The sequence below is a fragment of the Mytilus galloprovincialis genome, chromosome 3 (genome assembly GCF_965363235.1).
Source record: "Mytilus galloprovincialis chromosome 3, xbMytGall1.hap1.1, whole genome shotgun sequence".
Classification (NCBI taxonomy): Eukaryota; Metazoa; Mollusca; class Bivalvia; order Mytilida; family Mytilidae; genus Mytilus; species Mytilus galloprovincialis.
Genome location: NC_134840.1, coordinates 39,459,665 through 39,584,980, shown reverse-complemented (window position 1 = coordinate 39,584,980; position 125,316 = coordinate 39,459,665). Strand labels below are relative to the sequence as shown.

Below are 125,316 nucleotides of genomic sequence, written 5' to 3'. Positions count from 1 at the left end.
TGACAATCTTTGATTAGAAAAGCCATAAAGTCAATTACAAGAAGTTTATTCTGACATTTCCATGTTTTATTTCAAAGCAAGATGTTCTGATTTCATTTGCCGACCAGACAAAATACTTCAGAAGAACATTGACCTCTCAAGAAAGCAATAATCTTAAGTAGTCTTTGCTGACATGGGCATATTTGTTTAAGAATCTAGACATTTCATTGTTATTCCAAATATCGACCATTCTCAATTAGTTCGGGATGCCAGTGTCTGGAGAAGAAAACAACACATCATTTTATTTTTTGCTAAATACACTGAAAACTCCAGAAACAAAAGAAAAAGTTTCAGTTTAGAATATGTTATTTGGAGTGACTTCTCCAGTGTTCAGGTACTGGTGGGCAGAGTTAATAGCACCGACGTGCTGATAATATTTTTTAGCCTTCAATGATTCAATGGAGAGAAGATAGAAAGGGGACAATCAATTTCATAGGAAGATAAACATACAAATCAATTGAAAACTACGAACAACAAACAACTATCAACCTTCCTTCTATGCTAGTAACCGCGAAAGTGATATATGGAAATTTGAACACTAAGATCTATATTTTTTAAACCAACTGCGCTTATATTAAGTAGATTGACTGCATGTGACGAATACAAAAAATTCAAACTCTCGTGTTAGTTGATATAATTTGTTCAGAATTGTGTGTTGTATCTCGTATTGTCCACCATCATCACGTTATCTTGCACTGAACCACCACCACAATTTAAGTTGGCATTTGATAATAAGAAAATCTAATTTGTAAGCAAAATGTAAAATAAAAAAAAAATACTGAACTCCAAGGAAAATTCAAAACGGAAAGTCCCTAATCAAATGGCCAAATCGAATGACAAACCACATCAAACGATTGGACAACATCTGTCATATTCCGGACTTGGTACAGGCATTTTCAAATGTAGAAAATGATGAAATGAACCTGATTTTATAGCGCCGAACCTCTCACTTGCAAATGATCTATTAGAAAAGGAAAAAAAACCTTAAAATTCCAAAACTGCAATATAAGTGATAGAAACTACAAGTTATTTAAGAGAAAGGGAATTATTCCATTGTTTTGTTTAGTTTTTCATTAAGTCAGGAAGGATTGTAACATTTATATGAAAAATAAATACAGCAACTTATACTTGTTATAACGTTCAGATTATTTTTTATCTCGAAGAGATACATCTCGAATTTGATTATGGCATCCACGGAAGACATATAACGATTGAATTCGAGAACACTTGTTTTTACTTCGATAACCACTTGTAGTCTAAGATTATAACATCAGATTGAAGAAATACAATAAAGAACTATGGCGAGACCCATCTTACACATTAGCGTATATCTATGATCTGAACATAAATATAATTGTCTTCCAAAATATTGACTATTGTCAACATTTCTTACATAACGGGATTATGCAACTGTCCTCAATCAAACATAGTAATAAGTCTGGTTCATTCATTGTTTTCTTTCAATTTGTGTTCTTGTAATGACATACTTGCATGACAAAGCAACAATATATTCCATTCGACAACATAACATAGAATAGAACAAAACATATACTTTAGTTAAATTTGTACGAAAATTATGTCCCCGAGGGTATCACCAGCCCAGTAGTCAGCACTTCGGTGTTAACCTGAATATCAAATATATGGTCATTTTTATAAATTTCCTGTTAAAACCTTTCGAAAAACGAAGGATTTTCTTATCCCAAGCATAGATTACTTTAGTCGTATTTGTCACAACTTTTTGGCGTTATAACAATTTTGATCTGAGCGTCACGTATGAGTCTTATGTAGACTGTCTACGAATGAATTCACACATTTGCTTTCTATGCTATAATAGTTTACTTTTATAAATTGTTATTTGGATGGAGAGTTGTCTCATTGGCACTCACACCACAGCTTCCTATATCTATTAACAAATGATTTAAGTACGAGATTCAAATGCTATATCTGTATTTCAGTTGCCTGGTCTCCCAAATAAGTCATGATGGATGAAAAAGTAAAGATCAAATGGGTATACATTCAAAAACTTAATTTATATAAATATGAGTGTCAATGAGACAACTCTCCATCAATGTTCCAATGTATAAAAAGTTTACAAATATATTATGTAAATCTTATATTTAACAAAGACAAGACATCAAATAAAATGCGAAAGGATAATTAGCAATAAATATTAGTTAATGATTAGTGTATGTAAATGTTATATTCAACCAAGACATCAGAAAAATGTAAAAAGATAGTAAGCAATAATGAGAACACCATTCCATTAGTTTTCTCAATTTTGAGTAATGATGAAAAGTATACAACAACACTCTTGTCGTACACTCTCATTCCGGAATTATTATCAGATATTTCACCGGTAAGGATGACATAATGTGTCAATGGAGCTGCATTACTATTTGATAACCTTGGTTATCATTGTACAATAGAAACTACCAAACTGTTTCGTAATATCTGAATTTAACATGGTTCACGATAAACTGCATTACCATTTCCAATAGCCTTGGTTATCCTTGTCCAATAGAAACTGCACAACTGTCTGTTATATCTAAGGTTGTCGTGGTTGTCATGATACAAGATGAACTGCATTTCCATTACGCTATATAACGCAGGGTTATTAAAGAGGAACTGATTACCCTTCAGAAATGTTTATATATCCTGTTATAAGAGTTGTGTCATTTCCTCTTATATAAAGGAACCAGTAGTATATCGCTGTTCAATGGTAAAATAACAAAATTTCGAACTCCGAGAAGAACTCAAAACGGAAAGTTCGTTATCAAACGGTAAAGTCAAAAGCTTGATTAAGCAAAAAACAACGGAACAACAAAAACGCAAAACTGCTGAAAATAAAAATGCCAACATTCATAGAAACGGACTTATTAACTGTCATATTCCTGACTTGGTAATGATATTTTTGGAAAATAAATGACGATTTCAACCTGTCTTCATAGCTAGCCAAACCTCCCGCGTATATGACAATGTTAAAAATACCGCTAAAACGACAACATTACGTGACATGAATACAATACAAATAAATACTAGAACACTCTGGACAGAAAAATACACAAATAAATAATATAATAGTACATTACAACATGTAAACCACAGAATAACAACGGACAAATAATTAACGACAGTACACCACAATATAATTATAAACTGTACATCACACGAATGTATTAACGCCACAAAATGTGACGTCACAGGTAAATATGTAAAAATACAAAATAAAATTGGGTTTAAGTTTGAAATGTTGTTATTTGATGTATGTTCCAACCATAGTAAAAATATTTATATAGAATTGTGTTTGTAATGGTGTAATTAATCATATTTTTTTAGCCATTTCTTCTGAATCCAAACTGTGTCAAACAAATAAATCATGTGCATATAGTTGTTTTACACTTAAAATCATATAAATGTACTAGCTGATTAGTTATCTTAACTTTTAAATACTGAAAGAAAACAAAAATAGAAATCAAACCACGAGCAATAAGACACAAAACAATATCCAACCAGACCCACAAAGGAAAATCAATATATGCATGCTGTTTTAATTCCGAAAAGCAATGCGATTTCACAATCGGCAAAAACAGTCATATTCGGGAGTCGGTCGCGTTTAATGAAATTATTCTTAAGTTTTCTTTCTGTCTCGTTACAACCTTTTTTATATGTTTTATTGGACTTTTATATTGTGTTAGTTTTCTGTATAAGGAAAACAACCTAGCGAGGAACAAACAGAGAATGATTGACAATCATATCACTGTTTCAAATCTTAACACCATTTCAACGCCAACAGTTAAACGGACAACTGTAAGATGAAATAATCTGCATAGTTACAACTAGACATATCACCTGTAGCTGTTTAAATCCTTGTCCTATGTACAACTCAGTTCTTATAACTCACAGAATACTTCCCTTCGTTAATATGTAGTTCCTTCAGTAAACAGGTACATATTTGTATGCATGTCTATTCCATGACTTACCAATCTAGCTTCAATATAAACATGCGAATCGACAGTTGAATTAAAAACCATGATTTATAGGTGCTAAAACCTACAATTATTTTCTTCTTTTAATAGTTCTCCTGTAAAAGAGACACTGTATCAAATCAATTTGAATGTTAAATGATTTCGGCATCCAATTGTCTAATAACCAGTCTTACAGCTACCATGCGAGATTTAAAAAAAAGTACTATATATATGTGCAATCAAGAAGATCAAATTCATTAGTTAATAGTTATAATATTAATTGTTTTATGAGTGACAATTTGTATACAGTGCACTATAGATTTGTATTAGCAGTACTCTTATAATTACTTGTAATTGAGTAATCAAAAATTGAAATGAAACAATGCTATTCTGGTTTCAAGATAAACAAAACATATTATTCATAAGATTGATATCAAATCTAACAATATAGTATAGAATATCATAAGATTGATATCAGATCTAACAATATGGTTAAGAATATTGTCACGTAATCCTTAAATTGGTGCAAGTTTTATTCAATGCACTGTCAGGCATTTGGAACATAAAAGGTTTAGTTTCAAACAGTATTTAGTGCAAAGAATAAAACACTGCCATTGTTAATTAAAGATGTGTATTCGATGCAATCGATAACAATATATCAAAGCGAAATGTTTAAATATCTTCTTTGATGAATCTGATCAACACGAAAGTAATTATACCTTTTTATTATCCACTTATGATCTAACCAAAATAGAAAAAGAAAGTTAAATAACTCATAGAAGTACACGAAACAAAATCAAAAGAAATCATTTATCTGAACAATGGCTTTAATGTTAGTTTGAAGCATATAAATATATAACAGGGAAGATATTGATTTGCTAAGACATTTTTAAGTGCTTTGCATGAAATTAAATAGAATATAAAAATAACTTACAAAGAAATTTTCAAAACGGAAAGTATGGCAAAATCAAAAGTTCAAACTCATCAAAAAAAAAAGGGAACAGGCATTTCCTCTTATAGAACATTGTAAATTACTGGTTTTATAGCTAGCCAAACCTCTAACTTGTATGACAATAGCAAATAATTTCATTATGTAGACAACATTGTGTGAGCAAAACAAAAAGACATAATAGGTAAAATTGTCTAAAATTGGTGTACAGCAGTCAACATTGTGTTATAATCTTAATAATGATAAAACCCAAAAACAATTTAGACAAAGAAAAACTTTTGAGACAAAGTACATGAACAAAATTGAAAGACAAAAATACCAAAAATGACAATTGCACAATAACACAGAGGCGGGATGTATAAATACTGAGCCACGCCAAAAGTATTGAACAAAAACTAAAAGTATTAAAGGTTAAAAATATACAAAGACAAATAATAAAAAAAAAAAAAAAAAACAAAATCAAACACTATAGGTTGCATTTCTGTAAATTTCGACAATGCAATTTCCCATAGGAACTCCGTTTACGGCTGAAACTGTACACTTTTACTATGAAGTTTTGAAAACAAACATATCTTGGAATGAAAAGTTCATATGCAGTACTATTTTTTTCAAAGGTCAAAATATAGGGAAATGCGGCATATTTTCTACGTTTATGTTCCGAACTTCTTAGACTTTAAACTAACACTAAATTTCTTAACTACCCCTACCTTGACTTTAGGGTTACCACATATTTCAATATGACCAATATAGACATGTATATTTACTGGTAACATTCCCAAATTATGTCTCTATGAAATGACACATAAAGATCATAGCAGTACGTAAACAAAATTAATCATTTATGAATATTATATATCTCCACAAAAGAGGCGTGGTTTTGGGAACAGCTGCCTTTACAAAGTACAACCTAAAACACGAAATTAAGATGATAATCTAAATAGAATATATACTTCAAAACCATCATGTATTGTTTGTGAAGTTGATTACGGAATATTTATCTACAAGGACTAGATATATTCCGATAAACCTTTATTGTTTTTAGAAATATGACATTTTTGAAATAACCCTGGTTCATCAACTTTCGGCTCACACACTGGTGACGTTTTATAAAATCTGAGTAGCAGCTACAAGCACTTGAATAACGAATGAGTTAGTTGGGAAGTGTATATCCCATATGCATATGAAGTAGGTATATTGCTGCTAAGGTGGGGGAATTTTATCATTTCAAAATTAAATCAAAAAGCAGACTGCTCTGAGGGATACGATTACTATTTTTTTCATTGATACATGTCATATAGTATTATTTTCAAAAATAATTCAATTTTAAAATTGACCAATCCTCGATACAAGTATATGAACAATGTACTTGGTGTGTTTTATTTTTGTACTATCCATTCCAAGTTTATTTTCCACAGCAGCCACTGAAAGAGAGAGAAGGTATTTTCACTTCGTACCTTATCACCTATTTTCCTACGTGAATTCTAGGTGGAACCCCAATCCTAACTCTTTTAATATTTAATTTCCTTTGGGTCAGTGGGCATGATTCCTTTCCGTACACATTTCTCTGTTTAAATTGCGATCGGTTTTAATACAATACGACGTCTATCGACAGAATGAATTAAATTTTCTCGACGTATCATCGTTTGACGAAAGTTACTTACGGAAGGGAGACAACTCGAAACGATAATATGGAAGACTCCATTTTGGCTGAAGGGGTGTGCTAGTTACACCTTTACGTTGTGGAGTACATTTATTTTAATTCAAATAATGCATATGATTTAAAATTATGCAACACCAATAACCCACAACAACAGACAGACATAGAAAGGATCTCGTGAGTTTCAAATTAATCAATGGAGTGGGGAATCCAGAGTAACCATTCAATCTGATGCCCCTTCAAGTCAAGAAAACTATACGCATGCGCATAATTACCTAAACAAACTGTAGACTTGTGATTTGTAGCTAGGACGTATATTAAATGTTGATTAAACTAAACGACCTCCATTTCTTTATGGAAGTACAATGTCAAATATCAGTTTCATAACGGTGACATATAAGAAAACTCCACTTCAGTTCTTATATGACAGAAATAGATTTATCGATCGGAATTCAGAGAACTCTTGCATGTTATCATATTGGGGAAATCCCTCTGACGTGTTTCTAAATTTATAAAAACACTAAATATAAATACTGCTTAATTCTGATTTTCCGTGTTGTTAAAAACACACATACAAGTCAAGGGAAATATCGAAACATGAAGATTATGAGAAGAACATTATAGGACAGTTGTTTAAATTCAATCCTTTTGTTTTTTATACCATTTAAACCAAGACAATCTCAAGAATCTGAGATGTTCCTTGATGTTTAGAAAAAACGGTTGACGTGAGGACATGGTCCTGAGTCAATGGTATAAGTCTACAGATTGCTTAAAAGCAATCGTATTCCAAAAATCTTGTCGTTTGTCATCGATTCTAGTACTAAGATGACCACTAATGTCAAATTCGAGGCAGATGAAACCGTGTCCTGTGTTTCTAAATTTGGAGAATATATTAGTGGAACCCACTCAGAAAAGTTTGAATTGTTAACAGAAAAAACATCCCCAATATATCTGAATGTGAAATTAAATGATCTGGCTTCTTTGATCTTCTAGCTTTCGAAAAGTGTAGGAAGAAACTTAGGCTTATATGAAAACAAGAAAGGGTCGACAAAAGAGGCACACACTTTTTCCCCATGGGAATGCCGAGAATTTGTTGAAAAAGTCTTCCTCCTAATCCTTAAAATATGATGTCAATAGGAAACTACAAGAACTGCAAACATTTAAGAAGAAACGGCTTCCTTCCTTTTCCTATTTTACTTATGTATGGTTTGTTAATATTTGAAATAATTCGAAGAACAACTGACTTTAAATTTAAAATATCAGATATTGATACGATTTGATCACATCGTCACTGATGAGTCTGGCGTATACAATTTTGAGCCTGGTGTCTTTTGATAGCTATTATTTGTGTGTTTCTCTATCCTGTATGTTCTCCCATTTATTTGTGTTGTAGCTCTGCCATGTAATGTTGTCATTGTAATGTTATATTTAACATTGCCATAAAAGCAGGAGGTTTGGCTAGTCACAAAATCAGGTTCAACCCACAATTTTTTCTCAAAATGTCCTGTACCAAGTCAGAAAAATTGCCATTATATTATAGTTCGTTTCTGTGTGTGTTGCATTTTATTGTTGTGTTTCTGTTGTGTCGTTGTTCTCAACTTATATTTGATGTGTTTCCCTAAGTTTTAGTTTGAAGCCCGCATTTGTTTTTTTCTCAATCGATTTATGAATTTCTAACAACGGTATACTACTGTTGCCTTTATTTAAAGAGTCGACAACATTTTAGGAGTACATGATTCAAAATGATGCATGATTACGCACAACCGTTTACATTTTAGAATATTAACCAGATACATGGTGGTCACTTCACTGTTTTTTATTCACAATCGCAATTCTTTTCATTCACAACAAATACATGTCTTTCAAGCACACATGCGAATAGGAATAAAAAAAATAGTTCACTTAATAAATCGACTAGATAAAGGAAAGCATGTTCAATGGAAATCTCATAATTCCACCATGACTATACAAGCAAGTGAAAAGAATCAGGGAATGAAAAATAATGACTCGACAGTATACGTGTTTCCTGCTATGCATGCACCCCGCATTGTGAATACAGACTCAGTTAAAATTTCCCATTAAAGGAAAATGACAACATCGGTAAAATTGTACAGATTAGACATACATTATGGTATCTAAAGAACTAAGACCGCGAACATATGCATGTCTCTGTGCGTTGAGACACCGACACGTCATATTATTTTAGTGACCTTAAAACTGGTTTCAGTTTTCTGCCTTATAATCCTTCAATCGCCGATGATTTGGCGTTATATGCCCTTCCCTGTCCCAAAAGTCCGAATTATGCGAACATGCAGGCGTGTAACGTAATGTAACGTGTAAATTCGAGCGATTAAATTGATAAATGTATAACTCTACTGAAAAAAACACTACGAAACTAAACAGTTAATCAAGACTATCTTTCAAATTGGCTTGCAGATTGCAAGATAATAAACACAGAAGTTGAATATGACTTTGAACGGAACAATTAATGAAACAATATAGGTAAATTTGTATGCACCTGTCCTTAGTCAGGAGCCTGTTGTTCAGTTGTTGATATTTGTTGGTGTTGTTTATAGGTGTTTCTCTTTTTTATACATATTATACCGTTGGTTTTCCTGTTTAAATGGTTTTTCACTAAGTCATTTTGGGGTTCTTCATAGATTGCTGTTCGGTCTGAGCTAAGGCTGCGTGTTGAAAGCCGTACTTTGACCTAAACGTATTAACATTCACATATTTGGACTTAGATGGAGACTTGTGACATAGGCACTTATTCCACATCTTCTTATACAAACATAACTGTCAATTTGTTCAAAATGGCGAACAGAAAAAGGACAGCCCTACTTTGGCTAAATGAATAATTGTTTACACTATAAACTATTCTAATCAATTAAGTCAACTCTACAGAACATGATATATTCACACTAGCACTTATTCAGTTCTTGAATATATTATCAGAAATCTTGGAACTCAACATTTTAAATTGTTCTTTCAAGCTATCTTTTCTATATCTTTAATTCATAGTTCTAGTAAAGAATGTTCGTACCTCTAATGTCCAATAAATGGTCGTGACTTTGCTTGACCCCCTTACATAAAGCGTCAATGTCGACTTTTGTTAGATGTCTTTCTTATATCAAGTCGTCAAATTGACTAATTATATCGATGTTTCTCCTTCTACTTCGAGTATAAAGGTCTTTTGTGGAAGGTCTAGAAAGAAGTTTGGGATTTTATCCTCTTTTTGCTTTTGTGGCGGTTCTTTCTTTGTCTACCAGTTTCTCTCGGCATATGCAGAGCAAGGAAACTTTTTATCAAAGCGCTAATTCTGTCCATTTGTTATGTTACCAATGGCATTGAACTTTATTGAGTTGGAAAGAACTTTTCCTTCGAATGTAAAACTCGCACCCTGCAATTTATTTACAAACATCATTATAGTAATACTGCTGACGAGTAATCTCAAATGTCTTTTAAACTCTTAAGTGTATAGAAGTTTGTTATCTTGCATCAAATAAAATTGTGAATGGAAATGGAAAATGTGTCAAAGAAACAACAAACCGAATAAAGAGCAGAAAAAGTAGTACAGTCTTCCTCTCAGAATACGGCACTATCGCTTGTAACCATTTTTTTTAATTTGTCAAGAGTTTTCAAGTGGTTGGTATAGTAAACCTTCAATCACTTACAAATATCCCATTGCCATCACACATATCGTCCGGGTCTTTGGATAATTTCATAAGTAAACTTAAATTTTTCACTAACATGATGATAGCCACATGACCATAGAAAGGATCTTAATTCAGAAACATTTAATTGTGTCGGTCAGTTTTTGATAGCCTTCATTTTGGACACTTATTTGCTTTCAATTTAATATCAGCACATGAAATTCGTTAACCTTTTCCTTATTCAGAATCATGGGGTTAAATGCTTATCCAATAACTATGCTATCGTTTAAATATATCAAGCATATATCCAATTGGCGCCCATCACGCACTGTTCTTACGGTCGCTCTAATGTGCTCGGTGCCAAACAAAATCAGTATTCTCTGCGAGTTAGTTTCAAAGAATCGCCAATCCTTTGAAGCGGATATGCACACTCAACTGTTATCTGAATTGGTCGTCTATAGTCAACACAAAATCGATAAGTCCCGTCCTCCACCTAGACAATCACCACTACAAATCTCAAATACTATTTGATGCCTCGACCATGTCACATAATATTTCATCAACACTCTTTTCTAATTATGTTTTTAGACGTGAAAATATACATCTGGATGACTCTTTGAAAGCATACTTAAACCCAGTTTTTGTTTTGTGTTTAAACCTTCAACGTACTGAATAATTATCAACACTCTTTCTTTGAACCTCTGACTCTTCTGATTTTAAATACTAACGGAATGACGAGCCCAAGTTTCAATGTCAGGGTAGTCAGAAAGAAAATTAGTACAACAAAATAACAGCTTTGACATGATTCAGTTGACAATACCCTCGGCCAATTTAGTTGCATTATAATCTTTTTTTAAAATTTATCAACAAAGAATTTAAAGAGGCAGTATTAACGGAAGGATTATAAGTAATGTAAGGAATAGCAAATAAACTAATATTTTGATTATGTGTTAGACTAGAGCTCATTAATTATGCAAGAATTAACACATGCGTTACAAGCTATGACCTAGACATGCTTGAAGCACGTGTTACCTAAAAGTAAAAGTAATAATAACTCAATAATACATATCAGTATTCGTATTAAAATCGATTCATTTGCTTGAGATATTTCTTTTCTTCTGATTTTTTCATTCTATTATTAAACTGTTAAAAAAGTAAAATAAAAAAGAAAAAATACTGAGGAAATTTTGTCCAAGAAAAATTCAAAAAGGAAAGTCCCTAATCAAATGGCAAAATCAAAATCCCAAATACACCAAACGAAAGGATAATAATTGTCCTATTCCTGACTTGGTACAGGTATTTTCTTATATGTAAATGGTGGATTAGACCTGCTTTATAACTAGCTAAACCACTCATTTGTTTGACAGTCGCATATAATTCCATTATCTGGACAACGATGTGTGAACAAAGCAAACTTACAAAATGTTGCAAGTCTTGTCAAACAATAGACTTGGGAACCGTTCTTAATATTCTAGGTCGTACTCTCCATAACAATCAACTTATAAAAACGGAATAATGTCGTATTGTTCTGCGATTTGGCGATTCCATGACGACATCGTTTTGTGTATTTTTAATCCTGGTCTTAATATCTTCCTTGTTTTAAGAGCTGCATTCTTATATTAAGGGGGAAAAAGAAAAAGAAACAACATTTAAAGAGTGTTTCAATTGTGATTTAGAAGTTTTTTTTTTTTTTTTTTTTACCAAAATCCATTTTTTAGGAAAATACAGACTAACCAATTTATTTCGAACTTTCTAGTCATGTTTTAACACATTTCAGCAGCAATAACATGTCTAGAAAGTTAAAAATAAATAAGCCAGTCTGTATTTTCGTAATTTTATGTTTTGGTAAAACACATTAAAGACATTCTTATGAGCAGTTTATATAGTTGTTCGCACACTGATAGTTATAGTCGGCATTATTGTAAAACTACTAATCTACGTAGCCTTTGTTTTTTTTTAGTGAGAAATAAATAAAAACGAAGTACAGCTGATCCATATAAGGAGAAAACATGATTCACTTTTTAAAAGTATAGAGTACATGTTATAACAAAATATTGGTCCATATTGTAAACTGAGACTTTATGATAATACTATTTAGGTCACATTAATACTGGAACATCGAAATGAGCATTCGGCATTTAGAAATCAATGGTCATATACATATCTGCTGGGGAAGAATGTTGATTAATCTCTTGACATATCTTTTCTTCACTCGTTTATCCATAAAAAGGAAATGAATCTAATTTGATGGAACAATATTCTTATTTGGAATTAAAATATGTGAAGCTTAACCGACTTTCAAGTCTTAATCGAGTCATTCATTTGTCTCAAAGTTTTTGCTGCGATAATAATAATGCCGCATTTACGTTGCTATGACACTACACTGGTTATCTAAATGTGTATGATTCTATTTCACCTGTGTCTATCATATATACACGTAGATAATGTTTTGACATCTTTAAACTCAAGTAAAACACATTCAAATATTCCTTTGTCAAACCCTTGTTTACAAAAATCACATTTATGAGCGTGAATGGTGTAATCACTACCGTCGTCCTGATCATATAAGAACAATCCTCTCAAGCATAAATTACTCCTTTGTCCGACACATTGAAATTATCAATGCAGGATGTATGTAAATATCTCATGTATTATTCGCTGTTATTAGGGAATTCAAACGCTGCTTTCATGGCATTAATGCAAAACATTTATGTAAATTTGTGTTATTAATTTTTGGTAGTTTATTATGATATATTGATCAATTTCTGTCAAACGGGTTTCAAACGTCTTTCATTTGGTGTAAAACTGCAACATTAGCTTAAATGGCATTATCAGTCCACCTGATTTCGATTAAATTGTTTCACATTTTGTCACGTCGGGATCTTTTCAGGCTGCCGTTATTGTTCATGTTTAGCTCATTGATAGGACATACGGTGACCTATAGTTTCTTAAATTCGCGTCATTTTGACATTGGTGAATGGTTAGCCTATTGGCAATCAGACCAGTTCTCCTTTTATATCTTTTTTAGATATTGTAGTTAGTATTTGAATATGAGCTATTGTGTTACTCAAAAGACACAAAGTTTACAGATGTTGATGTGTGCATTTAATATATATTTGGGTAAAGTCGGGATTATATCTATTTTATAAAATAAACAAGGCGTGGAATTGTCTATTGTAACACTTGTGTTTAACGGTTGAATTTGAACAAATCAGAAAATTTTGCAACAAATTTCAAATGTCTGCTTATCACAATAAAACTAAGAGTATGTCTTTCTTTTATCAGAAATTCATAAAAAAAAATCAACTTACTAAAGTGAAAGAGTATTGTTTTCTAAAAAAAAAATATCGATAACAAAGGCAGATTTAAGAGATCACTAGTAGATCTATTCAAGTATATCATGTAAATTATTTGACTCATTAATACAATCGTCCATATCATTTTATAGCAAAATTTGCTTTATGTAAGAAAATTGCTTTTTTATTGCCTTGAATAGAGTCAGGATGCATGCAACTAACTGTGATATTTTATCCATGACAGATAGATTATGTTTTGGGAAAGTGCATCATAAATTTTGTAAAACGGTTCTAGGAATCTTTTACAGGACTCATTTTGAAAAACAATATCCATATAGTTGGCAAAATTAAATGTCAAGAAATAAAACTCTCAATGTTGAATACATAATTCCATCTCTATAGATGGAATATATACATGCCATGAAATAATTAAAAAAAAAAACCCACATTATTGAGTGAAATATTGACGAAGAAAAATATTTTAGTTTTGAAATAAAAGTAAGCATTTACAAAAAGACAACAGTTAAACATTTTGTTACAATCCCTCTTGAAAAACTGTCATACAATAGCTCAAAACATAATCTTTAAAATAAATTAAAAAATGAAAATTATATTGGAAGGCTACTTGCGTAGTATACACAAATTCGAAGATAACATACATTTGTAGTTTGTTAATATTAAATATAATGAGAAACACTTTTTTCGTCATTATCAAATCAGTATCAATATTCGAGTTTCCTTTTTAATAACATCCCAGCTCCTTTGTTCTACCAGGGATGATCTGAGTTTGATCACCACTACCAGATCACCATAACTTGAGTTTCTTTGTTATGTATGCTTTTCTTTGTTCTGTTACACTTTGGCGGGATTGTCAAATTCACAAAAAATTACGAAAAATGTATACGGAAAAGACTACTTAACTATCAAAATATGTGAAGCAAAAGATCCAATGACTATACTGGTAATCGAAACTTAAGACCTTTAGCATATAGACCCACGAGTCATATCCTTAAACATTGACAAGTGGATTCTAACTCTTCAATTCAACATATTAAAACATTGAGTTCGAAGCTCATTGAGGATATATATTATGCAGTATGTATAAAGTATAAATATTGTGTGTAAATGGGTTTTTTTCGTTTCTAGAACAGCTTGGATGTAAAATAATTGGATATTCTCATGGGATAACTATTACACACGTCTGAAAGCATTTGAAAACAAGATGTGTCCATAATACACGGATGCCCCAATCGCACTATCACCTTCTATAATCAGTGGACCGTGAAATTGTGGTTAAAACACTAATTTGAAAGATCATATCATGAGAAACAGGTGTACTAAGGTTCGAGTTGATAGGACTTCAACTTGATCAAAAACTACCGTGACCAAAAACTTTAAACTGAAGCGGAAGAAACGGACGGACGGACGGACCAAAAAACATAATGCTCACTGTATTGTTCACACATGCTTGTAAAATTGTACCTTATAGTTATATTTATGTATGTTCTCTATAACTATGTAATTGTAGTTTTATGAAAAACAAAGTATTCGTATTCGTATTCATAAATGGGGCATCAAAACACAACACTTAAATCCAAACGAATACAATTCGTCTAATGAATAAAAAGAACCCCATTATTTGTCAAATAAATAAATTAAAAAAAGATTTTGTCTAACAAATACATATTAACATTCTTGGTTTAATATTGTGATCTACATTAAGCCATCAGTAGAGTTTCGATAATAAAGTATACTTTGGTCTATTTGTTTTGTGTCTCTCTAAATAAGTATACAAATATACTGTATATTTTATCATGGTAATTTGTTTATGTTTTCTATTACCTATTTTTAAGTATGGTCGAAGCTAGTAGTAGCTATTACTTTTCGTGTGAAAGCCAACTCACCACGTCTAGGTTTGGAACCACAAGGCAACTGACAAACACAGGTAATTTATTGAGAAACTTCTTATATACTTATAGAATGTTAAACACAATAGTTCTATTTCTCGAACTGTAAACAGTTTTAACGCAAAAGAGAATATCTGCTGATGTAGAAGAATCACCATCCCCATAACAAATGTACAAAGGCATTAACTAGTCATTTGAACTAAAGTTTACAGATTTCTTTCTATCATATTTTCCGTTTAAACATCTATTGGCTGCCTTGAATGAAATCTGAAAAAGCATGAATTACCATTACTAAAATTCTAGAGGAAAACAGAGTTCGCCTTTGATGTTAAGTAGATTAATTTCTATGCTACTATGTATCCTTAAACTGATTTTTGCAATGTTCATTATTTTACAAAAACAGAATGAAATTAATAACACATAAACCATTTTGTTTTCAATTGATTAGGTGCTCAACTTTAACAAACATCTATTACTATAAGAATTAAGGAAATACATGCTGGAATTGTCAGACAAAACACAAAATGATTATTGTCTCCAGTTTTAAGCGTAGGTTTTTCTAGATGTGTGAATTCAATTATGGTAGCCTAAGAAAAAAAAGATTTCTGCATGCAGCAAAAATGTAATGTATTTTTGTACATGCAGGACATTTCAGGTATAAAACCACTAATTCGGGCCAAGAAAGTAGTACGTATTTTAAACAAGAATAGTTCCTACGCGTAGTGGTTTCTTTGTCAATAGGTAAACTATCTGGAAAGCTTAGGGACTCACCGTAGAACCCTTGTTGAAATTTTCGTTTGATTAATTAATGATATAAACTTCCGTGAATCAGTACGCTCTGATATGCAATTAAAGGTATGATGATTTTTTCTGCGCAAGTCAGGATAAGGTATAGTTTTAACATGAAATGACTGCCACTTTTTTGAACTTAAGACAATGTAATAATTAATACTTGCAATTGCAGAATTAACATAAAAAGCAATAGGACTATGAATTAGTGGTTTAATACCTTCAGGTCAAAATATTAAGCATTTATTTCAATCAGAAAATAGAATATACAGATCTTTTCTCTCTTGTTTTAGAAGTAGGGAAAGTTTTCTTACAAACCTGTAGGTTCATTATTTATATTCATTTGGTCAATTATAAAGATAAGTAAAGGACACTTTGGTGCTTTCACATGTTATAACATTCATGCCCTGGTGGTATTAGACCAAATCAGGAAAGAAATAAATGCAAATCTAAAAATAAAAAATAAAACAAGAAGAGAAATCTGCTAAATCTTAGTAATACAATCTCTGCAATTTTGCATCAACATTGAGACTTTTGATTTTTTTAATGCTTTACTCTACTATTACCCATACTAAATTGAGAGATTGACTTTATTACTTCATAAATGAGAGCTTTTTCTGTAAAAATGCGAATGGTAGATATACATTTCTGGGTTATGAAAATTCTTATTTTGTAAAGAAACGCACTGATTCTTTCAGAAAATACAGTGAAGATGAAACAATCAAAATGTGTGAATCAAAACATCGGTGTTGACATGAATATTAATTTTATGGTCATTTTTATAAATAAACTGTTTGCAAAGGTTTGAATTATTCGAAATACTAAGGATGTTATTACCCCAGGCATAGATAACCTTGGCCGTAATTGGCACAAGTTTTTGAAATTTTGGGTCATCAATGCTCTTCAACTTTGTACTTGTTTGGCGGCTTTCTAACTATTTTGATCTGAACGTCACTGGTGAGTCGTATGTAGACGAAACGCGCGGCTTGCGTATTAAATTATTAGCCTGATAACTTTTCCCTCTCAGATAGCACTGGGCAACCAGAATTCACACCATGGTGAAAAGGAAAGGGAATGTCTATCTATTAATATGTACTGGACCAATACTCACTTAATTACCGCTAATCTCCCAGGAACATTGGTGTAACCGCGCAACAGTAGACCACCAAACAATCAGTTGGAAAAGACTTAGCTGATCAGATCGATACAAAGAAAAAAAAAACATAATTAAAGGCCGCATGTGGTAGGGTATATATGCTATGTACAAGTTATAATGTTGTACAAATTATAATTTATACATTTGTGCAGAATTTTTTTGTACAAATTATCAGTGTTTTATGAACGGCTGAACAAAAATGGACGATGCAAGCACACAGTCTTTTGTTTCACATGTTTCTACAACTACAGTCTAATACTAAGCATTGATGCAACAAGCATTATAAGAACAAAAAAAAAAAAGGAGACTTTTTATGGATACGATTTTGGTATAAGGAGAAAAATAAAAATTTTAAACCATTCAGGTATCCTCGTTTCAAGTTTAAGGACAAGGAGAATAGCTCTAAATGTTAAGTTTAAGTATATAAATTTGAATTTAAGACATAAACTGATTTATTTTAAAGGATAATTTTTATCAATTGTTGCAAGAAGGTAGGCGTAAAAAAACTCATAACTTATACAAACACCTTATACAAACTTACATCTTGTATACAACATATATATCCATTCCTTATCTTTAACAACATAAAAAGACATTTATAACATAAACGGTACCAACTTGTCTGCACCAAATGCACATTTCGACAATTAATGTCTCTTCAAGGATGCTCGAGGCCAAATTATTTGAAAACCCAAAGCTTATTAAAAAGATGGCAGAGATATTTTGGATGAGGGAGATACGGTGTTTAAAAAAAAACAAAGCCTAATTTTGTAACAACAGTCATCCGTAAAAAAAAACACAGAGTGGACGTGGTCAAATACTTGTATATCCCAACAATAAAATGACACCAAGTACTGATCTGAGAGTACTCACAGTTACTGACAGCTAGTTCAAAGCAAGTAACAACTAGTACAAAAACATGCATCTAAGACTAAATAATCAATCAGTACACATCCAACGAATTTAGTGAAAAGACGTCATAAACAGTCATAGAAGCCTTTTTTCAACTCATTTTTATAGTTCATTCTTATGTTGTACTGTTACACCACTGTCCCAGGTTAGGGGAGGTTTGGGATCATTTAACATGTTTAACCCCGCCACATTCTGTATGTATGTGCCTGTCCAAAGCCAGGAGCCTGTTATTCTGTGATTGTCGTTTGTTGTCATTTTAATTATTTGTTATTCGTAAATTTCTTGAACATTAACTAGGCCGTTGGTTTTCTCGTTTGAATGTTTTTACATTTGTTATTTCGGGGTCTTTTATAGCTGACTATGCGGTATGGGCTTTGCTCATTGTTGAAGACCGTACGATGACCTATATAATAATGTTAATTTCTGTGCCATTTGGCTCTTATGGTGAGACGTCTCATTGGCAATAATACCATATTTTCTTTTTTATATATTTAACTGACAGCAAATAAATTTGTAATTAGATTTATCAACCGTAAGACTATTAAATCAGATAGGAATAGTTATCAAAGGTACCAGGATTATAATTTATTACGCCAGACGCGCGTTTCATCTACATAAGACTCATCAGTGACGCTCAGATCTAAAAAGTTATAAAGCCACACAAGTACAAAGTTGAAGAGCATTGAGGACCCAATATTCCAAAAACGTTGTGACAAATATGGCTAAGGTAATATATTCCTGGGATAAGAAAATCATCATTTCTTTTTTCGAAAAGCAAAGTTTTGAAACAGGAAATTTATACAAATGACCATATAATTGATCCAATGTCAACACCGAAATGCTGCCTACTGGGCTGGTGATACCCTCGGAGACGAAACGTCCACCACCAGTGGCATCGACCCAGTGGTGTAAACAGTTATCAAAGGTACCAGGACTATAATTTAATACGCCAGACGCGCAGGAAAACGTTTTGTTTTGATAAGATTGTTATGAGATGTAGTATTTAGAGTCGAAAAGTCAAAACTGTCAACCATTCAAATGAACCATTAAAAGCACGTAATTTATCACCGTCGTTAGATAGTCTTTTAATCCAAGACAGATCGCATATATTACGGGAATCTACAAACTGTTTAAGTGATTGTCTTATTTTTTATGGTTGGTTTGAAGTGGTTAGAATTTTATAAATTGAATGATTACATCACCATTTTTAAACACAAGAACGTGACCATTTGTCGGTCCACTCTCGACATGGTTTAATTTTCGGTCCAAATGCTCGAAATAGAGCAGAAGCGAATGCGTCATTAATTAGTATGTAATTAAGTCATCCGTTCTCATCAAACATTAAATGAAATAAAAACCGTACCTCGCATTCAGGCTAGGAGGTTTTATTTGAAATCTTAATTTGCTCTGTATCATAAGATGTCAATCTGCACTGAAATCTTCCATTATGTTTGGTTCTGATATTCCATTTTAAAATAGAATTGAAAGGGCGATTTAGTTTTGCAGTTAAATCAATAATTAAAACGACTTATGGATTATCTCGTGTGGTAGTGTTGACATATATAACAGCAGCACATGATCTGGTATGATTGCCAATAAAACAACTCTCCACAAGAGACCAAATGACCCAGAAATTAGTAACTTTAGATCACCGTACGACCTTCAATGAAAAAAGCCCATAACGCATAGTCAGCTTGAAAATGTCATCGAAATGACAGATGTAAAACAATTCGAACGAAAAAAAAAAAACAAATATTGAACACAGCAACAAACTATTACAACTGAATAACAGGCTCCTGACTTGGGACAGGCCTTACAGAATGTGACTGGGTAAAACTAGTTTAGAGGCTCAAACTATTCCCTTACCTGGGCTAGTGATGTAACAGTACATTATAAGAACAAACTATAAAAATCATTTGGCAAATGTAACTCGTCCGATGGGTACAAATATAATTACACCAAACAACAACACAGAGTGAACGTGAACGGGTACCTGTACACCCCAATAACAAAAAGACACTTAGTGCAGATCTGAGAGTATTTGCATTTAAAGACTAAATTGGCAATCAGTACATGTCCATGTGAGGTTCATTCTTTAGTTTTCTATTTTGTGTCATGTGTGCTGTTGTTTGTTTGTCTTTTTCATTTTTAGCCATGGCGTTGTCAGTTTGTTTTAGATTTATGAGTTTGACTGTCCCTTTGGTATCTTTCGTCCCTCTTTTAAATTTAGTTAATTAGAATTCCCCTTGTATTTTCCTTTCTCTATTTTCATGGTCTTGTCAAAATCTTTCCAGATGATTAGTCACAGTATGTTATTCTTATATGACTTGATTTCGTGTAACCTGTTAGCTGTTTTTCACATAAAGTTCTTGCAGGATAAAACAATAGTAAGATATTTGTTTATCACTGTGCTTAAACGGCTGTGGGTAACTTAAGTTACCCACAGCCCAAGATGGCGGACTCTAAACTCGTTGATATTTAATTCATACAAAATGTACCTTTTGCGACGTTTTTCATGCAGAATGTAAATATTTATAGGATTATTGAATAAAGAAATAACTAACAATTACCATAAATTTGTTAATATAGAGTTCACTAAAGCGAAAGGCCAACTTTAAAAAATGCATAAGACGTCCGTAACTTTTTGATCGAAACTAAGCAGACTGTCCCTAACTTTATTTTTAGATGTGGGTAACTTTTGATTTAAAATTGTAAGAATTATAATTTCAACAATTAACGTCATATTTGTAACCTTCACGGCCGTTTATATTACTCATTCACCACCAAATGTGATTTTCTTTACGCATCATACTTACACCACAGAGGTTTTATGTGGGGTTTGTGGTACTCGATGCGGGACCTGGTTATGGTTTGAGTTTTTATTAACTGATGTGCGTCTTATCGACGTTTTCGATTCGCACAATGGCTGTGTCATGAAATTTTCGAAAAACTAAGGATTTTTTTATCCCAGGCATAGATTACCTTAGCCGTATTTGGCACAACTTTTTGGAATTTTGGATCCTCAATGCTCTTGAACTTTGTACTGGTTTGGCTTTATAAATATTTTGATATGAGCGTCACTGATGAGTCTCATGTAGACGAAACGCGCGTCTGGCGTACTAAATTATAATCCTGGTACCTTTGATAACTTCATACTCTTTAATTTTTTTAGTTTAATTATCTGTTTGCGGTTTATTTTCACCTCTGTTTCTTTTTATGTGTATTTTAATGAATACTCTTTGACGCGGTTCAGTATTTATACATCCCACCAGTAAGTTATAGTGTTATATTCTTTTGAATACGTTTCCTAGTTGTTTTTTTTTTTTTGTTTTTTTTTTATTATTTCTCTTTGTATGATATTAGGGATTGTTAAACTATTAAATTACTCTGTTGTCTTAGTTATTTATATTTTCATATACTATTTCTAATTGTTACACTATGTTGATTGCTCTATTCCTTTTATGTCACTGAATTTTAACTATTTTGTCTTTTAGTTTAGTTCAATTTAATGAAATTTAATGCAACTTGTATACAAGTGAAATAGACAGCTAGCTGTAAAACTAGGTTTTATACATTTTTACAAAATGATCTTTCTTCAAGTTTTCTCATTTACTGCAAATCTATAAAGTTCAAGCATGGAATGCAACAGGCCACTATAAATTCTAATCGAATCGTAATGTCATTGGACTTAGAATTAAGTGATTTTTTTTTACATCAATGGAAATGAATGTCTTATGAATATAATCGTTTTTGGCTGAACCTTCGATAATTGTCATGTGATTGGGCAATTTTGGTCCCCCCCCACCCCCCCAAAAAAAATAAATAATCCCGGATTTACGCATGATCTACACTTGTTATTGCTGGCAGAAAATCAGTTAGTGCATACACGCCACATGCATGTGTAAAAAATACTTGTGTAGTCTAGTTGTTCAAAAATAAAAATCAACAATGATGTTTTAACAGATTATCTGCAATGGTAGGAAACCACCCTCCGAACTGAGCGATTTGGGTATCCCAACGTTATAAAAAATCAGACCCGAGTTTAACGGATTTATCATTATTTTTTTTCATATTATTCCCAATTTTGTCTTCCATTGTAATTCAAATGAATTATATCATACTAGAGATCTACTTCATTTCTGATTATGTATTCGATGCAATCTCTATCAAAAGTAAAACATTACATCCACGTATGTCGATTCTTTGAAAGTTACGGACATTCCTATTGGTATAATGAAAAAAAGTTACGGACAAGTTGTTTTTAAGTTACGGACAGCCTAAGCGATTTTTCAAATCGTGCTGTGATCGTTTATTTTGTAGACTTTAATCACCTGTTAAGTTTCGGGATTTCCCTAAACAATTAATACAACTTTTTAATTCAGTGGTTTAATTGATGCATCCATGGTATTGTTATTCTATAGAAGAGAAGTCCCTAACCGACGCAAGGCTTAACTTAAGTTACCCACAGCCGTTTAAGCACAGTGTTTATTTGTGAAATACTGACTGTTTATGTTGCCTTTACCTTAATCCGTTGAATGTGTACTGATTGATAATTTAGTCTTACATGCAAGATTTATTTTTAGTTTGTAGTGGCCACGTCCACTCTATGTATTTCTATTTGTATCCTTCTGATGAGTAAACGCTTTTTTCAACGATTTAAATAGTCATTTACATTCAAGGATTCTTCATCCTCCACAACAATTGATAATGATTCTTCGATGTGTACCCTTCTCTATTTCACTGATCTCTGCAAATTCTGTAATACAAAAGGTATAATTAAAATAACTAACGGAAGACTGTGTTTTAAATATAAAATAATAAAAATATCAGACAAAATGCATTGATATACTGGTACGCCATTCATCAGGTATTTCAGGATAACAGGCATTAAACAGTGTACATCAATTCATTAACTAATGAATTTTCTTTTTATTATTTGACATCGAACTATTAGCACTGAAGATCATTTTTCAGATTTAGATTACCTCGCCTTCGTGGTAGAAATTTTGAATCATTTTTATTTATAACGACCTTTTCTAGCAGAATTCTTCATCGAATCTCCGCCTATAGTTTTAACACAATGTCTACTCTTTTCGACAATCAATCTTCATGATCTTTTATTAAAACTAATGATTTTCTTACCCCAGGAATAGATTACCTTAGCCGTATTTGGCACTACTTTTTGGAATTTCGGGTCCTCAATGTTCTTCAACTTTTTACTTTTTTGGCTTTAAACTATTTTGATCTGAGCGTCACTGATGAGTCTTATTTAGACGAAACGCGCGTCTGGCGTATTAAATTATAATCCTGGTACCTTTGATAATTTTTTTCAACACAAACATTATCATAGCAAATAATAATTGATGGTAAATCCTCAATTAGAATAGGCGAGGGCTTTACGTCTATGGGACATCAACCTAATGACGTAAATGAAAACAAACAAAACAAAAAAGTCACTTAGAGGTAGCATTTAATAATACACATGGGTATATCTCAAAAGTAATTAAAACCAATCTGATATTTTCTCTTACTCAGAAACCTCCAGAGTTTAATATGTAATTTGGGGAATAAGGTGGTGATAGCAGATCTCGGGTATCTCCTATTAGATTTTTCAAGAACAGTTTCGACCTGATAAGACAGTGTTAGTGATAAAGTGAAAACAATCCTGAGTTATCACTAGACGTATGAAAACATCATCTAGTTTTTGGCGACTTGCGTCCCATAACTCAGGAAGACTATTGTGAAAATAACCAGGTTCTTATTTCTTATTATGAAATCTTCATGATTTTTTTTTTAAAACTACAAGATTTTAGAAAATCAAAGAATGCTCTTATCTTTTACGTTAGTAATTTTAAAGGCACAGTGACATACTGGGATAGATAATGCTACCATTTTTACAATAACAGTATTGCATGAAAATTAATTTGTTTTGAAGTTGAATGGCGAGTTAATAGATTTTTCCAGAAGGTTTGCTAAAATACAATCTTTTCACTTATGTATTTATGGGTAGGAAACGCAAATGGATAGGGTACACAGCCAACATAATGTGTAAAAGATTATTATGTGGTTGTATACTTTTCGGTATCATCAAATGCTTCGAGCGAAAACGCTATCAATGTTAATGATATGCATGCACGGCGTATCATAATGTCCCAAACTAGATGGAAAGAAGGTAAATAGAAAGTAATAGCATTGGTTCAAGTTAATAGCAAAGAAATGTTGTCATAAAACCAATTGTAATGTTTTTGATAAAAAGTAGGAAGATATTAAAAATTATAAGACGTAGAAGAGCAGATGGCACTATTGCAAATAAAAGATAAAGGACAAAAAAAAAAACGTCCAGTATACATACACTTCTCGTAAGACATAAAATTGCTAAACACGAACCCCATAAAATATTTCCACATCTAACATGTACCAACAATATAACACTCGCACACAAAGCTATAATCTATTTGCCTTAGTCATTAGTCATTGTACAAAAATGATGTTTGGAATTGATAATACAGTTGTTGGTCTTCATAGAACTATATAACCGTAATTGTAATTCGAAACGTCAGCAATTTATTTGTGGTTTGGATTATAGAAGGGATATTTATAGGAAAAATAAAAATGGACAAATTACATGAAACGTGTCTACTAATAAAGAAATAAGACCAGTCATAGACAAATATTAAGTACAATAACATAAAACGTTGGGAGTTGTTTACAGATAGTAGTAATTGGTTAACTGGGAAATCACATGGGAGAAAGCACAAAATGGACGTAATTTTTGGATCAAGATTTCTAATTTACTTTTACATGGAACTAACAAGCCGTGTTATCATTGAAATAAAAGATTGAAACGTCTTTATGATTTTGATGCGTTTATTCCACTTCCTGCTAACATTAAAAAAAAAATAATAATAATAAAAAAATTATCGATTGGATTTTAATCACACAAAAAAATGTAACTCTTCAATCTATATCTTATATGTTATGTAACATGCAGCCCGGATATTTCAAATATTTTTAAGAATATATCTGAAATAGAAAAGAATAATGGAAATCGATCCTTTAAAATAGATAACATACACCAAACCAAGTCGAAATAGCGTTATGGTCTGAAAGAATAATGTCAAAAAGACAAAGAACGAGATAAAAACAAATCCACAAGCCACATTTGAATCTTTCATTATAATATACAACATTAGTTTTATGTTGACATAACTAATGCCACTGATGGTATATATAGTAACTGTAAATAGTGGAGCGGCGAATGTGGAAAAAGTCGCTTAGTTAACGATTTTAAATAACCTAAATACCTCCTGGAATTTTAAGGTCGATCATTCAGCTTTAGAAAAATATTTGTCGTAAATATCAAATGTGGTACAAATGACGTTAAAAATAGCCTTATCTGACGTTACCCGACTTGCATCGAATACCCCACTGCTGATTCGGTGGTCAAAGGAGTAGGTGCAGTAAGACCCCTTTTTGGCCCCAAATATGACAGTTTTACAAAATTGTGAAAATGTAATCTTTTAGCTATTTACTGGAAAGTAGAACGCTTCTGCTACATAAATATGGGCTGTTTTGACAATAAACTGCACATATATCGGATACTAGCATCATTAAGTCATGCTAAATTACTGAAATCTTAAATTTTAGAATTTTAGTTAAATTTTAGACGGTTTTCGTCTTAAATGAAAGGGGCCGCATTCGTGTTCATTCATAATATTGAAATGTAAGTTGTATTTGATTATAATACATAAACATATTTAAAGATTTAGAATGAACACGGATGCGGCCACTTTCATTTTTGACAAAAAACATCTGAAAAGTGACGTTTTTTTGGCATATTTGATAGATATTGGCTGAAAGGTTAGTCAATCTTAAAGATGCTGCTTTTAAAGCATGCGACGATGAAATGATTAATCGAAAAGAGCACGATAATTTGCTCAATAATGCAGTGTATCACGTGGCATGTTTTACCACATACTTGGCATATAGACCAAAATCCACTGGATGATTTGTCATTTAGGTGTAGTTGAAATTATAGACAGAGACCTTATTTGTGACAAAAAAGTCTTGTATTGTCATAATTTTAGACAATGTATCAGTCTTTTTAACCTGATAAAGTAACTAAGACATACTGTAATTCCTCTAAACTTAAGGCTTAACTTGAGAAGCTCTACAAGGATGCCATTGTATTTTTTGCTCAACAAGGACAAGGTAAACTTAACGTTGTATTTTCTAGCGATATTTCCATTGGCAACGCTGTTAAGAGAGCGAATAACATCAAAGCAGATTAGAAATGCTTGAGATAAAAGCCGGCTTAAGTACATGTAGCTCCATAAAAACCGACGATCAAACTGGTATGCATGTACTTTATGTATGCATGTACAATATCAAGACAAAAATGGAAAATGTTTATATATCTGGAAATTATTATCCTGTAAACGACCAAGTATACTTGGAAATGTCAGAAGCAATGTTGCCAACCTGTTTGATAAGTTTTGTTACTTGGCGTCTTGATAAAAAGTCTTGTGAAACATTTTCTTCAGTTTCAATTTAATATTTCGCATGAAATTCGGAGAAAATGTGCTGCTCTTGGAGAGTGCCTGGTGTCAAATTGTAATACTAATAACATAATTACCCAATTTAGTCTTATTATGCTGGTCGTTCATGCTCTGGGTGGGTGTTACTCCACAAGTTGTTTTTGGAATCGGTTAAAAGTCGGTATTCAATCTCCTTTGGATAAAACCAAGCCGTTTCGGTAATCTTATAGCCTTAACACACGATGATTTTGATAATGCTTAAGTTGCTGCTAGGACGTTTGTTGTTGCTTTATACGACTCGAAATACAAAGTTAAGAAATTTCACAACGATTTAAATTTGATGAGACAGTTTGCTATCAATAAAGCTTCCGCTATGTGAATCCGTATTTTAGCAACACGTACTACGTACAATGTGGCAAAGCAAAGTTTGTGTGTCAACCCAAATAATGGCTCCCAATATGCGTTTGGTTGGAAAACTGCGCAGAATGACAAGTTAGAGCCAGTTTTCTTTGAGGGAAAAATAGCATCAGACTTTCTACATGATCTCATTTGTTCATGTAAGGGGAAAAGGCATGCCAACCAGCATGTGTTTGCAAGGAGCAGGGTCTTCCTTGCACTGATTTATGTTTTTGCCAAAATGTAGGAACTTATAACAATGCCCAGTCAGTATCCGCTGACATAGCTGAGGACACAGATGAAGTATCATGAAAATAGTTCTTGTTGTAATATTTGGTAACTTTTTTTTTAATTTGCTATAAATTTTTCGACGTTTCATTTAGTATGAAAATAAACTCATCATAGATACCAAAACGGTCATGTCTCAAGTTTTGAATTTGTTCTACAACACGTTTGAGTAATATATCACTCCAATAACTAAATAATATGAAAAAGTATCTTGTATTGAGATAGTTGGATTTCATTTTAAGAAAACTCAGTGAGACGTCGAATCCTTGAAAACTGAAACGAAATTTTACATGACTGCACATGATTTCTTAACTATGCATTTCAGATACTCTTTGAAAACTTTTTATCTCTTAAAGTAATCAATAAATGCGATTTGTCGAGGTCAAATATCTAGGTTATCTATTACTGTTTTTCATTAGGCTTTAAAATTTGTATACCAGGGATCACATTCAAAAAAGTTAAATAAAACGTTGTTCTAATGTCATGTTCAAATATGAAAATATTGTGTATGAACTATCGAATTTTTACATAATACTACTCGTATAATTTATTGAATAGATTATTAATTTTGAAAAATATCGATGGTATTGTTTCTCTAGATGAAAAGAGGATTTTTTTAAGTGATGACCTCTGACCTTGATTTTGGGTATAATTGTACCAGATTATATATTTACGACACATATTTTCAAAAAGTACACGATTTCAGCTTTCCAATGAGCTATTAAAATCCCATGAGGTATTCAGTTAATTTAAATTTCTAAAATTGTCCTCTCCGCCGCTCCACAAACAGTAGCACTTTCTCTTGCCGAGGATAAAAATAATCACTAAATTTGACCATTTTACTTCGTGTGGATTAATTATCAAACGTGCGCCTCAGTGGCATTACCGGACTGACAGTCAATGGTGGTCATAGACGGAAGGGTGCATGCTCATTTTATCTGAATTTATAGATGGATCATCCAAGATAAAAATGTTGATTTGTAACAGTAAGGGGAATGAAATATTAAGTGAGTGAGAAAGGATTCATTTTATCATAAAGTAGATATTTTTGCCAAAACCTGGTATTTAATTACCACAATAAGCCGAGGAAGGCTTGCTTAGAGTACACCAGACCACACATTAGTAGTTTCACTCACAAAACGATCTTTTGAATGCCAATACGATCAAGTTCACATGCACTATCATAATTAATAACTAACAACTCTAATGACTTAAATATTTATGGTAAAGTTCTCAACAAATTCATGTTTTCCTGTAGTTAAAACATCTATAGATGTATTTCATTTATTATTCATAATAAATCAAAACGCACTGAATGCATTTAAACTTCTACTCGAGCTTTATAAATGCAGCACAAATAAAAGTAATTTACAAGAACGATTATTTGTCTTATCAAGCCTTTCAATCTTACAACTGATGTTTTAATTTCCTGAAAAAGACCATTTGAATTTTCTTTTTTACATGATACTGGTATTTTACTTTAGCTTATTAGTAAACGTGATTAAGAACAAAGTTTAAAGAAGGCCTTCCAGTTTTAATATGTAAAAACATTGTTTACGTGTACAACAGAATCACGTAGACGTGCTAGCATACATGTCCTATCAACTCAATAACAACCTGCTATTTTACCTTAACATATTTAACATATACAAAATGTGCCTGTATCTTTCTGTCTAGACGGATGAAACAAGATGTTGGGTATAGTCAATGCAACCAAGCAGCAAATACAATTACAAAACTTGTAAAGTATTTAACAGCAGACAAGTGTAAAAATACAAAAAAAAAAAACAAAAAAAAAAAAAAAAAAAAACATTTAACTGCATAAGCACATAACCTTGCAAAAAGGATACAAAGGAATCATTAAAAAAAAATTTCTAGCGGTCACTGAAAGAAAGCCTCAAAGTACTTAATGTTTTTAACTTGTGATGTCCTACTCTCTGATGTTCAGTTGTTCATAAAGAGTAAAATTATAACAGTCGCCATACAGACATCATAGTGTGAGAATATGTACAGAATTTCAAGGCAAATTTATAAGCCTCGTTAAAGAGGTTTGGATTCACTGTATAGGTCTGGTAGTAGTAATTACTCAACTAGGAACTAAATAAAAAAAAACAAAAAAAAAACACATAAATTCTTTTCTCGTTTGTTATAATTACTGAAGAAATGATATTGGTTTCCGTTTCTCGAACTAAATTACATAAGATCTAAGAAAAGAACATTATATAAGATTTTCTAGATAGTCCAAGAACACCTTTTCAACATGGCTTGTACGATTAAAATTTATTTACCTCGAGAAAAAGGACGGGTTTTACTATGAGGAAGAATCTGCATATCATTCCGGGGCGGCACCAAATTACATTTTTACTGTTTTTCTTTAATTAGGGTTCATGTGGAAGTTTACGTGGTTGCATTTTATGATTTCAGTAACTCACTTGTCTATCTTTTGTAAGGAATACCAAGTATTCATTTCAAACTTGCATATTTTGTATAATTTTAGGTATTTACCATTTACATGCACTCACTGGTTGTGTGTACATTTGTCTATTTCTTTGGGTAAGCCAAAAACATTCACCAAAAGTATCGGTGATATGTAATCAATTGAAATGACGCGACGACGTTACACTAGTTTAATATAATTGTTGATCCTTCCAGAGGGTGAACACGTGTGCTCTGGAAGGATCACCAGTTACCAAGCATTATGTTGCTCAATCTTAAGATTTCTGTTTAGTGTTTTGTTGACTTGTATTTTCGTCTATTTTCATTTTGACCATGCTGTTGTGTGTCTGTCTTAGTGTTTGTAGTTGTCTATTTGACAGTTTCTCTTTTTCAACGATAATATGGAATACTAATAAATATTTGTGTAAGTCGATTTTAGTTGCAAATTAAATCTAGAACTTATTGTGTTACATTCCATGAAGTATTTTCAATATGAATATTAAAGTATAAAAATATCATTCTTACATTTAATATCAATGAGACGAAATCGATACGATTTATAGTTTCTTCCTGGTTTTTAATAATCTTGTTTGTGATATCTTAAAGCTTTGAAAATCTTTTCACAATTTAAAACAGTTGTAATACTGTAAATCATTGTTTTTTTATTCATACACCTTTTTTCCAAAGATTTTCAAATATACAAATTGTTAAACGTAAAGTTCTTTGTTGGGCATGCAATTGCTCACCGTTATTGGAAACAGGTAAGTTCTGTAAATGAGCGATAACAAATCTATTACTGTCATCAATGCTACAGATTTTTATTCTATCTTTTACTGGAATCATGGTATAGATATTTCTGTTAACTAACCTCCATATTCCTTATTTAAATTTATATCATAACTTCACGCCCGACCTGATCTTCATCTTCATCTTTGGAGGAAGTATGCCAAGTATTCTGTTCAAAAACTACTAAAACAATCCTGTTGAGTTTTGCAGAATGTATATAACTATCAGATATCTGTATTTTTATACACAACCTAGGGGCATTATGTTTTTTGGTCTGTGTCCGTTTGTTCCGCTTCAGGTTAAAGGTTTTGTTCAATGGAGATTTTGATGAAATTGAAGTCGAATCAACTTGAAACTTATTACTGTGAATTAATTTATTTTCGTGGGTATCAATTTTTGTGGATTAAGGAAAACTTGCATGTTTGTGAATATTCAATTTCGTGGTTTTTCCGAAGTCTGCATACAGGCTTATAAAGAATTTGTTTTTCGTTGAACATTTAATTTCGTGGTTCACCTGTACCCACGAAAGCCACGAAAATTGGTATCCAACGAATAATAATGAATCCACAGAACATATGTTCCCTATGATATGATAATTCTAGTTTTAATGCCACGTTAGAGTTTTGATCACAATTTCACAGTCCACTGAACATAGAATATATGGTTTGGACATTATATTAGTTCACTCTTGTTAACCATTGTTTTCAAAGTAAGTATAAGTTGGTTTCGGAATGCAATGACACTGAACACTGGTCAATAAGACGGTTTGCATATTTTTCTTATGATTTTAGGATTGTTAGTTCACGCAGTATAGGACTTGAATATGTACAGAATTTCAAAAACATGGTTATTACGTTGCTGTTCCTTCTGTTACAATCTCATTACAAAACATATTGCACATGCAAACATCACATGTTTAAAAGCCTCGTTAAAGAGGTTTGGATCAACAGTATGTCTGGTAATTCTAATTACACAACTAGGAACTAAATTAAAAAAAAAAAAACATAAATTCTTTTCTCGTTTGTTATAATTACTCAAGGAAGTGGATGTCGGCTTCCGTCTTTCTAATGCATAAATAAATTACATAAGATCTAAATAAAAACCATTAGATAAGATCTACTAGATATTCCATTAAAACCTTGCCTTGGACGAATCATTTTTTTTCGAGTAACATGACGGGTTCTTATATGGAGAAGAATCTGCACATCCTCGTGGAAACTCAACTTCAGTTATAGTTTTCTATTAAAAGGGTTTATGTGGCTTTTGTTTTTAAGTTTACGTTGTTGCATTTATTGTCTTGTCTATCTTTGGTATTGCATGATATTACTGCATTTCAAGCTTTCATATTTGATACAGTTTTAGGGATAGACCATTCAAATATACTGATTGTTTATACTTTTGTTTATTTCTTTGGGTTAGACATGTACTGAATTGAAATGACGCGACGATGTTACACTAGTTTAACATTATTGTTGATCCTTCTAGAGGGTGAACACGTCTGGAAGGATCAGCAGTTATCAAGCTTTATGTTGCTCAATCTTTAGTTTGCTGTATAATGTTTAGTTGACTGGTTCTTGTACATTCGTCGTTTTCCATTTTGACCATGCTGTTGTATATCTCTATTTGTCTTAGTGATTGTAGTTGCCCATTTGACATTTTCTCTTTTTCAACGAACAAAGTTATAATGGAACACTACTCAGTATCTATATAAGTCGATTTTATACAATCATATTTAAATTATGTATTAGATACAATACAAAGGTTACAAAGAAACAGGCCGGTAACAACCGTTGCCGAATAGTTTTTCTGCACGAGTAGTCAGGTCAAGGTCCGAGGCGCTAGCCGAGGACCTTGACCTGACTACAAGTGCAGAAAAACTATACGGCAGGTTGTTTCCGGCCTGTTTTTTGTTACTTTTGTTTTATATTTGACTTGTACGACGTTTCAAGGAAGACGTATTAAATTTTGCAAGACTGAACATTTGAGAAACTTAAATGGCCTCAAATCAGTAAATGTACCTAAATACATTTTTTTTTCATTTACCTTCAACGGAGTTTTTTTCCTTGAAAAAAAAAATCAGGAATCTAATAATTTAACAAAATCAAAAGAACAATTTCAAGTATAAGATTAATGTTATCAAGTTTGAGACTTTTTTAAAGTACAATAAAAATATTGAAATGTAATATATTAAAGAAATATTTTAGTGGTAAGTAATCTAACGTTTAATTTTATGGGTGAAACAGAAAGCGGGATGGGGTCTTAATTGATTTGAAATAAACAGGCTGTGATCTTTACTTTGATGAAAAAATGCAGGATGTGCCATTTCATTTCCCCATTCCCCCTTTAAACTGCATTTCGTGAAAATCGCACGTTTACTGTCAAATACATGAATTTAATATTCAGTGGGGGAGGGGGTGCCGGGGTTGGAATCTCTTTTTTTTGGACGATCAATGCATTTGAATGTGGACAAATAGTTGAAACCCCCCTTTTTCCTGGGTTGGGAACCCCTTTCTTAAATTGACTGGAGCCACCACTTATAGATTTGAATTCAACTTATAATTAAATTCAATAACAATAAAAATGTATCAAAAGAATTAATTTTTTACTTCATTTTGTTCTGTTAATGTATATATTAAGACAAATACTTAAAAAAATAAAATCATGCTGGGTCTCTGCAAGTGTTGATCGCGATTAATTAAACACGTGTTACTATATGACCAATCTCAGCCAACCGTACAAAATTGAGGCCTGACGTAAGTTAAATGATTTTCTTCACGAGTTGCTGCTTATTTTGGACATGTATTACACGAACACTTTTTATTTATAGGATCAATCGTGCATTGGTGAGTTGATAGGGATTTTATCTTATGATGAGATTTGATTTTTTTTTTACATATTTCCTGCCTTTTTTAATTGAAATATAAACGTCGATATCATCATTTCTTCACTTTCAGCATTATCCAAAATTACTATTCATGTCCATGCTCCATAAAAAGGGGGGAGAGGTATGTACTTTTCTAACTATTTACCTTTACAACACCATCACCCAATATATATATATATATATATATATATATATATATATATATATATATATATATATATATATATAACTCGTCAAAACATCAACCCAACAATGTTAGATCTGTAAATAAGCAAATTTGCAGATCTAACATTGTTGGGTTGATGTTTAGACGAGTTGTATATACATGATGTACACAGCCATGTATCACCATCATTGATGGCGATCCGATGGATACATCTGTTGTAGAGTTGTCACTGACTCAGACGTACTTATATATATATATATATTTTTTAAATTAGCACTATTATATATATACGGTATTAGAAAAATCAGGAACCATGCAGATCATTAATTTGTTATCTGCTTGACCATAGTAATTTTTTTCTCATAAAATTTGGGATCAAAATATCTTTTTTTATTAGGAGAAAAACATACCCCCCTTTTTTGAAGTTAAATGTACGAATCTCTTAGTATTCTGATATGAATAGTATTTTACTGGAAATGTTTAAAAAAAAATATTGATGATAACGTAAATATTTTATTAAAAAAAGACAGGAAATATGTCGGTGAACAAAAAGTTCAAATCTAATTGAAAGTTTAAGTGCCCATGAACTCATTGTTCATGCACGAGTGTTCTATTCATAAAAAGTGTCCGTGTAACAACTAAAAAGAGTCCGTGTATCGTCTAAAAAGAGTCCGAGTATCGTCTAAAAAGAGTCCGTGTAACACCCGTTAATGTACTGTTTTTCTATAGCTCTGCGGGGGCAAAGTCGTACAAATTTTTATGCAATCACTAAGTATACAAAATTAATTTCGAATTTATTGTGTTACATTGCATGAAGTGTTTTCAATATGAATATGAAAGTATTAGAATATCATTTCTGATATCAATGAGACAAAGTCAATACAATTTATAATTTCTTCCTGGTTTTTAATAATCTTGTCTAGGATATGTTAAAGTATTGAGTATATTTAACAATTTTAATATTTGTAACCCGGTAAATCAATTTTCTTATTGATTCAGTCACCTTTATTCAAATTTTTTTTATATACAAATGCATAAACGTAAATTGTTATGTTGGACATGCAATTGCTCACCGTTATTGGAAATAGAGAAGTTCTGCAAATGAGCGATAAACAATCCATCACTGTCATCAATGTTACATGGTTTTAGTTTATCTATTACTGCGATCATAATATAGATACTTCTTTAATTAATTTTCATACTCCTTATTTTCATAAATATTTATTATAACTTCATGCCTGACCTGATCAAGACATTAAGTAAAATTCGTCTTTGGAATTTTGCCAAGTATTCTTCGCATGAACTTGTTGAGTTTGTTTTTATTGAATGTATACACAGCCACTTTAGAAAACGTATTCTTGATGTACAGTTCTAAAGATGCATACCAAATGTACATCTGTAAAGCTGTATATAAACTGTACAGTTGTAAAGCTGTATATAAACTTAACATCTGTAAAGCGGTATATCAACAGTAAAGCTTTACAGGTGTACAGTTTATATACAGCTTTACAGGTGTACAGCTTATATACGCTTTACAGATGTATATTTGATATGCATTTTTAGCACTTTACTTGTACTAAAGAAGCTGTGTATAACTACCAGATATCTGTACTTTTTTCTGATTATCTTAATTGTAAAATAACAGCTGCAATTAATAAGATGAATATTGTGTTTACCAATGAGTTGCGAACGAGTAAAAAAAAACTTGATATTGCATCGGTTTAATTAATTTATTCAAATCGTTTCTGTAGCTATAAAACCAGGTTCAATCCATCATTCATTACACACGAAAATGCCTGTACCATATCAGGAAAATAACAGTTGTTATCCATTCGTTTGATGTGTTTGGCTTTTGATTTTTGCCATTTGATTACGGTCTTTCCTTTAGGAATTTTCCTCTAACCTTTGCCATGCCAACGGTAAGTGGCTGGCGATTTTTTCCCCAGCTGCTTTTTCAATTTATTTTAGTTAAACTTTCTAGAGATCTAAAGTACCGAACAACATGATACATATTCCATATATAGATAATAGCAATATATGAAAATGTCATGTATCAATAAATTTTGCCTCCGACTGCATGCGTGCGCTCTGTTTATAGTTTTTTACCCTGAATTTGTATTGATGGTTGAGATGAAGGCAAAACGAACTAATGGATAAGTGAGCGCAGAAAACAGTACACAACAAATATCCACAAACACTCATCCCTTAATAAATAATGTATCCTCTATTTCATCACAGTCTTAAATTTAAGGTTAACCGGCCATGTAATTGAAAAACTCCGGGATAACAGTTATTTGGTTATCTTATTTTTTGTAAAGCATTTCGTCAAGTAATAGAAGATCTAGAAAAACTATACTTTGATTGCTGGTGCTGATCGAGGTTAATGAGTTGGAATACGCAATTTATTTTCAATCTGTTTTGAAAACCATCATGTTGTAATTCTGATAAATATATTGTCGAATAATTATAAAAGCTGATCTTCGTGTGGCCAATCAAGAAATGTATTTCATCATTACAAAAAAGGGAACCTACTAATAAGCTTGAATAGAATAGTAAGATGGCTTAAAATGGGGGGAGGGGGAAGCATTGTAAAATAAAAACTGAACAAGAAACAACAAACAACAAACGAACAACAAAACGTAAAGCTTTCATTAAGAGGCGACAAGCTTTAAAAAGGTGTTGTTTATTGATGTATAGTTTTTACAAGTAAGGACTTGGTATATTTGCTAATGAGACATCCACCCGCCAGAGGTAAAGAACGTGTGTTTCAAGTTTAGGGCACAGTTTGGCTTTCAACCGACTCCCAGCCAACCAGTCTTTGTTCTTACTGTTCTTGTTCAGCTTTGACCCAGCCGAGGATCGAACACAAAACTTTTCGCGCTCCACAAGACCAACAAGGCAGTTTAGAAGTAAACAAACAAATAAATGTAGAAAACATATTAACAACTCACTTTCGGAAATATCAATTACTTTGTGTGATTTACCCGATTAAATTAAAAAAAAATGCGTATGGCACTAAATGTGTAACTACTCATTAAAACTCGTCCAAGGACAATTGTAGGCGATTAAAGAGTAACAAATATAAAAAAGAGAGAGTTAATAATAGCGTCATTTCTTGCACTATAAAATACAAATGTCAGTTTATTATACAAGGCATTACTTGTAATTACTAGCGGCAGCATGGCTGTAGTCCTCCGCAGTTCAGTGATAACTTTTGATTACTCTTTAGATAACATAGTATGTGATTACCACAGTCATAAAAAGTAACAGTTGAGAAATCGTTTTCCAATACCAATTCGATGACCTATGATCTTTGTTTGTTTCATCAATAGGTGTTATCAGTCATCGGTATCTCCAAGGAAAGTCTATCAAGCATCAATTGACTGTACAATCCCAGTCCATACAAATAATCATTGAGACAACATGAGTGCTATAAAGATATTGCCTAGAAACTATAGGTGAGTGCTGGGTTCATAAACAACTATGCAGATTCTCGTGTACTTAACGTGATTTTCATTTAATTTCAATAATGTATATCTTTTTTTGAACGATTTTAAGCACGGAAAATACAAAATCAAAGATAGATGAAAGACAGACGACACAAAGAAGACCAAACACAAATGATCTGTCAGTTTTCTTCTTTCGGACTGGCTTGGCTTTCATTGCAGTTGTTTTGCTTGAACAAAAATTATTAATCAATTAGTGCATCTTACGTAAATGATAATGTTTATACAAAAAACATATGCTATGCAAAATGTAAAATCACAAAAATACTGAACGAGGAAAATTCAATCGTAAAGTCCCTAATCAAATGGCAAAATCAAATGACAAAACACATCAAACGAATGGACAACAACTGACATATTTCTGACTATATTCAAATCTGTAATTGAATATTTTTCCAAAAAGTTTTTATGGTAAATACTATTGTTGCTAAGAAGATAACTTTGATTTATGATGGTGTATCACTGCATAAATAAAATCCCGCCGTGTTTGTTTTTAATCCTTATGTGAAATATAAAAGCTCCAGCTTAAAAACTTTCGAGAATAGTTGATTTAAAGTTTTTCAAACCTTTTATAAACATAACTTTAATTTTAAAACTTTGTAAAACTAACAAAAGGTGGATGAATGATATGAGCAAAAATTGCAATAAGTGTAAATTATCTAACTCTTACAAAATTAGGAAATGATAATTGATGAACAAATAGTAATGATATATTTGAATATAGCCATATGGATATGTTTTCAGGCTTCAAACATTGTAAATATAAGAAAACTTTTCATCTGCCAAAATTGAGTGAAATATTTTGAAATATGGTAGAATTAAAACATTTCTGGGTCATCAACATTTATCTTGGGTGTTTCAAAGCAAAATTATTTTGGGATTTGGTGACTGATAGAATATTTTGGAAAAATGAGGTTACATGGTTACTAAAGCTTGTACACCGGTAAAAAAGTAGTGGAAATTTGATTGGTTCTCTTCCAGTAATAGTTATTTTCTTATATGCAGTGAAATGTTATTTGAAATTTTGTGTATAGTACTGGACAGGATAAAACTTTACTCATGCGAAGTATCTTGGCTTAATTCTAAACAAAGATAAATTAAACGTGCAAATTTAACAAAGACTAATAGAGGAAATCAATAGGGGTATTACACCATAACATAAACATAAAAAAAATTACATGAATGTTTTATTACAAGTACCGAGACACGTCTTATAGCACTGCAAATTCAGACTCGGTATTACAGTCATATTTGGGAATAAGTCACGTTCGGTACGTAGCAGACGGACCACATAGTTAAAAAATAATCTGAGACGTGACAAATGTCACTTAGACACCTTGTACAGATCAACCAATTCGTTATGGTGTCCATAAAATTACGGAGTGTCAAGTTTAACCTTTCATACCAATATCTCTGTTGGAGCAGGTTCTGCGCAAGGATAAATTCCTGTATATGAAGTCAGTATAACGTATCAATTCAGATATGTAAACACCCTACGGCGGAGCAGATGGTATGTTAACAATATACTGCTTAGGAATGAGAAATTAATAATTGGAAAGTTCAAATCATCCCGTTTGTCATAAGATTTTAGTGTGAAGTCATCCACCTGTCAATATTGAGGTAAAGATCAAGGAATGAAGCAGTCTTTTTCGTATCAGTAGTATCCTTAATTTGAAGTTCACTGGTATATATAAGATGCAACTAATGACTGAAATATGGGTTATTCTGTTTAATCAGATGATGAAGTCGATCTTTCATTTGAGCATGGGAAATATAGTATAAAGCGTAGAAAAATCAAAAGTCTTAATGTTCATGCTAAATTACAGAGATTGTGATCTAAGATTAAGCAGTTGATTTTTTTTGAGAGTCGTCATCTAATTGACACCACTTTTTGAATATATCTCATCACAATACTTTTGAAGGCTATCTTTTACTGTAGTTGAATAGTAGTCAACACTTTAGAAAGATGTTTAGTCGAATATCTTGATGATCCAGCTATGTATCGTCCCATAAACGGAGTTTTGTGATGTTTTGGTATACAGTATAATGACGGTAGATTGTAAAAACTTATCGAAGATACCAGGCGTATAATTTAGTAAACTAAACACTATTTATTCTACAGATGAATCATCAGTGGCACTTGAATCATACCAATTGAAAACCCGAATCGGATTGAAGAGAATTGAAAGCATAATATTTCTAAATACATTTAAACTATTTTTCCAATTTTAGGGAGCAAATATAAAAAAGAAGATGTGGTATGATTGCCAATGAGACAACTATCCACAAAAGACCAGAATGACACAGACATTAACAACTATAGTTCACCGTACGGCCTTCAACAATGAGCAAAGCCCATACCGCATAGTGGGCTATAAAAGGCCCCGATAAGACAATGTAAAAGAATAGCTCATATTGCAACCCCCTCTTTTTTTCTTTATATAAAAGCGGATAACTTGTCCGTTTTTGTCCTATTCATTTGGCATTGAATTGCCGAATCTATTCATGCATACATGCAATTAGAAAACCATAATGAGACACCAACTCACAAACCCTTAAACATGAAACTTGTCAAAATACGATCATATGTTTGCAGTAACGCATCAAATATATAATGCATGTATATAAAATGAGATGGTTGGTATACGTCAATAAGGTAATGCTCAAAGAATACATTAAAATAATAAAAGACATCTTAAGTCTTAAACATTAACAATGATTCTTTACCAAAGCCTAAACACTAAATTAACTCTAGTCTAGACAACTTATAACTAATTTTACAGACTGCTATAGAACATCTATCAACGCCAAATCCGTGAAGGACAACACTCGTTAATGTTTTATATAGGCAAAGATATCAACTGAAGATGTTTCAGACTATGGAAAAGAGCATTTTCACGTGGCGAATTTATCTTGTTTTTATAATTTTACTCCTTCAGGAAATAACAAATTGTGTGTAGAAGAATGAAAAATAAATTTAAACTATCCAGAAAGCAAAAAATTGTTTAATAAGTATAGCAGACCACAAAAAAAAAAAAAAAAAAACACACACATTCAACGATACCGCATCGAAGTTCATAATGAGAAATCTTTTTGAAGTAATCAAAATTATCATTAGTAAACAAACAACCATTCTCCATTAGCCGTCGAATACAACAACATGCCAGTTGATTTCCATAAAACCAGACGCTGAAAAAGTAACGAAGTCGGCAATCAAAAATCATAGACGAAAGACAGAAAATCCATAAACAAAAGAGAGACGAAAAGACAAACGGGTATAAACACACAACACAGAATACTAAGCAACACTGAATTCACTGGAATTAAATCGCCATTCATTTGAAACACCGTATTACCTAATATAAATAATCTCCGAATATAAGTCTTTTGGGCCGAAGAAACCACAAACATTTATTTAAAAATATAATTTATCTTAAAAAACATATATTGTGAAGGTTCATAATTAGAAAGTGAATAACGTGATTACATAACTACATTGCAGACATTCTATAAATGTGACTTTTCATTGACTTATAGTGAGCAATCAGTCAAACATTATTTTCATACAAAAGAGATCACGAAAAAAAAAGCAATAGCTAGATAAATTATAATATATACTTTCAATATTCATTATTTTTAACGTAATATCAATTTCAGGGCCAAGTCAGTCGTTCGCGTTTCTACTCTAAAACACTTGACAATTTGAACTTTATTGTACTATTGTGTTTTGTTTGAAACTGTTTGATGGTGCAGCTTACTTAACAGGACTGTCTTCACTCCGAATAATATAGAAGGAGGTAACCAAGATAATTGAATATTGCTAACTGTAGCTACGCATGTAAACCTATTTCATCGATTTTTTTCGAATTGATTTTCGAGGATCGTTTACTTATTGCCACTTTTTATTCCTCTGATCGAGAAATTAAAATAAGTGGTGTAAATACTGGTGTACACATTAGTGTCTATTCCGGTGTCATACCACACGTACTAGATTTTGTAAATAGTTTCTATGCAATTGTGCTTGGATAGAAAAAGTTTAATTCAAGTCATGGGCCTCGTATCGTGTGTTTATTCTTTGTTTTTGTATTTACAACTTGTTAACTAGTTTTTTAAGAAGTACTTAAGTTATAAAGAATAAATTTGAGTGTCAAAATATCCGTCTTAAAATGACTTTACTTAACATTAAACCGACAATTTTCTGGTAAAGTTCTAAGCAGATATGTGTTATGGTAATATATAATTGGTTTGTCTGATGTTTTTCATTGACCTACTTTCAATTTAATTATGTCTTACTATGTGTGCTGGATATACAACTAAATAGAAGTATTCTCTTTATAATTATCATTCCGAACGGATGATATACTGATGTTTTGTATATGATTTTGAACAAAGGAACGAGTCTGTCTAATTCAACCGGCCTTTGTAATCATCACTTTCGTCGAGGAGCAAGGTTTTCTGTTCCTCTTTAATATTATAATAGGAAGATATGATAAGATTTTTAAATGAAGCAACCCTTAACCTGAATTCATATGATTTAGAAGGTAAGTAACTTTAGCTTGAGGTACGTCCTTAACAATGAGCGAAATACATACCGCATAATAAAAACTATAAAAGGCCCGAAACCACAAATGTAAATCATTCAGTCGTATTAACAGATTGATTTTTTTTTATTATATTTGTTCTGAAATATTACTCCAGATCAATGTGTGTAATGTCATGTTACATGATAACATCATGCAGTATATTTGTGAAAAAAATCTTCCTTCTTCCGACTATCTTTGAACTAAAGAGGTTTAACCCTGTCCAATTTTTTTTTAGATTAGGTTCCAAAAGGGGTTATTTTCTAGTAGACAAAGGGTTGCAAATAATAAGGATTTGAAGTACCATATGTATACGCAGTACATGTTTCAGATTGAACGATTCTATTCATTTTCGTCTAATCAGCTAATCAGTCTTTATAATAAAACGCTCTTAATGCACGTCTGACACATATTTAGGAATAGCAGACAAAACAATTTAATAACAAACAAAAACGTCATTTTCGGATGTTTACATAATTTCCTCATCTATTTAATGTTTTCAGAGACAATTCAAATGTTCATGCTATGAATATCTTACTTGCTTTTAACTAATTGTATTAAGACACTATCCATAATCACAAAACTTGTAGCGTTTGAATAGTTTGTTCACAGAGCTAAAGAAATTTTTTATGTCGTGAGAAATAGTCGATTTTTCTTGAAAACATTAGCCATCCAAATAATGTAAATATCTACTTTATGTCTCAAACGTTTTGTGCAAAAAGAAACCTTAAGCTTGCAACGGAATTAAATCGTTCCCATGGGCCAAGAATGTCATTTAATAAAGAGATGTTTGAAAAAAAAATTGCACTGCAAATATCTATAACAAAGATACAATTCATCTTTTTATCTTGTTCAGATTCAAACTGAAATTCATTTCCTGGTCTAGAGATTTCAATGAAGATTTTCAACAACTTTCAGGTTAGTATACATAAATCATTTAAACAGATTTATTCCAAGAAAATTCTAATAAGGCAAATATAAGACATCTTATATTCTGTTCATATATCATTTTCTAATTCTGGTAACCTTGAATCACCAACAACTAATATCAAAGAAGATCAATTGAGCATGATTTTCACAAGTTTGCTACATGTTATAAATGGCATTATACAAGATATTATTGATTGAAAGAACATCAAATTACATTGAGGATAACAATTCCATCAGCAAGAACATCGTTTTTACCTATAAAAAAAACTTGGAATTGATATTATTTATTGTTTCATCGTTTAAATAGAAGAACTGCTAGTCTCTGGGATTTTGATCACAGCACATGTATATTTGCATTCTAGGTTAAACCATTAACAATGTTCTAACTTGTATGTAGTTTTAATTTCTTTGGAGTAAAGGTTTTATTTAAGTTGTATTTTATTTACAGTTGAATTTGCATTCCAAATTATAAATATCACATCATCCATCATGCCCATTCATGATTTTTAAGATACTGAAAGAAATAAATCTTTACAGAAAATAAATATTATTTCTTAACAATTCTCTCCAGCAATCCTGGAAAAAAACCAATTGAATTAGAAAAAACAACAACAAAACATGTTAAAAGTAAAAAAAATGTTAATAAACATGAAATGGAAGATATCTATAATAATTTAACAATATCATTGGAAAGTATCCGAAATTCTATATTACAATTGTATTGCTGAAAAATACAATAAATGAGGCAAGTAAGCTTCCCATCAGATATAACACAAATGTACGATAATAACAATCTATTTTAAGCATCAGCAACCACAAGTGGTGAAAAAAAACACATATGAAAATGCATAATACTATATATTTCTACTTTGATTATATGGGTCTATGTTCAAAAATTAAGAAAAATCGATGACATAATATGAAAACTCATTAGCATTAAAATACACCAACAGATTTGACTTAAAACAAGTGAACTTTTAAAGATCGTGTTCGAACAGCCTTTGGTGACTTAACAATATCCATTGCGTGTACACATAACACAATTCGTGATCGGGTAAAATAATGGTTATGATAACATAATAAGTCAGTGAAAGTCAAATATGCTTTGTCACAATACAAATGCAACAAAGCGACAAGGCCCTATAAAATTCGTTAGCTAGCTATAAAATCAGCTTTAACCCACAATTTTCTATATCCGAAATGCCTGTACCAAGCCAAGTTAGTATTATCACAGTTGTTATCCGTTCGTTTGATGTGTTTTAGCATTTGACTTTGCCATTTGTTTTTGGACTTTCCATTTCAGTTTTTCTCGGATTTTGGTATTTTTGTTATTTTACTTATCAATGTAGAAATGCGCATATGGTGCAAATTTAATATCGTTAATGTTATTTTCGAATTGGCAATAACACCACATATCTTTTTGTTAGATTCTATATACATATTTGCTTGAAGTGTTCTAGCTATTTTCGTTTTAGATAGAAACTGCACACCTTTCCAAATATCCCCTGAAATCTTGTAATTAATATTAAGATTTGAGCGCAACACCTAGCATAGAATGTACTTGTCACAAGATGTCTTTTACAGATCATGTTAATGTTGATAGCTCATATTAAATTTTACCCAAAACTATGCGTAAAAATCGCATGTTTAGATCAGTGACATTACAAACAACATATCTACACTCAAAGGAAAATAATCATAGTTTTAAAGGGTTGATTGGATTGCATTGTCAGAAGTCAAACACATAGTACTTTTATCGCCCCCTCTTTTTTATAACTGCCTGAACTCATACACAAAAAACAAAGAGAAATAGGAACAGTGTAAATAAATTATATAATATTGATAACACCAAAAGTAGTAGTACAAATAGTAATAATAATAATAATAAAAATAAATTGGTATTGATGCATGGTTAGATATTTGAAGGATTCATATTGTTATAAAAAAAAAGAACTTTTTTTATAAATCGATACAATATTAATTTGTCGTTCACACACACACAATAAAAAAAAAACAATAATTTGCTTGAAGACACCTCGTCATTTATAATATAAAGTTATTTTGAAGCACGTCCTTCGATATTGTATTATTTTAGAATCATTTTATTGATCAAACCTTCAATTCAGGGTGAATAATATGATTATTCTTTACAAAGCAAATTATTTTGATTCTCTAAATAACACTTTCAGTCAATTAGAAGGCTTGTTTGTTTGTTCTTGATAAAGGATTTTAATGTTAAAAAGTGACGCGTTGTTTTTATAACTCCTGTTGCAGTAATGGATTTCGTAAATCTAAATACTTTTACTACAATGCGTACAATTCGATGAGAAGCGAGAGGATTTGATTAAAATGTTCATCGCAGCATTCTGATGTTTTAAAGACTATTTCACCGACCAAACTACCATGTGTAAATAAATCTCTTTGTAATATAAGGGTGCAGTCATGCTTTACAAATAAATATGCAACATACATGATAAATGTAAACATTTGATACGCAAAATTAGATATAAAAATGATTTTCGTTTGACTTGATTTATACATTGGCATTTTAGTATGTAACAGATGTGATGTTGAAATTGATTTCTGATATCTTTTAAACATCTTCTTGTCCAAGTTTTCTGTCTAATATGGCCATAGGACCCACAGGTCCTTGGAAACCGCCACCATGTGACGACATTTGTCCTCTTTGTGCGGTTTCCCAAAGTTGTTTTTGCATAAGTGCCAGAGAAATTTTGTTAGTGTGTAGAAAATCCTTCATTGATATCATTTCGTCTGAATTGCGTCTATCGGAATCACTGTCGCTATCTGTTTTTTCACTCTTTTTATGTCGCGCACTTCCGTTTAAATGTCTGGGTGTAATGGCGTTTCGTCTTCCTCTTGATCTTTTTCGGCGTCGACAATGACAGTTTAATTTAGAAATCATCCAATTTAAAAACTGTTTTATCACAATGGATGTTACATTAAACAAACTATATATACAACAGCAACCTAAAACAATGAATATAAAATTTCCCAGGCGATAAAAATGTTTATTTTCATAGTCATCTTTTTGACTGACCACATAATCACCAAATCCAATCGTTGCAAAAGTGACAAAGCAAAAATAAATAGCTTCAAAGTACGTCCAGTCTTCCACCGGATAATACATAGCAGAAGCACAGCAGGCAACTACTACAGCTCCCAACAACAAAATAAGCATGACCCAATACACCGAAGGTTTCCACGTGTCTAATTGTTCATCGTCAGAGATATGAGAATTTCGTCTATCCTTGTTATCTATACCTTTTATTCGTAGTTTTCTTTCATGAATTGCTCGTAAGATATATGCAAGGAATGTGATGATTCTTTCCAGAAATAAATTGAAAAACAGAATGGCACCAGCGCATCCCAAAAATCCATAGAATATTAACAGTATTTTCCCACCAATCGTTCGTGGTGTTGTCATACCAAATCCTGAAAATATAATGAAATAATACATCAATTTCTTGTTTTTAAAAATAAGTATTTTGGCTTTTTATGCTTATAAAAAAAGATAATTTGATTTGATTAAAATGAATAAAATTGTTAAAAAGTGCAGATATTGTTGCATACAAATAAAGGATACCGGCATCATCTTGATTTTCTAACCTGGTGCCTTTTGGTAGCTATTATTCATGTGTTTCTTTGTCTAATATGTTCTCCTATTTATTTGTATTGTAGTCCTGTAATGTTATGTTGTCATTTTAATGTTATATTTAACATTGTCATTAACGCGGGAGGTTTGGCATGCCACAAAACCAGGTTCAACCCACCATTTTTTTCTTTAAAATGTCCTGTACCAAGTCAGGAATATGGTCATTGTTATAACATAGTTCGTTTCTGTGTGTGTTATATTTTAATGTTGTTTTTCCGTTGTGTCGTTTGTTTTCTCTTATATTTGAGTGTGAATTCACATTAGTATAAGACGTGTCACGGTACTTTTCTATCCCAAATTCATGTTTTTGATTTTGATGTTATATTTGTTATTCTCATCGGATTTTGTCTAATGCTTAGTCCGTTTCTGTGTGTGTTACATCTTAATGTTGTGTCGTTGTTCTCCTCTTATATTCAATGCGTTTCCCTCAGTTTTAGTTTGTAAACCCGATTTTGTTTTTTGTCCATCGATTTACGAGTTTTGAACACCGGTATACTACTGCTGCCTTTATTTATATGTATACCTAAGCAGACAAATCCAGATATGTGAGGTTAAAATTGAGTTCTAACAACAATGTAGATGTTCAACTGGGATTGCCAGATGTGTTCTTGATTCAAATCCCTTGAATGAGTCTTGTTATGTTTGTCTACTTGAACCATTATGGTTACAGATTGACTGCACCGACATATTGAGCGTGCAAATAAACCTCTGCACGATGAAAAATAGCATAGAAGAAGTTTGAACATAAATTCCTCAAGGTTAAAAAAATCTTGGATGTAATACATTTAGACTATTATAGGTTTAAGGAATTCTCATTTGTACATTTGTTTCTTTAGAGCACGTTAATCTTTTTCCTGTTCATATTTTGTAATGAAAGATATTGTTTATATCCATTGCGTCCAAACCCTTATAAGCAATGTTGTCTGTGGAAACAACCATACGTTTCTGACCGCCCTTACTAGATGAATAGATATATTGAATAGTATGTAAATATTCATATTTATGGACACATCCTATAAGTTCTGGAAGTAAAGGCAAAGATCAATTTATATGATAATACAGAATGCTTTTCGAAATCATTTTATAATAACAATACTTCAGGAACAAAATGGACATTTATTGAAAATTTTATTTTCAAATGCAATAAAATGATGAATTTAATGAATAATTAACGAATTTAAAAGTCAATCAATAAAATCAATGTATAACAAGCAAGTACGAAATAAATCTTAAATAAATCTGAACATATTATTAAATCAATTGATTTCCGATCTTCTGGTGAAATAATACTTTTTTGTTCACGAAGATTCGGGACTTGAAAGAGTAAATTCATTATATGTATGTGAAATAGCCCTACACATCGTTGTCAATATAATTGAATTTTAACTATCATACAATTGAGAGGTTTATGCAGCTATAAAATCAGGTTTAATCTACCATTTCTACTTAAGAAAATGCCTGTACCAAGTCATTCTATGACAGTTGTTATCCATTCGTTTGATGTGATTGAGTTTTTGATTTTGCCATTTGATTATGGACTGTCCGCTTTGAATTTACTAAAGAGATTAGTATTTTTGTGATTTGGTTTCAACATCATTGCTGGCTTGTATTTTACTAATTACACTCCTACTGTTTATTTCTCCTATAAGTAACTTACGGATCTACCTTTTTAATGACAAATTCATTTTTGTAACAGCTAGACGAGTTAATAGTGCTTCAAAAAAGGAAAAGAAAAAGTGAAATTACAGAACTTGTTTTCTTGCTACAAAACAAAATATGTAAACTTAATTAAAGTAATAATATCCAAGTTATCTTCCCTTAACAACGATGAACCAAAAAAAAAAAAAAAAAACCCCAAAAAATAACGAATCAAAGAAAACATGTTTTGTATTTTATATAAACATACATGATTATAACATTTTCTTCATTTGGATTGAAAAAAAGTCTTAAATAAGGCCGTTAGCTGTCTCGTTTGAATTGTTTTACCTTGTCATTTCGGTGTCTTTTATAGCTGGCTATGCGGTATGGGCTTTGTTCCTTGCTGAAGGCCGTACGGTGACCTAAAGTTGTTAATTTCTGTGTCATTTGGTCTCTTGTGGAGAGTTTTCTCATTGGCAATCATACCACATCTTCTTTTTTTATATTTAAAAATAAATAACGTTACTCTCACACAATTTGCATATTTTTATTTCATCATGTTGTCATATCGAACTTGTTGTTTTATTTCAGTTACTCTTCTGAAACCATTTAAACAGTAAGTTGTGTTTATACAAACAACCGAGTGTTCAATATTTTTTTAATCTAAACTCCCTTACAATACAGTCTTACAAAGAGGTAATCCAGCACCACAAAACGTGGTTTAACCCATTACTTTTCGAAAGGCCAGTAAAAACAAGACGGTTTTATTTTCCTTTTACAACAAACATTGAAATATTTTCCAATGTTTTCTCTTGATAAAAAAGTAAAACTTTGAAATCACCATTGAGTAAAGAATAACTATTATTACATATTCTGAAGAATAAAGCATTGAAAAACAATAACAGTTATTTTGTTAAACCAACTCTGTATTTTACAGATATGAGAAATCATTTTAATCCCTTATTTTCAAAACCATTGATCAAAAGGTCAGATTCTCGTTTTCCATTGATTTGATTCCATAAAAGCACAAACAAATGCCATTATGTAGATATTTACAAACATCATAACCACGTCCAACCTATTAGTTGTCATTGTCCCTATTGACCATTAAGATGCATCGTCACATTTCTTCATAATAACATGGTAACAATAATATAGATTTCAACCTATTATGTAAATATACATCATAAATATGTCCCTACGGATTAAAGTAACCATCTCTTGTATAACTCAGAGACCAACATTGTTCTAACAAACAGCATATGTTATACTGTCCGCATATTGATTAACTATGTGATAGTATTGACACTCTTGAAGTCTTATTTGTTCATAGAAACGCTGGTATCACCATTTCCATAGAAATTGAAAACTGATCTTTCAAGTGTTATTCACTTAAGCTAGAGTCAAAAGTGCATGTAACATTTTAGAGTCAAGTAAATAATTTCCATATTCAATTTATACAATGTTGTATCTTTGTATAAATGTCAAATGATTTAAATATGGCATCATTTTCAAAGACCTGCATTAAAATGTTAGACGAAGCCTGATAAAACTAAAGCATCGTTTTTTTCAAATACACATTCTCAACTATCAATTTTTGTAATCACTAGCTTCTTTTCCCTGCAATTCATCTAAGATTACTTTCTACCATACACAGAATCATTTTGCTTTACTTTAGAGAATAACATACGTTAGAGAGAGAGATGAGATATTACATGAAGAGAAAGAGTTTGCGATCGTCATGAACAAATGAATATACATGCAATTTTTGCCACTGAACTTATCATCTTCATTGTATGACTAAATATACTCTGAGTAGGTGTGATATCTGAAACTGGTATTGCTGTTAGATTACTTATTAAATGCACAAAAGACCTTCGGGATTTCATATTGTGCGTGTATTTTCATACATATCAATGCTATTATTGTATATAAATATACAGAACAATAACAGGATTGGATGTTTTGTGTTAACATTCATGTTTATGTTATAATGTTTTACACGATTAAGTTACTATAAATTATTTTCAGAAAGTAGAAACATTCCGCGATACAATAGTAAGTATTGTTAGACATGTAACCGTGTTACAGTGTAGCAATGCGTGCTTTAATGACAAGAAAATTGTAAAAAAACTATAAATTTGCTTTCAGTAAGTGGGAGGTAATCTTTCTTTGAAACGATCTTTAGTATTATTAGTCATGATACAATGTTTTTATGTTCGTGTAATACGTTTTATTATTGACTTGGGACTTATTTTGTGGTAGATTGTTTTGCTATCATACATGTTTGCTGCTTTATTAATCAAGGTATTTTTGTCATGGGGGTACTGCTACATTGTTGTACTGACTACCCACTCCACCAAATATTTATTCGCATGTTTAAATTCTAGAATCTCTCCAGTCGACTCGTTATGGCTTCATCAGAATTCATAATTCGACAACAATTGATTTCAGATATATCTTGGTTTGTAGAATATAATGCAAAAGCAATCAAATACTATTAAACACCTGTCCATTGTTCAAAGCCGTAAGGTAATTGTTAGATAACGTTTTTTTGGTGATCAGGTGTTTACATCATGTTCACTTTGTAAAGAAAAATGGTAAAACAAATAGATTGGAATAACGTATGATATGAAACCAAGCTATCAATTATTCTATGACTTGAAGGTAATTTTAAATCGATAAAGTATTTGTGTAAACTATTGTTATCCTGATATCTTTAATTTCACATTCAGAACAATATGTAAAATATCAATTATCTATATGCAGCAGATGTCAAATGTCATTAAGAATTCATTCATGTCCAGTGCACGATGATTAATCAATATTGTAGACATCGCAATATCTACAATGTTAACACGATATTGTGTCAACATTGTTTACATTGTTTGAACCCTTATATATTGTTAACATCGTTGACATTGTTAACATCGCGATGTATACAATCTAGAAAATATATTGTGTTTACATTGTTTACATCACGATGTATACAATGTTAACGAGATGTTGTGTCAACATCGTATCATTGTTTCAACCCTTATATATTGTTTACATCGTTGACATCGTTAACATCGCGATGAATACAATGTTAACACGATGTTGTGACACAACATCTTATACATTGTTTGAACTCTTATATATTGTTTACATCGTTGACATAGTTAACATCGCCATGTATACAATGTTTACACGATATTGTGTGTACATCGTTTACATTGTCTTAACTCTTATATATTGTTTACATCGTTGACATCGTAAACATCGTATTGTATACAATGTTAAAAAGATTTTGTGTTTACATTGTTTACATCGCCATATAAACTATGTTGACACTATTTTGTGTCAAATTAGAGCTATAACATCACATTTAATTAAAATATTTGTTGTTAAAAAAAAACATAAAAATGCAAACTATATATATGTAATCGACAAACTTCATTGAATAATTATTATATAAATGAATAAAAAAACTTTTTATTGATATTGTCAACATCACAATGTATACGATGTGAACGATGTAAATACAAAGGTATAGACTTGATACACATTATTTATACGATGTTGACGATGTAAATGATGTATAAACAATATTCAAACATCACGATATAAACGATGTTAACGATGTAAACAGAAAGTTATAGAGTTGATATACAACATAAACACGATGTTGACACGATATTGTCAACATTGCGATGTATACGATGTGAACGATGTAAACACAAAGGTAAAGACTTGGTTCACAACGTCAATACGATGTTGACGATGTAAAAACGATATTGTCAACATCACGATGTATACGATGTGAACGATGTAAACAGAAAGGTATGGACTCTATATTCAACATTAACACGATGTTGACACGATATTGTAAACATTGCGATGTATACGATGTGAACGATGTAAACACAAAGGTAAAGACTTGGTTCACAACATCTATACGGTGTTGACGATGTAAAAACTATATTGTCAACATCACGATGTATACGATGAGAACGATGTAAACAGAAAGGTATGGACTCTATATTCAACATAAACACGATGTTGACACGATATTGTTAACATCACGATGTATACGATGTGAACGATGTAAACACAAAGATTAAGACTTGGTTCACAACATTTATACAATGTTGACAATGTAATAACGATATTGTCAACATCACGATGTATACGATGTCAACGATGTAAACAGAAAGTTATAGAGTCGATATACAACATAAACACGATGTTGACACGAATCCCCAATTACGAATTGTTAACATCACGAATATACGATGTGACAAAGGTACAGAACATAAAGATAGGATACAATGTTAACACAATAACGACACTATAAAGTTGACATTGCGATGTTGACAATATCGACAAAACATCGTGCACTGGACATACTTCTAAGAATTAAATCATTTGTTGACAATACTAGTTCCTCTGGTTATATGCCTACAACTTCGTATTTACTTATGAAAAGGGGAATGTTCAACACAATCATGGTTTGATATCTTGAAATGAAAGCATACCGATCCCTCTTTAATGAAATTTTAGCTGAAAAAGGAAGTTGAATTCTATATTAGTATTTCGAACTTCTGTGTAGAAGTAGTGCTATTTAAAAATATGAAGTTTTCAATTGGACAACACAAATCCTCCGTTTTTTGGTCGCGTATAATAAAGTTTTTGTATCGATACCAAAATGTTGTGTAAAGCTTATACTGGTATAAATATAAACATCGTGGTATCATAGCCAATATCACAACTCTCCAGCAGAAACCAAATGACATAGAATAATGTAAAATACCCCTTACCTTAGGTATCGACAGACTGTACATATGTGTATCCCAGGATAGATTGGGGGATGATTTGGCGCAAACTAATTTTCAACAATAAGCAAAGCTCATACCGCATAGTCAGCTATAAAAGGCCCCGAAATGACAAATGTAAAACAATTCAAGCGAGGAACGGCCTAATTCATGTACAAAAATTGAACAAAAAACAATGATGAAACACATCAACAAATGACAACCACTGAATAACAGGCTCCTGACCTGGGACAGGCACATACATACAGAATGTGGCGGGGTTAAGCATGTTAGCCTTGCATTTAAGTTCTGTTTCAATTATCAAAACATTGTAATGCTGCGTTTTATTTTAGTAATTTTCATTGATTGGTCCAAATCATTCTCATAGACATGGTACTTTTCAATCAGATATGATCATCTGTAATTTAACAATATACTTTTATAGTTGCTTACATGACATACGTCGTACAAAATAAGATATGCTATAATGATATATTGATGAATGTCATTTCTAAGATTTTATTTTCTGTTTTGTCTAGAATGTTGTTGCATTGATTACATCGAAATCACTTTTTAACCCAAAAAATTAAAATAAATATCGTTATGTCTTTTATGGTTGATAGAGAAACATCACTTCCCTAAAATTGTAGAAATCACAAAATAAATCAAAACTTGTAGCAAATGTATAAGAAGGAATCTTTTAATACTGTACAGTGTAAAAAAGAGTACTAGTAGTTATTCAGTCCCTAAATACATATGCAACGTCTAATTAAGTACGTAAGATTTTTAGGAGTCCTGAAATTCAGGAGCCATTTGAATTCCGAAACTTGTATATAAAATATCACAACATTTGAAGAGTAAGTTACAAATACCGCGCTGAAGTACGTTCATTATTCATAGTTCATTATTCATTATTCAATAATGAATAATGAAATAGTTCACTATTCACTATTCAATATTGAAAAATGAATAATGAATAATGAAGTGGTTTATGTTTCATTATTCAAATTGAAGCGGTGAATAGTGAAAAAAATATAAAAAAAATTGACTGTGACACTATAGCTATATTTTGATTCGAAATGACCATAAGACGGTTTACGGAGGACCTAAATGCCACAAAATGCATAAAAATGAGAAATATAAAAAAGAAGATGTGGTATGATTGCCAATGAGACAAATATCCAGAAAGACCACAATGACACAGACATTAACAACTATAGCTCACCGTACAGCCTTCAACAATGAGCAAAGCCCATACCGCATAGTCAGCTATTAAATGTTCCGCAACGAATATTAGAAGACCTAAATGCCAAAATACGCGTGAAAAAAAAGAAATAGCCAATTTTGAATAATGAAATGGATATTTTGAATAATGGAATGGAGTGCGGCGACCCTTTAGCCCCTAATTATAGATAAATCTTATACCTCATTCGAAAGCTGATTACAAGAGGAACAAAATGTATATAGTCAATATGTTCCGCAACGAATATTAGAAGACCTAAATGCCAAAATACGCGTGAAAATTAAGAAATAGCCAATTTTGAATAATGGAATGGATATTTTGAATAATGGAATGGACTGCGGCGACCCTTTAGCCCCTATTATAGATAAACCTTATACCTCAATCGAAAGCTGATTACAAGACGAACAAAATGTATATAGTCAATATGTTCCGCAACGAATATTAGAAGACCTAAATGCCAAAATACGTGTGAAAATTAAGAAATAGCCAATTTTGAATAATGAAATGGATATTTTGAATAATGGAATGGACTGCTGCGACCCTTTAGCCCCTAATTATAGATAAACCTTATACCTCATTCGAAAGCTGATTACAAGAGGAACAACATGTATATAGTCAATATGTTCCGCAACGAATATTAGAAGACCTAAATGCCGAAATACGCGTAAAAATTAAGAAATAGCCAATTTTGAATAATGAAATGGATATTTTGAATAATGGAATGGACTGCGGCGACCCTTTAGCCCCTAATTATAGATAAATCTTATACCTCATTCGAAAGCTGATTACAAGAGGAACAACATGTATATAGTCAATATGTTTCGCAACGCATATTAGAGGAGTGACGAAGGACTTAAATATCGAAATACGCGTGAGCATACAGAAATAGCAAATTTTAAATAATGAAATGGAAATTTTGAATAATGGAATGGACTGGCAGTACCCTTCATCCCCTAATTACAGATATATATTATACCTCGATCGAAAGCTTATCAATAGAGGAACAAAATGTATATAGTCAATATGTTCCGCCATATTAGAGGAGTAACGAATGACTTAAATATCGAAATACGCGTCAACATTGAGAAACAGCCAATTTTGAATAATGAAATGGAAATTTTGAATAATGGAATGGACTGGCAGGACCCTTCAGCCCCTAATTATAGATATATATTATACCTCGATCGAAAGCTTATCAAGAAAGGAACAAACGGTATATAGTCAATATGTTCCGTAACGCATATTAGAGGAGAAATGAAGGACTTAAATATCGAAATACACGTGAGCATTGAGAAATAGCCAAATTTGAATAATGAAATGGAAATTTTGAATAATGGAATGGACTGGCAGGACCCTTCAGCCCCTAATTACAGATATATATTATACCTCGATCGAAAGCTTATTAATAGAGGAACAAAATGTATATAGTCAATATGTTCGCAACGCATATTAGAGGAGTAACGAAGGACTTAAATATCGAACTACGCGTGGACATCGAGAAATAGCCAATTTTGAATAATGAAATGGATATTTTGAATAATGAAATGGACTGCTATGACCCTTCAGCCCCTAATTACAGATATATATTATACCTCAATCGAAAGCTTATCAAGAGAGGAACAAAAGGTATATAGTCAATATGTTCCGCAACGGATTTTACAGGAGTAACAAAGGACTTAAATCTCGAAATACGCGTGAACATTGAGAAATAACTTATTTTGAATAATGGAATGGACTGCTGCAACCTTTCAGTCCCTAATCAAGGCAAAATTTATACACTAAATTAAAGCTTATTGACAGATGAATAAACTGAGTATAAACGATATGTGCCGCAATGACCATTAGAGGGTTTACGGAGGATCAAATGCCAAAATACGTGTGAAAATTAAGAAATAGCCAATTTTGAATAATGAAATATATATTTTGAATAATGGAATGGAATGCTGTGACCCTTAAGCCCTTAATTATAGATAAACCTTACACCTCATTAGAAAGCTTCTTACGAGAGGAACAAAATGTATATAGTCAACATGTTCCGCAACACATATTAGAGGAGTAACGAAGGACCTAAATATTAAAATACGCTTGAACATTAAGAAATAGCTTATTTTGAATAATGGAGTGGACTGCTGCAACCATTCAGTCCCTAATCAAGACATTCTTTGTGGAAGAAAGAAACACACACACACAAAAAAACAAGAGTGCACACGCTGAAATGTCTCGCCGTCTTTACTAATCATTGATATTATTTTGATAGTCTTAAATATAAAGCTTTATTACAACTGTGACATAAATTCAACATAAACCAAGAAAATGAAACATTGATCAATTAACCATGAAAATAAGTTCAAGGTCAGATGAACCATGCCAGGCAGACATGTACATCTAACAATTCTTCAATACAACAAATATAGTTGACCTATTGCTTATAAATTATGAAAAACCGACCAAAACACAAACACATAGCACTTAGCAATGAACCGTGAATATGAGGTCAAGGTCAAATAAAACCTGCGCGACTGACATAATTTTAATATAGATAAGTATGTAAATAATTTCCATACACCAAATATAGTTGACCTAATGCATATAGTATTACAAAATAGACCAAAACTCAAAACTTAACTTTGACCACTGAACCATGAAAATGAGGTCAGGGTCAGATGACACCTGTCAGTTAGACATGTACACCTTACAACCATTCCATACACTAAATATAGTAGACCTAGGCCTATTGCATATAGTATTATAAAAATAGACCAAAACTCAAAAACTAACTTTGACCACTGAACCATGAAAATTAGGTCAAGGTCAGATGACACCTGTCAGCTAGACATGTACACCTAATAATCATTCCATACACCAAATATAGTAAACATATTGCATATAGTATGAGAAAAATAGACCAAAATTCAAAAACTTAACTTTGACCACTGAACCATGAAAATGAGGTCAAGGTCAGATGACACCTGTCAGCTAGATATGTACACCTTACAGTCCTTCCATACACGAAATATACTAGACCTATTGCTTATAGTATCTGAGATATAGACTTGAACACCAAAACTTAACCTTGTTCACTGATCCATGAAATAAGGTCGAGGTCAAATGAAAACTGTCTGACGGACATGAGGACCTTGCAAGGTATGCACATACCAAATATAGTTATCTTATTACTAATAATAAGAGAGAATTTAACATTACAAAAAATCTTAACTTTTTTCAAGTAGTCACTGAACCATGAAAATGAGGTCAATGACATTGGACATGTGGCTGACGGAAAGTTCGTAACATGAGGCATCTATATATAAAGTTTGAAGCATCCAGGTCTTCTACCTTCTAAAATATAAAGCTTTTAAAAAGTAATCTAACACCGCCGCCGCCGCCGCCGGATCACTATCCCTATGTCGAGCTTTCTGCAACAAAAGTTGCAGGCTCGACAATAAAAATTCACAAATAGAATAAACACAATTGATTTTACGATTACAAATATGTCTGATCAGAGATAGAATACGGCGCAAGAGGTATAAATTTTGAAAAAAAAGTGGACGCTGTTAAGGCCAATCGAGAACAGCGCTGCAATGATGAGGAAATTCCCAAATGGCAAGGAGTAGGGCCGGACTCAACATGGATTGTCAAAGACATTAAAGATGTTGACACGAAGTAAAAGTCTGCAAAATTATAACCTTGTGCTCGAAAGGGGAAACTATTCGCACATGAGAATGCGAGAGATTAAACAAGCAGCTTTCTACCGTCTTGGCAAAGAGAGAGACCGATGGAGCTGTGCAATTTTTGAGCTATGGGATTAAAAAATCCAGACACACCGGGTACGTTTCACGACTTTCTTATTTTTCATAAGGATGTAGGATCGAGAGTGTTAAGATATGTTTTGTAGGCCCCAAAACTGGGTCTGAAAACCAATAAACTGGGGATGGTGATTTTGGGGTGACCTAAATTGATTTTTTTATTGTTAGGATAAAGACATGAATCCAATAGTGAACATGGAGTTAGTAGTTGAAAACGTCAAAGCCCTGAGAGGTATAGCCAAAATGAACCACCTTCGAGGGTATTCCCGGTTGAGGAAAGATCAGTTGGTTGAGAGGTGATAGAAACGAAGACAAATCTTAAATTTCATCGTCGTCCCAAATCCCACACGAGGAAGGAGATTATCACCCAGACAAAACAACTTGGGTTGAAAGGGGTTAGCAGGCTGTCGATAGATCGACTGCTAAAGAAGGTGCAGGAAAAGATTTGGGAAGATAGCAAAGCCATTGGGGATAACATTGAGGTACATTCGCCGAAGAAAGCCTTTAAAGATTTATTTACTACCTGGAATATGACCCCATCATGGCATGGATGTGCAGACCTCCCTTGAGGTCTCTCGGGTGTCACGTGGGGAACTTATAGAATATGGGCATTGTAAGGGGCAAACCAATGTGATCATGCACTGTACCTTTGAAAAGATTAATCCAACAGGTAAGGCGGATGATGAGAACGAGAGATACTTTCACTCTGGAAACTAGATTTTCACCGCGGCCACGGACTTGGTTGAAACCCTTGAGGAGATAGATGAAAAGATCGTAGAAAAGATTGCCCGGTGGACCTCTGACAAAACTAGGGAAATGGTGAATACTTCCTCGGTCCAGTGGGGGGTGTATCCCTTCTCGAATGTACCTTTCTTCTTGGTGATTCGGAAAATCGCGGTGGTTTAATGGGAGGTATGCTGCCGTAAAGGTTCCAATACAACTTGTTTTCATGCTCCTTATGACTTGCGGCAACAAGGGCCATCTTGATAGCGGTGCTTGGTGGTATTGCACTGGCGATCAAGATCGTCCAGGACATCGATATAGGTGCGTGTGGAGTTGGCTGAAAAGTATTTGAACATTTTCTCTTTCATGGTGCGGTTTCAACGTTTGACAATACTCGACTTATCTTCGTTCCCGGTGGAGTAGAGATCGATACCATGCTTTTGAAGCAGCTGATTTACATGTGTGTTGTAAAACTCAGTGCCTGTGTCTGTACATAGCTTCTTGGGCACACCGCTTGGAAGGCATCCCGCACCATCACCCCCTTCCTGTTCTTGAGTGGTATCAGCCAGTCATATTTCGAGAAGACATCGATAATGCTCAGGATAAATTTATTTCCCTTGATGTCCCTAGAGAAGTCACTCATATCAACGAGGTCGGCCGCCCAGGTCTCATCCACACCACCCACCGCTACACAGCGTTTATGAAACTATCGTCGAACTGGTTTGTGCAACTCCTCAGCTAGCTCATCGGTCCAGCGAACAGTTTTTTAACACCCAGACCGAATCGAACTTTGGTACCGATGATTGGTCCGATGATACTGCAGTCCAAGCATTCGTGTGTGGTACAGTTGGGAATGGTGTTAAGCGAGGCTAGCATAGCTTCGTCACAGATGGTGTTGCGTGCGGTTGCATCCTTGTGCTGGGCATAACAAAGATCGTGATGATATTTGGTCAACTTGAATAATGGGTTTTGACCAAGCCTTCGGGTGCCATCGGGAAGTAGTCGCTTTCTAAGTCTAGTCCCTCGCCCGGTGAAGTTGTGTCCGGGTACATGCATTTCCATGGGTAATTGGTTGATTAGTTTGTTCATGAACCCTGTACCGGTTGTAGCAACGAACTGAGACTTCTTGGCATCGCACACCTTGCAGTTGCCAACCTTTCTCCGTCGCCCGTTGCTGGTCATTACCTCGCTTGTGTTAACTGTGTCCGTCTTTCTATGACTTTCACGCAGAAAATCATCTCTATGTTATTTTAATAAATGAACGTTGAAGACATTTCCTACAGTGCCAACGCCCCCACGAGGAGTAATCACTACCTCCTACTTCAGCGATCGATAAGACGGTTGATCATTGGGAAATCGGACTGTGGTAAGACGACGCTGCTGAACAACCTATTCCAGCGCGATGGATGGCTCCGACTACAATCGATTGTACGTCTACGGATAATCGCTTCACCAACCTATCAACCAGCTGTTGGAGCAAGCGCTGGAAAAAAGCTTCCCTAAATAAGATATCGAGACCTCCTACAGTGCAAGGGCAAGTCACCCTACTCGTTCATCGATGTGGTCAACACCTTATTACCACCACGACACCCGAGTGGTATCGAGACTTTTTTCGATCAAGGGAGCGATGTACCAAACCCCCGAGAACTTGATCCCAGCTGTAAGAACCTCATGGTGAACCTCATGGTGTTCGACGACTTGATGCTGAGAAAACAGAACACGTGTGAAGACAACGTCGATTGTTTCTACCTGTTCCAGAACTACTTCACACTGCCCCGCCAGTCGATCCGGGAGAATGCCAACTTCCCCTGCCTCTTTCAGCAGAATGCTAAGAATATCGACCACATCCGACGCGATCACTGCAACGATCTCACCAAGGAACAGTACAGTTTGACGCTCTGTGTAAGCATTGCTGGTCCAAGCCCTATGGATTTGTAACCATCGATTTTACAAGCACCAAGGCAAATGGAAAATATGCAAATTAATGAGTTCTTTGAGGTATAATATAATATAAATATATAATATCTGGACACAGAGGAACCTCAGCCCTGCAAGTTCGAATGGCCCTGCAAATGCAATTTTGAGTGGGTTCCATGTTGAAAATGCAGTTGCGTGATCCTTCGACCGATCTAAAGCGGTGGAGGTGATTTCAATGCATGGAACTCCACCATTATGGTAAGGTGTAGCGATTTTCTCAACCCCAATGCCCTGCCAAGACGCTTTGAGGCGTCCAGTGCACATACCCATGACACTTGAATCTTTTGAAGAAAAGGGATCCGTATCAGCTGTGTAATACCTTCATGCGCAACTCATTGATTAGGGGCGTTCACACCAACGCTTAGGGGCGTTCAACAGCAACAAGATTATCGACCCTAAGCAGCGTGAGGCACTTGTCAGGGAGTTGCAAGACACCAAACGGAAGATTCAAGCCAGTAATATACAGCATCGCCTCTACAAGATTGAACTTAGCCGGGACCTTTACAAGGTGTTCAAGCCTGTGGTTGAGGCTTAGCGAGAGGCAGCTTCACAGATCACCAAAAAGATCGCAGACCTTCCTGCAACAGTGCCAGTACTCCCTCCTCCACCGCCCAAGTTTGCCGACCCACTACTAATTGCACCACCTACAGAAACCGTCCTTGGAGCTCGAACACAGCAGCATTTGCAGCTCAGTATGACTACTTCCGCCGACCACACCTTTTGATTGCGATCTGAAAACGATGGAATCTTCATCAGAAGCTGACCAGTTACTTTTGACGGCGATAATTTGTTCATGGATAGTGTAAAGTACAAAGGAACCCTTGGCCTCTGGGAAGTTATGGTGAAAAGGAAACCAGAATCGTTCGAGCACGACGACCTTGACGACTATGCAGAGATCCTGAAAAGTTCCGGTGATATGTATAAAGGCAATTCCATCTTTTCAAGAACCCCGAAGGCGAATAAGAATTACAAGTGGAAGGGAATCGTGTCCCACATCTACCAGAAGTATAAGTTTGGCAGTGAGCTGCAAACCGTGTTTTTTTCCAACTTCAAGCAGCTTCTCGATCGCTTGGAACTGTGTGCTGCAGCATACCGAGCAGGAAATAATGGTGTGCGCAACGAAATTGTGTCGATTATCCATGCTATGAAAAAGGGTAGATATATCAGCATCGAAGAATATATGGCGCTTCATCATAGTATCCTATAATAAATGTTGCAAATCAAGAAAGGTTACGCCTGAAAGTAGGCATACAGTGGTAGAGGACTGTTTGGCACAATTGCCAGTTTGGCTGGACGCATGTTTACTTCCTCTGCCACCAAAACCATAGGAAGTAAGGCCGTGAGTGCAAACACCAATGCAGCCTTGAGAGGTGTTGAAAAAGGGGCCCCAAAGCCGTCGACCATGTGGTTGATAAAGTGACCCGCCCCCGAAAACGCAGAATGTCCACTCAACAGTCCAATGGTCAATCAGCAAACCGCAGCAAACCCAGTTGAACAACTTGATCTCCGGTTCTGGCATTGCTACCAGCCACGACTTTGTGCAGCGCTATAAATAAATACATAATGTCCAACATCCTTATAATCACCGAAGTGTTGATCTACGACGAAAGTCTCTAAAAATATAAGGTTCACGAATACGAACCTCAAGCTGGTGCCAACCTGAATAATTCAGGTGAGATCCGAATCAACATCGAAACCCAAGACTTGTTCCTCCATCCCGCTGAAAGTTATCTCTTGGTAGAGGGGCGACTGTAAAAGAACCACGGTAGTGCATATGCTAATGCAGATCTAGTGTCTCTCATTCACAATGGAATCATGTATCGCTTCAAGACTATCAGTTACAATTAATGCAAGCTCTCATGCCAGCTGATCGAACATATCAACGACCCAGTCGTTGACATCACTATGCTGGGAATGTTGATTTATCCCAACAATTTCTCCAAATCCCAAGGTCTTAACTAGCTGTGGTACAAAGATTCATCTACCGAAGCCGAGGCCAAAAGCACAGGCTTTACAGCACGTCATGGGTATATTATCACCAAGCCCGCCAATAAAAGGATCGTTTTCATTCACCATACCCCTGAGACATATTTTCGGCTTTGCAGACGATTACAACAAGATTGTGTATGGATTCAAGCACGAATTGTCACTCGTGCGCGACTCGGACGACAATGCCATCCTGCTGCTGCCGTCAACGACGTGGCGAAAATCAACCTGAGTAAGATCTCTTGGTTTGTTCCTCACGTCCTTCCTTCCTTCCGATAAAAAAAAAACTGCGGTTGTAAAAGACCATCCAAAGCAAGAGTAAGATCGATTGTGGTTTCCGAATACGACAGTGTGATTCTACAAGTGCTACCGAAACCTTACAGTTCCACTGGCGTTTGTCTGCCAAGAGCGGTCGGGAGAAACCGAGATACATCATCGTAGCCTTTCAGACCGGTAAAAGTACGATCGGACTTAAAATGAAGCCGTGTGGAACTGTAAGGTTTCGGTAGCACTTGTAGAATCACACGATCTTGCCGGTTGCGAATTATCTACGTCACCCTCAACGAAGAACGCTACCTGGCGGTAGACTTCAATGCCAGTTTCACACAAACCAAGATCGCCAGAGAGTACAAGAATGTCGCAGAGTTCTAACTACTTCAACATGGACCGTTTTATCAGCAACTGCAACATTAACCCCTCCGATTTCAACGATCTGTATCTACTGTTTGTCATTGATGTGAGTCACCAGTCCATTTGAATCCGATAGTCAGAAGATGAACGTCGTGTACAAAAAGCAAAAAAATGGATAAAATTCACCTACAAGTAACTCCTCTTTGCCAGCCGCCCTGTCGAAGTCTATGCGATCGTTGTGATCAACAACTGAGAAGTATGACGGTATCGAAGAGTGGAAGAAAAAATTTGTGACAATGGTGTACCATAAATAAATGGATAACAAATGGTTTCAGCAATTGCTAAAATCACCAACCCCAAGCATGGGTTTTCCTTCATCGTTTCTGGAAACGATAGCCAAATTCTTACCCGGTTCAACCTCCACTGCAACTCAAGGAATCAAAGACCTACTAGATGGCATTGGTAAATCTGAAAACCAATAATTCCACCCCTAACATTCATATGTATACAGGTAACCATTCCTTCCGCTACTCTCCCGATGATGGTGCCAACTGGTTTTCCGTCGCACTGAGCACAGGTTTCTATGACATCGAAGACATCAACAATGAAATCCAGCGACAGCTACGGCTCAACAAACACAAAACGAAGATCATCATCGATGCCAACCGGGCGACCCTATCAAGTAGACTTCAAAGTTGTCAATAACATCAACACCGTCTTGGGATCCAAGTGGCAGATTTACACGTTCGGTATGATCACAAACGGTTATACAGAAGGGGAGAACATTGTAAATATCATCAGAATCAACAGCATTCTGGTGAATGGTGATATCAACCATGAAGTTATGTAAATGGTACACAACAGTCTTCAATCTACAGCTTTTTTTTCCCGCAGACGGTCCTGGTATGAAAATCATTCAAACCCCCAAGCACCTTTTGGTAGTATACTTGCTAGTGATCTTGCGAACCAGCAATCGCATGCAAACATATCTCAACGATCAAGACGGTAGGCTCATCGATCTCAGAGGTGAACATCTCACTATCCATTTTCATCTTCTTGCGTTTACACAGTGAATCCCAGTGGCAACGGTCTCTACCTCAAATCCCCAAACGCCCGGATTACCTATGGATATGGACTCTACTTGGAGCGTGGTCAGCAATTCCACGACGGAGCCGTTCTGATCTTATATTTAGATGCTTACAGTCCCTTCAAAAACATTCCCCTCCTCGGTATGCTCCTATAAAATAAATGAACGATTTAGATTCTTGGTACCGACAATGTGTGTCGAATCAACTCGATGCAGAAATTTGAAGGTATCAAACTACCTTGAATGCCTATAAACGTCTGGACAAAGCTGTATGTGTAGCACTGGGTGCTTGTTCTGTGGTTAGTTTGGTGTTAACCAGCAGTACCCTGGGTTCAGCTTTGACCGGTACAGGTCTTATAGCCACCCTTCCTCTGGGGTTTCTAGCTTGCTTGAATGCTACCACCGTAATGGATCTCACACTAATTTCTAGGCATGTAACCAAAAAAAAAAAATGAAACACCACGATACCTTGCGATTGCCCCAGTCCAAAAAGTCCTTGGTTCAGCAATGTATCAGCTCTGCTTTAGCTAATGATGAACAGATCTATGATGCCGAGTTTGGGAAAGTCGTCACCTGCCTCAAAAACTCAATTCAATGGTTTTAGACCCGATTGTCAGGCTTAAACAACATATCCTAACACTTCCGATCATACCGTCCTTATCAAAAATATAAAAGCCGTGGTAATCATAGCCGGTGCGCCTGTTTTTTTTCATCCCATAGCTCACGATTTGCACTGCTCCATCGGTCTCTCTCTTTGCCCCGACGGTGGTCAGCTGTTTGTTTAGTCTTTCACATCCCCAAGTGCGGATATTTTTCCCTTTCCAGCACAAGGTTATGATTTTTGCGAACCCACATTTCGTGTCAACTTCGTGTCAACATCTTTAATGTCTTTGACAATCCAGGGTGAGTACTGACTAACTTCTCGCCATTTGAGAGTTTCCTCAGCAGTATTTTCCAAAATTTCTACCTCTTGCGCCATATTCTCTCTCTGATCAGACATATTTGTAATCTTACAATCCATTGTGTTTATTATCTGTGGATTTTTCTTGGTGTGTTTTCTTTCTTCCACAAAGACACATTTTCCCACGACCCCAACCCCCACTTTTTCCCCTCTTAACCTCGTCAACGAGCGTGCAAGATTTTCGAATTTTTCGGTCCGGTCCCAGCAGAAATTCCCCTCAAAATCTTCACGCATATTTCGATATTCAAGTCCTTCGTTACTCCGCGGAATAAATTGACTATATACCATTTGTTCCTCTCTTTATAAGCTTCCGAATGAGGAATAAGGTAGATCTGTAATAAAGGGCCGAAGGGTGACAGTATTCCATTCCATTATTCAAAATATCCATTTCATTATTCAAAATTGACTGTTTCTTATTTTTCACACGAATTTTGGCATTTAAGTCCCCCGTAACCCCTCAAATGGTCATTGCGGTACATATTGTTTTTTTTCTCAATTTATTCATCTATTATTTCGACATTTAAGTCCGTCGTTACTCCTCTAATATGCGTTGCCAAACATATTGACTATATACCTTTTGTTCCTCTCGAAATAAGCTTTCGATTGAGGTTTAATATATATCTGTAATTAGGGGCTGAAGGGTCCTGCCAGTCCATTCCAATATTCAAAATATTCATTTCATTATTCAAAATTGGCTATTTTTTAATTTTCACGCGTATTTTGGCATTTAGCTCTTCTAATTTTCGTTGCGGAACATATTGACTATATACATTTTGTTCGTCTTGTAATCAGCTTTCGAATGAGGTAGAAGGTTTATCTATAATAGGGGCTAAAGGGTCGCCGCAGTCCATTCCATTATTAAAATATCCATTTTATTATTCAAAATTGGCTATTTCTTAATTTTCACGCGTATTTTGGCATTTAGGTCTTCTAATATTCGTTGCGGAACATATTGATTATAAGGATGTTGTTCCTCTTGTAATCAGCTTTCGAATGAGGTATAAGGTTTATCTATAATTAGGGGCTTAAAGGTCGCCGCACTCCATTCCATTTTTCAAAATATCCATTTCATTATTCAAAATTGGCTATTTCTTAATTTTCACGCGTATTTTGGCATTTAGGTCTTCTAATATTCGTTGCAGAACATATTGACTAAATACATTTTGTTCCTCTTGTAATCAGCTTTCGAATGAGGTATAAGGTTTGTCTACAATTAGGGGCTAAAGGGTCGCCGCACTCCATTCCATTATTCAAAATATCCATTTCATTATTCATAATTGGCTATTTCTTAATTTTCACGCGTATTTTGGCATTTAGGTCTTCTAATATTCGTTGCGGAACATATTGACTATAAGCATGTTGTTCCTCTTGTAATCAGCTTTCAAATGAGGTATAAGATTTATCTATAATTAGGGACTAAAGGGTCGCCGCAGTCCATTCTATTATTCAAAATATCCATTTCATTATTCAAAATTGACTTTTTCTTAATTTTCACGAGTATTTTGGCAATTAAGTCTTTTAATATTCGTTGCGGAACATATTGACTATATACATTTTGTTCCTCTTGTAATCAGCTTTCGAATGAGGTATAAGGTTTATCTATAATTAGGGGCTAAAGGGTCGCAGCAGTCCATTCCATTATTCAAAATATCCATTTCATTATTCAAAATTGGCTATTTCTTAATTTTCACGCATATTTTGGCATTTAGGTCTTCTAATATTCGTTGCGGAACATATTGACTATATACATTTTGTTCGTCTTGTAATCAGCTTTCGAATGAGGTATAAGGTTTATCTATAATAGGGGCTAAAGGGTCGCCGCAGTCCATTCCATTATTCAAAATATCCATTTCATTATTCAAAATTGGCTATTTTTAATTTTCACGCGTATTTTGGCATTTAGGTCTTCTAATATTCGTTGCGGAACATATTGACTGTAAGCATGTTCTTCCTCTTGTAATCAGCTTTCGAATGAGGTATAAGGTTTATCTATAATAGGGGCTAAAGGGTCGCCGCAGTCCATTCCATTATTCAAAATATCCATTTCATTATTAATAATTGGCTATTTCTTAATTTTCACGCGTATTTTGGCATTTAGCTCTTCTAATTTTCGTTACGGAACATATTGACTATATACATTTTGTTCCTCTTGTAATCAGCTTTCGAATGAGGTATAAGGTTTATCTATAATAGGGGCTAAAGGGTCGCCGCAGTCCATTCCATTATTCAAAATATCCATTTCATTATTCAAAATTGGCTATTTCTTAATTTTCACGCGTATTTCGGCATTTAGGTCGTCTAATATTCGTTGCGGAACATATTGACTATATACATTTTGTTCGTCTTGTAATCAGCTTTCGAATGAGGTATAAGATTTATCTATAATTAGGGGCTAAAGGGTCGCCGCAGTCCATTCCATTATTCAAAATATCCATTTCATTATTCAAAATTGGCTATTTTTTAATTTTCACGCGTATTTTGGCATTTAGGTCTTCTTATATTCGTTGCGGAACATATTGACTATATACAGCTTGTTCCTCTTGTAATCAGCTTTCGAAGAATGAGGTATAATGTTTATCTATAATTAGGGGCTAAAGGGTCGCAGCAGTCCATTACATTATTCAAAATATTCATTTCATTATTCAAAATTGGCTATTTCTTAATTTTTACGCGTATTTCGGCATTTAGGTCTTCTAATATTCGTTGCGGAACATATTGACTATATACATGTTGTTCCTCTTGTAATCAGCTTTCGAATGAGGTATAAGGTTTATCTATAATTAGGGGCTAAAGGGTCGCAGCAGTCCATTCCATTATTCAAAATATCCATTTCATTATTCAAAATTGGCTATTTCTTAATTTTCACGCGTATTTTGGCATTTATGTCTTCTAATATTCGTTGCGGAACATATTGACTATATACATTTTGTTCGTCTTGTAATCAGCTTTCGAATGAGGTATAAGGTTTATCTATAATAGGGGCTAAAGGGTCGCCGCAGTCCATTCCATTATTCAAAATATCCATTTCATTATTCAAAATTGGCTATTTCTTAATTTTCACGCGTATTTTGGCATTTAGGTCTTCTAATATTCGTTGCGGAACATATTGACTATATACATTTTGTTCCTCTTGTAATCAGCTTTCGAATGAGGTATAAGATTTATCTATAATTAGGGGCTAAAGGGTCGCCGCACTCCATTCCATTATTCAAAATATCCATTTCATTATTCAAAATTGGCTATTTCTTTTTTTTCACGCGTATTTTGGCATTTAGGTCTTCTAATATTCGTTGCGGAACATTTAATAGCTGACTATGAGGTATGGGCTTTGCTCATTGTTGAAGGCTGTACGGTGAGCTATAGTTGTTAATGTCTGTGTCATTGTGGTCTTTCTGGATATTTGTCTCATTGGCAATCATACCACATCTTCTTTTTTATATTTCCTCATTTTGATGCATATTGTGGCATTTAGGTCCTCCGTAAACCGTCTTATGGTCATTTCGAATCAAAATATAGCTATAGTGTCACAGTCAATTTTTTTTTTATATTTTTTTCACTATTCACCGCTTCAATTTGAATAATGAAACATAAACCATTTCATTATTCATTTTTCAATATTGAATAGTGAACTATTTCATTATTCATTATTGAATAATGAATAATGAACTATGAATAATGAACGTACTTCAACGCGGTGTTACAAATATAAAAAAGATTGTTTGCTAAATTCTTCGACGTTTGATAACTTGCAATCATACCTTATCTGTTTAATTCTATATTGTACACAGGAAAAATATTAATAAAAGCCACACAAGTCATAATCACAAAGATGAATTGATTCAAAAGAATAAATGTCATAAAGACTAACAGCAACATGTAGGTGTCAAAAAAAGAATGTCATAGTTTTAAACATAAAACTAATTATAAGAATGACTAGAATTCAAGTGGAAGACACTTCCTCACAAAGACACCAAATTACATTCAAACACACACGTCGAGAATAAACTGACACACCATGGCAAAAAAAGTGAATAAGTCTTGATTCGGCAAAGCTTCACAAATGGAAGGAAAATTTCCTTCACTGTTCAACAAGAACTATTATGTCTTGCTTGAATTTCAATCTTTTCCGATTATCAAAATATTGTAATGCTACATTCTATTTTAAAACTTTTAATTGATTGGTCTAAACTATTATCAAAACGATGATACTATACAATAAGATATAAACCATATTCTATACAAAAACACACTAGTAAGTTAACAGTTGAACTATCATATGCTCAATAACAGTACAAAATCAAGTTAAATTTACCAAATGTATATACTTCAAACAATACCATAATATTTGAAATTTACCAAATTACATTTCTCGTTAAACGTACATTGCATTACTTTTAGTGAACCTTACAAGCTTGTAATAAACTGAGGTTTTATATCCTTTTTATGGCCTTGTTTTCCTAGTAAGTCAGACAAAAGGAATTATCAGGAGACAAATATAATCCAGGTCAAATTCGTAATGTAGCAAGAGGAAGTAAAGATTACACTTCTTTGGTTTTTAATACTCTATTTCTTTTAATTCCTTCTGTTTTCGCATCAGACAATATACATTTTAATTTATATTATTATAAAGCTATTGCACCAATAAACATGTGGTCTTTAAATTAAAAAAAAAAGAATAATGAAACAATTTTTTGGTACGTTTTCTGTTTGTTATGAAATTGCCAAGAGTCAACAATCCACCAGATGACGTTTCGTAGACGTTAGCAACTTAGCACATTGTAAGTACATCACTAACGTATTTATAACGTTTTATGGCTTTGTATGAAACACGTGTCTTACGCAAGGTAAAAATTTCCACATATATAAAAAAAAAAGCTACTGTCTTTAAAGTTTAATAAATGTCTATAAAGGTTTAACAAATCTATTATAGTCCAGAAAAACTTTAACCCAAGATTGAATCTAACCATTCACTGTAAAACAATCAAAAGACTAAAAAACGTAAAAGGAAAAATCTACAGGTTATTGAACGGTCTTCAACGATGAGCAAAACCTATTCAACATAGAACGTCTAAATGCCCCGATATTTCATATTTAAAACGATTCAAACAAAAAAATGTACGGCCTGATTTAACGAAAAAGAATATGATATACAGCAACAAACGAATAGAGTATGCTATACAGTAACAAACGATAAACACTGAATTACAGATGATATATATATGTATTGATGTCCCAAATAACTTTAATTACAAACTGAACATAAATGTTGACGATGTCGACGATTGAGTCAAATTCGCTATAAATCACGAAACAACAAAATCAAGTCTAATTTGAGAAGTCAACTTTATAATGTAACAGTTCGTAAACACCTAATTAGTACTCACAATTGATTGTCTTATTTAACGTTTTGGCTTTTTATTTTTCTTCCTTAAAATTAAAATCATCTGCTCGTTGGAATTACATAACGTTAAATGGATATAATTCCTTTACATCAATGCACATCAGATCATGGATCTAGGCTTTTATGACGTCATTCAAGAGTAAGGGAATGTGAAATTTGTTTTATTTTTCTTTGGCTTAATCATTATTTAGAAAAGCAATTTACTTTTGCAAAAAAGTACACTCTCATCGAGACTCTGATGTAGTGAAAGTTATTATTTGACAGCACTTTACCAAAGTATTATTAACAATCCACGTCTTTCAAACCGAGTAATAAAAATTTATGTTTTATCCAACTTCATATTAGCTTTATCATATACATTAAACATTAGTTGAAATTATCAATTGAATTAATCAGATGACGGATTTAAAATAGTATCAGTGATTGATGACGCAAAAATAACTATCCCTTGTCCTGTTAAAGTTTTCCAATGTAATGAACATATTGAATGACAAAGAACGAAAGCCGATAAAAACATAAAGATTCCATTACAGTTGTTTCAGATATTGGACTGAATAAAAACTAGTGGCTTGATATTTAGACCTGAATTCTAATACGCTGGTCCAGATAGTTATTTTCCTCAGTTATTTTCAAATAAGAAAAAAATCAATCCAAAATTCTAAAGCGATATGTATCACACACACACACACACTCACACACACACACACACACATATATATATATTTATCGCTATTTTGACCATTTTTCCTTTGATCTGCTTTTGTGATAATTTTCATATCATGCTACTCGCTTGAGATGGAAAATTATCGCTAGAAACTAAGCAGGCACGTGGCGTTACTAACGAAATTGACATGAAATTGACATCGTCGTCATAGGTAACATAGCGATAAACAGATTATCATTGATCATCTCAACTCGATTGCCTTTCTCGCTTTCGCCGTCCCGGCTCAAGCGAGAATATCAATCTCGTTGAGATGATGAACGATAATCTATATATATATATATATATATATATAATATATATATATATATATATATATATATATATATATATATATAGATAGATGATATCAACACATTCAAGTTACAACATTAGCTTTAACTAATAAAATGGTGATTTTGCTATTCAATCCGTTTTACAATTGAACTTGAATCAGCATATTTTGCTTAAATAGAGGCTAGCAGGAGCATGAATTGCTCATTTGGATTTCGTTGTTGTTACAAAAAAGCAAACAAAACCCTTTCATTAGAATCAAAGTAATAAAGAACGAAGATGATGATAAGATGGGAAAGACAATCATTTAAAAGTTAAATTATATTCTGAACATTGGTATTCTCAATCCAAATATGAACACGCTAACGGACGACGGGTACCAACTAGAAAATGGTCACGTGACCTTTGTCAAAGGGACCGGAAGGGATCAAAATAAGTGGGCAAACCAGTATGATACTACAAGGGTGAAAGAGTATAAGATTACAAATTTACATAATATCGTTTTAAAGTGAGATTATTACGGTGACACACTTTATGTATTTTGCAATCAATTTTGTTTTAATCTAGAAGGTTGCAGGTGATGGCTATTCCAGAAGCACATAGTGTATAATTTGGAAAATTGCAGTTTGTATCATCTGGTATATATAAAAAAAAGTATGTGTTACCATTATTCTTTGAGCGACATGTTGAGCATGTGATATTCGTCGTGCTTCTCATTTATGTACGAAAAGGATGATAGTCTCATTCAATTATTTCACGTTCGGGGGAAATATGGTTGGGACAATTTGAACAAATTCATTGTCATTTGTGAAAATATAGATCCCACAACTGCAACAAGTGTATTACGATATTTCTCCACTCGAGATAGTAAAATCTTAATATTTAAAGCGCGAGGCTTGTCGAGTTTTTTAAATTGTTAAAATTTAACTGTTGAGAGTGGAGAAATATCGTAATACAAGAGTTACAGTGGTGGAATCTGTTTCTCTAATGATTTTTATCCTTCTTTTTCAAATATTTGAGGAAAGTTGTGTACTTTTGATATGACGTCATCAGGCATGGTCGCCTTTTTCGTAACGTCAAAATAAGAAAATTCAGAAGAAAACAAGAAAGTTTAACGTCACAATTGAATTTCAACCAATCATTTGCCGAGAACAGATTTTTCACTAGTGAGGAGAAATATTTTTCTCACACCGATCAAGAAATGTGAAAATAGCACAAAAATTAGAGAAAGTATATTTCATAACGATCAACGAACTTGTTAATATGCTATAAGCATAGTCAGCTTAAATAAGTCCCAACATGACAAAAACATATACTTTAACGTATGTATTGTATCAGAAAATATTACATTGGAAAAATCACTTCAAGAAAATGTATTTGATCTTTTAACCTATTCTAGGTTGCATTTCAAATGGATTCTCTCATGCGTATAAAACTACATTATAAAAAGACGTTGGAGTAAAAAGATTACTAGTGACATCATCAGCTTGACTTATGATAATAGCAATCGATCAAACTAAATCTGACAATCAAACTCGCATATCACTTAGTGCTTTTCATCATTGCCTCTATGTTGCTTGTGATTGTTTTACTTAAAACACTTAGTTCTGACTTTCTTCCATTGATTTACTACTAAAATATGACACAGAACCTGCAAGAGGAAGGATCTTTAAAGTGGAATTCCATTAATAAAAAAAGATTTAATCCAATCAAAATTAGTAAACTACGTGTAATATTGGTCAAAACTACAATACGATCAGTAAATCATTGCTTCAACCTGTAAAAAGCATCAATATTTTATTATCTTATCGCCTACTTGAGTTATATTTGACTTTTTTTTCAATGATATAAGAGTAGGAGATCTTAAGGTTAAGAAAGATATATGTAAATCCATCAAAACAAAATCAATTTCATCTGCGCTTTGCATGGAAATGTAGCTCTATAAATGTATTTCTTGTACCACGAAATCTAATTACTCACGCCCTAAATGATATATAGTTATACGTATTTTTAGCAAATAATAATTGAGATATGATATCCGTCGTGTAGTGCCTAAAAGCATTGATACTAGTAATCTTATAGTAAAACCCTTGCGACCCAGTGGAATTCAACATGGTATGACATAATTTGTGTACGCGCAAAGCATGTTTCTAAATGAGCTTTTCACCAGGAAGACTGGTGAGCGACGGCTAAGATAGCAATAGACAAACATTTTTCAGAGCATTAAAACCTCATTTACACCGGATGCTGTAAACTCTGGTAAGAAAATTGTAATAAAAGGTTTGATAGCTCCCTCCCTCTAAAACAGTGCCTATGGGTGTTGCAACCTTAGTTTTGAAGAAGTTTATTATATTAGAAATTTGATAATTTACACATGAAATATCATTATAATGATGGCAATACCGAAGAATTTGCAACGGTTGAACGGTACCCTCAGGGAGTGATAAATCAAAAGGAGTGGTTCCAAATAAGTGGTTGTAAACACATATGTTATGAAAATCATAATTATTCCGTGGATACAATAGGTGATTTACTAACATAGTAAGACATTTTGCGTTGAAAACGTTTGTGACGGATAGACACACAAATAGAACAATGGACATCAAGTGACAATAATAAATTGACAAAAGATAATATATAAAGATATCACCGTCATTTTTTTATTAGTTTCTGGTATTGTTTCATATTGAAGTTTAACCTTAGTAGCATAGTTTAATGGCTTGTTAATCAGAGTAAATATAATTCTCCTTACTCGCAAAAAGCAACTAGCTGTCAAATTTATTTCATCGATTTGAAACAAAATCTCATATTCTACTTATTACATACTAAAATGTATATTCAAACAAAAAAGTCTTAAAATATGCATAAACTCGAAATTATTTATCAGCATAACATGTCTATTTCAGTCTAGACGTCATCGAATTAATCATCGAAGTGACCTTCCGAAGACTAACGAGAGTTATATAATCCGATATAAACATAAACATACATATATAAATAGATAGCAAACTCGTGCAGTTAGATTTTTCTAGATCTGTTTGGTTTCATATTATAAATTAAACAAAATGTTAATAATCTTTTTTGCCTGTATAAGAATGAGGTTTTTGTAGACCGGAATAGTAAAAAAATGATTTACCATTGTTTTGCTTTCAATACTGACATTTTTTTTCCGTTAACTAGCTCAACACGCCTATTTCATGTATTACCCATCTCTAGCAAAGAAGGTTCAATTTAAGTTCTTATGAATATTGATTTAATGAGGTTGAATTCATTAGCGATGTTTCTTCGCTTATTTTGAAATAACCGAACCAAACATGTCTGCTTAAAGATAATTTGTATTTCACTATTTCACTTACATTAATGGTTGAACAAAAAAAAAATCCTATATTTTTCTCTATATTTCGTAGCTAGTACCCCTTTAAAAAGAAATTCAATGATTCCTATGATCGGACATTGATTGCAAGTGACCTCATAACCAAGTTAAGGCTTTGATTGAACAAATGTAACATCTGTTCTAGCAAACCGCTTAAGCACCCTTTAATGTCTACGACTCGTACTTTTGTCTCGTTGTTCACTATTCTTATCCTACATATCACTTTCAGCAATAAATAATAACACTTGACTTCCATATGCAGACATTCTATTGATTGTAAGCTGATTACTGTCCATTTATATCAAATAGAAGACGTTAATGATAAGAACATTAATCCCAAAACGACAAACGTATGAAGACATATAACACTTATCTAGACAAAGTCATCTGGTGTTGAATTTTCACTTTCAAATATCAATGCATGATATTAAAGCAGGCCGTAATAAGTCTAATACAATCGTTGGTAGTTAGTTAGAAGCTTATTTGACTATTTTCTATTTATTCAATCAAGCTGTCAGATAGAATACAGAGATGACATTGCACTGAAGAGAATTTATATCCTCTTTAAATGAATATATGTAATTCATCTTCTAAATGTATCGATTCAATTCTCAAAGGAGCAATTTCATTGACAGAAAAGGGATGTTTAATATTTATGTGTTATGAGCAGTGTAATCATCATTGACCAATCAGCTCTATGTGATAGTATTTTAGATTCTGTCAAACACTAGCTTTTCATCCTCTGCCTTAGGAGAGCTCGGGATAGAACTCCAAAAGTCGATTGAATATAAATGACGTATAAACTTTACAATATCTTTAAAGTCATGTAAACCACAAAATTATGTGAAAATTTATAGTATCTCCGTATTTTCCCTTCCTTAATGCGATGATGGGGTGTGTTCGACTTCGAAGATGTTTGCGTTGACACCTTGGTATCCTCCTACAGTTCAAATGCATTCAAACTACAATATGCACCTTTTTATGTTTCATTCCTACCTGTACATTTGTTTTGATAAATGGTGCCTGTAGAAAACGAAATAGCATTATCTTTTTTTATGAGTCTTTTGTAGACGAAACGCGCGTCTGGCGTATATACTAAATTTAGTCATGGTATCTATGATGAGTTTTTTTACAAAACCGGTATATTGTGTGTTAATACAATACATAAGCATTGAGAACTACCCATGTGTAATATTTTATCAATAAATGCAACAGAAGTATACCGCTTTTCAAAAGTCATAAATCAATTGATAGAAAGAAATGATTGTCATCAAAAGTTTTTAAGTTATAAATATGAGATTTACATTAATTGATCCAATTAAAATATACCAATGATTGATATCAGAATGCATAAATGCTTGCAATAATTCATAAACATGACTGTATGCAGCCGTTTACGTCTGCACATCCTTTGCACACTTGCAGTTTTAAGTTTGAAATTGATTTAGTCATCGTAATATTTATGTGCTTGTTGCTGTAAACTTTTGTTGATTCTATTCTAGACAAGACAAGACAAGACAAATACTTTATTTAAGTCTCACCACTTGTTACATATAAAATATACAGCTTTTTAAAACACAAATTAACAACAAGAGCCACTCTATAAAGAGTTATGAGAGACTATAAAACATTTTTTTTAAAATTATAATACAAATACAACTTAAGTCAACTATCACGAATATAAAATACATTTTCGCTTTATCAAAATTTCATAGCAGATTTTGGCAGTATAAAATACCATATTTTCATTTGTAAAAAGAAATATAAATTTCTCATTATCAGACATATGTAAAAAATTCTCATCAACAATACTAGCATGGTTAAAAATAACATTACGTATCTCTGAATATACAGGACAGTTTAACAAAACATGTTTTTCATCTTCAACGTCATCAGTACAGTTAAAACATAATCTATTTTCAATATCAATATTCTCATAACGACCAGTTTCAATTCTGATGGGTGCTACACCGCATCTAGATTTTGCTAAAGCACTCCTGTATCTACCTGGTATATTAAAAATTAAATAATTTTCTACGCCATATACATTTTTAAACATTCTATATGTACGTAATTTATTTTTATCATCTGACATAATCTTGTCATACCATTCTCCCTTAAATTTTTCAAAACATACATTTTCAATATTCTTAACTAAATCCTTGTTCAAAAAATCACCATTGCACAAATATTCCATATTAAGTTCTTTAAACTTATTTTTTACTCTAAAATGCCAATTTTTGACTTTTTTACATGTGTTACCCCATATAAACACTTTTTTATTTACTCTATCATCATTCATTTTATTAAAACGTGTCCAATTCTATGTATTTCAAATTATACTAAAGATAAATTTAATTAGTTAAAGATTGATAGTTAGGAGGGTTTCCAGTCTAATTGCAATATAGACATCTGATTTCGTTATACTCATATGTGGTAAAACGAAATCAGAGGTCTATTATATTTTAATTAGACTGGTATAGTTTCATGAAAACATAGCTCAGAATATTTAAAACTCGAATCATGTACATGTATATACATGAAGCACGTCTTGAGTTGAAGTTAAAATAAATACTTTTTCTTAAAATAAATATTAATATAGGTCTAAAGTAGACGAGTCGTTTGTTAGATCACGACACTGCTGTCATAGGACACATTATTTTCGAGAAGAAAATATACACATTTGGCGTTTAACCTAGGGTGTTTAGTTATAACGTATATAATAAAAAAACAGAGGATATAGAGTATCTATACATGACATATCATATTAATACACATGAAAAAGACACAAAAAGCTGAGAACAGGTAGAAAATAAACCGACAACGCCATTGCTTAAAATATAAAGACACACAGACAAATAATATTACAGAAGACACAAAAAAAAACTAAAGACTAAGCAACACGAACCCCACCAAAAACTGGGGGTGATCTCAGGTGCTCTGGAAGGGTAAGCAGATCTTGCTTCATATGTGGCACCCGTCGTGTTGCTTATGTTATCACAAATCCGGTAAATAGTCCAATTCGTAAAAAGGGAAAGGGGATTGTAGTTACGACATAAGGAACATTCGAAGGTTACCTGAAAGTTCAACTTAACTATTTTGAATCTTTGGAAATCTTGAATACTTTGAGACATGTCCGCTATAAACAGGGGCTGCTAAAATTTGCTACACAAAAACGGATTTTTAAAATCATATCTTTTGTCGCAAAGTTTTCAACAGACCCTCATTGTCAAACTATAGATGTAGTTCAAATATTAATCGAATTCAACTGTATATGTGGTATCTTTTTTTTTGGCAAGTTCAATCTATTTACACGAGTTCAAGGGTTGATGCGAGCGTTTTTTCCTTTTTATCGAGAAGCTACTGTATGAGTTTATCTCATAAAATAAAGGAGGTACTATAATTCGACAAGAGGAGAAGTACAGTTTATTCTTAAAGGAATATCGAGAGTCGGCTATATGTATTACTAGCTGAACATATCTTGTAAATTATTGGTAACCTAATCGCCTTTATAGAGTAGCTTCACGTAGCCACAAGTGTCAAATTCCAAAGAAAAATATGTATGTAACAGACGTTCTTATTTTTGAAATTTCAGTTATTTCAATTTGACTTGTACATATTATATATAAATACTCACGGAACTGACTTCATAGTCATGATATTTGAACTGAAATCTACACTGTACGTACTACATTATATTTTAAAATTCAAACCAGTTTACTTGCTACTTTACTAAAACATAAGATAAAAGGGGAGGTAAACAAAAGACAAACAAACTGAAAAAGGTGACTTTTGGTTTTTGTTGTTTATTGGTTGTTGACTTATGGATGTCATAGTGGAGCGGCGGAGAGGACAATTTCAGAAATTTAAATTACCTAAATACCTCATGGATTTTTTATAGCTCATTGGAAAGCTGAAATCGTGTACTTTTTGAAAATATGTGTCGTCAATATGAAAGCTGGTACCATTATGCCGAAAATCAAGGTCAAAGGTCATCACTTAAAATATTCATATTTTCATCTCGAGAAACAATACCATTGATACTTTCAAAATTAATAATCTATTCAATAAATTAAATGAGTATTAATATGTATCAATGTGTTAGTTCATACAAATTTGTTTTTTTTTTTTATTTGGACTTGACGTCAAAACAACGTTATATTTAACTTTTTGAAGGTAGTCCGTGGTATACAAATTTTAAAGCCTAATAAAAACCAGTAGCATAATAACCTTAATATTTCACCTCGACAAATAGCATTTCTTGAACACTTTATGATAAAAGTTTTTAAAAGAGTATTCAAAATGCATAGTTTATAAATCAAACAATAAAAATTTGCAGCCCTGCTAAATTTCTTTTCAGTTTTCAAGGATTAGACATGTCACTGAGTTTTCCTTAAATGAACTTTCTCAATACATGATACTTTTTGATATAATATAGTTATTGGAGTGGTAAACTACACAATGAGAGCAAGCATTTTGAAGAAATTATTCAAACATTAAGACATGAACGTTTTGGTACTAGTATCTATGATGAGTTTAATTTCATAAAAAATGAAACGTGGAAAAAAACATAGCAAACCAAAATAAAGCTATCAAATATTGTAACAAGAACTATTTTTATGATATTTCATCTGTGTCATCAGCTATGTCAGCGGACACTGACTGGACATTATTACAACTTCCTACATTTTGGCAGAAACATAAATCAGTGCAAGGAAGACCCTGCTCCTTGCAAACACATGCTTCCTGACATGCGTTTTTCCCCTTACACGAACAAATAAGATCTTGTAGAAAATCTGATGCCATTTGTCCCTCAAAGAAAACTGGCTCTAACTTGTCATTTTGTGCAGTTTTCCAACCGAAAGCACATAGGGATCCATTATTCGGGTTGGCCAAATTTGCCGACACCCAAACTTTGCTTTGCCACATTGCACGCAGTACGTGTTGCTTAAATACGGATTCACTTGGCGGAAGCTTTATAAAACTTTTATCTTTATTGATAGCCAACTGATGTCTCAGCAAATTTAAATCGTTGTGATATTTCTAAAATTTGTACTTTGAGTCTTATAAAGCAGCAACAAACTCCCTAGCAGAAACTACCGCACTATCAACATCATCGTGTGTTAAGGCTACAAGATTATTGAAACGGCTTGGCTTTGTTCTCAGGAGGTTGAATACCGACTTTTTACCGATTCCAAAAAAAATTGAAGTGGAATCACACCCACCCAGAGCATGACCGGCAGAATACCGGTGACAACTGGATCAATGGACGAAACAATGTCGTGAACTGGTATAAAACGTCTATTATCATTCAAGCTACCTATTGAACCAGTTTGAACCCATAATTCTTTTGTATTTTTAAGCATTGGGTAGAAATGCCTTAAGCTTGGAGGAATTACAGTAGGTCTTACTTATTTTATCAGGTAAAAAAGACTGGTACATTGTCATGAGTGATGACAATAAAAGAGACCTTTTGTCACAAATGAGGTCTCTGTCTATAATTTCAACCACTTTTTCAAATGCCAAATCATACGCTGATTTATCAGTTGATTTTGGTCTATATGCCAAGTATGTAGTCAGACATGCTGCATGATACACTGCTTTATTGAGAAAATTCTCTTTCTCTATTCGATTAATCATTTCAGCGTCGCATGCTCTAACAGCAGCATCTTTAAGATTGGCTAACCGTTCCGCAGATGAAATGGTATGTAATGTTTTCACCCTTTTATGTGACATTTTGCTGCAAATAATACACTTTGATGTATTAAGAAGGTGATCATTTTTTCCAGGCACCAAAGAATTAGATAAATCGTAATTTATATCTGGTGTTTCCTTTTCAGCTGAAGAACATGGTACTGATTCTAAATTATGTTTACTTGTGTAGCTTTTAAAACATGACCTATGGCACCTAAATACGGGTAATTCACTAGATATTTCATTGCAGAATTCATTAAAAAAACTGAACAAATCATCACGTCACTTTGCTGCAGCATTTATCAGGCTTTTTCTTCCAGATTCCGTTGATGTTATTAAATTTTCATCATCAACAGAACTGCAGATAATGCAATTGTCAACACCAACTTTCACTCTCCTTTTTTTAGTATCCGGCGGGACTAGTTTTAATGAGACTGATAAATTGTCCATTTGATGAAATAAAAAACAAATCAAACACACCTGAAAACCAAACCAACCCTACAATGATATTCACAGGTATTTGGGGCATGGACCCCCCTTTTTTTGACCTCACTAAAAAAAAAAATTGTTTGGTGTTTTTTTATTTAATTTTCAATTTTCTACAATGTATGAACATATATCAAGTCTCAACAATCCATTGCTAGTCGATTGCAATAACTTTTTTACTATCCATACGAGCCCCAAGTGAAAAAAGAAGAAGGTAATTACCTTCGATGACTGACCTACTTTCACTTTGGAGGATCAGGTCAGGAAATCGATAAAAATTTCATATAAAAACTCACTTACTTTTCATAAAAAGTACATCCTTAGATTCCTGAGATATTTTTCTCGACGTTTAAATATGTCACATGGTGATCTGCGGAGGTTTTGTGTCTTGTTTTACTGATTTTGTTCAATAATTGTCGTCCGTTTGAACCTCGATGCACGGAAGTGAAAATACAGCGCCATCTGCGTGGTCTTTCGCTATGTTTCTATAACTCCGTTTGACTAAACTGCTTTCCTGTTTTTGGTTACCAGTTTTACAGATGGGTTCCGAATGCAATGTAGCTATAAGAAAAGGTAAGAGATATTCGAAAAAAATATTTTTGCCGGTCTTTTAAAAATTCAAAAAAACAGTTAACAGGAAAGCAGTTTAGTCAAACGGAGTTATAGAAACATAGCGAAAGACCACGCAGATGGCGCTGTATTTTCACTTCCGTGCATCGAGGTTCAAACGGACGACAATTATTGAACAAAATCAGTAAAACAAGACACAAAACCTCCGCAGATCACCATGTGACATATTTAAACGTCGAGAAAAATATCTCAGGAATCTAAGGATGTACTTTTTATGAAAAGTAAGTGAGTTTTTATATGAAATTTTTATCGATTTCCTGACCTGATCCTCCAAAGTGAAAGTAGGTCAGTCATCGAAGGTAATTACCTTCTTCTTTTTTCACTTGGGGCTCGTATGGATAGTAAAAAAGTTATTGCAATCGACTAGCAATGGATTGTTGAGACTTGATATATGTTCATACATTGTAGAAAATTGAAAATTAAATAAAAAAACACCAAACAATTTTTTTTTTTAGTGAGGTCAAAAAAAGGGGGGTCCATGCCCCAAATACCTGTGATGATATTCACTTTTCCCGTTGAATTCAACAAAAACTCATACACAACAATACCGAACAATATAAATTAATCACAAAGCTTCGGAAATTACAAAATGAATAAGAAATATGCTTGAAAACGACTACAATCAACCTTCGAAAAATTGCTAAATGTTGGACTATAAATAGAAACCACAACAATGTCGGTAAATTTGTGACAAATATTCGGACTTAAATCTCGATAAAAAGCAGATATTTAGCCAAATATTTATCTTTTAAGAAATTAACTGCAAAAAGTAAATCGAGTCGATTGTAGTATTATACGGCGGCTTTATTGTTGTGCCTTTAAAATACACCTATACTGCACGTGCAAATAATGCTAGGTGAAAACGATGATTTTTCAGTGTTATTTTCAACCATTTTCAGATGCATTGTGCTTTCCATATAGGACTATTTGAAAATGCTCTTAAATTTTATGACGTTCAAGAATAACTATATTTACCAATTTCGTTCACAAATTATTTTTTAGAACGTGTTTGATATGAAATATGAGTACCGAATCAGCAGTGGGGTATACGATTCAAGTTGGGTAACGTCAGTTAAAGGGAAATTCCGCGATTTTTTACTTATCATCTAATTATGTTCATCTTAACATAAAAAACACATTTGCAAAGTTTTAAATTTATATTCCTTCTAATAACGGAGAAAATCAAGTATTTGAAACTTTTTTGGTTGAATTCTCGAGTGGGTCGTGACGTATTAGCCCGATTTATTGAATTCTGGGAAAAAATAAAATCTGTTTAACTCTTATAGCTTATCGACAATATACGTAATTAAAAGCGCACAGCTGACGAATGGTCGTAGTCATTAACCACAATACAAGAATGAACGAAAATGAATATGCATATACCGTTTTGTTTTGATGAATTAAACTCCTATTAAATTATCTCTAGTAAATGTTTTCGAATAAATTTCATTAATTATTGTTGAGAATTTTTTCATAAAATATTTATTGAACATTTTTACTGATATTGAACTGAAATTATTTCAGTTCTATTTACCGTTATTGTTTTGATAATCATTTCAATGCAACTAAAGTGTGAGCAGAGTGTGTATATTATTTTGTAAAGGTCACTGTATATTTCTCGGCTTGAGGTCAATTTGTTTACCTTGTAGCTATTTAGCCGCAGGTGTGAGTTCAAACGTACACAGGTATAAATGTTGTTATTTGGAAAGGATAAACAGAAAGGGTTAGAAAGAGTATGCTGTCACGATTTTAATACACTAAGAGTTTAATACACGATGAGAATAAAGATACAATAATTAAATTGTGTAAATTAATTGAAAATAAAATTTCAGATTCGTAATTCCGAAAGTGTATAAAAATAAAAGGAAACAATTTTTGATTACTTTCTTGGCGGTAATTGGCGTAAATGAAGTAAAAAATGGTAGTTTTAATCTTTAATAAAAACTAAATGCAATATTACCCAATTTGTTATACCATTGCCAATCTGTTTGATATCATTGACTTTACCGGAATTTTTTAACTTGTATTCAAATCTGGCTGTGTTTTAATTCTTATAAAACTATAGCAATTTTAAAGTTTTTAATTGAAAAAAAAATACAACATACAAAATGCATGATTTTTTTGTTTTAGTTTCTTTTTAACATTTTATTCTTGCATAATTAAATTCATTTGACAATCATTTACACGAACTTTTTATGAAAAGAATACCAATTATCTAAGCTAAGGCATTATTTTTTTTGACAATTTTTTTTTTAAAATTCTATGATAATATTTTGTGCAATGTTGAACATGATAGCCGTCATTAATCCAAATAAGTAATACAGTAGTTGTAATAAAACTTATATCTTAGTCATGCATAACTGATATTGACGAATTTAGAATAGTTTGTCCATACATCGTTGTTCTTGCAACAATCATTATTAGTATACGTACATGTAAGTTTCCTGACGTATAAGCGCCACTGAGGATGAGCTCCAGAGAAAGCAAAATAGTAGCGTTTCGTTCGTTTGTTTGTTGGGAAAGGAGAGGAAATGCAACCACTTGTACAGATAAACGACAGAATTACCATACAAGCATTTATAGTCAATACAAACAGAAAGAGTTCCCATCGTTGGACAGGGAATATGAAGGCTTCCAAGAATGAACTAGTGACATGTCTAACTCTGAACAGTTAGAAAACGGACTATCGACATCGACCGCTTGTTCTTGATATTTGAAACTGCATGCATATATACGTATACGTTTATGATTGTGATGAGTTCCTGCGACTGACAAAAACTAAATTCCTTCATGGTTATATCTTGCCATACTTTTATATTGGTTTGTAAGGTGATTACTCAAAATCATTATTTGAAAATCCTGTTTGTGAGATGTAGATTCATTTCAATACAGAAATTTCGTCTATGAATTAAGTTCCACAAGTGTATAACACGGAGAAGCTCTGAGGGTCCATTACTCCCATTTTGTTTGGGTGTGAACCATCGATGTTTACAGCAATATCAAAGAATAAGATGATGATGGTAGAAAGATCTATGGGCGTTATGTGGCAAATAGTACATGCATATCGGACCATGAGTTGTCAATTTGTATGAAAAGATTTCCGATACAACCATATTATTGAGAAGCAAGGTTTAAATGCTATACTCTCGTACTAGTATTACAGGGTTCTTGTCTTGTGGCGTTCACCTTAGACACACATCTTTTTAACGATGTTTAAAAAAACGACAGAACCAATTTAATGTCATATTTCCATATTTTTTTAAATGTAACTAAAAGTCTTTTATCTGACAAGAATACCCCTATTTAGCGGACAAGTAATTTATTCTTTTTTTCTGTTATTGAATACCAAGAGAGAAAATAAATCCCGAAATTAATTTGAAACTTTGATACTCAAAAGTTTGCCAGCAAAATATGGTAAACGGACAGAAAGTCACAGGACAAAAAGTCACAGGACATAAAGTCACAAATTTGATAGGACAAAAAGTCACAGGACAAAAAGTCACAAATAATTTTTTGACAATTGTTGGAATATATAAGAGAAATATCTTGAAATGTTTACTTTTTAATACATATATTCGTATTAAATTCAATTAAATTTATCATTTTACTTGAAAAATGAAGATTTATGTAATTTTAATCATGCAAAGGACATATTTCTTGACACCATGAAGCCATCTACATTGACATTTTGTTTTCTTAACAATTATTTGATCATCTTTGATATTTTTTTGATAAATTTTGCTTACAAAGTTGGTTAATATACAATACTTCAAGAAAAATACAAAAATGTTTTTGTAAAAATAAGCATTTTTTATTCAAAGAAAATAATCAGAAAAAAATGAATTGTGACTTTTTGTCCTGTGACTTTTTGTCCGTGACTTTTTGTCCGTGACTTTTTGTCCTGTGACTTTCTGTCCTACATTCCAAAATATTCACATCCCTTGGGGATAATTAGTGTTCGTCCAGTGGCATATATTACAATTGTGATGACGAATTCCTTCCTTTGTTCGTGAACAATCTTATTGAAATATAAATCTGTGATTTTACTATTTCCCGTGACAACTTCAATGAACCAAAGCAAAAGTTATACATCGACCTGTATTTAAATCAAATTGGTTCCCTTCTTCTTCTGGTATACAATAGTCTATCGACATTCGATGATTACCTTCTGTTGGCATACGTGGACTAGTCTATTTACAAAACTTTTACCCCAATTTATTCAAAATATATGTTTTTTTTTCTTATGTTTAATGTATACATGTATATATTTTAAATTGCGCTTTAGTTCCATAACTTTCAACCCAGTCGTATAAACGAATCATCGGCAAGTGCGTACATTTTATAAATCAATATTTCTGGTATGTTCCAATCTGTCCTTCACCATTGACAATGAGTATATATTACATTTTCCCAAATTCACCCTTGGAAAAAATATTTAAATAGATTTTAATTCCATCAAATCTTATTTTTTGGGTATTATTTATATTTTTATGAATAATATTCTTTACACCAGAAATGTTATTTATAAACAAGCGTATGAGTTTAGTAATGACAAGTAAGACAGAGTTGTATATTATACATCTGATAGTTCAAAATGGAAAGTTATAAGTTATCAGCCGTGTACACTGATCAATACATGCAGAAGTGAAACGATGCATGAACTTGCAAGCCCGACAGGAAATCGCTTGAATACCTGGACGTGTCACCTCACACCCCTCCCAATACCTTTGAAAGTAATACCTGTAGCCATGCTGGTGATCAGATGAGGGAAGATTAAAAGTTATTTGAAAAAAGTTTATTACTTTAAAGAATTATGAACAAATTAGATTTTCGAAAACAATTTTCACGGATCACTTATTTATGATTTCAACTTTGACTTTTTACCTAATTCCAATATCAACAGTTTAAAAACAAAAAGACCGTGGTAATTTAAAAAAAATAAGAATATTTTCCGTATCAACTTGAAGTTAGTAAGTCGGATAAAACAACCGTACGATTGCCAAGATATCGACATGCAATTACGACTACATCGGTTACTGTAGTTTTGTTCCTTTTGGGTTTATAGACATATCGATTTTATTAACCGGGAACGAAGACAAAATGGCTGAACGGATGGAAATGATTCTCTAAATTTAAAATCGATGGTGATCGCTTATCTAGCGGAATAAAACTATAATATCTATGAATTTGAGCATTTTTATGCCTAATGAACATAATATCAATTTTTGTTTTTTTTGCGAAGTTTCCCTTTAAGGCTATTTTTAACGTCATTTGTACCACATTTGATTTTGACGACAAACATTTTTCAGAAGTTGAATAATCGATAGACATTTTAAGCCATTACAGCTTTTACAATAATGCTAGCAAGACAAATCTTTGTTTGGCTTGCTTGCGTTGTTTGTATCAGCGTTTGCTCAAGCATGGTAATTAAGATAGGCGGGGCTTCAGCTTGTATACATCATACTTAGATTGTATTGGACGTTATGTCTGAGGTGAAGGACACTTAATTTTAAAACATCACATGACAAATATTCTCACATGTTTTCTCACCTGTAAAAATACAATAATTTGTCAATGAAAGAAAAATATAAACTTTTTTCTTGTATGAGGCTGAGAAAATGGCCTTCAACATTAATTGACCTAATATTGTTTTTATAACATTTCAATCTATTAGTTCAGTCAGTTATTTCCATGTCTGTCCTTCGATTATGAAACTCAAGAAAATATTCCAAAAAATGGGAAACAATTGTATCGAAAAGAGAAAATCGAGTGCACCTTTTTATGTTAGGGTGTGTTTGAGATGAATATTTTGTCTTGAAAATGTACAAAACAAGAGTATTTAATACATCATCTCGCTTCAGACTCTATCATTTTATATAGCAAAGCTACAGGTTGACTTTATAACATAAAAAAATCACAGTACTAAAAGATGAAATATAGGGGTCAATTGAAATACCTATCCAGTGGATCACAAAATCAGAGTAGGTGTGTTCGAATAGCTATTTTACTAAAAGTGCTTGACGACAGTCTTTAAGTTGGATCTCTGAAAAAAAATTGTCTTCCGTTTCTACGATTGTGAAAATGAACAGGCGTAATAGGAAGACATTTTCGACGAAGTAGAATCCTGTCTGTATTGTATATTTACAGGTAAGGAAACATGTGAGAATATGTATCATGTGACGTTTTAAAATTTAGTGTCCTTAACCTCCAACAGAACGTCCAATAAAATTTAAGTATGATGTATACAAGCTGAAGCCCCGCCTATCTTAATTACCATGCTTGAGCAAACATTGATACAAACAAAGCAAGCAAGCCAAACAAAGATTTGTCTTGCTAGCATTAATGTAAAAGCTGTAAAATCCCATGAGGTATTTAGGTAATTTAAACTCGTTAACTAAGCGACTTTTTTAACATTCGCCGCTCCACTATCAGCCTATATCTTCTTATTAATATGTAAATCGACGGACTAGTTGTTGTTAATTAAAATTGAAATAGGAGATACCCCTTTATATTTGATTCATGTTTGTTAGAAAAGTACGAATAAACACTTAGGACTATCGATATATTAATTGCTGCGGAGTTAGTTGGTGTTTTGATGAATTTCTATGAAACAATTTGTTTATTCAAACAATGCAAACACATTGGATTTTTTTCCCTAGACTACTTTCTTTGAACCAAATCACAGTGTAATTTAAATAAAAGTTTAAATGACTATCAAAATAAACGGAGTCGTTGATTTGTATATCACTGGTGTTAAACTGATCACCGTAACTGCATATAGGTGGCACGGTAGTATTTCCTGGCCCATAAGGGATAATGATAGCCTTTTTAGAATTTTCACCACTTTCTAACACTGCAAAAAAATCTACATTCACAGTTAACTGAAGTACTTTCATTTTACTATTCAGAAATGAATTTGAATATGTATCATGACCGTTTACTTTTTTTGCTATTTTTAAAAACCTAAGGCCACTAGTACTTTTAGGTATTTTATGGTGCAGTGAATACAAAATTTAAAAAAATTCTCAAAAATTCATTTTCATCTGTATGTAAAATTATTTCATATTTTTCTACACCTGATTCATCCCTCAGTTTGGGAAAGTATGTTCAGTTGATACTGTAGTTTTTGTCCAATCACACTGTTTAGATACATTTACCTAAGTAAAGTACACAAAAGAGCAACCTAAATTCTGGAATGCAAATACTTCCGTGCCACCTATACTGTGATCCAACATGGCGGAGCCCAAAACAGGTAAACTCGTCTTTTTGTTATTTCTCCGTGTACACACATTGTTTTAAAGAACTACTCAGTCGCAAGGTTGATATGTACGGTATTGTTGTATGTGTGTGTTCTTAATATCATATGTGATAAAATTAACGGTACCAATTTTGTTGCACCAGATGCGCATTTCGACAATACATGTCTCTTCAGTGATGCTCGTGGCCAAAATATTTGAAATCCAAAGCTTATATAAAAGATAAACAGCTATAATCCAAAAGGTCCAAAAAGTATAGCCAAATCCGTGAAAGGAATCAGAGCATTTTCCATGTTCACACATTATTAATGGAAACTATAATGCTTAAATTACGTTCGTTTTCAAGTAAAGATATGTTTTAGATCATGGTATCTTTTTTTGTGAATCTCGTTCCCTTTTTAAACACATTTTTTCGTAATTTGAATGTTGTATTAGTTCCTATGGTGTGGTAGTTAAGGTGTGCACCAATACTGCGTCTGCACTAGACATAAAAGAATTCATAAAGCGCATATAATTTACGAAAAAGAGAAACCGTTACTAAGAGTGTTTAAGGGTTAAAATCTGTCAAATTAATGTTCACCGAATTAACTCAAAATTCTCATATCTGATTTACAAGAATGTAAAACATTTATCCAAATTATTAAAAGTGTAAAATAAACAATTTACAGAGCATATGATCCAATATATGTAGCTTCGTTTCGTGCGTATTTTAGTTCTGACGCCATCTAATTAAATGTCGAGTTAACCTCGTAAAATCTCCGATGACCATATAAGGATTTTTAACATAAATATAGTTAAGGAATGACTGTAATATTTTTCTGTCTATGAAAAAATAACATAAAAAATGTGGTGCACATTGAATAATCCGCTGATTGAATCAATCAATCAAACAATTTACCTTTGTTTCACTTTCAATGTTGACATTCTTTTCCTTTAATAGACTGCTCACGCACGATGCATGCGTTACCTAACCCAAGCTAAGGGGTTAAATTGAAGTTCACATGAATAGGGATTCAATGAGGTCAAATTATTCACTTGCAAGTGAATAATTAATCTTTAATGTTTTTTTTGTGCTTATTTTGTCAAAATAGAACCATTCTTGCTGCTAAAAGCGAATTATTATCTCACTATTTCACTTTCATAAATGATTTAACAGAAAAAAAATCCTATTTTAGATTTTTTATGTATCTCGTAGCTTGTGCCCCTTTAAATAAAGATATTGTGGCGGAATCGTTTTCACATTCAAAATTAGGTGTAGGATGGCTTGTTTATTTCCAACTTATTTTCATCGTTTTTATTTGATTACATGTTCGTATCCAGGGTAAAAACTAAAAAAAGGGTAGTTGATTTTTTATTGGTCAATCAGTAAGAACTCGTGGTGTTTTACATAAGATAAATGATTAAAAACTTTCCTTTTCTTCTCGGTAGTAATCAATAGATGTTTAGATTAAAGTATTTTCGAGTGCACCTTTATATACAAGTTTGTATCGAAGTACGCGGTTGATTAAAGTTGTTATTTCTTTACCTGTCACTAGTATATAAAGTAGATATTTTTATTATTTCGGCCGACAGACGACGGATGAAGATGGACTCCAGGTGATGGCATAAGCTCGGGGTCCCGGTGAGCTAAAAAGGATATTTGATACATAGAAAATATACTAAGCTCGAACCGTCTCTGTTTACAATTGATGGAATTTCAAACTATAATTTACTATAGTTTTAACATTAGGATGTATTATATTCTTAATATCGTTGACATGTGGTTGTCCCGAATAGTATGCCAATATCTGTATAAATGATCATGAAAAATAACTTACCTTATATATCAGAATATTTCGATCACGAATGTTGTTTACGCGTTTGTTGTTATCTTTATACAATAATTTTTAATTAAATATTCCGTTACCAGAGGTTACTGACAAAATCAGTTACTATGATCATAGACATATTTTATACAGTTGCGATTATCTTTCAAGTTATTTGTCAACAAGTTACGACTATCTTATTTTAAAGTTACGATGATCTTCCGTAAATTTTCAATGGCTGTTATTTCGGTAACAAGGTCACTTCGGTACTGGCATTAAAATACGGATTTTTGTGTTATTAAAATTTGCTGTTACAAAATGATGGAAATGATTATAAATTAAGGAATGTATCTCCCTCATGCAAAGCTCTGATTCCTTTCACGGATTTGGCTATACTTTTTGGACCTTTTGGATTATAGCTGTTCATCTTTTATATAAGCTTTGGATTTCAAATATTTAGGCCACGAGCATCACTGAAGAGACATGTATTGTCGAAATGCGCATCTGGTGCAACAAAATTGGTACCGTTAATTTTATCACATATGATATTAAGAACACACACATACAACAATACCGTACATATCAACCTTGCGACTGAGTAGTTCTTTAAAACAATGTGTGTACACGGAAAAATTACAAAAAGACGATTTTACCAGTTTTGGGCTCGCCATGTTGGGATCACCGTAACTGCAGTTACGGTGATCAGTTTAACACCAGTGTATATATGAGGAATTAAAGGTTATTTAAATGTTTTGCTGAAACAACTTCGTTGTCATTTCGAATGTTTTGCATGGAAGAAAAATCCTTTTAAAACGTATTTGTTTTTTTTCACCCTTAAATAATAGTGATTCTTGGAATAGGACGATTATTCAAAGAAAAATAAATACATATATAACTTGAAATCTTCAGTTTCCGCTCGATAATTAGTACAGTTTAGAATTTGCATTTTGGGAACATGGATTAAATGAAGTATGTTATATATGCCAGCAAGCAAACAGGGAACCAGTGACACAAAAACAGACGTCATAAAAATTTGGAGCATAATTATTGTTCTCAGACTTCAACCAATCAGAATACTGGATTTAGTGTTTCGAGCACACATTTGTACTGAATAATGTTTAATGACAGTAGACCCCGGAGATCAACACACAGTCCTAAACCTAAGATAAATGTCCTACATTATACATGCTTTAATATCTAATGTTTTACCACGATTATAATCGACATAACAAATATGTCGAACTATACATCAGAGCTGTAATTTAATTATACAGAGACTATAAAACATCAGTATACATAAGTTATACAATAAACATGGTTTAATTTGTATGTTTACCTCGATTATAATTGGCATATTTGGTATATAAAAGAGGGACGAAAGATACCAGAGGGACAGTCAAACTCATAAATCGAAAATAAACTGACAACGCCATGGCTAAAACACGAAATACTTCAATAGCTCCTTAACAATTCGTTACTATTATGTTGTGACTATCCTGTATAAAAAGATTTGTGAATGTCCGTTAGTTTTGCGAAATCATTTGTTGATTCATATTTTCTGCATGTCTCAATTTTACAAACAAGAAATAATTGATGCAAGCTATACTTTATTGTAGTTTTAACATTGGTAGGCATTATATTCGTGATTTTTTTTGCCCGAGCGATAGTATAACTAACATCAATTAATCGATTCTGATTAGAACAATTAAGGTTATTTCTATGTCCGATGTGAATAAGTGTAGAGAGTTTATGTAGGCTCTTCCATGAACCTTCATATTTTTGTTTGTAAACAGTCAGACGACTGGCAATGTGTTTTTTCAGAGAGAGGGGTTTTACATAGCCAGTATGAACGTTGTTGTATCTAGGTCAAATAAATTAATTGCGAATTGTAACACATTGTAGTCATACTATCGCAACATATGCATCATTTAAGAGTGATGAATTGTTAATATATCAAATGCATGCCAATTTGATAATATTCATTTTTCTGTAAATTGGATTTCGAGCATGGGTTTATTTACAAAGCGAAAGAGGCACGTCATATTAGAATGTTGAATATATTACATTACTGATGAGGAAACGATTTTCAAAACCCACATAAATTACATCAAATTAGCGTGGATAATCTCGAGTAGTTGTACCATTAGCGTCTTTTATAGATGTCCGTATTCAATTTTCAAGAAATAACAAATGAAACCTCTTGGACATACTTATCTTTAAACTATCCCCATCTATCTTCAAATTTTTTAAATTCAATTTGATAAGAAACTTGATTGCGTTATATTCATATATTATTTTAGTAATTTGTATCCTACATGAAATACTTCAATAGCTCCTCCACAATTCGTTATCATCTACATGACTTATCTCTATAAAGAGATTTGTGAATGTCTGTATGTTTTACGAAATGATTTGTTAATTCATATTTTCTGCATGTAGTCTCAATTTTACAAAGCAATTGTTCAATACATAATTTATTGTTGAGGAAAAGACTTTCAAAACCCACATATGTTAAGTCAAATTAGCGTGGGTGTCTTGTAATTTGTCAGTATTACTAACAATAGATCGATGAAACAGATGGTTACCTGCATGTACTACAAGTTAATTCTAAATCATATATATCTTGTATTTTGTTTAAGGTTGGTAAAGTATAATCACTAAGTCATTAATGAGATCAGGCTACAGTTTCAAGTTAGGATGAACAGTGTTTTTAGCAGTTGAATTTACTAATGTCCGTATTAAGTTTGGAGAAAAAACATCAATGAAACATCTTGAACAAAGTAGTCTTAAAATCCTTAGTTGTCATGAAAATGCTTTACGAGGCGCAAAGCCCGTTCGGCGGTGTCGTGTACACTAAACAGGAAGTTTTTAAATTTTACCATATGAACTATTGTCTCAATTGTAAAATACTAATACCTACATAAATCATTGAAATGACAAGTCAGTTAGTCTTTTTAAAGACAGTTTTATTCTAATATGACATCAAATGTGATAGTCGGTTTTATAACGTTAATAGTTTGTTCTATGTCTCGTTGACGTAAAACATGGTTCATACTGATCATACATTTTATATGGTATAATTCTTTCTGTTTATCGATTAGAAACGAAAATGACATAGTGGACAGAATAAGTTGATTTATTTGAATTACATTTTCTAACAACACCATCATTAACAGTAATGCCAAATACAGGCGACGAAACTGAATTAGACAGAGTCTATCAAAGATCCGTAAAAATTGTTTACAATAGACAATGTTGGATGATTAGCACGATTATAATCGGCTAAGCAAATGAAAGGACCCACTCATCCATGCAAACGATCGTACCTATTTGATTTTATATGGTCTAAGACTGTGAAACATAATAATGCCAGTAAAACCCAAAATCAATTGATTTTTTGCAATCGAAATATGAAATAGCTCCTCAACAATTCATGACTTCCCTGTTTAAATAGATTTGTAAATGTCTGCATGTTTTTCGAAATAATTTCTTAGTTCATATTTTCTGCATGAAGTCTCAATTTTACGAACACATTGTTAAATATATTAAATTACTGATGAGGAAAAGATTTTGAAAACCCACATATGTTACAACAAATTAGAGTGGGTATCTTGTAAGTTGTCAGTATTACTAACAATGGATCGATTACACTGATGGCATGTACTACGAGTAAATCAAAATTATGTATCTTGTAGCCAATAATAGTGGGCTGTATAATATAATCACTTAGTCACTAATGAGATCGGGCTAGAGTTTCAAGTTGGTATGAACAGTATTTTTAGCGGTTGCACTAATTTATGTCCGTAGTAAGTTTTCAAGAAATAACACCAATGAAACACCTTGAACATTGATTAGTTGCCTTGAAAACCAAGTTGGTTGAAAAGGCCCATTTGTACGCGGCACTGAGCCCGTTCGGCGGTGTCGTGTACACGAAACAGGAAGTTATTTGATTTTCACAATATAAACCATCGTCTCAGTTGTAAATTAGTAAAACATACTTCAATTAAAGAGTTAAAATGTCATCCGACATGCTGAAAATAGTTTTATTCTAATATTACATCATAGTTGATAGTCTATTTTATAGTGTTAATAGTTTGGTATAAGTTCTATTTCACATTAACGTAAAACACGGTCCATACTGATTACGTCATACATTTCATATGGTTCAAATTATTCTATTTATCGATCAGAAACGAAAATGACATATTGGACAGAATATAATGTCCTTAAGTTGATTTATATGAATTACATTTTCTTACAACACCATCATTAACAGTAATGCCAAATCCAGGCGACGAAACAGCCAACATCGATAAGCAATCTAAACAAGCGTTACAAAGCGGGACATCTACTGCCGTGAGAACTGCCTACAGTATGATAAATAGCGACAATATGTCGCATAAATACTTAGGTTCTGTAGAGCTTTGCAAATTAAAATTCATATAAAAGTATTAATGATTAAATTATACAACTTTGTTGGACTTCCTAGGAACCAAATAGTAGAAATCTAGAATTATGAATATGAGATTGAAAGTTTTATTAAATGTCAGATTGTGTGTCATCAATATCATAAACATTAATATTACATTGGAATGTTACCTATTCTTCATCTATTTTATCCAATCAAAACCGGGTTTTTAATAGTGCAAAATCCATTGACATCTATAACTTTTACAAAATAAGTCCTCCTTTTAAACTTAGTGTTGTTTCCTATTTATTATTTATAACTGTTGATGTAAATGTCCCTTGGTTTTGTGAGTCTTTGTTTACTACTTGGTTTTGATTGTTATTGTCTTAGTAGAGGCAGGGTTGAGATATTTAAAGAATATATACCCACCACGTTCTTTATAGGCTTATCCAAGTTAGGGTATTGTTGTCAAATAGGTATCATTGATTGCGTCTTACTTAATTATTGTTTGTTAAAATGGAGGCCGTTGATGTTTCTACTTTGAACTAATGGGTATATGGTTAACAAAACAATTAAAATGACGTTCAGATGATAAATACTCTATTCCAAAAACAAATATGTTTATATTTAATTATAGATGAACATGAACAGCTTCCAGTCAATCGTAGATGTTAAAATTTTAGTGAAAAAAAGTGATGATTTCTTTGTACCAAAAAGAAGACATTATGTTATGGCGCCTTTATTATTTACCAAAAGAATTGAAAGGTTGCGAAAACATCTTTGATATAATTTAATACGCCAGACGCGCGTTTCATCTACATAAGACTCATCAGTGACACTCAGATCAAAATAGTTAGAAAGCCAAACAAGTACAAAGGTGAAGAGCATTGAGAACCCAAAATACCAAAAAAGTTGTGCTTAATACGGCTAAGGTAATATATACCTGGGATAAGAAAATCCTCAGTATTTCGAATAATTCATGAGCTATTCTTTCGTTCGACCTTTAAAACATTGTCGCTTGGAACATTAAAAGGGACTATAAAATTTATTAAGACCTTTTCTTCCAAACTGATATCGGCTCTATGAATTTATTTGAAATCAATAAAGAACGTGGGGCATCTCAATTCCGTCTACATATGCTGTGTCTTTTGGTTTATAGGTTATAGGTTACTCATAGTTTATATGTTCTCCTCTTTTATTTGATGTGTTTCCCGCAGTTTTAGTTTGTAACCCGGATTTGTTTTTTCTCAATCGTTTTATGAATTTCGAACAGCTGTATACTTATGTTGCCTTTATTTATGGATACCACAAACCTCCTTTTATTAAAAATAATTATATAAGGTTATAAGAAGGAATATGTTTTTCGTCAACACTCTATGTCTCTTTTCTAATCTGTGGATCTCGTTTTAATTGTGTGTTTGCTTATTACAAAGCCTTAATGATACTCATTATAGATAGCTGGTTAGTTATTCATTTTAAATATCATCAAAGCTTTGTAATAATTTGACAACCCCTTAGGGAAATTTCTATATTTGTTGTAGAAATTCTGCAGATCCTTAATAATACAATCATTATTTTGAAGTGAAATGCATACACAAATTTATGAAAAAATTGTTCTTTCAAAACATGTTATGTTTAATTTGCTATGTATTATATTTGAGAACAAGAATGTTTTGAATATATATGTACTATTCAACATGTAGCTAAATAATTCAACTAAAATGTCTATAACTCATTATTTGGTTTAGAAAATGAAATTAATGTTTTACGTTTGTACTTCTAATCAAAGAACTGTAAATCTCCTAAATCGGGTACACCACGGTTGGTTGATCAAAAGCTTACTTACGGACGTGTTCCGTGTTCTAACATGAATTAATAGGAAATGTCACGATAGCTACTGATCGTCTATATCAGGAATGATTGAAAAAACATTGGCTTTGATTTTGTAATTGCTTTGTTTAGTTTCTAGACACAGAGTGGAAATTACTTATCTTTTACTCTTCATTTTCACGTCTGATTCAATCATACTGAATGAAGCTATTCCGGGGAAGCTGTTTCATTACCAATAACGAAGAACTGACATCAACAGTCTATGGGTCATTACCAAGCCAATCTTTCTTAATATCATGTATATACTTTCCAAAACCAATAGAACATGATGGAGAGACAAGATGTTTGCTTGTGTTATCATACGACCCGGATGTATCTTATTACGCAAACAATGATCTAGACGATGTAGATGTCTCCGTACAATTAATGTGTTACAACCAATCGTTAAGTTAATTTACGAACACTTGCAAAATTAACCTTAATAAAGACGATACTCAAATGTCAAATCAACTAAGACAGATTGCTGGGTTCTCATCAGTGAGTTACAGAACTGAAACAAAAGTGTTCCGTCTACAATAAATATTAAATAATAAAGGCTTCTGAAGTAACCGAATGTCAGCTTTATATTCATTGGTATTGCTTTGACATACTTAGTATATCAGTGTTAATTGGTTGATAACAACCATGTACATTCTTTTTATTCTGAAATCAGACAATCTTAAAACCATTTTTAAAGATGATATATTATATACTTTATACTGAGCAAAAATTAAGGATGAAAAAGACATCAATTTTATTGCAAATAACCAGATACCTTCAATACCATATGTTCTCACCATAATCAAGCTTTTAAAAACTGCAATAAAAAACACACCTTTTTATTGATGAAGACTTTAACTGGTTTGAAAATTGTGTCCCTTTTAAGAAAACTGTGTGTAAAATTTATTTTTATGTCCAACAAATCTGACGTTGCATGAAAGGTTCCGATTTGAGGCTGATTTCGATAAAAAAGAATAATCGATTGAAACTTAAATCTAGAAATTGATGTCTCGCCTCAAAACTAAGCCCTTAACATGTTTGAACTTTTCACAACACAAATTTGGAATTAAAAAAAGAAAGGGAACTATCTTTGCCATTATACAATTATTCAATTTGCTGATTATCTGATTCATTGATAGGAAAATGGCAAAGAAGCAATCGAAGTTGATGAAATAATGTTTTTGGGTAGAAAGCGAGTTTTTAAAACTCTTAACTTTTGAAAATAATGAAAGCGACTGGTATTTCTCAATTCGAGGGCGAACGGAAATCACGTGTTAACCATTGTTTGAAATGGAATTGATCATAACATTTTTTGGCTGCATATGCTTACAATTTTTTTAAAATTATGTGGCGAATATAGATTATGGCAAGTCTTTCATTTTTGAATTTGACCTGGAGTTCGGTATTATTTTTATATCTTTGTACAGAATCTTTAAAATGAATACATATGCATATACACACAGGTTAAAATAAAATGCGATTAAGAGTAAGATTAGTCAATGCATGCGTCTGGCATAAAAAAAAACATATAGTCTTAGCTTGTATCTTTGATGAGTTATTGTTTTGCTTCTGACATGACTTTTAAATACCTTCATAAAATTCCCAGTTGATGAATTCGGAAAATACTAAGCAACTAAGGCACTATCTCCCTTCTAATGAAAGTTGATATTAGATATAAAAATTTGTCATATTTCTTTTAACGATTCAGCATATTCTTACGTCCCAGGATTTCAAATGTTAAAGTTTGAATTTCCGTCTGAGTAAAATTAAATCCAGAAAGGCACTTTGAACGAACAGAACTTATAATTTGTTTCATTTAAGATTAGTCTCCTTCTTATTAAACAATCAAAATCTTCTGTGGAATATAATGAATCGAACTATGAAGTACATCTTTGTGATACCAAAGCACTGTGTTACTTGTATTGTTACGTCGAATAATTGCAATTTTCAAAAATACGATCGTCATGAAAATTGGATTAAAAATAGGATGAAAAAAAAAATGAACCTACATTCTCTTTATGTGATAATGCATTAACCGTGGTGACATACAATTTCAAATACTATTTAATATCTTCTGAAATTGGAATAACAGATCAAAAACACAACATTACTTTGCAAGATTTGTATTTGGTTTATAGACAGTCACCTATTGCTGCTGGTACAAGTAATGTTGGACTTGTCGATAAATTCAAAATAGTATTCCTTGGATTTTTGTGCATTGCTTAATACAATTATCTCATAAACAATTATTTCATTTCCGTCACCTGTTACTTGTCAACTCCGATGAGCGGTGAAATGCGTATGACTTTTGTCTATGAGTTTGACTGTCCCTCTGGTATCTTTCGCCCCTTTTGTGTTAAATATAATATCATGTATTCCTTGAGAGTCACATGTGTCATCTTTAACCCTCTGATAAATATGACTCGAAAGTGAGAGTGAATCACTTAAACTTTCTGGATTTAAATAGTAAACTTTTGGTCACGGTAAAACTGGCCCCAATAGCAATATAGGAAAGCCAATGATCATTGCCTGGTTCTCATTCTACTGATGCCGATAAACCTTTAATTATTGACGCTTTTGAAAGAAAGAAATAACTGATTTTATTTAAATTGTCGATGTTTAATCAGTTTAGGAATTGGAGCGGTTTTGTTTAGCAAGAGGGTGATATAGTCGTATCCTTACTGATATGTGTTCCAGATTTAAGGTGGTATGGGAGTCTAAAATAAAAATGATAGAATTTTTTCATAGTATCTATTGATATATGTTCAAAAATATAATAAAAATGATAGGTCACCCCGCATTTTCTCAAGCTTCAGGTTGTGACAAAATGACACATTTTGTATGGATTATACAGGAAAAAACACCATTTTGTGATTAAAAACTAAACAAAATGATAGAAGTGTAAAATAAAAGATATGGTCATCTTACGTTTTTTCCCGCTTAAATGCAAAATAGGAAAATTCCATGTAGATTCCTTCAAAAAATGCACTGTTTTAGAGTTATCTTCCCTTAAAATACCAATTAAAAAAAAAAAAAAAAAAAAAAAAAAAAAAAAAAAAAAACGCCCAAAAATAATCTACACTCGAAAAAATATTAATATTTATAAGTTATATTCTTATAAATTGGTTCTTTTAAATGAAAATTTATATAAGATATCTGTATTCCTGCAATAAATTTTACTTACTTGATAGAAAATCTGGACCTTTGATTCTCTGTTTTTTGAATCCAAGATGGCGAAAGACACCCAAACCACCTCAAGTATACAAATTTAAACTCTTACATCTCGAAACATCATGTCCTGTTAAATTTTGATATTAGGAGAATTTGTATGCATATACTAAATTTTTATTGAAATTGAAAAAGGGTCAATGAAATTTAAAAGCTTCGATACAATCGGTTATACATGTAGTTAAACATCAGATACCAATTCTTTTTTATTTAACTTTCAATTTTCTTACTTCGTGTCATATTTCATAAGAATTATTTCAATTTAAATGTAACGACTATAACACACTTAATTGGACTATTCGAACAAGTATTGCATATTTGATTTTTGAAGAAGAAAAATCCTGAATCAGCTCTGGCTCTCAAATTGATATTCTTGATCGTCCTAAAGAGTGCTATTATGAGAAATACATTGTTCGTTCACCGTGATAGATTAATTCGATGAAACCAGCTGTTTGTATGAATAAACGATACTTGATAAGGTTAGTCAATTACATTTTTCCAATGAAAAGAACTGCAAATCACTGTAAAAAGTCTCAGCAGTGAAAGGCCGATTGCTAAAACCGTCTTGATATCCTGCTAAAATGTATCGAAAAGAGTGTAACTTAAAGTACAGAGCATTATTCATATAACAGCGAATTATAATTTCAGTATGAATAGAATAATACGATTCATTGCAAGCAATCCTTTCTCTCTTTAAGATAGAAAATTAATTTAGTGAATGATACTATTAGCTGTTATAAATCAGACTTATGAAAAACCATTTTAACACTGAATGGTGGTTTTGTCGTGAATGTATTTACTTGTAACTCGTCTACATTTCTTTACATGTCTTCGATCAAAGATTCTTCAATGCCTTTTAGCAATCACTTGTTTAATACATCATTTTTTTTTCAGATGGCATCAAATGTCATTTGGAAAATTTCAATTTCCTGGTGAGCAGTTTTTCAAATTGTTTCAACTAAGTTTTTATGAGGTTTTAATCATAGATTCATCCAGAAAATAAAATTTCAGATACAAAAAAATTAACGCAATTGAAGTTTTTGCTGATTCTTGTTTCTTAATTGAACTACGCTTTGTATGCCTGGGATGTAAAAAAATAACCTTATTTATCAGAATTTTAATTTAAAATTGTCTTTATATTTATTAAAGTCTTTAATTCGAAGCTTCAGTCAGTGGTTTCAGATTGCTTTGGGTTTTAATTCGTTTTTCAATTTAAATTGAGTTTTGTAATACAATTTGAATTATTTCCATGGGTCACTGTTTTTAAAATAGTTTATGAAATGAATACCAAATATCATAGGTACACAAGTATGAATATCCCAGTGAAATGTATAATTCAAGGTATATAAAAAAGGTTTATATAACAAATGACTATGAGTAATTTATATTCATTATGTGCTGTTTTTTTTTTAAATTTTGAGGTTATAACAAAAAATCTTCCTTGGCGTCAAATTATTGTATCCATAGTTATTAATTTAAAAAAAAAATATTCATTAAACCATTTCTTATAAATGTTCATATTTTTCACTTCTGAACATATAGAGCACAAATAAGATTATTTGTTTTGTGTTCTATAAAAGTAACATGCTTTTATGGTGCATTTTGTTCTTCCCATAAATTAGAACGTCATTAGAATATGATTACGACGTGATAAGAAGGCGTTACAGACGAACATTTAACCTAATTTGACCCAGTCAATTGATAACATGAGCGCGCAAAGAAATGGTCTCGTCCACACTGTTATGAAAACGATTATAATTTTAGTGAGTTCTTGCAGATTTTATGTGTATTTATTTTGAAACATAAAAAAAAACAACGAACATTTCGTAATTTCCTAGACTTTCAAATTTATCACGAAATTTCTGATGTCTGCTATAATTTCTGACTTTGTCGAGTGTTGTTGGTTTTGCTCTTACATTTGATACCACGAAAAAATTAAATTTAACATTAAACCCTCAACGGGCTGTCTACATTTTCCGAATTGCAATTGCCGTACTGAAGTATCAATCTTTTTTTTTTAATAAAAAAATGGAACTCTTTATACGTCTATATTCAAACAAACATACCAGGAAAGCATCTAGCAATGCAACTGATAGAATTCAATTTATATAATTGTTATTTGTTTTTAATTTGTCAATGAAATAAGCAAGATCAGGAATAAAATTTATACATAGGGGCTTTCTATCATCGCAATATAATACTCAATAGTGCAACAAAGTGGATAATCGCTTACGTAGTGATTTTTTTTCTTAATGAAAGTGGAAAAAAAAGATTCAGTGGGTATACGTATGTCACAATAGCAGTAAAGTTTCATGCTTTATTTCTTATTTGGTGTTGCTATGATTACACCGTATTTTTCAATTTGAAGAATATAACGATTTGACATAATAGGTTGCAATGTATTGATTGCTCCCTCGACGACAGCTGACAGCAACAATTGAATTTGGTTTCGTGTTGATTTGTAAGGAAGATTAAAATTTAAGCAGAGCGATTCATTGTAAATATTAATTTAGAGATCAACTGCGTGTCACCAAGCCTTAATAGTCTCACTTTGGCACATCTCGTTAAATTATAGCACATTTTCTTCAATAAGCTGTTCTAATTCTCTCTGTGTTCAACTAAGCATAAGGTATTTTTCAGCTGTGTTCGAAAGAAATTGATGATACCAGTCTGTTGAAATGTTGCATGAAATATTGTTTATGTCTATTATGTTTAATGATAAACGTTAATGACAAAAAAATATCTGGCGTTTAGATAAAATCGTGAAATCGTTTGTATAGCAATTTTTCGTGGTCTATTACTTTTTGATAGATCTATAGGAGGGGACATTTTATAGCGATAAGAGATCGAATAAATATAACAGTATATGTTCCTAACGGAATAATTGGTATAGAATACTTGTTCCGACAGGAACAGACATTATGACATTGTTTACAATTACGTTTCTACTGGAACTTCTGTTAGGTGGAACAAATATACGTTGCCAGTATTACTAGCGTAGGAGGTGTTTCCACGACGCCGCAAATTTGTGGATAAAAAATTGTTGGACTTAATTGCAGACGAAGTTTATAGAGGTATTCAAATAATAGTTACCAGGGTTATAATTTTGTATGCCAGACGCGTGTTTCGTCTACATAAGACTCATCAGTGACGCTCATATCAAAATATTTATAAAGCCAAACAGGTACAAAGTCGAAGAGCATTGAGGATCCAAAATTCCAAAAAGTGGTGCCAAATACGGCTATGGTAAACTATGCCTGGGATAAGAAAATCCTTAGTTTTTCGTAAAATTCAAAGTTTTGTAAACAGGAAATTTATAAAAATACCACATTATTGATATTCATGTCAACACCGAAATGTTGAATACTGGGCTAGTTATAACTTCGGGGACGAAACGTCCACCAGCAGTGGCATCGACCCAGTGGTGTAAATAGTTATCAAAGGTACCAGGATTATAATTTTGTAATTAGCCAAACAAGTACAAAGTTGAAGAGCATTGCGGATCCAAAACTCCAAAAAGTGGTGCCAAATACGGCTAAGGAAATACGGCTACAGTGTGGCCAAACTCAATACTTATGTTGGTAATAATACTGAGACATTTAAATTTAACTTGTTTGTCATCGGCTACCGATAACAATGATGTTATGCTCTCACAGCCGATCAGAGGCCATCCATTGGAGGGGGGATAAATAGAATAAAAGAGTAAAGTTCATGTGCACGAAATACTATAAAATGATGAAAATTGAATTCATCCAAAATGATTGTAACTGTTTGCATGTTTAGTGAAAAATTAACCTTTAGTTGCGTATGTTATCAATCGACTTTACTGCTCTGATATATTTCTTGTCATTCAGTGTGAAAATGTCAATTTCAAATTAATATTCTTAAGCTTAGGTGTGAATGAATTAGTGACACAAAATCATAAACAAAAAAATGCTTGTCTGTTGAAAAAAATCTGATTTTGATAGCCTCCTTGAATTCGTTCACTCCTTGCTTTATTTCACGAAGTAAGACAGAGGGTGTGTGGCATGTAAATTATTCTATTCAGTAATATTGGTACACTGGTATATTTTCCATTTCAGCTTGCACAGTGTAAGAAGTTCAATGAAACTTTAATAAATGATGTAACACTAGATCAATTCGTATTAGCATAACGTATATTCTTTTTTCGCTTTCAATTTTACCTGCATATTTGTAATAACAATACGATTATAGTTGATGTATCAGATTGAAGGATTTAACATTGTTGATTAGAAAATAACAAACAATGTGTATCGTCGTGAAAGTAACATGGGATTCGTGTGTAAATATACAGACCCAACTGTTCAATTTTTCTAAATAACGAGAATGAAAATCCAAAACAAATGTACGCAAAAAATTCAACGGTTCGGGCGAATGGTATACTTATTACTTGTTTGCCTGTATTCCTTTGTGTTTCCTTGACCATGTGTTTGTTTAAATGTGTTTTATTCAGATGTTTGCAGTTGATGTGGTCTGTTGTATTATTTTCAATTTCCAAATTGAAATTTGACTTATTTGCCATAGCCTTCCACTTTCTCTTAAATGACGATTTTTTTATAACTAAGTTATTATTTCAATCTTTTCTCATTGTTTAGCGTGGTAAAAATCGTATTGTACTTCAGTATGCAAAAACCGTTTAAATATACCTGTACATCACTTGTCAAAACATTTTTACAGAATCTGTCCTAATATAGATCGAAATCATAACAGATACTCATAACTTTACAACAAGTAGACGTATAGTCCAGATGTATGCTGCTCTGATTTGCTTACTGAATAATGATCCAAAAATAATCAATAGAATTAATTAATATATCAATTCGAAAAAATCGCTGATAAAACAGAATTATTGCTTTAATCTAGGCTACCAGATAGTCTCAAAGGGAAACATTTTGTCTTTTATCTTGTTTATTTTGTAATATTCACTTTACAATACACCTGAGAGCATTCGTATTTATTGCATGAGAAGAGTTTCAGATACTTGAAAAGTTTTTTTTCCAGCAGTTTACGCCTAATTTCAATCAGTATTTTTAATTTGTTTTTTGTAAGTTGTTGACCATATGATGCTTTTGACCCACAGTCTAGGATTTACCTCGAAAATCATCGTTAAGATTTAAAATACTGCCATTCGAGTTTAAGGACTTATAATGTCAGTCTGTAGTTAAAAAATGTATAGGTTTTACTAACTTTTGGAGGAAAAAAAAAACAAAAATTTTCATGTTTTACTGCATTTGATATAATATTATAAAAGACAAGGAGAGGTATTGCCATAAGACAACTATCAAACACAATCCAAATAACGTGAACTTAATCAAAATTATTATAGCTCACCGTACGGTTTTAAATCATGAACAAAGCCCATACTGTATAGTCAGCTGCAAACGACCTCGATGTGACAAAATGAGAAACAGTCCAAACGAAAACATGTAACGACCTGAATTTTAACAAATTAATAAGAAACGAAAAAAAAAACAAAAAAAAAAACGGCCTAATTTATGACAAACTATGAACTTTAATGATCAAACCGTGTATCGTTACAGTTTGAAACATAAATTTTACATAGACTTTCAGAGTACCATGCATTTCGAATTCTGATTAATTGCTTTTTTCCTCGATCAAAATCTACAACAGACAGACAATACTATAAATGCCTCAATTTTATCTGCCAATGTTTTTTTCATTATTGCTGAAATAAAATGACTTTGATTGTTTGATAAGCATAGATTGAGTATTTGCAGGGGGGTCCGATTTTTTCATTAATATTGACAAAAATGTATCGTGACTGCGAACAGACCATTTCAAAAATTATTTCTTATACTTGTCAAACAGTTTGTTTCATTGTTTACTTGAAGAACTACAAGCATGTAATAAAAGTGTCACGAATTGGCTGTTTCTGTATTGGCCCTTGACTCGACAAATACAGTAAACATAGGATCTTTACCAGGATCAATACAAAAAATCAATAACACTATCACATTATTGCTACAGGTGCAAAAATATGAACACATAAAAAGCAATACAAATATACCATTATAAATACAGTTACATAAAGTCGCCTTCTAAAATTATTTAAAAAAAGGATTAACAAGAAGTACAAATGCAAAAAAAAAAAAAAAAAAAAAAAAAATCCAGCAAAAACCAAAACGCGACAAAGTAAATATTGTGTCTCAAACCCATTGAAGAAAGACCCATACCGAATTAAAGCAATACTTGATCTTATGCAGCAACCTTGCTTGAAACGGTAACATTTTGTTAAGTGTGATGTGAAGCCAGTTGCTGTCTCTTATACATGTTTATATATTTGATATACAATGTGCTTCAAATTTAGGGAATTTTAATTGCATGTATTGGATATTTGGTTAGATATTCACCTGAATGTTAAACTTGTTAATTTTGAATAAGTTAGAACTTTTTTATTTCGTGACAGCTTGTCTGTGGTTAAAGACCGTAACTATGATGGCCTTAATGTATCTGTTTTCTTTTGTGTTGTTGGGTTGCTGACATATAAATGTATGCACAATATTTCCTTTTATTCATTAATTAAAGTATAAACATTTTCAGTAAGAAGGTGTTTTTTAGTTTTCGACTCAATTTCTGTTGTCTGTATGGCACAAACAAAGTCTAATATAAAAAGACACAAATCGATGGTAACATACTTATAACAAATAACATCTTGAGAATAAAAATACAACTATAATATACGACTGATCTATTACTTAAAAGAATGTAATTGCATTTGTTATGGTTATAATTTTGTCATCTTATCAGCTTTTGATATCATTTTCTGAACAGAAATAGATTTGCATACTTAAGTGAATCATTTTCCCTACAACTTCATATTTCATTTGGCCTTTTTAACTACCGGTTAGTTTTATGATCAAACGTGACTGGAGTACAAAACTATAATCATGGTATATTTGATGATATTTTTTCTATAAAAATTTTTAGCAATTGCTCAAAAGATAGAGCAAAAGTATTAAAAGAAAGGCACATCTTCTCTTGTTTTTGTTTCACTCACAAGGTCAAAATCATGTTGGTATTATAAGTCGGAAATTCAAAGTCTCTATATAGTACTGGGACTACGTGTCCGGCCATTGATATGCGCATGTAACATTTCATCATGACGTGTATTTGCGCGTGTGTAATATCAATTGCAGCAGCAGCAGGTGTCTGCGTGACTGAAATGTCATGATAATGACTGAACAATGCGGTATCAATGTCGGCGATACATTTCCCAGTTTCCAGTTCTTAACACGCGAAATCGACAATATGAACTTTTCTTTTTTGTTTATGTAAAGGGAGCACTTATAATAAACTTTTAAATAGCCTTTCGGTAATATCAACTGTTGTTACAGTGATAATAAAGATTTGTCATTTTTTTTAAATACAGACTTGTAGTTACTTATGAAATCTAATTCACTCCAATGGTCAATATGTTTATTGCTGTTATTAAAAGTCCAATGTCCTTCTTCAAAATTAATAAATAAATATATTTGAAAATAATTTGTTTTAAAGGTTTTTGATTTCATGATTCGAATGAGGTAGCTGAGTATCTGTACTTCTATGAATTAGTTTATAATGTCTCCTTCTAAATATAGGAAAATGGAATATTTTATTTAAATTTCTTTTTCTGCTCTCCTTTTTCGTTTCATACACTCCTGTCCAGGACAAAACCTCTTTTTTTTATTTCACTTTGATTTATGATATTTGGTATAAAGGTGTATATTACTATACCACAATGTCTGGCATAACACCATGACCGCTATGTGACCCTGACTTTTACACTAAGGTCACAATTGTTGACTTTTGTGACATTTTTGTGTCCAGAACATAGAAATGGGTGCAACACAGAAATTCCTACTATTGAAGATGGCCTTTGGAATTAACCTTTGATGAAGAAGGTAAAATAATTATTTTAATAGGTCAATCAAAGATCAAACATATGTTATTACTTAAAATGGTAAGACCTTTTCGATGCAACTATTTATTTACCCGTGGATCATCCCCTTTTTCGTTTCTATAATTAATAAAGATAGTTCAGTTTCATGGTAGACAATTCACTTTTCAAAATTCATTATTAGCCGGATAAATAGTCTAAGCAATATTTTTGCCGCTTTAGCCGGACTAACAGCCCCAGCACTATCTCTCTGGCTAGCCGGACAAATAGCCCAGCACTATTCTTCCGAAAAGCCGGATAAATTGTCCCAGTACTTTTCTTCCTGCTAGCGGGACAAATAGCAACTGCCTTTGTTACACTACATGTATCTTTACATTTTTTTTTAAAATTATAAATTGTACAGCGCTTCATATTACTGTTAAGGGCGATTTTTGTGCCGAATATCTACAATATTGTTAGAACATTGAAATATACCCGTTACAATTTAACCCTAGTTCTTTGAGTTTTGGGATCATCCCCTTTCTCGATATTATAATTAAAATAAAGATAGTTCAGTTTCATGGTAAACAATTCACTTTTCACAATTCATTATTAGCCGGATAAATAGTCTAAGCAATATTCTTGCCGCCTTAGCCGGACAAATAGCCCAGCACTATTCTTCCGGAAAGTCGGACAAATTGTCTCAGTACTTTTCTTCCTGCTAGCCGGACAAATAGCAACTGCCTTTATTATACTAGCTTTACATTTTAAAAATAAAATATGAATTGTACAGCGCTACATATTACTATTAAGGACGATGTTTGTGCCGAATATCCACAATATTGTTAGAACCTCAAAATATACACGTAACAATTTAACACTAGTACTTTGAGTTTTGGAAATAGGTAAAAGTTTGTAAACGAAACCATCCCAAATGTTATGTATTAAAATAACCCAGAATAATTTAACATATCGTAAACAGTAAATTTATAAAAAAAAAAAATACACATCGATGATATTTCATGTCAACATCAAGGAGCTGACTACTGGGGTAGTGAAACCCCCAGGGACGAAACGTCCACCAGCAGTCGCAGCATCCGAGCGATGGTAAAAAACTCTTCGAGATACAAGACTTGAATTTTGTTACGGCAAACGCGCGTGTCGTCTACATAAGACTTATGAGTGATGGACTTATCAGAATAGTCCTTGAATGAAATAAATGTAATGGAATTGGGTCTACCTTTTTGCAGAAAATCTTTGATTAACATTTCGATCAATGCCTTTAGATGTATGTACCACATGTATATAAAATACAAAGGAACATGATACATTTAACGACATTTACTGTTTCACCTATTGACACAATTTCGTGGTTTCTTATAGTTCGAGAGCGATTGTCGTTTCAATTACGTGATCACTAAGGTGACATGTAAACTGGAACAAGTTTCAAACTGTTTTCCTTCTTCCATTCCGTCGATATCACTCCAATTTGACTTTTATTTCCAAGATGTTGAGAAAGCCACCACACAATGATAATTTCAAAACCTAAACACGATGTTATCTCTTCTTCACAACAATTTAATTACGTTTCACTTTAAGGCATACAAATATTTCAAAATTATTAGTTTTTAGATGCATTTATTTTGATGTAAAAAACTAATTAGTAAAAAATCGTTATGGTTCAATTCTGTATTCTTCTACATTTGTGTAGATGAGTTATTTAAAGATTTTTCCATTTGTATCGTTTAAAGACTATCAAATATCAAACCATAATGAATTATAAATTACAGTGATTTCCGACATAAGACAATATCATGAAAACAATATCGCAATGGCATCTGCTACTCTGCAGCTATAGAATTGTACAATAGAAGACAGCTCTACGTCGTACGTTCAGACATGGCCTTAATTGGTGTCACAATGAAAGATAAATATTTCATTAAAACTGCCTCGTCTACACAGAAAAGAAGTTTATCGCCACATTAATTGCTACTCTCTTACTTTGTGAAAGCATCAGAAAGATTATAGTACTTGATTAGAAGTAACCTTTTCGTAATTGAGTATAAAAAGACAAACTAATTTGTTGTTTGGACATGTTTCTACGGTTCAAATTGACGTAGAATTATTTCTTATGGGAATACAAAATATGAATAAAAGATGAATATTCATGTAAATGATGGTGTTTCAGTCCATGCGTACCTTCTTCAAAATAAAACTTTGTAGAACATTTTAGATTTTAGAATGTGATATTAATTCAAATATCAAAACCATTAGTAAATTTAAGCACATGTTTAATCTTATTTATACAATGTGTATAATGCCAATTCAAGCCGCCATACATCATGTACAATGATACATTAGAGGTTAACCCTACGAAGAAAGACATACACCTAACAAGAGAAATATTTCATTTTTATATTAGACTTGGCTGTGTGTGGCGCTGTGCTCAGTACAAGCGGACCCAACAGCTGGAGTTCAAATCCTGCTTAGTTAAATGATATAAAGTTGCAAGACTAAAAAAAGTAATTCCAACATTGTTCGGCTTAATTCAAAACATATATTAGTTCTGAATTGAAGAGCATTCCGTTTCATTAGGCTTTACGTTTCCTCAATTTAAATAAATTCTTTGGTAATGATCCTGTTTGAGCAGAAATAAGAGACTTAATTATGGCTATGTCGATAGACAAATAAATTGGGATTTTCTTTGGTAACACTTCCCAAATGAATTCTAATCTGATCACATCAAAGCCTTAACCATTAGTGTTTAGGATTCAAAAGACGGTAATAAATAGCAATACTACACGTAACAGTTTTCTATATAACAAAAAAGTTAGATTGACTCGGTTCTTTAAACACGTTTGTCATCAACTTATATGTAATTATATTTGAACACATATACGACATCAATAAGTTGATTCTTGCATTTTGTTTTATTACGAATGGTGTAAAAGAAGTTTTTATTAGAAATTTATATAAAAAAAAAAAAAGAGTTACGTGATTAAATGTTTTTATTTTTTTCGAATTCCTTTATTGAAATGTGAGCATCAGAACTTTTTTGGTTTGTTTGTGAATATAATTCTATAAAAACACATTAGTTATAAAGATTAAGACATGTTTCGGGGCCTCGGTGATCACGTGTCGGTGATCGAGTTATCCAAGTAGTTCATCAATAATGTTAAGAATTCGATCACTGCACGTAGTAGGTGCGGTGCTTTCGACTCCGATCTCAATTGACTAGGATTTCTTGCGCCGGTGGTTTTTCTTGGCACCACACATTCCTGCACAAATAAAAACTGGTCCACACAAAAAATGCCAATAATGCGAAAAGTGACGTTAAATACAAACTTCTCATATGGAAAGAATCAATAAGTTTACCCGGATCGTACCTAAAATAACGGGTTTGGTAAACAACATCTCCGTAAACATGAGGAAGTACTTTCCCACTTGTAATTATTTTCAGTAAACTTTTAAACCAAATCTTTGTATCAATTTAATGCAAGTTTTAAAGTAACTAATGATAAATAAATCCATGACTTACTAATTTACTATTAACACATAGATTACAGTCATTGAAATAACAAAAACGCCACTACATACACGGACATAGAGAACGAGTTGGGGTATACAATACAAGAGAAAGTTTGCTATCAAAGGGGTGCAATTGGTGCCAAAGGGATACTTACAACGTTTCGATAAACTGTATTGCCAAAACGTACATGAATGTAGGAAAGGAGAAAAATCACAGCTGCAATCATCTTATCACACCTCCAGGTAGTACATATAGCATATTTACATTTACCATTCGCAGAAGAAGGCTTAACATAAGTTGTAGCAAATAAATTTGCAATAAGAATTTTCAAACGACCATTTAATCTAATAGGAAAACTTTTGTTTGATTAGCTTTTTATGAAAGAGCAGTAAAAGAATTGAACAGTCAAAACTGGCAATCGAATAAAAAGGACCATCAAAAGCATCTAATATATCTATAACATCCACAGAATATTTAAGGAAAAGGCCTGTAGAAAGTTAAGAATATGACAGTTGTTATCCATTAGTTTGTTGTGTTTGAGCTTTTGATTTTTTCATTTGCCTAGCAAATGGACTTTCCGTTTAGAATTTTCCTCGGAGTTCGATATCTTTGTTCTTTTACTTTTTCATTCAAAAAATAATTTATTCCACTATTTTGATACGTTTTAATACAAAAACTAATGATAAGTTCTTTGATAGTAGTGAAAGAACTTATTAAAAGCAATGAGATATTAATTGTTACAGTAGAACACTTAAATTGTACCAGAGATATAGTTTATCTAACCAAAAAAAAAATAAAATAAAAAGTTACCTGCCTCAAGTTAAATATCAAACATAATGATCACAGATACTTCAAAAAGTACATTATACAAACCGGCGTACAAAAACAACAACTTACCAATGGTGGATACAACTGTTCCAACAAAGTAAAATGCTCCAGAGAAGTCCCATCTCGGACGTTTGTTTCCTATAAATCCGGCAGATTCGGCTTCAGTATGAGCATTCAGCAATATCTGTAAATCCGTTTCATTTATTTTAGGATATTTTTGTCGGAATAAATTCAAGGAATCATTATACTTCTTTCTTTCTTCCACCTCGTTATCCCGTTCCAAAAACATAAATACTGTTGCACCTGCTAGCATATATGCAGTCATTACAAAAAACAAAAGAATAAATCTCGCGTTGTCTTCGCGCAGATGCAGGGCAAAGCAGCACCCCTGCTTTCTGGCAATAGGCATACCGAAAATAAAGAGTTACACCATTTTGTTATCCCACACATCAGATAAAAGTTTTTGTCGAAAAACCAGTGAAATTATAACCTCACAGATTCCAATATATAGAATTCAATATCAGGTTTCAGTCCCCTAACATTTCAACACATTAGAAGTCAATATAATCGTTAAAAGGAATAACTATACCGCTATTAAATTGAGATTTGTTGACAATTACTACTAAAATGATACAGCAAAGTGGCTTCATTATTAATTCCATCAGTGTAATTTTCTAAGAATTCAAAAATTCAAAATGAGAATCACAAGATGTTACCATACTTAGATAAATATTTTTCGCAGCACAAATTCCGATTATTACGGTATGAATGAAACACAAACACCAGTTGAACTGCAAATAAAACTGTTAGTTATACGTGACAGATTTTATTTTATCGATCTAGTCACGGATGATATTGCAGTTACGCTCGGAACATCAACTTATAATAATGGATAGTTATCGGTCATAATTGATATGTGTTACACAGTTTGTATTAGGGTATAGTGAATTAAAGACAGATTACAGAGGACGAAGGTGAGAACATCGATTGGTATGATAGTTTATTTACCAAGGACGAGTCAATAGCCGTCTACTTAAATCAATCGATCAATCTCAACCCAATCATAACTAATAATTACATGTTCATGTCACTTTCATGGAACATACTTTACTAAACAAAAATGGAATTATTTGCCTTATGTCCAGAATACGTTTATTTCCATGACTGGAACTTATCTGTTTTTGCAATGATTAATATACTTCTGGTGACATCGCTGTTCATTTCTCGGTGAACGTGTTGCTAACAAATAATTCTATATGATGAAGTTCTTTTGAACGATCCCGTACACGAAAGATCAATCACAATTCACAACTTTAACATGTCGTTTGATATTAAGCGTATTAAACTTGAAAGGTAGTAAATATCTACATAATTGCAATCCCATGAACTTATTTTAATGCCAAGACTCTGGAGCATGCTATTGATGGTTTATCGTTACATGTTTAACAGTAAAAATTGTGTTTTATTACATTCTAATAAAACAATGGCCTGGTGATGACCTTAAAATATGCATTGTTTTGTCATGTGATACTTGTTAGATTAAAGCCACATTGCAAGTTTTGTCTGTGAATGAACAAGAGATACAGTTTTGTAATTTTAGAAATTTCATTAAAGTGTGTGTATGCATTTTATCATAAATATGACACATGCTATTTGTAAATCAAATGACAAAACTGAATTCAAGGATTCGATCCATATTGTAAAAACGATACTATTGCCACAGCTTGCTTATACATATAAACACGTTTGTTACACTCATAGTAAGTCACTATTGAATGAAGATGATACTAACTAAATCTCAGTTTTCAAGGATTAAGCTAAGATGAAGGATCAAAGTCAAGAGGTTACACTAGAAACATGTGTTGCATACAGACAGTATCATACGTACTATTTTTAAACGTTAATATTTAAAAAAATCGTTTAAAACAATTCGATGTTTTCCAAAAATCAAAGCATTTTTTCAACTTTCTTTACATTTTTTAACACTTTCAAGTGACATATTTATGTTAATTAATTTGGCAGAACTTTGATGTATTAGTTGTTGCTATTCCGAATCACAACACTAACAGAATACACGAATGAAGGAGGTCATATTGAACATTTTATTGGTTCTTTTGTTTTAATATTTGTAGGGTGATAACTAGACTTTACCGGTATAGTGACAAAAAATATAACAAAAATGCCGAGGTAAATACAAAAATGCCGAGGTAAATACAAAAATGCCGAGGTAAAATACAAAAAAGCCGAGGTAAATACAAAAAAGCCGAGGTAAATACAAAAATGCCGAGGTAAATACAAAAATGGTAAGTCCACAAAAACTGACACAATTAAACGTTATTAAGCAACCAACAGAACGTGTGTTAAACAAACACTAACTAAACCCCCCACTTGTATAAAAGTTGATTACAGTTCCGTTATATTAACAAAATTGGGTAAGCAACCGATTTATACAAATAGTGATGGAGAGTTGTCTCATTGGCACACATATCACATCTTGCTATATATCTATACTAGGTTAATGTGACAAACATTTAGATCTAGCAGTCCAAACTGTGTAAACAAAACATCACATATATTCAGCACAAATGACTAAAAAATTCAAACAAATATACAAACAAATCTTACCTCTAGACCAACAAAAAAGTTGTAATTGATAGTTAATTTGACGAAGAAGCCGATAAAAAAAGATTTTGTAGTTTATAGTACATACCTTATATAATAAACACTTTCTACATGAAGTACAAATTAAATACAATATAAATACAAGGGTAAACAAAACGGAAACAAAACTAAAAATCTCTTGCGTGAATATTGTACCTAAGGACCCAACTAAACGAGGAACGCCTCGACAGCATGATGCACAAACCCTGAGTCACGACAACAGTATTCGAAAAGATTTTTTTTAAGGATGATGGTTTAGTCTTCAAATTAATCAATTCGAACTTATTATTTAAAGGGGGAAAAGGGGGGGTCATAGACTTCCAGCATAAATTTATAGAGGTTAGATATTTCTATCGGCAACTCCCCTTTTAAAATTCCATTGTTAACCTACTTGTTGATTTTTCATCTGAAATACAATTAGGGTTTCCTAAAGTATATCAAAGGTATTGTCATTGCTCTATGTTAAATTCTACAATTACAAGCATTTTTTGCTTTTTTCTTCTTATGTTTATATAATGTGACAGAAAATTTATGTCAAAAGTATACCTTATCCTACTTTTGCTGAAAAATTTAACATCACTGTAGTTGCAAATAACATCGAACTAGTTTCCTAACATATGGAATCTTTTGTTCAGTAGTTGTCGTATGTTGATGTGATTCGATACCTGTATGAAGGCATTGCCCAATGTCATGTTTTCTGACTGCTAATGATATATTTACACTAAATCCAGTGGCTGTTGGATGTGTACTGATTGATAACTTTATCTAAGATGCATGATTTTTTATATGAATTGTAAGTGGCTTTGAACTAGCTGTCAGTAACTGCGAGTAATATCAGATCTGTACTTTGTTGTTTGGATATACAAATACCCGGCCACGTCCACTCTGTATTTTGGTTAGATGTATTTCTATTTGTATCCAGCTGATGAGTTAAGCGTTTTTCAACTGATAATTAAAGTTCGTTCATATTTTGTACTGTTACACCACTGTTCCAGGATAGGGGAAGCTTAGAATCCCGCTAACATGTTTGACCCGGCCACATTCTGTATGTATGTGCCTGTCCCAAGTCTTGTAATTCAGTGGTTGTTGTTTGTTAATCTGTTACATTTTTTTTTTCGTTCATTTTTTGTACATAAATTAGACCGTTAGTTTTCTTGTCTGAATTGTTTTACATTTGTCATTTCGGAGCCTTATAGCTTACTATTCGGTTTGGGCTTTGCTCATTGTAGAAAGCCGTACGGTGTAATTTGGTCTCTTGTGGAGAGTTGTCTCATTGGCAATCATACCACATCTTTTGTTTTATACATACACTGTTAATTTTAATTATTCTAATAGTTAAAGGAGCACTAAAAATAATGTTTCCGATTTAGATTCCGATGTATCAAAACAGCCCAAACAATTTGCTCATTAACAAAGCTACAGTCATGGTTAAGGACTATTTTGTTTAAAGCATGTCATACTTCCTTGCATGTTCTCTGCGAATGGGTGATTCTATATCTTATGTGGACTGAGTATCATTTTGTAAGCTTGCTCTAAGTATTTTAGTTCAAAGGTAAATAATTTATACAGATTGTTTAACAGTAACCGCTCGTCTGTTTCATTATTTGTAGTCTTCAAAACATTGATAGAATCAGTTAATGAAATTCTATGAAGAAAACAAATTTCTTACGTTCAATCCGTATTGTTGTTTATCAAATTCTGTCGTCGTTATTTATCGGGTCTTCTGAACGATAGCAAAAACATGTTGATTGACCAAATTCAATCGCTTATTTAACAATAATTAAATAACATAAATCGATCTTCTTTGGTAAGAAAGTCAAACATGGCCGAAGACATTTTTTTATATTTAATTGTGAAGATCCATTTGTAACTTAATTCTCTTGTTAGCGAATGATCGCTCAACTTGAATCGTTGATATTCTTGTTAACTAATGAGAGAAGTTTAAAAATGGCGTATTCTTTTTGTAATTAACAAACTCATTGTGTGTTAATACGTTTTTTTAAGCCATTCCAATTGATATTTCATAGTGTGTCTTTCTATGTTGTGAAGTTACACTATTGTTTTAGAAAAGGGAAAAGGTTTGGTACCATTAAAACATTTAATCCTGCTTCAATTGTTTGCACCTGTCCTAAGTCAGGAATCTGATGTTCAGTGGTTGTCGTCTATTTATGTGGTTCATAGATGTTTCTGGTTTCTTATTTTTATATAGATTAGACCGTTACGTTTTCTCGTTTGAATGGTTTTACACTAGTAATGTTTGGGGCCATTTATAGCTTGCTGTTCGGTGTGAGCAAAGGCTTCGTGTTGAATGCCGTACCTTGACCTATATTGGTGTACTTTTGTAAGTTGTTACTTGGATGGAGAGTTGTCTCATTGGCACTCATTCCACATCTTCCTATATCTTACCATAGAAATACAATAAGACAGTAGTTTTCTGTTGTTCATTTCTTGAAGATTCATTAAAAAGAAACAAATCAAGGTTACAAATAAAACTAAGGGAATACTTGTAGCATAAAGCTAAAAGGACCAAGACTGGGTACTTTGACTTAATCTTTCACAATTTCACAAACAGGAATAGGACACAGTCGGTTAAATTACAGATTATACGACTGTTTTGATATTCAAAGATCTAATATATCGTTGGTGAGTTGACACACAGACAAAATGAATTGGTCTACCAATTCGTTTTGGTGACTGTAAAACTTATGTAGATTTCAGTCGTTCTTCCTCATACAGAAACTCGATTGTGGTAGCCTTCTGATAGGCACATCCCCGTTTTCAAAGTCCATGTGTGTACATCCTCGAGCAAAACGTACTAACTGGGATAAGTAAACGCTATGTGACGGAGCAGAGGATATGTTTCTGCTGAGAAATTGGAAGTTGAAATCATAACGTTTGTAATAGATTTTAGTTTTAACTCTTCCATCTGTGTCAATATCGATCAAGTCATGAAGTAGACATTTACTTTCAAAAGTATTATTAATATAAAGTTCAATATGACATGTCAACACTCATTTAAATAAAGGCAACAGTAGTATACCGCTGTTTAAAAGTCATAAATCGATGGAGAGAAAACAAATCCGGGTTACAAACACATCAACTATAATAGGAAAAACAACGAAACAACAGAAACACTAAAGTGCAACAAAAAAAAAACAAACGACAATGCACTATACATCTCTTATATCTAAAAGTGAAATTATAGAGATTGTCAGATGTGTTTGATTAAAGTCCTATATTAATTCTAATTTAAATGATTACAAAAACAAGTCGACCAGAAGGGGCACACAATAAGTACCAATCGCACTACCGACTGACTGCTGAAATATCAATCCATCAAACTCGACGAAAACTTATTCGTTCAAAAAGTCGAGCATTTGGACGGAATCATCTTCTGTATATGTGTTGTGTGAATCAGTGTACTCCTCTCCAGAGTAAGATTTTTCATGACCGAAAGCAAGAAACTTGTATCTACGAAAAATCCGTTTGATGAGAATGTACTGTTTTTTTTTCCATTGAGCATATGTAATAGTAGTGCAAAGAGTAGACATACCGACGATTTGATTTTACTGCACAATTTTAAAGATTGTGATTGAAGATTTGAAATAGATCTTTATTTTTTTTTAAAAACTAAAATATTGAACTCCAAGGTAAATTCAAAAATTGGAAGTTACAATGTAATTAAAACCCTACGAAAAGTAAAACAAAAAAACCAATAGTCATATTCCTAATTAGGTATAGGCCATGTGTGGGTTATATCTGGTTTTACAGTTAGCCAAACCTCCCACTTGTATGAACGTTGTTTTTAATTCGGTTATATTGACGAAATTGGGTGGACAACTCAATCAGACAATAGGTTAATGTGATAGTAATAAGAACCCAGAATACAAAACTGAGTAAACGTACATAAAAGACATACATAACAACTGACTAAAAAATTGATTCAAGCATACAACTAAATATTATAAAGACGTCAACAAAGAACTGTTCTAGTTGAGTATGAATTTTCCAAAGACAACAATACGAAAGCTTTTGTAGGTGAAAACATATTGACAAAGACGTAATACAGCAATACAAAAGCTTTTGTAGCTGAAAACATAGTGACAAGGACGTAAAGAAAGTGTATGTAGTAAGTTGATTGTTCATGTATGGTACACTTTTCTCAATATAGTAGTACAAATTAAGTAAAATAAAAAATAAAAAGAGTTAACAAAATGGAAACACTGTAAAAACCTCTTGCGTCCACAATATTAGTTATCCAATATAAAAGCTGGATATTCGCATCGTCTTTTATTATGTTAAGATCAAAGAAGAAAAGAATGGACTTCTGATTTTCTAAAAAAAAAACTTTTTCGTGAATGATGTAACAGTATATGTGGAATTCTCAGTTTTGTTGAGAACCCGAAAGTCTCTAAAGATATATTTCGAATAATGACTTTGGCATTAAAATGAGAAAAATAGATCTACAATGCCGGGAAAAAAATCTTTTGTCTGATTTGGGTTACCGAGTGCCTATGCAGTACTTGAAGCTGATGATAAGGTAAGAAATGCGGTGCCGTGATTTAATTGACGATTTATAATAAATAAGAAGTTAGGCAATTCGTGTTAAAACATCAAAATGTAAAAACAAACCGTCTAGCACAATAATTTCGTTAGTATTCAACCACATTGCCGTTTGATTGTGATATTACACAGAATAAGCAAATAATGTTGCCATCAAGTAGCATTCCTTTGTTTGTATTATAATCTTTAATTCTAATGAAAAAGAAGACAAGGCAATTCGTCTGCTGTTTTTATCAGTCAAATTGTTTACTTTTGTGGTCTTTATATAATTCTTTTCGGCGACCTTTGCGAATGTCTGTCAAATCTATAGCTCCAGAATGATTTAGAAGAGCACGAATTTATATCAAGCTCTTTTAAAAGATTATTCAGTAAAAACCATTTTCGATCAAACTACATTAGCCTGTGCAGATGAGGTCATATATTTTGTCTAGAATTCCGTTAAAATTGTTATAATAATTATATTTTAAATACATCTGAAAACAAATCAGCTTATCAGTTGATGTACGCACACCTTATGTAATAACACTTCGTCTTATAGACTTGGAGGCACTGAATCTATCTTGTTTTGTTATACCCATCTATCTGGGTCTTGGTAAGTCTGGTTAAATCTTTCTCCGTTAGTTCGAACTTTGAACATGAATAAAGGTTATAGTCTAATTTGCTTTTGATATAGCCATTTCATGAACATTCTATTTTTGGGAATTGCTTTTGATTCAAAGCTTCGACAATGTCACAATCAATAACCCAATGTGATAACACTTTCAGATGCCAGAGATTAAATTTGCGTATTTATCAAATGCAGTAAATTGATTGCATTGTATTGTATATGAATTTGATTTCATTTTTTATATAGAGGAGTTTTACATATTGGAACTTTCTTCGTTCGCCTACAGTATAGTTATAATAGTAGATCTGAAATTGCCGTTCATGCAGTGAACAACACTCAGAACGATATTTATTGCTTCTGTGCACTAGAGTAATAGAAAGAGACACAGGACCATTGAAATAATAGCATTTTGTCTTGTCCATTTGCCAAAAAAAAAAAACCAACTTCAGATGGTCTAAAGAACTTAAATACTAAACAAAATGATGGAGTTTTAAAAAATTCATCTGCGATTGTTCTTTCTTAGTATACCAGTACGACCATGATGTATAACAAAACTTCCTAAAAATATCTGTTTATATATAAAGTTTCAACTTCCTCGTGCAAAGCTGACCAAAGATAGATTTGTCGGGTACTTTTGGTCCCTTTATGTCATATATCGCTTCAACTTTTTCAGTTCTGATAATTCTAAGTGTTCAAATATTCGGCTTTTGTCATTCCTGATGGAGGAAAATACAGAAAATCCCTTCGGATGTATGAAATATATAAAAGTGAAGTTTCCATTTTCTGATGTTTCTAAGTATTTTAATCTTGGTAAGTCTGGTTAAATCTTTCCCCGTTAGTTCGAACTTTGAACATGAATAAAGGTTATAGTCTAATTTGCTTTTGATATAGCCATTTCACGAATATTCTATTTTTGGGAATTGCTTTTGATTCAAAGCTTCGACAATGTCACAATCAATAACCCAATGTGATAACACTTTCAGATGCCAGAGATTAAATTTGCATATTTATCAAATGCAGTAAATTGATTGCATTGTATTGTATATGAATTTGATTTCATTTTTTATATAGAGGAGTTTTACATATTGGAACTTTCTTCGTTCGCCTACAGTATAGTTATAATAGTACATCTGAAATTGCCGTTCATGCAGTGAACAACACTCAGAACGATATTCATTGCTTCTGTGCACTAGAGTAGTAGAAAGAGACACAGGACCATTGAAATAATAGCATTTTGTCTTGTCCATTTGCCAAAAAAAAAACCCAACTTCAGATGGTCTAAAGAACTTAAGTACTAAACAAAATGATGGAGTTTTAAAAAATTCATCTGCGATTGTTCTTTCTTAGTATACCAGTACGACCATGATGTGTAACAAAACTTCCTAAAAATATCTGTTTCTATATAAAGTTTCAACTCCCTCGTGCAAAGCTGACCAAATATAGATTTTTATCCTGCAATTGGGTGTCCTACTATACAGATACAGCCCTACAGATATCGCTATGCTGTATCTGTATACTATACAGATATCGCTTTAAAGCTCCGCCCACTGCCGGACTGAGTATTGTTTGAACCTGTGTGACCTCAGAATGTGTATTCCAGTTGCATTCCAATGACGATGACATTTGTCGATTTCAAAATTTGAATGTGTATGATTGTGTTACAAAATCAACCATGTCAATTTCAGCATGCATGTTTAGTGAATGTCAAGTCTGAAGCGTAGGACAACTCGTACACTTCTGTTTTAAATTTAACAATGTTTTGTTATTTGTTTTTACTGTTGAAATAAGTTGTTATGCTAAAATAGATAATTATTCACCTTGAGCGATGTATTATTGTTGACCATTCTGGATTCTTTTTTGCGAACCCGCCTTCAGCGTAATGTGTGATTTTGATATTACTACGCGGGCCTCAAGGGATTACAAATCGAAAATAAATGCTAAATATGTTAGTTTTTGTGTCTTTCAAAACACAAACAATATACAGAATTAATTGCAGGATAAAGACAATAACTGTTTAGTGTCTTTAAATATCAGCTGTATTTGTACTCGGCTCGAAACAGGTGTAGTAGCTCGCTAAAAGCTCGCATACACCTTGTTTCCTAGCCTCGTACAAATACAGCTGATATTTAAAGACACTAAACAGTTATTGTATATGTCGGGTACTTTTGGTCCCTTTATGTCATATATCGCTTCAACTTTTTCAGTTCTGATAATTCTAAGTGTTCAAATATTCGGCTTTTGTCATTCCTGATGGAGGAAAATACAGAAAATCCCTTCGGATGCATGAAATATATAAAAGTGAGGTTTCCATTTTATGATGTTTCTAAGTATTTTAATTGTTGCTGAATTATTTGATTGATTCTTATAACGTGACAAATTTATAAGATTCTTACACGTTTATACCCTTTACTCGCGAAGTACTTCTTGTATGAATGTTTTTGACAACTTAAAATACAATACAACAGAAGTACAATCTGTGAAACATCCTTCAAAAAAGTGCTGATCTAAGATAAATCGCAGAAATTTTGTTGAAAGCCCAATTTAACAAACCAAACCTGTTCACGCAGACACAGATGTCAACCGGATAATCTCAAGACATCTACAAGACATCTAGATAACATAATACACTCATATGCGGTAATGCTTAGTGAAAGGTATTGCGACGTAATCAGTCAAACAAACTTTATTAGATTAACTCGTAAAGGAACGATCGTTTTCATCGGTCAATTCAAACCTTCGACCTCACACCTGCGAAAATAGAACACGCGTACTATAAGCTGAATGGACTGATCAGTATTCACGTAGCCGGTCAAGGTTGTTATATAACCATCCATCGTCGTATTCACGTACGTGATTGTTTTCTTAATTATCCAATAGCAATTCTAGCTTTATACATGTGCATGTAAAATTCATTGCATTCATAATTTTGTGCAATAGTAAAATTTTAAAACTTTTTAGTAACAGGTTTCACATCGAAATATTTAATTATTCGACTGTGTTCTCATTTGGTTTTGAATTACAAAAAAATGTAAGAGATCTACCATTTTATTTTGATGGGAGGGGGGACTTGGATGAAACATTTTGTTCCTTTTTTCAGTTGTAATCTCTGTCCTGTCTTTTTATTTTCGGTCTATTTGGTCCTGCCTTTTTTTATTAGTTTGTCCGGAATTTTTTTACATAAATCGTCATCCGGCCTTTTTTCTTTTGCCAAGTTGCTCATCCTGCCTTTTCATATCTTTCGCAAGTTTTAGGTATTCGACTAAGAAAAGTGTGATTTTTTTCTGATTCAGTAAACTTAGTTTTGAGAAAAAAAAATCCAGAATTCTGAGTAAATTAAGAACATGTAACCAACCATACTTTGTTTAGAGATGGCAAACCATGATCAACCATGGCACAGTGAAGTTTTGTACTTTGTTAACTCCAGCGATATACTTAATGAATTTTATAATAAACCGTATTGCTATTCTCGGTTGAAAAACGAACGTATACAATTATCTATTGTAAATATTTAAATAGTTACATAAAAACAATCAGTTTTTAAAAGCGTGTTTATTCATTAAATGTATTGATAAAAAGGTGGTTCCCTTCTTATACATGCATTTAGTCAGCATCCCTATCAGTAGTTTCTTAATATTTCGTTTCTCAGTTTATCTTACATGCATGATTTTGTATTTCATTTTAAATACGCATGCATAGTACTGTGTACACGTCACTTTGGGGGATAGTTCAACTATTCTTACGGTATCAAATTAAAAGAAAAGTTTTCTGCCAATTGAATCGAAAAAAGTACATTTATATTGTTCCTTATAAACTAGTCTTCGATATTTCTTACAAGTATTTATTTATTTTTTTAGTTCCACACATACAAAAGAAGGAAACTTCGCCGTTGTAACATTTCAATCCTTTTTACACCAACATACCTTCACTGAATTCATTTGAATTTCGTGGTTAACTTATCATGATAGTACATTGCATTCTACGTCTTCATTCACGTGCACAGATGATACGATTGTTGTTTTTTTTTCTTTCTATATTTTGGGAACAATTTGCTCTGTTTATGATACGTAAATTCTTAAACCAAACGTTTAGCTCCTATGTAACTTTCCGTATCTTCGTTTTATAGCATGAAAACACTAAAGAGGAATATGCAACCCATCATAACTTTTTGTAATTATTATAATGGATCAGCATTATAAGATCCTTATCAAGTTATAAGTAACTACGACATTGAAAGAAATTAAAAGTTTTTTCCAGGTTTTCAATCATATATTTGTAGGATTTGATTATGCTAGAAACTGCCTGGTCATGGGATAACCATCTGTGATGTTTGGCTTGTTTTATTGCTAGAGGTGCTTGGTTGAAAGCAGCTTGTACCATCTTTAGACTTGCTGTGTGTACACAACTGTAATTGTAATATTTTGCATATTTTTTCTAGAGTTTTATCTGTTTTTTCATGAGTGGAACATAGTTAAAGCTGTCCCTACAAGCAAGTGCTAGTCTATGATCTCTGCAGTGGTTTGTGATCATTGCTGGGTTGTGGTCTTTTTTGTTTGCTACACCATTCTTTTATCCGAAGAATACCGCTGCACCTTCGGAGACAAAACAAGACATGTCACTTATAAAAAATTCTGTTTTGTTGATTTCGGTTATTATTGAGTTTGTAACTGTCTCTGCTGTTGCATATGGTAACTCTTTATCGACTGAAAATGCTGTCTACAGTTGTCCTATTTGGTTGATG

General features: G+C 32.5%; 1 protein-coding gene across 1 annotated transcript; it reads right to left on the bottom strand.

The window, feature by feature from the left end:
- Positions 1-43,229: 43,229 nt before the first annotated feature.
- Positions 43,230-113,632, bottom strand: LOC143067910 (potassium channel, subfamily K, member 13-like). Its single transcript, XM_076241531.1, has 2 exons — positions 112,817-113,632; positions 43,230-46,285 (listed from the first exon to the last, which is right to left on the bottom strand). The coding sequence occupies exons 1-2, from the start codon at positions 113,154-113,156 to the stop codon at positions 45,426-45,428; spliced, it is 1,200 nt and encodes a 399-aa protein (XP_076097646.1). The 5' UTR covers positions 113,157-113,632; the 3' UTR covers positions 43,230-45,425.
- Between the last annotated feature and the right edge of the window lie 11,684 nt (positions 113,633-125,316).

Bases quoted from the DNA above. Each gene is read 5' to 3' on its own strand.
- LOC143067910 (XM_076241531.1), bottom strand. From the start codon at position 113,156: ATGCCTATTGCCAGAAAGCAGGGGTGCTGCTTTGCCCTGCATCTGCGC. The intron at 46,286-112,816 runs GTAAGTTGTTGT...TTATATTTTCAG, and splicing joins AACAGTTGTATCCACCATTG to GATTTGGTATGACAACACCA.